General features: G+C 40.8%; 1 protein-coding gene, 2 non-coding genes and 1 pseudogene across 8 annotated transcripts; 2 read left to right on the plus strand and 2 right to left on the minus strand.

The window, feature by feature from the left end:
* Nucleotides 1-1666: 1666 nt before the first annotated feature.
* Nucleotides 1667-35797, minus strand: LOC131249091 (phosphoglycerate mutase-like protein AT74H). 6 transcript variants are annotated; one of them, XR_009172674.1, is made up of 7 exons: nucleotides 35139-35797; nucleotides 28390-28509; nucleotides 27250-27463; nucleotides 24092-24172; nucleotides 22099-22276; nucleotides 12137-12278; nucleotides 11753-12010 (listed from the first exon to the last, which is right to left on the minus strand). XR_009172674.1 is itself a non-coding variant. In XM_058249656.1 (5 exons), exons 1-5 carry the CDS (start codon nucleotides 35641-35643, stop codon nucleotides 22198-22200), a joined length of 999 nt encoding a protein of 332 aa, XP_058105639.1. In that variant the 5' UTR covers nucleotides 35644-35797; the 3' UTR covers nucleotides 21826-22197. The 6 variants fall into 6 exon arrangements, 1 of the variants encoding a protein (XP_058105639.1); XR_009172675.1 differs by lacking the exons at nucleotides 11753-12010; nucleotides 12137-12278 and adding an exon at nucleotides 1667-1923; XR_009172673.1 differs by lacking the exon at nucleotides 12137-12278 and having other exon boundaries at nucleotides 11753-11993.
* A 17321-nt stretch (nucleotides 35798-53118) lies between these two features.
* On the minus strand, nucleotides 53119-85084 carry LOC131249092 (homeobox protein BEL1 homolog; annotated as a pseudogene).
* A 31160-nt stretch (nucleotides 85085-116244) lies between these two features.
* On the plus strand, nucleotides 116245-116318 carry TRNAV-AAC (transfer RNA valine (anticodon AAC)). Its single transcript has one exon. It is a non-coding gene; the product is annotated as a tRNA-Val (tRNA).
* A 22548-nt stretch (nucleotides 116319-138866) lies between these two features.
* TRNAV-AAC (transfer RNA valine (anticodon AAC)) lies at nucleotides 138867-138940 on the plus strand. The gene has a single exon. It is a non-coding gene; the product is annotated as a tRNA-Val (tRNA).
* The last annotated feature ends 5239 nt before the right edge of the window (nucleotides 138941-144179 follow it).

Here is a 144179-nt window from a genome sequence, read left to right on the forward strand (position 1 = left end):
CCGATCTTTGGCATTCTCTCTGGACCATTTCCATTTTTATTTATTTATTTATTTTACTTTCTTTGTAACTGTCATTTTGTGTAGCCTGGATCTCGGAATCATGGTTAGATGTATAGAATGGTCCATCACAGCTCTGCTCTGACCCACCCCTTCTTTCTAATTAGAAGGGCTTGCCTGTTTTTCTATTTAGAAGGGTAAATGGATAAATAGTAATAAATAGATAATGATTATGTATTCTTGTAATTGTGTGGGTAATTTAGCTGCATCAATTTTTTCTTCGCAATAAAATAATAATTTTATAATGTAAAAATATAATTATTACAATTTACTTCACTTTATATGTTATTTGGCTCTAGGGTACAGATTAGGTGTCACCCATGTAAGCTTAATGGGTGTTACCCTCATTGTAGGGCCCACCTTGATGATAAGACGTGTATCCACTTTGTCCATTCATTTTTAGGATGTGGTTCCAAAAATTAAGCAATTCCAAATCTCAAGTGGACCACACCATAAGAAATAGTGATGATTGAATGCTCGCCATTAAAAACTTCCCACGGCCCTATGTAAGCAGATCTGTAATATTTTTTTTGCCATTCTACCTGTTGGTGAGGTCAACAAGAACTGGATGAAGGGAAAAATACAAAGATTGGCTTGATCTAGAACATTTGTATCCTGCAAAATGGTTTTAATGGTCATTCACCACTTTTTTATGTGGCGTACACTAGAGATTTAGATCTACTTAAATTTTGGAATAATGTCATTCAATGAGCTGAAAAAACAGATGGGGCAACATGGATATGAACACAAACTCATCAAGGTGGGGCCCACATGAGCTAATTTGTTCCCCAATTTATGAGTCATAATTCTGCACAGCTAAAAATGACAATGATGACTCATTTACATTGCATTTAAGAAGAAATTGAAAATTATAATCAATTTCCATTCCTCATTAGAGTAAAATCTTTTCTCAAAAACTCAATTGATTAGAAAAGAGATTTTCTCTAACACGGCTTTAAATGACAAAATATAGAAAGATTGCAATTCAAGCACTGAAAAACGCAATAGAACTTTTTTTACAAAACAAATACATGTAAGCTTCTCTTTCTCCAGTGCAGAAGTTAGTTTATCGTCCACTTATGTTATGATAGTAAGTTGCTTAAGATAAGCTACTTATTCCACAAGTATCTTATCTTAGTTTCTACTCATTAAGAAGATATGTTTATCAAACAACATACTTATCAACTTCTCATCTCTTTCATCCTTCTATGCTTTTCTTCAATAACTTAAGAAAATTTAAAAAGCTTTAAAAAAAAAAATAACTGAAGCAATTGTATGCTTTTTAAGTAAAAAAAGTTATTTATATTCGATCATAAACCAAACTTACTTATTTGAAATAAGTCACTTATCTATTGTTATAAGTAGAAAAAGTAACTTATGTGGTGATATCCAAACGTGCCCTTAGTGTTTCCTTGTTTCCCTTAGTGAGTACTCTTAAAACTAATGAGTAGAGAATACACATATAAAACTCACCATCTAAGCTTATATAATGAGCGGAGTTGAGATCTTACCTTAGGCACTCCACGGGTTCGCATGAGTTTTAACGTACTCAAAGTTGATCTTTACCATATAAATCTTAAGGAGAAAATGGACAATTTTACACACGCTATGGACAATTTTTAACATGCTATTAGTAGTAGGGGTATTAAACTTCAAGATTTAACATAACACTAGAAGGGGTTTCAAAATGATAGAAGGCTATATTTGGCATTCTAAAAATCTGTGTGCTTATCAACCTAGGGCTGAGATTTTACCCACTTCCTATCATTGATCGGTCTCCGGATCGGAGCCATTGATGAGATTCTTTCCCATGCGAGTAGCAGCGCACGGTTTGTCCCCTTCTCTCCCTTCTTCTCTCCACCAATGCTGCACGCACAATGCCCTAGAATAATGTAACCCTAGTGAAATATGATGGATCCTAGTTAGAAGGTGAAAAGATCACAGTCTTCTTTCTCAATGTGCTTAACATGTATCTTTGAATTCCCAAAGAGAGAAAAATCTTCTACAACAAAAACTGAAGCAAATAATTTATTGAATGGAATGCCTTTCAATGCACATAAACGACTTTAAATAGGCAATGCACGCCAAAAATCTAATATACCTTGATTGGACAATGTTTTTAAAAATAGAAATTTTGCTAGAGGGGCGTTTGGATTGTAAGTTACTTAAGATAAGTTACTTATGCCACAAAGAGCTTATCTTGATTTCTACTTATTAAGCTGAAATAAGTAACTTTAAGTAAAAAAGTTACTCATAATTAATCTTTAATCAAACTTACTTATGTTAGATAAGTTACTTATCTACTTCTATAAATAGAAAAGTAACATATTTGGGTATCCAAACGGGCCCTAAAAATAATAAAACCGCGTGAATTCTAAAATTTCAATCAAAATTCTAAAATAAAGAAATAATGTTAAAAACCCTGAAATATGCAGAAAAAATTGACAACTACAAAACTGACTAAAATTATCAACTTAGTAGATAGTCTTTATATTCTAATAAAACAACTCCTACAACCATTGCTATTTTGTAAAATATTGAAATGGCAACGAAAAGTTGCGCGCGTGAACATCCATAGTGCATGCTAGACCATTTTCAAATTTGATAAAATTTTCAACCCTCCTTCCCTCGATCCAAACCATCCATGAAGCCCTCTATCATCCATTCTTCATCTATAAAAGTTCAACTTTACACATGGCAGCCATATAAGATTTTTTTTTTTAATCCAATGAAGATATGGCTTGTAAATGGTATTGATGATCATAATCACAACCGTCCATTTGATGTTCACCAATTGATGAGTTCAAACATAAGTTGTATTTATTATTATTGTTGTTGTTGTTATACATCTAATGGTTCAAAGCATTTGGATGGTTTAACTCGTGTTATAAAGGGAATTCCATGTGTAGCTTAATAATATAATACTTTTGCTTGTCATGTATAGAACATCACTTTACATTTGTCATTTTGTATATGTATAGAGCAGGTGGTTAGACGGTCCACTGATTCCAATTTCAAAACCATGATTGCAAAAGAAAGCAACAAAAAATCACCTAGAGATGCCCAGGTGGTTAATGGTCTCTTTTTCACCTAGTTTGAGAGCACTGAGTCGACTCCAATCCGATTGAATAAAAAAACTCGATTTTTTGAAAGATAAATATCAGTTTTTCTGAGTTTTTTCATTAATATTATTTAATATTTTAAAAAGTATAAATAATGTTGAGTTGTACTTAGTTGAGTTTTATGAAAGACATTTTGATTCTTCAAGCTTTCCTGAGCCGAGTCATTATCAGATCGAATTTTATTCTGGTCATGGTGGGGAGTAGATTAGGTGCGGCCGGCCTCACCTAACAGGGTGCATCCCCGACCGTAGGGCCTACCTTGATGTAATTATTGTATATCCACTCAATTCATCTGTTTTTTCAGTTTATTTTAGGGGATTGAATAAACAATGAGAGACATCAAAATCTCATGCAGACCACATCATAGGAAAGAATGGTATTAGACCACTAAAAATTTCTTGTGAGCTGCGAAAGATTTGGATCAAATTGATATTTGTTTTTCCCTTTCATCCCGTTGTGGGGGAATCCAACTCGACGAGTCAAGCCAGCCACTGACTTCAGAGCTCGAAAAGGAAACCTTGGGAATGTATGAAGGATAAGCAGGGCTAAGTACTCTCTCAGCACATCTCAGCTCCGAGCCGTTACCCTCGTTTAATAACTCGACCAAAAGGTCAATCTATGCACTAGGCTTGGAGCCGAGGCTACCTTAGTCCGAGGTCCATAGCCGAAGCAAAGGGGATTCAACCAGTCCCGAATACTAGTACTCGGCCTCGGGCCGAGTGAGGCCGAGGCTGAGGCCAGATGCGGATATTCCGAGTGATAAACCAGAAAACTGTCATACGCGGATGTGACTGAATATCTCGCCCACGGATACACTCTCCTAAGACACGATACGTTACACAATCCCTGGATTATGGATGAAATCTCCACGATCACAATATCCTACTGATTGAGCGAATCGTGCTGAGATTAACGGACGCAGATCATCCAACCCGCAGGTTTAAATACCAGGGGACCCCATTGCTACAGGTATGCAATATCTCGCACCTTCTCTTTACACTCTACTTAGACCCAGATTCTCTTATCTGACTTAGGCATCGGAGGGTCCCCCGGCTTAGCTAAGGTCTCCTTTGTTTACCCTTTTGTGCAAGACCAGGGCCCATCGAAGGCAGATTTTACCTCAACACATCCCATGTTTAAAAAAAAAAAAAATTATTATTATTTTTATTACCTTATCATCAGGTTGGATGAAAAATTAAAGTTACGAAAGACTTAAGAAAATTTTAACGATGAGCATTCAATTACCACAATTCTCCTATGGTGTGGTCCACCTAAGATTTGGATATGCTTCATTTTTTTGGAGTATGAACTATATAAGTGAGCGGGTTGTGGATAATTTCATGGCCAAGATGAATCAGAAAAGGCTTGGTCGACGACAGAAGTGATCCAGACCGTCTGACCTTAAATCGGGCGTATCTCGCAATTTGAAATAAGTTATCGAACGTAAAATATATGATTTTGGAGTAGGACGATCTACTTTAGCCACCCAACCCTATTATATCAGGTTGCACAAGCCAGATTTGTGAAATACCATCAAATCGACGGTCATTTCCCTATTTTAATTCTGTTTTTACTATAAATAATAAATTTTACTTTGATTATAATTCTTAATCTGTTGGGCTTTAGGAGTTGTGCTCAACGTAAAAAGTGCTTAGAATAATTAGGAGAAGAGCTTGGTGAATCCAAATAAAATACTTATTATTTTTGGCCAAAAACCTTGCACACTAGTAGATATCGTGATTGTTTATAAATAATAAATTTATTATTTATAGTAAATTACGAATTATAGGAGTTTTAGTTATGATATGATTTTGAAATTTCTCCCATTGCTTGATATATGTATTTAAAGCGTTGTGAAGTCATTTATTTCACCAATCAATCAAATTTCCAATGGTAGAGAAAGGAGCAGAGGCTTCATAGATTCGGAGTAGTTATCCTACAAGAACACTGTGATAAACCTTATCACGTTCATCCGTGCGAAAAGGAGAAAGCCTGTGCTGTGTGCCCATCTTTCCGGCTAGCAACCAATTTAGCTTTCATGGACAACTCTATATATACCGTACAAACGACAGATCTCACTCAAATGACAACTCTTCGAAAAAAAAAAGAAGCTATTCCACTTACTAGATGGCCCACCACTTGTAAGTTGAGTCACTCCATCAATTGTCCACTGTTTCCAACGATGTGGCCCACCTAATTGACTGATTTGTGCCACATCATCTTTTGAGCAAATGACCGTTTTACCATTATCTTTAGTTTTAGAAAATAAAATACCACCACATGCACATGACCTGGCTCAGTACGAAAATTCAGACCATCCAAATATATGTCTGACATCTAAGATGTGGCCCACCGTTTGTACGGCTTAATTTATTGCACACGTGGCAGGTTCAGTGGGTATGCTTCTTGTCACCCTTTTCAGGACTAATTTCTGTCACATAGATGCCACGTGTACAGAGGCCTGTATGTGTTGTCACTATTAGTGGGCCATACGTGAGATGTACAAAATCCAAACAGCCAAACTATCTGTTTGCTATCTAAGGTGAGGCCACCGTTTCACGGTTAATTTCTGACACATGTGAGTGCCGTCTACGTGAGTGACTCTGTTTCATTGGAAATTCTTGTGTTGAATCCACTCCGTTCATCAGTTTTGAAAGACAACAATATGATAGGAAGATAAAAATCAGGCATATAAAAAACTCATGTGGGCCACACCACATGAAACATCAGGGAATGAATGTGAACATTGGAAACTTTATGGGGACTGCAGAAGTTTTGTATCAGGATGATATTTCTGACTACATTTTATCTTAGTGGTAATAACTTATGAACGATTTGATAGCATATAAATATCATGGTGCCCTCTAGGAAGGTTTTAACGGTGGATGTTTCTGTTGCCCTGTTTCATGTTGTGTGGCCCACGTGAGTTTTGGATATTCCTGATTTTTAGATTCATGCTACATCCCTTGTCTTGAAAAACTGATGAAAGAATGGATTTTCCACTGACATCTATGTGGGCAGAATTAGAGTATAATTTTTGAAATTTCAATTTTAACTCTAACACAAATTATAGCAGGGCAGCAACTTGGGTTCTCTTCAACCTGAACTCGATTGACCCCGTGACAAGGGATGAACATGATGAGGTCGCAAGGTTTTTGGCCAAAAATAGTAAGTGTTCTATTTGGCTTCACTAAGCTATTCTCCTAATTATTCTAAACAATTGTCGATCCAATGGTATTTCACAAATCCAGCTTGCACAATCCGGCATAGTAGGTTGGGTGGCTCAAGTAGCTTGTTCTACTCCAAAATCATATATTTTATGCCCGATAATTCATTCTGGATTGCGAGATATGCCTTATATAAAGTCTAATGGTCTGGATCACTTTTATCGTCGACCGGGCCTTTTCAATCCATCTTGGCTATGAAACCGTCCACGACCCACTCTACATCACCCCACCTGAATTCTGATTAGGTTGTCAAGGTCCTTGGTTGATTTAAGGTTAGAGAAAGCTAAAGGAATTCATAACTAATGGGCAAGGTTTTCGACCAAAAATAAAAAGTGTCTTATTTGGCTTCTCCAAGTTGTTCTCCTAATCATTTTAAGCACTTTTCACGTTAGGTACAAACATACTATTTATAATAAAAACGGAATTAAAATAGGAAAACAACCGTTAATCTAATAGTATTTTGCAAATCCAGCTTGCGCAAGCCAGCAAAGCGGGGTTAGGTGGGTAAAGTAGCTCGTTTTACCCCAAAATCATATATTTTATGTCTGATAACTTATACATTTCACGTTAGGTACAAACATACTATTTATAATAAAAACGGAATTAAAATAGGAAAATAATCATTAATCTAATGGTATTTTGCAAATCCAGCTTGCGCAAGCCAGCAAAGCGGGGTCAGGTGGGTAAAGTAGCTCGTTTTACCCCAAAATCATATATTTTATGTCTGATAACTTATTTCGGATTGCGAGATACGCCCAATTTAAAGTCTGACGGTCCGGATCACTTTTATCGTGGACGAGCCTTTTCTGATCCATCTTAGCCATAAAATTATCCGCGCACTCCTCATCAGAGTTGCACACCTAGTAGGAAAATGGCCCCACTACCCTACCAAAAGAGTAAGGAAGGTGAGAGCAGATTGCCCGTGACTGCGGGCAATGAGGCCCGGGGCTGTGTGGGGCGATACAGATATCCGTGACAAGTCCATCTGTTTTGAAAGACTAGATGATATAAGATTTTAAAAACAAGGTAGATCCAGAACTCATGTGTGCAATAACATACAAAACAGTAGAGGACACAAGTTCCGTATCATGATGATATTTATTCCTACAGCTTATCTGAGTGGTAATAATTCCATGAAAGGTTTGGATTGCATATAAACGTAAAGGTCAGCTCCAGAAAGGTTTCAACGGTGCACTTTGCTATTCTCACTGTTTTGTTGGTGTAGCCCAGCTGAGTTTTGAATCTACCTGATTTTTAGAATCTTATCCCATTGTAGTCTATCAAAACAGATATACGGAGTGGATTTGTCAAAGACATATCTGTGGACCTTCCACAGCCCCAAGCATGGAGATATGTGTGTGCCCCTGGTCACAAGCAATACGACTTCCCAAGGGAAGTATCAGCAATTTTCAATTAACCCGTTATTTATGGATTTATAGGGCGCGGATTAAGGTACTATCCCACTGGGACCTTGTCTGTAGGTCCATTGTGATGTATGTAGTTTATCCATGCGGTCCATCTATTTTGACAGATCATTTTTGGGCATCAGCCCCAAAAGGAGATAGATTGAAGGCTCAAGTGGGCCACACCACAAGTAGCAGTAGGATCAAATTCCTACTGTCGAAAGCTTATTAGGGCACACCGTGATGATTATTTGTCATCTCACCTGTTCTTAAGGTCACATAGACCTGGACGAGAGGATAACATAAATATTAGCTTGAACCAAAATTTCTGTATACCTCAACAATATTTCAACGGAAGGGTTTCAAAACCCCACCACTTCATGTAGTGTGGTCCACTTGAGCCTTAAATATGTCTCATTTTTTGGGCTCACACGCTAAAATGATCTGTCAAAATGGATGGAAGTAGTGGATAAAACAAATACATACAATGCCCCGATGCCCCTCTAACAGGACCGTCCATCTCTACCTAGGTCTCCGCGCCCAATGGGCAGTAGCCTAACTATCCTGTCTCTTCTGATATTTATCCTGGGGAAAAGAAAAGGGAATAGAAACCATGACAGACTGGAAATGGTTTGACCGTGGTCCATGGTTCCCAGAGGCTGGTACGAAAAAAGTGCATTAGCCAGGGTTCATGTCACCTACTTCATGGTCTGCTAACTACCATACTTTTTCTTGGATATCGTTCCAGCTAGTATTCTCTTTCTCGTGAAACAAATCATCATCATTAATTAGACTTAGGTAAGAGACGAAGGTCACTATGGAAAGTTATTTCCCAAGCGAGAAGAAAAGCATTCAACTCTTTATCCATCTTATTCCACACACATGCACACAGTTACATGTATCCGACGGTTCCCATCGCATTGTAGGCCCACCGTAGATACCCTTGACCCCAATTGCCCCCGACTAGAAGCTAGGTGAGGCCCACCATGATGTTTGTGAGAAATCCACTCCGACCATCGGTTTTGACAGCTAAAGTTAGGACATGTGTGGATCCATAACCCAAGTGTGCCACAGCACAAGAAAACATAGGGAGGGAAATGCCTTTAGTTGAAGGAAGCAGATTTTGTACTAGCAACTCAAGGAAATTGTGACGCCCACCATGTGTCTTATTCACACTGTCCATTTATTTTTTCATATCATTGAATAACATAAGTATAAAATCTAAGCATATCCTAAACTTAAGTGAACCACACTATATGAAATAGTAGAGATAGTGATGTTCACCGTTGAAACTTTCCTATAACCTATTAGTAATGTTTATTTGACATCTAACTTATTCGTAAGGTCACAAAGATAAATATAGAGGGAAAATACTTTATTCAAAACTTTTATAAGCTATAGGAAGTTTTCAACATCATATTCACATTGTTCCTGTGGCCTAGTTCACTTGTACTTTGGATATTTTCAATTTTAAGCTTTTGCCTTAAAATAACTTGAAAAATGGATGGACAATACACATCACGGTTGCCTATATATGTAACTGAGCTGATTCGAGTTTGACCCAATTTTGGTTTAGCGTATTTATGTGTGACACCTCATGTTTGAGCTTTACACGGCTTTGAGCTTATCCCTATTGTTTGAGTTTGGTTTAGCTCAAATCATGCGGTAGCTTTGAGCGTGATTCCTCACCAACATCATGGACAGGCAATGGTCCCAAAATCGGATCTATGTATAATTCTATCCCTGCATTGATGGACATTTATTTGTTGAATTTGAGCGATTGGCTTTCTTTTATTTATTTATTTATTTATTCAATTTAAGAGTAGGTTTTATGGGCACCAATCTAACCGTCGGTATACCAATTGTTAGGTAATCCACATTGGTCCCACGATTTGGGAGTGGATTAGGTTTGGCTCGGCCTTGCTCAATGCAGAGTGGCCCTGACCATGGGGCCCATGTGGATTTATGTGTAATATATCCATGCCGTCCATCCATTTTTCCATGTCATTTTAGGCCATGAGACAAAAAACGAAACAGATTCAAATCTCATGTCGACCACACTACAGGAAACAATGATGATTGATTATCAAAAACTTCTTGTGGGCCACAAAAGTTTTGGATCAAGCTGATATTTGTTTTTCCCCATCATCCACTTCTGTGCAATCTTATCCACAGGTTGGATGGAAAATAAACGTTACCATGGGCCTAGAAAATTTTAATGGTGGCCATTTCAATCACCATTGTTTCCTATATTGTGGTCCACCCGAGATTTTTAACTGCTTCATTTCTGTGCTCATGCCCTAAAATGAGCTATCAAAACAGATGGATGGCATGGATATACTGCACATGGTTAGACTGACTGTCAGGGCCGCACCATATTCCGTGAGGCCGAGCCGTATCTAATCCACTCCCCCAGATTTACATGCATGGACGGTTGCGCAGCTATACCCTTCTAGCTTATATCAAATATCTGACCTCTCGTACCAAACATCTATTTTCAGAAGATAATAGCAAAGCTCTTGAGCTAGAGGCTGGACGAATCTGGATGGTCCATCTGTCCTGCCATATGATGATCCGTCCATCTCGTCCCATACACCATAGATGGTAACCATGGGAAAAATATCAGTTATCAAACATGTCATTATCCATGAAAATGACTCGTTATCCATGAAAAACGACTTGTAAACAAAACCTTGGTCATGAAAAAAGGGTTTTCAGCTAACTTTAGCAGAAAGGGTGATGGCCCACCAGCCATGGCCACGTGGCGAATGGCGAGTGCGTGGAATAAAAGTGGTCACTGTCTTCTTCTATATGATAACCCTTGATTGATGTAGAGATAATATCTTATAAGAAAAGTAAAATAAAATTGATATTATTAATGAAGTGTTGATGTAGAGTTAATATCTTATAAGAAAAGTAAAATAAAATTGATATTATTAATGAAAAGTGTTGATGTAGAGATAATATCTTATAAGAAAAGTAAAATAAAATTGATATTATTAATAAAAAGTGTTGATGTAGAGATAATATCTTATAAGAAAAGTAAAATAAAATTGATATTATTAATGAAAGTATTGATTACAATGACGAATCTTAGGAGGCCCGTCGGGATGGATTGGTCCAGGTAGGGCCCATAATCATTACAGACCAGGCCTGAGCTTGTTTGTTTTGGTCCATTGTCGTGGCCCGGTTTCTATCTTATTGGTTTTGGACACTCAAGTGCCCAAGCTTTGGATTTATTATGTAGGTTGGGCTTGGACATACCTTGGCTGGGGCCCACAGTCAGTTAGGGCCCATTTGGATACCACCAAATAAGTTACTTTTTCTACTTACAGTAGTAGATAAGTGATTTATTTCAGATAAGTAAGTTTGGTTTATGATTAATTATAAGTAACTTTTAAATTTACTTAAAAGTATATAATCAATTCAATTAATTTTTATTTTTTATTTTAGCTTTTTTACTTTTCATTATGACACAATGATGAACATGTTGAGGTCGATCACCATCTTCCTCAAAGGGATAACTACTCTGAATCCACGGAGCTTCTCCGACTCCTCACAGAGACTTCTCAAATCAACAAGGAAAAAACAAAAAAAATAGAAATTAAATTCTATAAAATTTGTAATTTGATTGATGAATGAAATAAACGAGTTCACAACCCTTTAAATAGGGATACTAAATCATGGGAGAAGTTTTGAAATCAAATTGCAACTAAAACTCCTAAAATTTACAACTTACTAGTAAACTTACTATTTACAGACGGTCGTGATTTCCACTAATGAGCAAGGTTTTCGGCTAAAAATTGTAAGTGTCCTATTTGCCTGAACCATGACATTTTTTTAATTATTCTAAGCACTTGTCATGTTGAGCGCAACTCCTAAAGCCCAATTGATGGAGAGTTATATTGGAACTAAAAATTACCATAAAGAGTGAAAACGAAAATAAAACGGGAATTCAACCGTCGATCTGATAATATTTTGTAAATTCAGCATGTGCAACTCGACATAGTAGGTTGGGTGGCTACAGTAGCTCGTTCTATCCCAAAATCATATATGGTACACCAAATAACTCATTCTGTATTGCGAGATAAACCTGATTTAAGGTCCTGACGGTCTGGATCACTTCCGCTTGCGATGGGGCCTCTTCTGATCCATCTTGGCCATGAAACTGTCCGCGACCCGCTCTACATCATATAAGATGCTGAAGAAAAGCATCAGAAGAGACGAAAGAGAGGAGAAGCTGATAAGTATGTTATTTGCCAAACATACTTATCTTCTTAATAAGTAGAAACTAAGATGCATAAGTAGTTTATCTTAAGCAACTTACCATCCAAACAGTCTCCTAATGTACAAACCACCACATATGCCGGCATTGGCATGCTGATGAAATATCCAAGCCATTCATCATGTAAAGGCCACCTTGCATCCACCATGTCCGAAAGATAATGTTGACCCACTCACCATGTGTGCTATGATAATAAAAATAGGTGGATGGGTTAGAAGACTGACCAAATTTTCCCAACTGTGCCCTTGTTAAGTTAATTGTGGCCCACCTGCTAATGGACAGACGTGATTCTTGGGGTAGGAAATCTATAGTTGTATCCTTGTAATGGATGGCTTGAATATTTCAGTTGGGGGACGTGCTGATACGCACATGTGGGCTTAGTAAAGCTCCTAAATTGGGCCCTTGCTTGAATACCTTATTACACTGACAATAATAATCTGTCTAGATACCACCAAATAAGTTACTTTTCTACTTACAATAATAGATAAGTACTTTATTTGAAATAAGTTTTGTATAAGATCAATTATTAGTAACTTTTTCCTTAAAGTTATTTAATCACTTCAGCCTAATAAGTAAAACCAAGATGGGTTACTTGAGGCTTAAGTAGTTTTTCTTAAGTAACTTAAGATCCAAACGCCTCCTAAATAACACATATACAAGGAAGAATTCTCCTATGGTACTACCATATACAAGGAAGAACATGCATGGAATATGAGTATGGTTCCACCTATAGTAGTTATTTTACACACGATGAGGAATCCGAATCTGAAACGTGTAAGGTTTTGTGCATTGTTGTAATGTGTTGCATGCATACCTTGCTGTGTGTATCACTATTATATCTTTTGTTGGAAATAATGGTATTCTAATAATAATAAATCTGATTATCATGGTAACTCAGGTAAAGCAACCGTGAGCATGGTAACTCAGTTGATAATGAATCTGATTTTTTATTAGAACGCAACATTTATACCAATGCTTTCTTTAAAATAGTTTGTACCTTTCAGTAGAATTTATTAGTATAGTAAGCTCTCAACATGCTATTTTTAAGATATAATTACTAACATATAACATTCAAAATATGCATAAGCCGTAAACCATAAGAAACCATCACCGCACATAGAAAGATAAAAATAAAAAAAAAAATTATTATTGAAAGAGAAAAATTAATAAGAAATGTTATGTTTTATTTATTTATTTATTTATTATTATTTATAACAATTGATGAAAAACTTAAGAGACGATCCTCTTATTTATAAACATAAAAAAGGAAGAGAGGTCTAATTCTACCAGGACATGGATACATGAAGTTAAGATGCGTCTGGATTTGAGAAGACAAGTGACCCACATTTAGTGGCTATAAACAATTTATTAGAAAATGATTAGTTAAAACAAAACAATTTTAACAAAACCAAGTCCATTAAAACTCCCACGCCAGCCTACCGAATCAGATTCACACCCCCATGTGCATACACTTATATACACTCCAGGAGGGGAAAAAAAAGATGTGAAAGAAGATGATTCACCTTATAATATTTTATTCCAATTTTTAAAACAGCCCAACATTATATGGGTGTATCCTTCTTACACAATTTGCCTATTAATTTTTTATACTATTTTTTAAAACACCACGACATTATTTGAATGGAGCCATCTTCAATAGATGTGATAGGTGACTTTCCGGCGGCGTTTGGTTCCCTTGATTAAAATAAATCAATGACTTGGACTGACTTGTACTGTCTTAGGCCAAGGCCAGAGTCCACAAGTCAAGAGTTACTGGGGATGACTCATTGAAACGTTCCAGGTCCTACACTAATATCATGGAATTTATTAATAATTAGTCTGTCATAAAATACAATGAAATAGTCTGGACCATCTATAGGAATATCTAATTGGTGGATGGAAAGCAGTTCAAAATATAGGTGGACTAATGACGCTAGTCATGTCATCAGCGGGCCTCCAAAGTAACGATGTGGATTGGGCACTGCCCTGGCCTATCCCTAGCTGGTGTAGAGCGGGTCGCGGACAGTTACATGGCCAAGATCGATCAGAAAAGGCCCGGTCGATGACAGAAGTGATCCAGACCATCGAACCTTAAATCGGGCGTATCTTACAATCCGGAATGAGTTATCTGACGTAAAATATATGATTTTGTGGTAGAACGAGCTACTGAAGCCAACCAACCCAGGTATGCCAGGTTGCGCAGCCCGGAATTGCAAAAAACCCCTGGATCGACGGTTTAATTGAGTGTTATATCCATCTTATTTTTTGTCTCAAGCCTTAAGAAGAGCTCTCAAAATCGATGGACAACTTGGATATAACACATATCTCATGATGGAACCCACAAAACTTGCTGACTTCAATACATCAGCTATATAGTTCGTGTGTGGTACACCAGCTAATAGCTTATCCCTTTCATTACGCCTTTTAATATGGAAGTGGACTTACGTGGATTCGATACTTACATGTTGGGTAGGAGTTGGCTATTGAAGTTACATTACCAAGTTCTGTGGACCCCACTATGATGTATGTGTTGTATCCATACCGTCCATCCATTTTGAGATATCATTTTAGGGCATGAGCCAAAGAAGGAGGCAGATAAAAAGCTGTAGTGGACCCGAAAACAATTGGGAGAGTGATTCCCACCGATGAAACTATCCCAAGGCCCACCATAATGTTTATTTGAAATTGAACCTGTTCAAAAGTTAAAAAAGACATGAAATAAGAGAAAACACAAATATTATCTTGATCTAAAACTTTTGTTGCCTTTAGAAGTTTTTAATGGTGAGGTTTAGATTTCACTCATTCTTTGGATATTGCCCTAAAATGATCTCTCCAAATGGATGGAAGGTGTGGATACAAAACATGTGATATCACTTCAGCAGCAAGACTTGCTCCGACAATCTGTGAGTATATAATCCGCCCCGAAGTGGATAGAAACAGTGTGAATGAACTTCTATCATGATAAATTCACGGGCAGGGTTGCAGTATGTTCCGCAAAGTCCTTTTGTAATTTTTGTGAGAAATCCACCTTGTTCATCAGTTTTTGGAGAGCTAAGGCAAAAATTGAGCAGGATGAAAGACTAAGTAGGCCGCACTAAAAGGAAAAGGTGGGAAGGGAAATTCCCGCCATTAAACCTTCCTCAGTCGAAAGTAATGTTTCAAGTGCATCCATACCATTCATAGCAATATTCCTACTGAGATGAACTTAAAATACAAATGTTATCCTGATTTAAAACTTCTGCGGCCCCACAAATATTTCAACTGTGGACTTTCAATCCTCACATTTTTGGCCCATTTGAGTCGTGGATCTGGCTCATTTTTGGCCTCTCATCCTAAAATGATATGGAAAAACGGATGGACAGGGTGGATTTCTCAAAAAAAAAAAAAAAAAACCAGGGCAGGCTTCACCTAGATTTCTGGCACAAGTTTGCAGAAAACATGCGTGAGTGATATAAAGGTGGAGGGGTATTTTAATAACAGTTTCACATGATTTTATATGGTATAGCCTACCTGAGTTCCTGCTGATTTTTGGGATATCCTATAATTTAAAGGGAACCATCAAATGCACGGTGTTGATGTTCGACATACATCATGGTGGGGCCCACACAGCTCGACCTCATGGGAAGTTCCCATATGCTTGACCCCATAGAAACTTTTCTCATGGCATTGGACGGTATGAATAAAACCCATACATCACGCTGGCCCCTCAGAGCCCTTGTCCGTTCGTAGCAAGGGATGGTGGGGTAGGACCCAGTCTGCATCCAAGTAACGGCAGGAAATAAAAAAAGGTTGACCGTCCAATGCAAGAGAGAAAAAATGAAAAAGAAAAGTGATCGGTAGGATTGTTTCATAGCTGTTATTTTTTACTAATAGAGCATACATGTTATAGGTCCCACTAGGTGGACCATCACGATTGATACATCAGACTAACATGTGTACCCTGGACTCATGGGTCTGCTTTTGGCCCCACACGTTCTACCATATCATATGATTGCCATCCCAAGGATGGATCTCCAGCTTATGCAAGTGGGCACCCAGCCCATCCAAGATGCCAGTTCATTTTAGTACATGAACCCAAAAATGAGGCAGATCCAAAACTCAAGTGGGCCACACCACGAATAATAAAGATTGAACACTTACTGTTGAAACATTGGTGGGCTACAGAAGCTTTGGATCAGCCTAATATTTTTGTATTTTAAGCTAATCCCAGTGGGATAGATCCGGGAAGGTTTGGATCTGTGGTATGGCCCAACTTGAGTTTTGGATTGGCCTGATTTTTGGGTTCAGCTCATTTCATTTTCCTTCCCCACTTTTTCCTGTCACGTTGGATCTGCCTCATTTTTGGAACCATCTCCTAAAATGAGTATGAAAATCGGATGGATGGGTTGGATTTCTTACAAACATCACGGTAGGCCCCACCTAGCTTATGCAGGAACTTCCTATGGTTGGGACCGTAGGCAATCTCCGTCCATTGTTCTGATGGCAACGGTCCCCATTCAACTAAGAAAAGTTTAGGAGCTTTCAAGGCATGCTGCATCCATGACGAGGAACATCAGATCAACTCTATATTTAATGTGGGGGACATCAGATCAACGGCCTTAAATTAATGTTGTAATGAGACCGAGTTTAATGTGCACCCACCATCCAGGATCTGAAAAGGGATGCCTTTATATTGTAGCCGTCCATTTCCAGCACATCAAATAATGAACTGCGAGTTTAAATAAACATAATGGCAATTCATGGTGTGTTTGGATCCCCAAGTAAAATAAATTGCAAACATTCAAATGTTGCCTAAATTGCCCCTCTTAGGTTTTTTTTTTTTTCCACCGAATTCCGCGGTCTAGATTGTGGGTCATTCACACTTTCTCGTTGATCAAGTTGTGTAGTTTGTGATAATACACTCCAAAGACAGACTCGATAATCAGTTGATTCGGGGTCATGTTTCAGTGATCAAAACCATTCATTAGATGGGCCCCACTACCAGAAACATTTAAACCAATTGATCACTCATTTTAGATCATTGAAACATGACTAAGATCCAATGACCGATCGTTAACAGTACACCCAGTCCGTATTGCAGCCAACTTCTCAAGTTGGAATTAAAATTTATTATCAGGCATATCTCTAATATATATAACATGAGTAGCCATGGGCAATTTTACCCCAAGCAATTAGTCTATGGAAAGCTAGAAAATCATGGGTTTTAGGAGGAAATTGAAAGGAATTTGACATACAGAGAAGGGTATTTATGTCATTTGCTACTGTTGGTTTCCTCTCTCTTACTGACTAAAAGACTATATAAAAACTAAAGAAATTCAAAAATGGTTGAATCCCAATTCTTCATATCCTCCGGTTTCATTTCTCTATCATCTTATACAGATTTACGTTCCCTTGATTTAAGGGATATACAATCAATCCTTTACCAATAGAGAAAAATCAATGTTAAATTGTGTGAATTTGGTTTGAATTGAGAGGAAGATTGATTAATATAAATATAGCTATTACACTCCCACGAACGCATGGGACAGGCACGGACCATGAGTTTGCTCTTCAAAGGTTGAAACTGGGAAGTTGAGAGGCCCTTCGTAACGACATCGACCACTTGATCAACCATGCTGATATATTGAATATCAAGTTCCTTCCTAACAGCCTTTTCACGAACACAACGACATCGACCACTTGATCAACCATGCTGATATATTGAATATCAAGTTCCTTCCTAACAGCCTTTTCACGAACACAGTGATAATCTACCTCCATATGCTTGTACGAGAATGAAAAAGGGGATTAAAGGCTAGTGAAATAGAGCTAATGTTGTCGCACCAAATAACAGGAGGCAAGGAAAGAGGCGCTCTTAAATCCTTAAGGAGCATCCATGACCAAGAGATTTTTGCGGTCGTCTGAGCAAGTTGACGGTACTTAAATTCAGTGCTAGATCAAGAGACAGTGGACTGTTTTTTTGCGCTACATGAAATGGGATTATAACCGAGATAAATACACTAAACACCAGTAGATCATCTATTATCATGTGACCCAACATAATCGGCATCAAAGTATGCTTCAAGTTTTAATGGCCCCGGTTGAAAGAAAAGGCCATGATCAACTTTCTTTTAACATGGCGTAAAGTATGCTTAACAATGGTCCAATGAATGTTGGCTGGAGCATGCGTTAACTGGCAAACTTGATTAATAGCAAAAGCCAAGTCAAGGCGAGTCAGGGTGAGATATTGTAAAGCACCGACAACACTTCGATAAGTGGTCGGATATTTTAGTGGATCGCCATTGGTGGGCTGCATCTTTTTGCCAAACATTGCAGGAGAAGTGTACGGCTTGGCAGATTCCATATGAGTACATTGAGTAAGTCCAAAACATACTTAGTTTGAGTAAGATATAAGCCTTTGTTGAAGAAGTCGATTTTAAGCCCAAGAAAATAATGGAGCCGTCCTAAATCCTTCATAGCAAAGAAATTTCCAAGATGAATATTATCAACGTAGATTAAGAGAAACATGGTCACTCCATTCTCATGGTAAGTAAATAATGAGTAATCCACCTTCGATTCCATAAAACCAAGCTCCTCAAGGTCGTCGAAAAAGAGTTGAAACCAAGCACTAGGGGCCTGTTTCAGGCCGTAAATTGATTTATGAAGGCGACATACATGATTAGGAAAGGCTGGGTCTTCAAATCCTTTAGGCTGGTGCGGATAAACTTCTTTGTGTAAAAAACCTGCTGAAGGTTAGTACCATAGTATACTCAATGATCCAGTAATCTAGGAAACAGCTTGACATGCATGGAGCCCCAAAAACAGTCAGAACTTTACTCAATGACCAATGTGAAGCTTTAGCGTAGGCCCATAATATGCTGTGGTCCAGAAAATCAAGTACACACACACACACACACACTCATATATATGCAGGATCATTAGCCACTCGCTCAAAACAAGCTTGATCCGGATCCGAAATGGACTATGGATCTCGATCTATTGGTCTACATGGGATTCGCCACGGGATTGCCCCTGCCCTAACCGAAATGGGGTTGGGGGAGCCTAAGCTAAGCATAGGAATGGAGAAAAGCATTTTGGACATCAAGCTGTTGAATCGACCATCAATTAGCGAGAGCAATGGCCAAAATTGTCCTAATAGTGGTATGCTTGATCACAAGGCTAAAAGTTTCAATAAAATCCAACCTTTCTTTTTGATGATAGTGATTAGCGACCAGGCGAGCTTTGAATCTTTCTCTCATTCCATCAGAGTGTCTCTTAATTTTATACACCCATTTATTTGCAAGGATGTTCATAGAAGAGGAGAAGGCACTAAGGATCAAGTGTCACTTTTTTGTAGGGCATCGAATTCCATACACATTGTTTGCATCCCTTTAGGAAATCTGTATGCTTGAGAGAAACAAGAGGGCTCAACAGGGCCGGTAACAAGAGTACCAGTTAAGGCATATTTAGGATTTGGTTTGTGAATACCCACTCGTCCACGTGTTTTCATGGGGTGAGTAGAGAAGTTGGGTTGGTTTGGTGGAGATTGTGTGAGTGGGACAACTGAGGTGGTTGATGAAACGAGTGTAGAAGGGGAAGATGCTGGAGGAAGGGAAGCAGGTAATATGGAACTAGGTGGAGGTGCAGTGGGCAGATGAGAGGCAGAAGGCAGCATGGCATGTTCCAGACACATGGAGAATCAACTCTCTGAGGCAAAGAATGAGAAGACCCTACGATGGAAATTTTAAATGGGAATGATCCTTCATCGAAAACAACATGGCGTGATAAATACAAGGCGTTTGTATCCCTGGTGGTTAAGGGAATAACCCAAGAAGATAAACCTTTTGCAATGAAATTGAAGCTTGTTTTTATTAATAGGACGTAGATAATGATAACATGCACAACCAAACATATGAACCAAAGAGTATTTTGGGATTTTATGAAATAAATTTTCAAATGGAGAAACATAATCTAAATGTTTTGCAGGCAATCAATTTATTAGATAAACAGAAGCATTGAATGGTTCAACCCAGAAGGTGGGAGGCATACCAACCTGAGCTAAGAGAGTAAGACGGGTGTCAACAATGTGTCGCTGCTTACGTTCTGCTATGGCGCTACCCCATTTTGTTCAGGGATATGTGGACATGACATATGATGCAAGATTACATGTTGAGACAATAATTGTTGAAATTGGGTACTAATGCAAGGACATTTTCCCACCGAGCTCAAGTGGGGTGGCCTGTGGAATGTGGGGGCACACTTGGAGTGGGCAACCTATGCGAGGCGGGGCCCACCCGTATCCGTATGAGGTAGGTGGCTCGTGTGATGCGAAGCCTGTGTGATGTGGGGCCCATAAGGGTGGTTCGGCAGAGAACCTAACCCATGGGATGTGGGGCCTGGGCTATGAGATAAATGGATTGATTTACCACGCTCTATCAGTTCGAGCTTTTAGAGCAAGTGGTTAGTTGTCCTGAGGAGTGATTAATGCATGGGCATTTTCATACCGAGTGGGGTGGCCTGTGAGAGGTGGGGACACACTCCAGGTAAGTGGCCCGTGTGAGGCAGGCGGCTCATGTGATGCGGAACCCATGTGGGATTGATTCATTTTGAAGCACTTTGATGGTACAAGAAAACAAGGTTTCAACAGAAAGTTTAAATTTAACAAAACAATCGAAGATTACTTTTATTTTGTTAAGAGTTCTAATTAGACCATAATTTTTTTATATTCTACAAGTAGAGTACACATTTGTAGCTTTTTGCTAAGAGAAAGAAAAAGAGAAAAAGTTCTAACAAAAAAAAAAAAGTTTCTTCTCAAGAGTTCTCTCTTCAACGTGTTAGCATTCTTGGTGGTATGATTTCTTCTCCTCTAATATTCTCTTTCTTCTTTCTACTTCTGTGCGTTGGGCTTGTTAGTGCTGGGCTGTTACTGTCAAACCTGTGGATTTAGCACATATTTGCAACAATGATCTCTCAAGAACAAGTGTACTTGTTGCAGCAATCGCGATGTTTAAAGCATAGATTACAGTTTGTTGCATGCCAATTTTAACATGCACTTCAGGTATGCTTGAAACATTCAGTGTAATTACATTTGGATGCACTAAGAAGTTTTTATTCTCAGTTCTAAGATAATTCGTCCTTCGCTAAAGAGAATACAATAGAGCTGGTTGATGCGTATTAAGGTAGAGCCTCGATGAGAGAGGACAACTGCCATTAAAAAGCACTTACCAAAATATTTTCTGGAGTTATTTTGAAAAAGGATTTTACAATGCCACATGGCATACACTCGTTGGGGCTCTACCTTATTATGGTTCAACCAACTCCATTGTTTCATTTCTCTTCACTAAAATGGCAATTCAGCTCAATTTGGCATAGCCGAATTAGACTCAAATTACATTTTAGCATCAAGCCCAGAACCTAGGCCTTTCCAAGCCAGATGTATATCTTACTGCAATTTTTAGTCCAAACCTTCAATATGAATGCTGTGGAAACTCCGAACACAATATTTGTCTGGAAACTGCCATTTGATTCGATGGTGCACCTAAACGCACCATCTGTTCACTATGATAGATTGGACCATCTGAGACAAAGATGTGTGCTGACACCAAGCTGATATAAAGTTTCCTTCCATCCTTCCATCCACAGAAGTTTAAAAAGGAATGGAATACAGTTCCTGATAGACAATTCCAAGAAAGAGAGTTCTGTGGATGGAGAAGAAATCTTATTCTGGTCTCACTCAGCCCTTGCAGCTATGATTCTCCACAATAGAAGAATTTACTAATTGAATGCAATGCAGATAGGCCGTTTTTATAATGCCGGCAAACATATTTACATTTCAAACAGATAGACAGGTAATGCAAAGACCATTTAATTTTGAATTGATACCTGCGCTTTCCTAGCTATATACACGCCATTGCTGGGTGACTGTTATAGCTTTTTGACTTTTGTACTAGGACATCCTATCTTGAAGCTAAACCTAACCAACAAATGGCATTCAGCCAGTGAAAGGCAAGGTCAAGTGAACGTACCTAAAGATGCAGCTCCAAGCATTCAGGCCATGGCAGATATGCTTTGGTGAAGGCCACGATCAAACCGCTCATCTTTTCTTGTCCTCCAATATAGGCATTTTAACTCAAATGCTTGAAGAATGATGGTCCGGACACATTACATTCATAATTCAATTCACCTGGCCTTGCAGTTTTTTGCCTGCATTGGCAATCAAGGAATCGAATGATTAGCACCAATTGAGAAAAGAGAAAAAATAAATATTCAGCTAAGGGTGCGTTTGGATGCTCAATGGGACAAAACTGCAAGTCATTCAATTCATCATCAGATAATTGTAAGCAACTCTCCTCTGTTTTATGACAATGGGGTGTTTTGGATTATTATATATATCTTCCCTCTGTTTTATGACAATTGTAAATCAGAGTAGTTAAAGGCACTAAGTGCACCCTGCCGCACCTGCCCTTGTAGCACTCAAAACACCTAGGCATGAACCTGGAGATTCCTGGCACAATTATTTTTTAATTTTATATAAATAAATATTAATTAATTATGAGGTCTCAAGTCCAACTGATTGGACCATAAGTTACCGTCCACCCGCAGATAGGCTTCCAACCTTTCATGTGTGTGCAACATCCAACCCGTCCAATAGTTTGACCCCATCATGAGAATCACATTGAACAAAAATAAACGAGATCCCCAATTTCCTCAAATCCCAACCCTAAAATTTTTATTTTCCCTAAATTCACCAATCCAAAACCACAAAATTTTGAAATCCCCAAATCCTCCAACCTAAATTTTCCACTTTCCCCAAAATCCCCAATTCACCACTAATCTCCTATATAGAACCAACAAAATCTTAAATTGCCTTAAAGGAGTCCCACTTGATGACCTTAACACACTATTATAAGAAAGAAATCAAGAAGAAATGAAAAAAGTAATTGAAATTTGGGGGAAGAATATCTCAAGCTTTAATCTCAAAAGGAACAATAAAAGTTGTTGAAATAGGGCTTAAAGCCTTAAAAAAAAAAACAAAAAAAAAAAAAACAAACTATTCACACCCTCATAGGGTGGTAAAACACCAAAAGACCACACATATGAGGTGCCCATAGGGGTACCCTATGTAAAAAACCATATTTACTGCATGAGCACCTACGCATGCGAGCACCCGAGGTAAATGCCTCCTGCAGGGTCCAGGCGACGTGCAATAGGCCCAAAAGGCCTAGATGTGCACCTGGGTAACCTTTGACTACAGTGTTGTAAACAACTCCCCTTTATTTTGATTATTACGTATAACTCCCCTTCCTTTCAAAGATTTGGTGCAGATTCTGCCATACAAGAAAACAACACCATTATCTTTGAGCAATTGATGGTTTTACCCCATCTCATTAGCTTACTCATTGTAGCATGTGGTCTTGTGGGTCCCTTGTAATGCGTGCATGTGATCCAACCCATTCAAAATGCTCACTTCTCTTGAAAATGGCACACTCCAAAACTCAAACTGATTCAACCTTCAGGTGGCCCACCATGTGAATTTGGAGGTTTTCGGGCGATCTCCATTGTTTTCTATGGCGTGGCCTACTTAATTGTTGGATTTGCCTGACTTTTTGGGCATCACATTTTTATGGAGTGGTTCTTCTGGACAAGTTGGATGCGATTCATACATAATGGGGGGGCCCCCACACACAAAACAAACTACTCAAAAGAGGGTATTTTTGTCATTCGGCTTAAATTCCTCTAACGTCTCTAACAGGGTAAGTACCTGCAATAATCCAAAACAGAGGAGGGAGTTACAATTGTCAGAAAACAAAGAGAAGATGTTTGCAATCATTTTAAATTAGAATGACAACCAATTCCATGTATTTCAAGTTTGTTGAAATGGAGTCAGACAACCCAATCTGATCATTTATTTGTGTATTGAATTTAATTGTTGTTGGAATTCAAATCAATTCAGCCATCCAAACACAGCCTAAACATTATGGATAACTGAGTAACCCAGACAAGGCCTCAACCGTGTACCATTTTTGATCAGTGAGCATCTCATCTGTTAAACCGAACCTGCGCAGCTCTTCCTCGGTGTGATGCACCAGTAAGCTGTACCTGTTGAAATGGTAATGGGCAGGGCATGATATCAGCATGTTTTCTCGTTTGCAATAGTTCTCTTATTCAACACTCTTAAAATGTAGCATACCAAATAAATAAAAATATTCAACATAGAAAACAAAATTCTTTAAGAAACAAAATTCTTTAAGGCACCAATCTGCAGGTATTGGAACACGATTATCCCATATACGTTACTAGAGTTCTCCACCCAATCTCACAAGCATGTGTGAGAAAAAGTTGCCCTCACACAAGATGCCATACAAGGACATAGGTGGGTCCCACTGCCTATGTGAACTAATAGAAGTGCAGGTGGAGTAGACAGTAGGAACCTTTTTTTATCTTACAGGCACATGGTAATAACATTTTCCTTCAAAATCATACATTGAATGAAGGAGATGGTCACTATTCCCAGTGCAAGTATCAGCGGAGGCATATGTTTGTTGGTATTGTGACACACGCACCCTGTCTTGACTTGAAAAGCTGAATTCTTTGGTAAACGAATGAACTTTTTGAATAATATCTCATAATGGATTAAGTTTTAATAAGGTCACTATATCTAAAACTATGGAAAGAGTGTTGGTCAAAGAAAAGAGAGATTTTGCAGAAGTCTCTGATTGGTCGGGTGCAACGGACCGTCTACTAGTTACCCATATGACATCATCTGTTTTAGAAGCTACTGCATGCCCAATTAATAAAACCAACAAGTAGGCTTTACAATCCTTTAAATTCAAGGTTACAGTAAATTCTATGACATTAAAAACACATTAACTATGTGATCTCGGAGACCCAAATACACATAAATATATCCATACAAAAATGCATGTAAATAGGCACATTTCTCTAGTCATGGAAATAGTGAAATTTTCAATTATGCACACAGTACATACAGGTGGGGCCCATGGTTATGTGATCTAAACAATTGATATGATGGGCACCTGTTAGCAAGGTATTCCCTAACAATAGCAGTGGTTGTAACAGTCACCACCATTACCATTTACAGGGCTAACCGTAATGGTCATTATGGCCCCCGTTTTTTGAAAAAAAAAAAAAAAAACATGTTTTGACCCTGTAACAATCTGTTGCAGCCATTACGGGCCATTTTTTTTTTCCATAATGACCATTACAATCCCTTAAAGTGTAATGGTTACCACTGTTATTGCTACATAGCCTTTTTGGAATACCTTGCCTAATAGTGTTGTGTCCTAAAACACCAAGATTGATCTTGATCATTGATCATGATGACCATGGATCCTGTGTCAACATTTTATCAAAGCCAGTACTAATATGTAGATTTACGTTAGCCATTTATGAATTCATGGGTTAAAGAGAGGGTTTCCTCTATTGTCCCTGGAAACTTGAGTTCGGGAATAACAACCACTGGCCAAGGGAGAGTTGTGTTTCATAGATCTTAGTACCTATTTATCCATGACTACCAAGCAGGTTTTAGGAGGCACATGTGGCTATTCTTTTGTGGTCAACTTGTGTGAGGGGACCAATAACAAAGTGTATGAAAGGTTTCCATCATTGAGCTCAACGATGAGTTGGTGCCTTTGCCATAGCCCACATAGGAGTGTGAGTGTTCATGGATATTGGATTTTGTTATTAGACCTTTTGGATGCTTACATTGGAGGATCGATTCGAGTCTCTGAATTGGGAGGCCCATCATGCCTAGCCCAAATCAATTTGTGTATGTATTAGTTTTGACAAATCCTTAGACCCGAGGACATGGAGAGTTCAAGTTCCTAGTGTAATGTGCTTTGCCCTCCTCATGAGGTCAACTCAGTAGCTCATGCATGGTGGTGCTTGGGTAGATGTGTTAGAATACAGTCGATGTCCATATGATCTAACATGGAATCCACTAGTTGCCTAGAAACACATTTATGGTTTAGATCTTGTTGATTAGATTATCCATCAAGTTGTTTTTTGTTCCGCCCATCACCTAAATGGTTTTATTTCCAAAATACATGCATGTATATGGGCACAATTCTCTAGTCGTGGAAATAGTGAAATTTTGAATTACGCACACAATATGTACAGGTGGGTTCATGGTTATGTGATCTACACAGTTCATATGATGGGCACTTGTTAGTATTGTGTGCCCTAAAAGTCAATGTTGATCTCGACCATTGATCAGACATGTTATTAATGCTACAATCAATATGCATTTACCTAAAACATTTATGCATTATGGGTTAAAGAGAGGGTTTCCTATATTGTCATTAGGAACTTGAGTTCGAGAATAATGGCCACTAGTCAAGGTAGAGTTGTGTTCCGTGGATCTCAGTACCATGTTTATCCATGACCACCTAGCAAGTTTGAGGATGAACAGTGGTTATTCTTATGTATGTGTGAGGGGATCGAAGATGAATTGGCATGGAAGGTCTCCATCATAAGGTTCAACCACGAGTTGGTGCCTTTTCGTATGCCACAAAGGAGTGTGAGTTTTCATGGATATGAGATCTTGTTATTAGATCTCTTGGACGCTTATATTTGATGATCACTTAGAGTCTCTAAATTGAGAGGCCGATCATGCTTGCCCCAAATTGACTTGTGTATGTATCAACTTTAATTAATCCTTAGACTTGAGGACATGGGGAGTTCCAGTTCCTAGTGTAATGTGCTTTGGCCCTTCTTATGAGGTCCATGAAGTGACACATATGCAAGTACGGTTGTATACATGCATTAGGATACAATTGAGGCCCATATGATCTCACACAGGATACACTGGTTGCCTAAGAACACTTTTATAACTTAGACCTTGTTGACCGGATCATTCAACACGTTGGTTTCAGTTGGGACCAACACTTAAATGGTTTTTTTAAGTTCTTTATTAATGTTTTTTACTGTTGATATTTTGTTTTAACCGTTAAAAGAAATTCTAGTCATGCCTAATGGATATTCAATGGTTAGGATCTTGTGTTCCACCCATTGATTTGCATGGGTATTGAATCAAGAAAGATAAAAGAAATAGGTAATCCATGGAAAATCTAAAAGAAATATACAAACAATGGGTAATCTGTGGTGAATCTAGGAAGGGAAACCCCACAGGGCAATGAATGCAAAGTACCAATTACCTTCCACCGTCGCCAAGTTCCATAACGAGCATTCCTCCATTGTCAAAATTGTTGAGACCTTCAAATTGCTCCACAGTCCATTTGTACCACCTCATCAGAAACACTCGCAATGTTAGGCCATGTGACACTATTACTAAATTCATGTTCTCTGTCCGTTTACCAGGTGGTTGAAAGCGTCCAATGTCAATATCTGCTCTAAGGGTCTCCCTGAATCCTGTATAGCAATAACACCGCATAAATTGGAAACTCTAGCGTAATTTATTATGAAGCACACTCATAAAAATTCCCTGAGGTGGTTCCCCACTGTCAACATAGGAAATGTGTATTGAAATCCGTCCATGCATCCGATCAGCCACCATATGTGATGGGTCATAGACAAAAGATTGTAGTGATGGGACAATCCTGACCATTCAGTTGTTTAGCTTTCCTGTTCAATGTGGAGAGATCATCAGTTTGCTCAACGTGATTTTGCCGCCCATTTGCAGGTGATCGGATAGCTACCATAGTCACAATCAACTTCTTTTGGGGATATGACCCAGCAAATCAACAGTTTGATCATTGAGTGCATGTGACACATATATGGTGAGGATGGTGAAAAATCAGAGAACGGGACCATTGGCGTCTCCAAATCAAGAGAGAGGAATTGCCGTGAGACTGGGAATCCTTCGGTGGTATGCTCTTCCTGACAGTAGGATTTTCTTGAGGGTTTCTAGTGTTCTCCAGGGGGTTTGCAATGGGGTAGTTAATCTCCTTTAATAGACTTTGATCCACATTCCTAACGGTTGGATCTTCAATACCCCAAAGATAAATGCCCGCCTCATGCTCTAGAAACCTAATCCACATTGACCTTTGATTTGAACAGTAGAAAACAGATTTTACAAAATAAATATCATTTATAATATTTATAATATGCTAAAAGAGAATTTAAAGATCTGGATTAACAGACCATTGTGGGGATCACCAGGATCAAGAGGGCCTCATGGCCATTGATCCAAAAGATGCCCTGTAAAACAAACATCATAGTAGAAACTCCTCTTGAAGAAAACTAAGACTAGCTCAAGAAAAAAATTAATGAAGTACACAGCATAATCAGAACAGATCAATCATAATGGCACATGAAACTTCCATTCCTGATAGTACCTGTTATTCGGTCATAAACATCAGCAGCAGATTCCCCATCAGGAAAGCGGTAGAAGAAACGGCCATAGCGATTGCGGAGTACCTTTTCGATCCGCATTTTCTCCCGATCCTGAAAATTTCCTTTTTACAACAAATAAAAAAAGAACTGGTAAGAGTGATGAATTTTCAGCTAGACTAGAGAAGTTTTTAGGTGGTGGCTTAAGCTTGGAATTCTTGTACATGATCTCCTAAGTGGGATGATGAATGCTCCAAATGGAAGTATGCATACGAAGAGAAGGCTTCTCAATTTTATGTGTTAGACCATCTAATCTCCATTCGTTGTGTTGCAATTTGTTTTAGAAGAAATATAAAAACCTTGATCAAAGTGCTGTTTCGCTTACAAACCGTACATGTACGCCCACCTTCTGGTAATCCAATCGTTCATATGGTGGGCCCCATGGCGGATGCAAGCAAACACCCATCAGATTATCCGTCCAGTTTGGCCTTTATTGAATGTTGACCTTTGGTTGTAATTGGACTTTTCATCCAATGGTTGGCATCAACCAATAGGGGAGATTCTACAGCATGGCACATCCCATTCCTAACTGCTTTAGTCATCCCCACTTACAGACATTTAGCCCCAACAGCATACCACTAATATCCAAACTCACGATTTCTATTGGCAGTGTTATCTGTTATTCATTCATTTCATGGAAGAGAGAATAAGAAACAATAGCAAGATTGCGTGGATGAGCTAATGGCATGCCATACTTGGAGCTCTGCATCCCCATGCGGAGATGATAAGAATAACTTAAAAATGGCCTCAAATCTGGTTTTCATGATCAAGCAAACACATTGACACCAATGTAAACTACTATAGCTGAATTCCAAAGGGTATTGTTTACCTATTGATTCTAGTCTTTATGTTTCTTTCAATTCATGATGCCAATATACTGATGTAGGACAGGTCATGGATGACTTCATGAAGGGCCAAGATCAAAAGCAGTCAGGGGGGAAGGGCCAAAACACGACACAGATTGGCTAATGCACCATAACTTCCAACGGCGATAACTTCTGTGACAGATTATCTGAATTGCACATATAAGAGATCATTGAAAAGCTATCAAAGAGACGTACGACCTAGCCAATGGGAACAGAATAGTTTAGAAAAATAAGGTCATTTTATAGGTCAAATTTTAGTTCAAACTCAAAATTTACCAATTTTGATAAATTACAATGTTGCTATTTTCTAGTCATTTTTTAAAAAGTCATGTAAAAGAGTTTAGACAGTTTCAACATCTTTTACTATTTTTAGAAAGTTTACTATTTCGAGTTCATTCCAACTCTAAGGCTAGTTCCTTCAAACTCTAGGGCTTATATAAGCTATCAAGTGTGTTTTACAGAATAGTTCCCATTATTATCAACTTCATCATTATTTTAGAGAATTTTTTCCTTGTTGGTTCAAGGCTATGAGAAGACGATGTTGATCTTTTCTCACCTTTTTCTCCACACACCCATTACTAAGATACATATATATGCGCAAAGAGCAAGCATACAGACAGGACAAGTACCCATGCAACACGTCAGTGGAATGAGAAAGTTGCCGGGAATATGGAAAAGAGGAAATGTAATGCAATTAGAATATGCTGCCCTATAAGTATTCACATAATATCGTCATGGCATTGCCATTAGTACCCCATGTATATACAGGTACCTTGGTGTATCCCCACTTAATGGCCAAAATTGACCAGACCAAACAATCCTGACCTTTCACCTCTGATTAGCTGATCCAAGACTACTAAGTGCGCATCGTCGTCAATATTTTCTTTATAATGCCTATTTCCAAGCTCTTGATGAGATCATTGCGATCATATCAGTTTGATTTTTTTTTTTTTAGGTGGGGTCAATCCAAGCCGGGTCCCATCAGGATGATCCAGATCGTTCAAGGTGGGGACTGCTCGAAAGGGTTCAAATCATTTTTCTTTAGAGCTGAAAGTCAATTTAAGGCCTAGACTGTGATGTGAATGCACCACCGATTAAACAACAATGGTGACTCATCCATTCCGTAGGTAGCGCACAGGCATGTTTGATTTTCTAAAGTTTTCCTTTGGTAATTACCACATCATTCCCGAGGGTTGATTTGACTCCTGCTTAGACCAAAATCGAGGATGTTGCCAAACATGTGGGCCCCACTGTGATGTATGTGGATTATCCATACCGTCCATCTGTTATGCCAACTAAATTTAGGACATGAGTAAAAAAAATGAAGCATATTCAAAGTTCAAGTGGACCACACCACAGAAAAAAGGGAATCGAACACCCACCGTTAAAAACTTCTTTGGGCCGCTGTTTACTTTGGTGTGGGCCACTTGAATGTTGGATTTGCCTCATTTTTCAGCTCATGCCTCAAAATTTTCTGGTAAAATGGATGGACGACATAGATATATCATATACATCACATGGGGCCCACAAAATTAGGCCAATCCTTTTGGACAGTTTTTCAAAGCAGAAATACCTGCCTCTTTTTCAAACATGGTGAAATTGTAATAATTGGTTTTTTGTTTTGGTTAGCTTGTTAGTACACGCACTGTCAGATCACACTTCACTGTTAGCCACCCCCACTAAGGAAATTGTAATAATTGGTTATTTACAGTGAAGTTGGAAGCATAACCCAAAAACTAGACTAATCTTAAGATCATAACCATCTAATCTCAGCTTTTGAATTTGGATTATTGACCATACCCTTTTTAGCCATCCATTTGATGGCCACCAATTGGAAGGCTAAGATCATCTGACATGTATCTTTTTCAAAATATGCTCGATCCCCAACAGGCCGCATGATTTGGATGGTGGATTTTACATTCATGCATGCTACATGCACAGAGTCAATAGCATTTAATAAATGGCAAAAAAAAAACCCACATGTACAGTGGATGACCCGAACAATTACTATTAGATTGTAAATCTCCAGCTATGTAATATTTTCTCTAGCTATGTAATGTCCTATATTTAGCACTTAGGATCTTTCTTCCAGCTATGTAACATCCTATATTTAGCACCTAGAATCTTTCTTACAGCTATGTATATTACATATTAATAGGTTGTAATCATACTATAAAGAGGGCGTTTTTTCTCCAATACAAACACAGAAATTCCAAACGTATTATGGTATCAAAGCCAAGTTTGATCAGGGCTATTGATCCAAATTTTGAACGGTCAGGATCTCTTGACTGATCAGAGTATACACCAATCTTCAGTGTATAATCTTCCTCAATCCATCTCTCCTCCCACCAACCCCTTTAGCACGACGGTTCTCATCCTCTGCTGCGACCCATCTCTCCATTGCTGCGATTTCATCATCTGCTGCGATTTCATCATAAGCTGTCCGACATCTGCCAGCACTAGAATCCAAGCCAACAACAACATGGCCACTTCAAAGTCTCTTGAGTCTACTATAAGCCCTACTCTTGCATCATATGATTCTTCCAATCCACTCTACCTTTATCATTTGGATCAGCCAGGTATTGTACTTGTTTCTCAACAACTTAATGGAGATAACTATACCACTTGGAGTCGTGCTATGATTGTCGCTCTTAGCGCGAAAAATAAATTGTGCTTCGTTGATGGTTCCTACCCACCACCACTCACTACGTCACCTGATTTTGCCTCTTGGACTCGATACAATCATATGGTTCTCTCTTCGGTTCCCAATGCCCTCACAAAAGAGTTATCTAATAGTGTTGTTTACACTGACAATGCTCATGATGTTTGGATTGACCTACGTGACCGCTTTGCTCAAAGCAATGGTCCACATATACTCCAGCTCCAACATTCCATCTGCTCTCATACACAAAATCAGTCTACCATTGCTTCATATTTTTCTCAGTTGAAATCATACTGGGATGAATTATCTTCTTTCTCTACACTTCCCACATGTACTTGTGGCGTATCCAAAGATCTCGTTTCTCATCAACAGAAGGAACGTCTCATGCAATTCCTTATAGGGGACTATTAGATTGTAAATCTCAAGCTATGTAATATTTTCTCTAGCTATGTAATATCCTATATTTAGCACTTAGGATCTTTCTTCCAGCTATGTAATATTTTCTCTAGCTATGTAATATCTTATATTTAGCACCTAGGATCTTTTTTTACAGTTATGTATATTACATATCAATAGGTTGTAATCATACTATAAAGAGGGTGTTTTTTCTCCAATACAAACACAGAAATTCCAAACGTATTAGCTACCTATATGGGCCATGGAGAGGAATAAAAAGGTCTTGATGCATCATAACATTACTGTCCTTTTGCACCATTCTGTACATGTGGCCATGATTTGCTGATCCTGGCCGTTGATCTGATGAGCTCTACCACTGATCGAGTTTCCCCCCAAAACATCTCAGATTCAAGGTTCCTAACGATTGATCGGTGGCCAACAATAGGACGTTAAGAGAAAATACAACAACAGTCCAGAAAAAAGGCAAAAGACTGTATGTAAAAGACCATCCAACCTGGAAATTTTCTGGGTCATCCCATCTACTGTGGCCCCCACAATATTAACAGTCCAGATCAACGAACCATAGGCTCCAGTTTCTGGATTTGGTGCATCAGAACGTGATCATAACAGAACCCTAACTAGTTATGAGCAGAGTGCGATTCGTGACTCATGTGCCCTACCTACAATTGGCATACATGCACATCCATCTGAACCGTCCAAGCAGTGAGCTTCATGCCAAATGTCAAAGTGACTTTCTGATTTCAACTTCCTACGATATCTTTTTTAACCGTCCACTTCATGGTCACCAATTAGTCGGTTACGATCATCCAATCAACGTGGTTTTGCAGTAACCTCCATCTGCATCAGCGCCAACGATTTGGACGGTCAGACATGCATGTACGCCACGTGTACAGTGTATGGAGGACGCGGATTTGCTGCCAAAGGAAAGTTCCCGTGCTGGAAACCTAGGTGGGGCCACCGTGACGTTTTTGAGAAATCCACTCCGTCCATCCGTTTTGTGAGTTCATTTTAGGATAATTGGCCAAAAATGATCCGCATACAATACTTAAGTGTGCTGAAAACGTGAGAATTGAATGTCCACGGTTGAAATATTCGTGGGGCCACGGAAGTTTTGAATCATGCTAATATTTATTTTTTCGGTTCATCCCGGTGGGAATGACTTTACGAATGGTATCGATGGCAAGTAAACATCACTGTCAACCCAGGGAGGTTTCAACGGTAAGAATTTCCCTAAACACATTTTCCTTTAGTACGGACCTTGAGTATTGGATCCTGCTCACTTTCGGCTTCACATACTATGATGAGCACATGAAACGGATGGACGGTATGAATTTCTCACAAACATCACGGTGGGCCCCGCCTAGGTTTCCAACTTCCTCCAAAGGTTCCACAGGAAATCCGCGTCCGTGTATGGGACATAACACCCCAGTCAGGTGAGGTCCCACTAGAGTATTTCCAGTTTTTTGGGCCCGGATTAGATACTGACAAGGTCAGTAGCCAAATCGCTACCGAAGTGACGTCACCAAGCTTTGTGGACCCCACCATGATGCATGTGTTATATTCATACCGTCCATACATTTGGAGAGATCGTTTTATGGCATGAGAAAAATAAAGAGATAGATCTAATGTTCAATTGGACCCCACGATAGAAAATAGTAGGGATAGTGACATCCACCGTTCAAAACTTCTTAGGAGCCACAGAAGTTTCAGATCAAGCTTATATAATTTTTTTTCACTTCATCTGTCCCTATGTTAACTTATGAATAGGTTGGATCTAAAAAATACAATATGGTGGGCCCTATAAATGTTTCAACGGTGGGTGTGACTGATCCCACGGTTTTCTGTGGTGGGTCCACTTGAACATTAGATCTATCTTATTCTTTTTCTCATACCATAAAACGATCTCTACAAATAGTCGGACGGTATGGATATAACACATGCATCATGGTGGGGTCCACATAGCTTGGTGACGTCACTTCAGTAGCGACTTGGCTACTGACCTTTTCAGTATCTAATCGGCGCCCCAGTTTTTTTGGTTTGGGCGCGGCTTCGGCGTGGGTGGGATCCCTGACCATGGGGCCCACCTTGATGTATGCGCCTTATATCCACCCCGTCCATCCGTTTTGAAAACTCATTTTAGTCATGATCCTAAAAATGAAGCAGATCCAAATCTCAGGTGGACCACACTTCAGGAAACAGTGGTATTCAACCAATAGAAACAACACGTGGGCCGCAAAAGTTTTGGATCAAGATGATATTTGTGCGGTCTCTTCATCCAAGTTTCTGTGATCTTATCAACAGGTTGGATGGAAAATAAACATTCCGGTGGACTCCATGAAGTTTTTAATGGTGAGGATTCAATCACGACTGTTTCATGTGGTATAGTCGTTCAAAGACCTGGATCTGCTTCATATTTTGGATTACACCCTAAAATGAGCTGTCAAAATGGATGGACGGTGTCGATGTAAGGCAAATACATCACAGTGGGCCCCACAGTTAGAGATCCAACCAAACGTACAAACTTCAGTTCCGTTCCTAGCTGTCGATTTGTTTATGCTATGGCCCACTGAAGTTGTCAAAAGACCTGACTTTTAAACCAGAAGATATAAACAGTGCAGCCCACTTACGTAAAGATCTAATCCACCACACGTGTTCCACAATCGCGAATTCGCTCGCGCGTGTATGGGAACGGCTCCCACACGCGTGAACAAATAATAAAAGAAGGGAAAAAGATAAAAAGGAGGCGTACCGAAATCCTGCTCGCGCAGTCGCGGCTCCTCCCTCACCCCAGCAATCCTATCCCTATCGAACGCCCGCCCCAGCCCTCGCAGCGTCTCCAGCGTCCTCGCGTATGGCGACACGTAGAAATACACCTTCCAATCATCCACACCGTCCGATTCGATCATGTCCCTTATCATCTTCCCGCATCCCTCCGCTTCATCCCAGCCCTTCTGCGTCAGCTTTATCTTCGGGTCCGGCACCATTGTATATACACTCTCATCCACGTTACCCTCGCTCTGCCCGTGACGTACCAGGATGATCCGTCGCGGCCGAGGACAGGACCCTGCCCTCGCGACGGACAGCTTCTCTGGAAAACGATCCATGCCTTTACCGTTAGACGCGTCTATCAGCTTGAGATTAGGGTTCCCGAGAGTGTCCTCGCAGCAGCGGATGCGAGATGAGATGGTGGGGTTCGTTTTCTCGCGAGAAATTGGGATGGAGAGAGTTGAGAAGAGGAAGGAGGCGGACGCCATTGTTTGATTTTGAGTTTCGCTGAAGGACAGTGCCCACAGCGGAAGGTTTTCGTTGTGGGCGAATGGCGGGTGAACGTGTATGGCGTTGGGTTAAAAGAAGCTAGGGGAAACGCGTTTGGACGGGGAAATTTTTGATACTCTGGCAGAGTGTGATAGATGATACGCAGGCAGTTACAAATTACCTAGAAATGCGTACTTGGCTTTGATTATCGTGCCCGTGTAGATGTGTCGTGAATTAAAATTAACGGTTAAAAATGAAAAGTATCCAACGGTCCTGTTTCAGCGAACAAGTGTCCAAGAATCAGAGGTTGGGATTGTCCAAGCAATCTGATTTTGAGACAGAGACCGTGTGCTTCACGACTTAATTTGAATTAACGTGTGACATGTGTGCAATTTCTTAGCGTCTGTGTATGAAGCATCGTACTCTGCCAGAGTATCAAATGGCACTTCAGAGCTGGGCGCGGATTTAGGTGAGTCCGGGGTGATAGCTTATTGGGTGGGTCCCTGACCGTGGGGCTCACCTTGATTTATGTGTTGTGTATCCATGCCGTCCATTCCTTTTTCCATCTCATTTTAAGACATTTTCCAAAAACAAACAGAAATAAGTCTTCGGTGGACCATATCACAGGCAAAAGTGGTCATTGAACGTCCGCCGTTAAAAACTTCCTAGGGCCCACCGTAATGTTTATTTTCTATCCAACATTTTGATAACTTCATACAGTCCTTGAAGAAGGGAAAACACGAATATCATCTTGATCCAAAACTTTTGTAGCCCACAAAAAGTTTTCAATGGTCAGTCACCACTATTTCTGTAGTGTGGTCCATCTGAAAATTGGATCTGATTCTTTTTTGGGCCTATGAACTAAAATGATATCTTAAAACGGATGGACGGCGTGGATATACAAAAAATACATATATCTGGGTCCCGTAGTCAGAGACTCACTCACTAAGTTGATACCCCAGACTCACCTAATCCGCGCCCTTTCGGAGCTACTCCCCGGGACCAACCGATTCGCACGTGACGCATGCCAGCGAGTATAATTGTAGGATATCATACGCCAGCGAGCATGCATGTAGGAGATCTACACCATTCGTCAGGTTGGTTACTATTGAGTGTGACATCACGTGAAATCCTGGACGTTCTACTTGTCAGGTAGGTAATTTGTAAACAATGAATCTGAACCGTTGCTTCTTAATTTTTAAAGCATTGTTCCGTAAGGGACCGGTTCATATGGAGGAAGACCGTAGCAATTTATTTATCCCGGAAGGTTCATCGTGTGGCCACTGCGATGAATGGCCTTGATATTAAACACGTGTGCTAGACACGTACAGAAGCGCTTTCGAGTAGCATATGTGGTGTGAGTAGTTATACAAGAGTCTGTTCATTGCAGTGCATACCCATGCGGTTGTACATACGACTATTGATCGCGACCATCCATCTGGTGGGCATTACTATTAAACCATAGTTACCATACCATTCTAGCCTTTTAACTAATAAACACTTCCACTTTTAATGTGGACATTTGGATGATTGTTGCTCGATATCGATTTGACATATACAATGATGGCTAGGATTACCTAGTAAATATGTGCTTTTACCATGATCTGTGCAGAGAGATTCAGATGGGTAATTTGGATTCATCATCTATTTAGTGACATGTCCAGTGCGGCAGCGATGAACCGAGGCCTATTTACCTCAGCTATTTTGTTCTCAGCACGTTTTATTGCAACGTGCCCTTGTTATCTTGCCTCTAGACATGCAACTGAGGAGTGCTGGACTTAGCCGCACGTATACTCGCAGGACATTAATCAGGCTGTTCAAACAATCCTAACCGATCAGCCTGTTCAAGCGATCCTAACCGAACGATTCTGAAAAGCGACTGACCAAGCGATCCCATTCAAGGGCCAAATCCAAAGTTACAACTATCCTTACATGCCCCATTTTTTGGATATGATAACATACAAAATAGGCCCGCATGATGAACGGGCCTGATCTTGCTCATGTGTTGCATCTTATTCACATGCAATAAGTAAGTTTTGCAAGTCATAACACCATTCCTCGTGTAGAGTGGGATTATTACGAATCATACTCACAGAATTGGTGGAAAATCATCGTTCGTTGGGAACCGGTGACTTCCCTATCTAGGGATTACATCCGACGCGACTTGCCTGTCATATGGGGTTACATGGCTCCCAGATAATCCAAAGCCCCTGGAGCCCGCCACGATGTTTGCGTAGTATCTACTTCGTTCATACGTTTCGTCAGCTCATTTTAGAACATGAGCCCAGGCTTAAGGAAGATCCAAAACTCAAGTGGTCCACACGAGTGAGCATTGAATGTCCACCGTTGAAAGCTTAGGGGTATTACAGAAGTTTTGGGTCAGCGTCATGAACAGGTTGGATGGCATCTAAACATCACGGTGGACCCAGAAAGGTTTCAATAGTGGTTGTCTTCCTCCCCACCGTTTCCTGTGGTGTGGCCCACGTGAGGTTTGGATCTCCCTCGCGTTTGGGCTCAGGTCCTAAACTGAGCTAATGAAACAGATGAACGGAGTGGATATAACACAAACACCGTGATGGGTCCATAGAGCCAGGTTGCAGGGTAGCCCCCGATAGAAAGTCAGACAATTGGGGCGCACTTCTTATCGTTGTCCAGATTGGACGGTTATAAATGACTGCAACAGAGAACTAGTATTTCCCTTTATTTGACAGCTCATCAAGTGATTCAGAGATTAACATCCATTTTCTCCGCACGTGTCAGTAACATACACGTGATATATCGAACTCAACATTCCAAGAGCAGTAAATGGGTCGGGTCGGCCTAAATGATTGGACTATCCGAGCCCAAATCAGGCTTTTAATAGGCTGGGCAGCCGTACATTCACCTATCTAAATATGCTGGGCCACGTATGTTTGTCCGGCCTCTATTCAGATGCAAGCCCTAATTTAATTTATATGGGCCCAAAAAGTAGGACCCACTTCAACCAACTGCCTCCGAAGCTTAGGCAGAAACTAGGCCAAAGGAAATTGGACTATGGTTGGGCCTTGCACATGACTCTACACTGAGTGTAATTAATTCAATTTTCATACAGTTGTCCGGATACATAATTTCAATGAATTCAAAGTTCACATTCAAATTTAACATCTATTCATCTGCATTTGTTTTACATTCTTATAATTTTCATAATCATATATTCAAAAACATATCATCTAAATATAAATCACTTGAGTCCACACATTTGAAACTTCATTCAATTATAAAATAAAAAATACATTAAAAAAATCAAATTCTTATATAGTAAACTATATAAATATATAATTCATTAGTCCAACATAACAAGTTCATCTTCCACCAGATACGCGATTCATCTGCCAATCGGTCCTTATTTTCCGACACTTGGTTCGGATTTTCTGTTTCATTCATTTATATACGATTGTCAATCTGTAATCTTAGCTGGTTAGGCTAGTGAGTGAACTCAGCATGGTTCATACATGCTATAATATAAGATAACACAAACAGATCATATGATATGCGACATGAATATGAATGCAGGAATGTTATGAAATGCATGTCAAGTAAGACAATCGTCTACTTGTTTGGGTTGGATATCTATCAAGCCAAATTTCATATCAGTCGGACATCCATCGTAGGTAGGCATGAGTAATATACAACATCCACTTAGGTGTCATTGACAATATATTCATCTACTCTATGAGTAGGCTTTCACTTCTGTGGGCATTTGGCAACAAATCCACCATGTGTAACCATTCAGGGAGATCCCCAAGAAATCCAAGCACAAGGTGTGTATGCAGTCACGTTGGATGTATATAATGTGTGCTCAATGTCTATGCATCGACATGAGTAGTCAATAAATACATCTCTCTTTGAGAGGAATCACGGATTTCACAATATCAATGATTTATATATTTGTATGATCCATATGCATAAAAAATGTCTTGAAATACAAATTATAAAACAAGAATCATACTAGTACAATAGATATAACAAGACAACCAATTCAAACAATCACAATAATCAATATATATATCTTAATAGTGGATATATGAGATATGTTGTGATTTACTCACCTCTATCTATCAACACACGTGCTTGGTACTTCTATAATCATAAAGTGTGATTATCTACACCATATAAATAGTAAGCATATATGTGAAGGTTATGTTGGATACATAAAGTGACTAAACTTGCATTTAGTTTAAACATAACTTGAGTATTATTATTTAAAATATAATTTAACTTACGACAATAAATATGGTTTAATTAGATTCTTAATTAGGGTCATGGGTATGAGTGTAAATAGTTGAAAATCATAGTTATAAAGTAGTGATGGTATAAGTGTAAATAAAATTAAAAGCATGGGTAAAAAGTATTTCTATCGCAACTACCATTTTGAAAAGAACAAGGACAAAAAGGTCTTTTTAACTTTTATTTCATTTTTTCTTTTAGTGTATGAGTTTTAACGGAATAAATTGAATATGCAAATGTGACCCGCTTGATATTTACATTGAGTTCATTTATGAGTTTGGGCCCTAGCAGAGGATGAGCATTCAAGTGGATGGTATGGATCTAACACATGTTAATATGTTGCCCACAATCCTAAAACCAAGAGGAATACCCAACTTTCAGCATTGGAATTCCAACGCTAGAAGTTGTTTATTCTTTCTTTCTTGCTTTTCCTTTTTGTATTGGTTCCACTCTAAGCATGTGTAATATTTTAACCGTCCATATGAATGTTACCCTCATAGTAACCGTTGCGCAAAAATCTTAGTCACAAATGAGATTTGTGTGGTCCACAATGATCAAAATAATCCAACATACAATCCCATTGTTTTACTTCGATTAGGACCACATGGACCTCAGATACATCACAAGATTTCGTCATTGGCCTTACATAGCCTTCCAAAGACATTGGACGGTGAAGATATAACATATACACCATATTAGGGCCCACTGCCCTAATAAAAAAACGTGGACCATTCCAGCATATGAAATAACTTTGATTCTAAGGCTCGAACCTTTAATTAATTAATTTATATATATATATATATATATAAGTGGTCCATTATGAGAATATGAACCAACTATCAAATTGGCACCTAATGTTTGTCCATTAGGCCCAAATATCTCCTTGATACAGGATGTTTGTGGACCGCATGAAGCATGATAGTAGATGCTCATTTGTCAGGTCTACTTGGATTTTGGTTCAAGATATTTTTGAGTTCTAAGATATACAAGGGTAGAAGAGATAAATGAATAGTATAGATAGTTCACACATTGAGATGGACCCTACAGATATCATGCACAGATACATATCAATTATGGATCGAGAAATTTACAATTGTACGACCCATTTAAATTTCTAAGCCCACTTCTTTTTACCTTTCAAAAATAAGCCCTAGATGTACGGGCGGCTCGCCAAAGGTCAAAAATGCCCCTGCTTTTTCCTTCAAGCAGATCGGTGGTGCTGGAAGACGAGCGCCGACGCTCCTCGAACTCCAAGTTGTACGAATTGTTCAAAAGATATCAAAGTTACATGGCCCCACAGTTACGTATTTATTATATCTACAACGTTCATCCATATTTCGAGATAATTTCAGAGCATTATCAAAAAAAAAAAAAAAAATCATATCCAAAGATCAACAAGACCACACCACAGAGCAGCGGGAAAATTGATTTTCACCGTTAAAAATTTTGTAATGCCTACCATAACATTTATTTTCCATCCAATCTATTCATAAGGTCACAAAGACCAGGATGAAGAGGAAAAACAAATTTCATAATGATCCAAAACTTCTTTAACCCCTAAAAGGGTTTCAATGATAGATGTTCAATCCTCCATAGCCTTCTAAAGTGTGGTCCACTTGATAGCTAGATCTGTCTTATTTCTCATCTCAAACTTTAATACGAGTTCGTCAAATAGATGGATGGTCGGGATATAACACATACCTCATAATAGGACCCACAAAAAGCGGTGGGGATTACAACAACAAAAATAAAAATAAAAAATAAAATAATAATAATAATAATAATAATAACTAGGAATTAAGGCTAGGGGGTTTTCTATGGCTTATAACCGTAGCCATAGTCATAGTCCCTGCCATTTTGATGTCCTTTTATATGTATCGAAGGTCTTTCGTTATGTATCAAATGTCTTTCGATTAATTGAAAAAGGTCCAGAGGACTGTCCAGTGAGTTTGCCTTAAAAATCTTACAATTTTTGATACATATTGAAGAGTATTCGATATGTATCGAAGGTTATTTTACCAATAGCTACAGATTATAATCGTAGCCATAATTGTAGTTTGTGCCAGTCTATGAATTTTTATTTTTTTAAAATTTTTTTACATGGAGAACTTTATTTTATCTACAATTTTCTCTAATACATATTTCTATAAATATGTATATATAAGCATATAAATTTATTTTTTTTTCTCCTTTTTTTGTTTCTTTATTCATTTAACAAGAATATCTTCTAAACCAAAATTAGTTACTTGACGTACCCTATATGATTTTGGGGTAGGAGAAGCTACTTTAGCCAACCAAGCTAGTTAATTTTCAAGATTGCATCAGGTCGATGGTCGAAAATCCATTTCATTCACTTCGCGGTCAATTTCAATCAGTTCGCGGTCAATTTCATTCATTTCATGTACTTCACGATCAATTCCATGCATTTCACGGTCAATCCCAGCAATTCCATTTTGACTCACGGTCATTTCCATGCATTTCACGGTCAATTCCCTTCACTTCACGGTCATTTCCATGCATTTCAAGGTCATTTCCCTACACTTCACGGTCATTTCCATGCATTTCACGGTCAATCCCAGCTATTCTGTTTTGATTCATGGTCATTTCCATGCATTTCACGGTCAAATCCGTTTACTTCACGGTCATTTTCATGTATTTCATGGTCAATCCCGGCAATTCCGTTTTGACTCACGGTCATTTCCATACATTTCACAGTCAATTCCCTTCACTTTACGGTCATTTCCATGCATTTCACGGTCAATTCACTTCACTTCACAGTCATTTCCATGGATTTCACGGTCAATCCCGGCGATTCCGTTTTGATTCACGGTCATTTTCATGCATTTCACGGTCAATTCCCTTTACTTCATGGTCATTTCCATGCATTTCACGGTCAATTCCCTACACTTCATGGTTTTTTCCATGCATTTCACGGTCAATCCTGGCGATTTCGTTTTGATTCACGATCATTTTCATGCATTTCACGGTCAGTTCGCTTCACTTCACGATCATTTCTATGCATTTCACAGTCAATCCCGGCGATTCCGTTTTGATTCACGGTCATTTCCATGCATTTCACGTTCAATTCCCTTTACTTCATGGTCATTTCCATGCATTTCACGATCAATTCCGTTTACTTCATGGTCATTTCCATCCATTTCACGGTCAATTCCCTACACTTTACGGTCATTTCCATGCATTTCACGGTCAATCCCAGCGATTCTATTTTGATTCACGGTCATTTCCATACATTTCAGGGTCAATTCCCTTCACTTCACGGTCATTTCCATGCATTTCACGGTCAATTCACTTTACTTTACAGTCATTTCCATGCATTTCATGATCATTTCCCTACACTTCACAGTCATTTCCATGCATTTCATGGTCAGTCCCCGCGATTCCATTTTGATTTACGGTCATTTCCATGCATTTCACAGTCAATTCCTTTCACTTCACGATCCTTTCCATGCATTTCACGGTCAATCCCGGCGATTCCGTTTTGATTCACGGTCATTTCCATGCATTTCATGGTTAATTCCCTTCACTTCATGGTCATTTCCGTGCATTTCACGATCAATCTCGGCGATTCCATTTTGATTCATAGTTATTTCCATGCATTTCACGGTCAATTCCCTTTACTTCACGATCATTTTCATGCATTTCACGGTTAATTCCGACGATTCCGTTTTGATTCACGGTCATTTTCATGCATTTCACGGTCAATCCTGGATTCTGTTTTGATTCACGGTCATTTCCATGTATTTCATGGTCAATTCCCTTCACTTTACGGTCATTTTCATGCATTTCACGGTCATTTCCCTACACTTTACGGTCATTTCCATGCATTTCACGGTTAATCTCGGCGATTCCGTTTTGATTCACGGTCATTTCTATGCATTTCACGGTCAATTCCCTTCACTTCACGGTCATTTTCATGCATTTCACGGTCAATCTTGACAATTCCATTTCATTTCATGGTCATTTCCATACATTTCATGGTTAATTCTCTTCACTTCACGGTCATTTCCATGTATTTCACGGTCAATTCACTTCACTTCATGGTCATTTCCATGCATTTCACGGTCAATCCCGGCGATACCGTTTTGATTCGTGGTCATTTCCATGCATTTCAAGGTCAATTTCCTTCACTTCACAGTCATTTCCCTACACTTTATAGTCATTTCCATGCATTTCACGGTCAATCCCGGCGATTTCGTTTTGATTCACGGTCATTTCCATGCATTTCATGGTCAATCCCGGCAATTCCATTTTGATTCACGGTCATTTCCATGCATTTCACGATCATTTCCCTACACTTCACGGTCATTTCCATGCATTTCACGGTCAGTACTCGCGATTCCATTTTGATTCACGGTCATTTCCATGCATTTCATGGTCAATATCGACATTCCGTTTTGATTCACGGTCATTTCCACGCATTTCATAGTCAATTCCCTTCACTTCACGGTCATTTTTGTGAATTTTATGGTCAATCCCGACGATTCCGTTTTGATTCACGGTCATTTTCACGCATTTCACGGTCAATTCCCTTCACTTCACGGTCATTTCCATGCATTTCACGGTCATTTCCATACATTTCACAGTCTATTCCCTACACTTCACGGTCATTTCCATGCATTTCACGGTCAATCTCAGCGATTCTGTTTTGATTCACGGTCATTTCCATGCATTTCACGGTTAACTCTCTTCACTTCATGGTCATTTCCATGTATTTCACGGTCATTTCCCTTCACTTCACGGTTATTTTCATGCATTTCATGGTCAATCTCGGCAATTCTGTTTCATTTCACGGTCATTTCTATGCATTTCACGGTCAATTCGCTTCACTTCATGGTCATTTCCATGCATTCACCAGGATTGACCGTGAAATGCATGTAAATGACCGTGAAGTGAAGGGGAATTGACTGTGAAATGCATCGAAATGACCGTGAAGTGTAGTGAATTGACTGTGAAATGCATGGAAACGACCATGAAATGAAATGGAATTGCTGGGATTGACCGTGAAATGCATGAAAATGACCGTGAAGTGAAGGGAATTGACTGTGAAATGCATGGAAATGACCGTGAAGTGAAGCGAAATGACCTTGAAATGCATGGAAATGATCGTGAAATGAAACGGAATTGCCGGGACTGACCATGAAATGCATGAAAATGACCGTGAAGTGAAGGGAATTGGCCGTGAAATGCATGGAAATGATCGTGAAGTGAAGCTAATTGACCGTGAAATGCATCGAAATGACCGTGAAATGAAACAGAATTGCAGGGATTGACTGTGAAATGCATGAAAATGACTATGAAGTGAAGGGAAGTGAATTAACCGTGAAATGCATGGAAATGACCGTGAATCAAAATAGAATTGCCGGGATTGACCGTGAAATGCATCGAAATGATCATGAAGTATAGGGAAATGACCATGAAATGCATGGAAATGACTGTGAAGTGAAGGGAATTGACCGTGAAATGTATGGAAATGACCGTGAATCAAAACGGAATCACCGGGATTGACCGTGAAATGCATGGAAATGACCGTGAAGTGAAGCGAATTGATCGTGAAATGCATGGAAATGACCGTGAAGTGAAGGGAATTGACCTTGAAATGCATGGAAATGACCGTGAATCAAAATGGAATCGTCGGGATTGGCCGTGAAATGCATGGAAATGACCGTGAAGTGTAGGGAAATGACCGTGAAGTGCCTGGAAATGACCGTGAAGTGAAGGAAATTGACCGTGAAATGCAGGGAAATGACCATGAATCGAAATGGAATCACCAGGATTGATCATGAAATGCATGGAAATGACTGTGAAGTGAAGCAAATTGACCGTGAAATGCATGGAAATGACCGTGAAGTGAAGGGAATTGACTGTGAAATGCATGGAAATGACCGTGAAGCAAAACAGAATCGTCAGGATTGACCGTAAAATGCATGGAAATGATCATGAAATGAAATGGAATTGTCGAGATTGATCGTGAAATGTATGAAAATGACTGTGAAGTGAAGGGAATTGACTGTGAAATGCATGGAAATGACCATGAAGTGAAGGGAATTGACTGTGAAATGCATGGAACTGACTGTGAATCAAAACAAAATTGCTGGGATTGACCGTGAAATGCATGGAATTGATCGCGAAGTAAATGAAATGAACGAAATTGACCGCGAAATGATTGAAATTGACCGCGAAGTGAATGAAATAGATTTTTGACCATCGACTTGATGGAATCTTGAAAAATAACTAGGTTGGTTGGCTAAAGTAGCTCCTCATATCCCAAGATCATATAGGGTATGTCAAGTAACTAATTTTGGTTTAGAAGATATTCTTGTTAAATGAATAAAGAAAGAAATGAAAAAAAGAGAGAAAAAAATTTTATATGCTTATATATACATATTTATATAAATATGTCCTAGATAAAATTTAGGTAGAATAAAGTTCTCCATGTAAAAAAATAAAAATAAAATAAATAAAATAAAAAATTAAAAAAATTTCATTGACTGGTACAGACTATAGTTATGGCTATGGTTATAATCCATAGCTATTGGGAAATTCCTTTAATATATATTGAATACTCTTCAATATGTATCGAAAATTGCAAGATTTTTTTAGGCAAACTCGGTGGACAATTCTGGACATTTTTCGATTAATTAAAAGACATTTGATACATATGGAAAGACATATGGAAATTCCAGGGGCTACGGCTATTGCTACAGTTATAATTCCTAGCCATGGAAAACTCAGCCATAAGTTCCTGGTTTTATTATTATTATTATTATTATTATTATTATTTAATTTTTTAATTTTTTGCTATTGTAATTCCCACCGCTTTTTGTGGGTCCTATTATAAGGTATGTATTATATCCAAACCGTCCATATATTTGGCAAACTCGTATTAAGGCTTGAGATGAAAAATAAGACAGATCTAGCTATTAAGTGGACCACACTGTAAAAGGCTTTGGAGGATTGAGCGTCTACCATTGAAACCCTTTTAGGGGTCACAACAGTTTTGGATCATTATGGAATTTATTTTTCTTCTTCATCCAGGTCTTCGTAACCTTATGAATAGATAGGATGGAAAGTAAATTTTATGGTGGGCCCTACAAAATTTTTAACGGTGAAAATCAATTTTCCCGCTGCTCTTTGTGGTGTGGTCCAGTTGATCCTTGGATATGATGTTTTTTGATAATGTTCCGAAATGATCTCGAAATATGGATGAACGTTGTGGATATAATAAATACGTAACCGTGGGGCCCATGTAACTTTGATATCTTTTGAACCGTTCGTACAACTCGGAGTTTGAAGAGCCCAGCGCACGTCCTCGAACACCACCGATCCGCTTGAAGGAAAAAGCAGGGGGCATTTTCGACCTTTGGCAAGCCATCCGTACATCTGGGGCTTATTTTTGAAAGGTAAAAAGAAGTGGGAATACAAATGTAAATGGGCCTTAAATGGGTCGTACAGTTGTAAATTTCTCTTATGGACTGAAAATTTCATTAAATATGGTCTGGACATGCTGAGTATTTTCGGTTTAAAAAAATTTTCTTGGCCGCCCACACATGATTCATGTGTACTAGATCTATCCCGTTCACCAGTTTAACACCATCATTTTAGGACATGTGCTTAAAAATAAGCTAAATTTGAGATTCTTGTGTATCGTACCATCATTAATAGTGCGGACCACTCACTTTTCATTAAACCTTCCTAAGGCCTGTCCAGGGTCCATTATAGTGTTTATGTCTAATCCAAATTGATCAGTGGGCTACGATAATATGTTTTACGATAATGTTAGGTTGATTTAGAATTCCTTTAGGCCCTAAAGAGTTTTTAATGGTATATGTTCAATATCTACTGTTTTGATTGGTATGGCCCATCTAATGATTAGGTTAGACTGATTTTTTGGGCCTCACCTTATATCATCCCCAAGAATCAAGTGGACCGTGTGGATTAGACCCCACACGTTGCAGCAGGCCCAACACAAATTCCCATGCAAAAAGCTAAAAGGAAACACGTCCTCCTGGCGTTACTTACTTTTCTTTGGTTTATATTTTATATGCTTTCTGCACTCAAATTTACGACCGTGTATATACACACATATTATTATATGTGTATGCGATGGACCCTTGGTTAATCTGCGTCATTTATCATATGGGCCTTATATATAAATTCTATGATAAAATAATAAATAATTAATTAAAAATTAAAGTACTAACCTTGTCTTCCTCCCAACTCTTGATCGCCGTCTCTTCTTCTTTCTTTCTTTTTTCCTTTATGCTTTGGAGAGAACATCCCACCCTTATAAAGAGAGAATGGTTCTTCTAATAAGATAAAAGTGAGGATGTTGCAACCTATTTTTATTTTTATTTTTTAAATTAATGCCTAAAAAATTGTGATGATTTTAATGGAATTTTATGTATTTAGATAATAGGCACAAAAAATGTGAGGTCCATTGTGATGAATATCTTATATTCATGCCACCCATCCATTCCACAATCCCATCTTATGGCATGCATAAAAAAATGAGGCAAATCTATAACTCAAATGGACCACAACACATGAAACAAGGATTATAACCGAGCTCAACTATTGAAAGTTAATGCCTTCTTAGGGCCTATATTAATATTTATTTGTCATCTGACCTGTTCATAACATTATAAAGACATGGATAGAAGAAAATGAAAAAAATCAACTTGATCCAAAATTTCGATGACCCCAAGCAATTATTAATGATAAGAGTTCAATTCCCACTTCCTAGTTTGGTGTGGTTCACTTGAGCTTTATATCTACCTCTTTTTTTCGGGCCCATGTCCTAAAATGGGTTGGTAGAATGGATGGACAATATAGATATGGTCTATGCATCATGATAGGTCACGTAGTTTTTGTGCCCCAATTTCTTTCCCACGTTTGTTTTGGTCTGGAACATTTAACAGATAACTAAATATGTAAACTTTGAAATAAGAGAAGGAAATAGTGATGTAAATAATTATGCCTATTTACCATATATTTACATTATAAAATAGAAATCAAACAAGACCGTCTACATGCCTTCATCACAGTGACAAATCTAGTTCTTGGCAGTTTCTTGGCCAGGATTTTCTTAGGTTATTTTAAATATTTCACATTTTGGTTGCAGTGTTAGTGTTATGGGAAAGATCTCCCTTAAAATAAAATATTTAACAACTAACCATTATAAATTAATAAGTTTTAGTTTAAAATATAGCAAGGTATGAAATGATTTATTTTAGTGGTTTTTACCCCAAAATGTCTGGGAACACATGATATTCCTGTAATGTGTTTCAACTCTTCAATTTACCAAAATATTTCATTCACTTTACGGATGTAGGATGAAATCTCAAAATTACCATTGATGGGGAGAATTTCGAAGATCAAGCCTCATATTCGCGTGCACATAAGGAAATTAAGTTCTGAAAAGCAAGAAGTTATGTTGGTTCTAATATGTTATGTTTCCAAAAATTCAATCCAACCACTAGTTGTATGACCTAATTTTAAGAGTGGATATTGAAAAAAAGAAGAAGCTTCATTTATGATTTAGGTGGACTATATAATTTTAAGAGTAGATATTGAAAAAAAGAAGAAGCCCCATTTATGATTTAGGTAGACTATACAATTAGAAACAATGTACAGGGCTATGCCCATCCTCTAAACTATTTTAACTGCTAAATGATTTTTTTAGATAAAATGGTGATAATTTCACAATAAAATAGCAAAAATTTAGAACAACATTTAGCGATGATATTGCAATGATATCATTCGATCAAATTTTCACGATATTATCATTTGCAAGATTTACAAAATCTTGTGAGATGAATCAATGGCCCTGGTTTCATCCACGTTGAGTACTTACTACATCCAAGTGAAAGTCTATTCCAATGTTACCTGAATGGACTGTCAGGATTATAGATAGGTTGTCTCGGATATACTCCCTCTTAACCAGTAATGTGTTACCATGTTCATGTCACATGCATTCGAGATGTGGGCCATTCCTCAGGTGGTCCCCACCGTTGACATGCCATTGCCCAAAAATAAACAAGCCCACTTGTCAGACAAGCCATTCTTGTGTAAGAAAATGGACGATATATATATCAGGAATGGATTAGGCCATAGTTTTCAGGCCTTGGATTGTTCACAGTGGGAAATGACTGCTGAATGGCTTGGATCCCATATATTTCTCGCACATTTGAACGTGTTCTAGCAATCTCACCATCCAACTCATGCGACTATGCAAGCGATTATACTTGGGAGTGTAATCTCATGAGGTGATCTGCTCATGCATCCGGATGGATTGAAACACGATACGTCCGTACTTTAGCATTTGGAATTTGGTTCTTTTGAATGAACCAAGCCTTCATGTGATTGGAATTGTGATGTAGAGTGGGTTGTGGACAGTTTCATGGCCAAGATGGATCAGAAAAGGCCCGGTCGACGATAGAAGTGATTCGGACCGTCGGACCTTGGATCAGGCATATCTCAGATTCCGGAATGAGTTATCTGACGTAAAATATATGATTTTGGGGTAGAACGAGCTACTTTAGCCTACCAATCCCGCTATGCTGGGTTACGCAGCCGGGAATTGCAAAAAAACCTTGGATCGACTGTCATTTCCCTGTTTTAATTTCGTTTTTATTATAAATATTAAGTTTTAGTTTAATTATAATTCTTCATCTGTCGGGCTTTAGGAGTTGCGCTCAACGTGAAAAGAGCTTAGAATAATTAGGAGAACGGTTTGGTGAAGCCAAATAGGTCACTTACTATTTTTGGCCGAAAGCCTTGCGCACTAGTAGACATCACGACCGTCTATAAATAGTAAGTTTACTATTTATAGTAAGTCGCGGATTCTAAGAGTTTTAGTTGTAGTTTGATTCTGATTTCTTTCCCATTGCTTGGTATTCCTATTTAAAGGGTTGTGAACTCATTTTTATTTAGGCATTAATCAATTTCGAATTTATTAGAATTTATTTCTATTTTCTGCTTTCTTTCTTCGGGGATTCGAAAAGTCTCTGTGAGGAGTCCAGAGAAGTTCCGTGGATTTGAAATAGTTATCCTCTTGAGGAAGACGGTGCTCGACCTCATGTCCTCTCCTACGTCAAATTGTCATGGATGGAGGATGCCCAAAAAAGCTCTGGTTGATTATATCCTCCAAGTTATACCGTTTCTAGCTGCATTGGGACACTTACACAGTCTAATTCATTGATCCAAACGGTTCACTAGGTCCCACCCACTTTTTATGAGCTATCATGCAAACATCACAAGATTTGATTAATGGCCTTTAACGTGGACGGTCAAGATCATTTACATAAGAATAGGCCCAGCCAACAATTTGATCCATCTATTTGTTAGGGACCATCATGGATTGCTTATGATCCTAAAGAATTACTTTTGTTAGGGAATCATAACCATCCCATCCATGGTTTGGAAAAACGATTGCTATATGGAAAATAAGGCTACATCAATGATGGATTGGATCATCAAATAAGTGCTATTTTTTCTTAGTAGCCCATGAAAAGTCTTATATACTTAATGGACATTTCATATTAATTGATTAGACCGCCCAAGTGAACCAATGCAACCAGGAGCACTATAACTTTAATAATTATCAAAGAAAATGAGCTCATGGTCATTACTATGGGTTTGAACTTGTACAAGTGGGCCTTGCCACGGTGTGCCTGTTCTTAGATGATCCAAGTGTTTGAGTATCACAAAATTCATGTATTAAAAGATTTCTATATGGTATAATTTCAAACACATGCCGCAATTTAAATTAAACTATATATATATATATATATATATATATATATAGAGAGAGAGAGAGAGAGAGAGAGAGAGAGAGAGAGAGAGAGAGAGAGAGAGACTCACTCTGCATACCACATATGTCACTTATCGGGTCCTTAGTCTTGCTTGGGTGGTAGACTCTCAGGAGTTTCAACTCCCGGTAAAGGGTTCGAGTACCCATAGGTGGTGATATTCCACTAGCGTGAGTGTGTGGGGTGTGTGCGTGTGTAAAAAAAATAACAATAAATAAAAATAAAAATAAAAAAAACAATGTCACTTATCATCTCTAAACATCTCTGATCCAATCTAACAAATGCTAGTGACTAATATATATATATATATATATATATATATATATATATATATATATATATATATATATATATATATATATATAGAGAGAAACGCTCACCTGCGAACCAGTTCGTACATACTACATATAAACTTTTTTGACAACCCATCATACGTGATGTGAATCTAAAATCTGAACCGTTCATGTGAAGCAGCACCTTGTGAAACCCCCGGGACCAAGTTTTAATTTGATCTAAAACTTTGATGAGCCATAAAAAACAAAAACAGTTTTCTCCCTTGATTTGCATTTCTCTTTGCTATGGCCCACCATAATTTTAGATCAGGGTGAAAGTTTGTCACAGGGGGTTTCATAGGATTCCGCATTACATGGACCGTTCAGATTAGACACCCATGACCCGTGTGTAAAGGTGCGCACCTGCGTAGGTGCGCAGGGGAGCATGACTCATATATATATATATATATATATATATATATATATATATATATATATATTTCAAAACACTAAAATATTTTGTCAAATAACAAACTTGAAAATAAATTTTAAAATTTTACAAAAATCTTATTAAAAAAAAAACCAAGATATACAATATTTCATTTCCCACGGCTTTTTTTATTTTTTATTTTTATTATTATAAATAAGATTTCTCAAAAAATACTATTTCCTTTCTCGTTCTTTTCATGAATCCAAATAAGCTCTGGAAGTCTTCTTGTGGGGCATTTGGGAGAGGGTTTATATTCCTCTCCTCAGTGAATTTTATTTCTTCTTTCCTTCATTCTATTTTTTATTTTTTCCTTTTATAAATGGGCTACTTACATAGTGGCCATCACATCAATGTTTTGGAGCATTTTCTATAAAAATCTTTCAATTCCTTATATTTTCGATAATTTTAGATTAATTAAATTTCCAAACCGAAACAAGCCAGGCCATGTCTGCAGATATGATTCGACCAGCGGTCAAACCGACCCCATCAAGTCTGGTCCAGGTTTTAAAACATGGTTATTTTGTAAACACAAGACTCTTTCAACATTGGGTCAAAAAAAAAAAAAAAAAGAAAGAAAGAAAGAAAAGAAAGAAATATATAAAAAAAAAGGCATGATCCACATAACCAATCTCTACAAATCACTTTGTAAAGCTTTCAGAGTCTATTGATGTAAGCAAAACTAACACTAATACGTACGTTAACCTCATATACGTACGTATGTGTACCCACATCACCACTATTCTCGAAGTACATATAGCATTAGTTCATATAAGGAAGATTCTGCATATTTTCATCTAAAATGGAGTGGTGAATGGTTGGGTTTCTTCTGCATGTTGTCTAGAGAGGAAGAGCGAGCGCTGAGATGCCGTTGGTGTGAATGAGAGGCCGATACCACCCCCATCATGCATTTGCAAACCCAATGTAGATGACACGCCACGGCTGATGGAATTCCATTGCGGGCTGTTAGTATCAGTGTAGCTGACCGCAGGGCCGTAAGATGAGATATCGAAACCGGTGAGTCCAAAATTCTCAGCTTTACTAAGATTTTGTTGGTGTTGTGGTAGTTTCTGTTGGTGCTGTAGATGAGGTTTCTCTTCATATGAGTAGAGTTGAATACCACGCTTTTTGCTTTGGTTGGAATGTTGTGAGTGTGGATGGCCGTTGTGGTTGAGAACTGAAATTCCATTTGAGGTTTTGTTGTTGTCGCTGCTGCTGCCGCCTTTGTTGTCGTTGTCTTGCTGCTCCTTTGTTTCTTCTAAATACATCTCCTCGACCATTGGTTTCCAGAGCCTGACCCTTGCGTTTATAAACCAGTTGGAGACCTGTATATATGCATGTACAGCCACATCAGTGTTTGTATTAATTTCTTACTACACACACACATATAGATGTATGAGTGGAACCCATGGTTCAGTAATGCAGGTTCTTGTTTGTTTTTCCCATTATTGCTGGATGGACTTTCCTTTGTTGGTGTGTAGTACTCTCTTTAGGTGGTCATGTCGACTACCATACTGTTAATAATTATAAACAAGAGAAAGGGGAAGAGAAAACCCTAACCCTGTGACCCAGAGATGGATGTGATGAGGTCGATCACCGTCTTCCTTAAGTCGGATAACTGCTCCAAATCCATGGAGCTTTTCAAAGGAAAATAAGAAAATAAAATAAAAATTCTAGAAATTCAAATTTTGATTCATAGATGATAAAAACGAATTTACAACCTTTTAAATAGTGATGCAAAACTTGGAAGAAGTTTCAGAATCAAACTCCAACTCACTAAAAATAATGACTTTCTATAAATAGTAAACTTAGTATTTGTACACGGTGATGATTTCCACTAGACTTCATGGTTTTCATCCAAAAATAGTAAATTGTCCTATTTGGCTTAACCACGGCATTCTCCTAATTTTTCTTAACACTTTTCATGTTGTACAGAACTCCTAAACTCTAAGGATGAAGACTTATAATCAAACTAAAACTTACTATAAATAGTAAAAATGAAATTTAAAAGAATTTTTGAGATATGATAAAATCTCATAAATTTAGTGTGGGTAACCTAGCATAGTGGGTTAGGTGGCTAAAGTAGCTTCTCCTATCCAAAATCATATATGGTATGATTAAATAACTCATTCTAGTTTGCGAGATACGCTGCCGGTTGGGCCTTCTTTGGTCCATCTTGGACATGAAAGTGTTCGCAACCTGCCTGTAGCTACATCACTAAATTTCCCTGTACCTACATCGTATCAGAGTTAGGGTTTATGTAACTTCTCTCTCTCTCTCTCTCAGTGCAAGCCAGTTACAACACTACCACCACGTGACACCAATGAACCATCGCACAACAGCAGTTGCCTAGTCTTGTAGTAGTGGCACCTTCATCACTGACATCGTCTCTTTTTTTTCTTTTTAATTTTTTGGGTTAGCTTGTTAGTACACACCCATGTCAGTACACACACTCCATGCTAGCCACCCCGCTAGGGATCGATACCAAGCCCTCAAGTGTTGAAATGAGGCATCTCCACTCGGTCTGCCAGTTGAGCTATGGATCCGGGTGTTTTTTTTTTTTCAAAAAGGCTCTGCCCCTTGTTGCCATCCACAATAGCGGTTCCACTAATATCTCCTCTCAACAACAACTCTTGCCACCATTTTCTCTCAGCTGGACGTCAGCAACCCCTCCTCTGTGGTCAACCTTGTGTAGACAGGTCTTGTTCATTGACACTCGAGCAGCGTGAGGCAGCAACCCGACCGTGTGAGGCAACACTTTAGATGCATGAGGCAATGTTCTAGCCACGTGAGGTGGCAATCTAATAGAGCGTAGAGGCGAAGCTTGGCAACACATATAGAAGACTTTTTATCATTTCTTGTGACCATCTAGTAACCAGTACATGGTTTATTAGTTTGTAGTCATCAGCTGTTACTTAGTACGCTATGGATAGTCAGGAAATTATCTCATCAGTGGACCAATATCCTAATTTTTGTATTCCAACCGTGAACTTGCATGATCGCAATTATCTCATGTGGGCATAATCTGTGAAAATATACCTTTAGTGCAAATGGGAGTTGGGTTTGTTGGAAATTCGGTGAAGCAAACCTCAAACTTAGATCACACGAGATTAAAAAAATGCAAACAAAGTAGTCACAAGTACATATGGTTTTTACGTAGAAAACCCTTGCGAAAAAAAACCACGGCATAAAGCAACAACGAATCATTATAAAAGCAAAAAGTACATGAGATGGAATCACTTACCATGCTCAGAAACCCCTTATTCCTCCTCCCAAATCATAGAAACGTTTAGCCCTCGATTGGAATACATCCTAATCTCGTTTACACACACACACACACACACACACACACACACACAGAGTGTAGCACCTGGAGTAGGAAATAAATTGCGCACTCATGTAGAACTACGCTCACAGTCGATAGGACCTTATTTGATAAGATCGACAACTATCGGATCCTGTCGATGGGATCGAAGAATGCTCTAAAAACTATCGATTGAGAAAATGCTAAAATTTGAAATTTTCTCTATATGATCAAGTGGTCTATCGATGGCATCAACAAACTTTTTTTCTAGTCAGATTGAAGACATTTGGCAACAATCTCCACCTGGCTTCAATCATCATGAATTACATCTCCAAGCCCCATCTCTAATTGCCTTCATCATAACTTCACCATCATTGTTGCTTCTCGTGCATACTCCGTCTTCATTAACCTTTTGCCAAACTTAGAGAAGTTGAACAAGATCAGAACATCTCTATGAGAACTATCTTTGTAAGCATGTTCACCGGATTGATGTTTGAATGGATCTTCTCAAGAGTCACACCGCCTTTCTTAAGCACTTGTCAGATAAAATGATGACAAAAATCAATACGTTTAGTTTTATAATGGTAAACCAAATTCTTTGTCAAATTAATTGTGCTTTCACTATCACAATTAATTGGTATGGCCTTATACTGAAGCCCAAGTTCGTTCATCATACCTCTCAATCAAACACATTTTTTAAAAGCTTCTGTCACTGTCATATACTCATCTTCGATTATGAAATGGGCAACCATAAACTGAAGCTTCAACATCCAATTGATCATTCTAGCTGCTAGTACAAACGAGTAATCAAAAGTCAACCGTCTATTGTCTAGATTTCTTATACAATCTGAATTCATGCAGCCTACTAACTTTCCTTATGATTTCTGAAATGTTAGGACATATTCCGCTGTACCTTATAGATAACAAAGTAATCGTTTTACTACCTCCCAATGTTTTTTGTCAGGGTTTGACAAGTATCTGATCACAACATTGACTGCATGTAAAATATCCGGTCTCGTAAAAATTATAATATACATTAAATTGCCAACCACAATCGAATAAGGTATAGGAGGTATATCTTACTTCTTTTTTTTTTTTCATTTATAATGAGACATTGCTCTGAAGAAAGTCTGGAGTAAGCAGTATGGGGTCTGCTAATTGGCTTAGCGTTGTCCATCCCAAACTTGATCAATATATTCTCAAGGTATTCAGCTTAAGACAACTATAGCCTACTTATCTCCCTATTTCTTTTAAATAAGTCTCCATAATTCTCATTCTTTTCTTTCTACCTGTCAAAATCATATAACATGTATTCCTTAAAAAATTAAATAGAATATTTTGGAGAGACTATTGTATTCTCGTAATCCAAGAAGGTGGTCATTCTTAGTTTTCTTTACCTACATTCTAATAAGGGTTGAGATTATCATCCACTAAGGGTAGGTAGTCATCCATTAGATTGTCATTTACTAAGGATCGGGGTTGACAGTTGGATAGTAAAGGTCGAGATTGACAATTTTTCATTAAGGGTTGAGATTATCATACTGATAACCTCGACCCTTATTGTATGTTAACCTTGACCGTGCCAAATATTGACAGCCTTGATCCTTATTGTATGCTAACCTTGACCGCCCCAATTATTGACAACCTCGATCCATACTGGATGATAACCATGACCCCTATATTATGTACTAAAATAAGAGTGCAAAATGGGTTGGGGTTGCCATTCTGAAGTGATATAGATTGTTATCGTTCTTGAAGCACATCATTTTCATATTTATAACCCACGTCCACCACCACAACCATCATAACAATAACCTCCACTACAAAAATTACCGTATTCACAACTCAACTCACTTTTACCCACAACGGTCCCTTTTAACCTTCAATGGCATTGAAGTGATATCCAACAATAGAAAAAAATAGGAAAAAAAATTTCAAATATTGTTTACATACTTTGGTTTGCCATTTGTATAATTTTCGATTGTGAAAGAGGCATTTTATGGACGTACTAAAAGCCAGAGCCAGAGAAGATGATGCTGAATACAATTACGGTCACATAACAGTGCCAGAGGGCAGAGAGGTGGGTCCTAGAGAAGAAACTTCGAAAGGGAGAGATAGGGTTAAAGTCGGGATTTGAAATGGGGTCTTGCAGTCATTTTTTACATAATAAACTCCTTTCCTTACTACATCACTGGGTCCTATCTTTGACTTTTGGTTAAATCTGCTCCGTCCATTCTCTCCAAAATTTTAAGGAAGGTAAATGTCCAAATAGTGACGGACATATTTGGATTTGGTGGCCCACAACACAATAAAACATTAGGTATTATTACAACAAAATGATGAGTATTTTTTCTCATTGTGGGCCACTGATTGCTTGGAAGAATGTAAAGTTAGTACATTCTGAAGAAAATGCTAAGCCAAAAACATTATTAATGGATTGGATATACCTTTTGATAGGCCCCATGATCAAATAAATTGTATCTACCTTTTGATGGGCATCAGAAAGCGTAACTGTCAAAGCTTCTCACTCACGCAAGTTTTTACTTTACCAACTTGCGATTAACCATGAATGAGAGTTTCGTGAGGTCCATAGTGACGCTTATATGTCATCTAACCTATTCATAATATCACATATACATAGATGAAGGGAAAACACAATTATCATATTTATCCAAAAGGTTTGTGGCCCATCGGGTAACGGTAGGATGCAACTCACACTATTTCTTGTGGTGTGGTTCACTTCATCTATAGATAAGCTTTATTTTTGGGGTCATATATTATAATGAGCTTATTCAATGGATGGACTCTGTGTATCAAAAACTTGAACAATAATGGGCCCTATAGGCAAGTACATCACCATCCAGTATAAGACTTGGAGCCATCCTCTCCCATAATCATTACCCTTTCAGGCATGTTGAGAAATTTAGTTCGAAAAACTTTTAAAAACCCGTTAACTAGCCACCCTTGAAATATTTTAAATTCCCATTCCTTTTGGGGAATTCGACTCAGAGAGAGAGAGAGGAATACTCACTTGCGCGCTAGTTCTCACGAGAATTTGTGAGAACCTTTTCAAAACTCATCACTCGTGATACAAGGCCAAATTCTGAATGGTCCATGTGATGCAACACCCCATAAAACTCCCGAGGCCCAACTTTTACCCTTATCCAAAACTTTGGTGGGCCTTGGCAAAAGAGAGACAAATTAAAGGAGGAAACTGTTTCCTTTTTCCGTAGCCCATTAAAGTTTCGAATCAGGGTGAAAGTCGAGTCCTGAGGGTTTCATGGGGTGTTGCATCACATGGACAATTGAGATTTTATGCTTACATAACAAGAGATGAGTTCTGAAAAAGTTCTCATGAGTTCCCATGAAAATTGGTGTGTGTGTGTGTATATATATATATATATATATATATATATATATATATATATATATATATATATATATATATATATAGGGAGTCGATCTCCTACGAACCGTACCACACGGAATTTATGTGCAAGCCTTCATGTACATCGTAGGATGAGGAGAGCGGTTGAGATTCCACTGCGTTGAGAAAGAGAGACTCACGTAAAGCCTCTCTCCTACACTCACGGAGAGACTCACGTAAAGCCTTCCGCATGAAGATCCTGCACAAACATTCTGTGTGGGGCCTACTATAATGTTTGTGATAAATCCAACCCGTCCATCCGTTTTTCGAAATCATTCTAGGACCTGCGACCAAAAATGAAGAGGATCCAAAACTTAAATCGGCCACATGAGAGGAAACAACGAGGATTTAGGGACCACTGTTGAAACATTCATATGGCTACAAAAGTTTTGTATCGGTTTAAGTTTGTGGTGTTTTTATTTCATCTTAGTGAAAATGGCCTTACAAACGGTTTGGATGAAATATAAACATCAGGGTGGAGCCTAGGAAAGTTTCAACGGTAAGCATTCATTTCCTCAATGTTTCATCCCATATGGCCCACAATAACGAAATTGGGTGCTGAAGTGACATCACTAAGTTGTGTGGTCCCTACCATAATGTATACGTGGTATCAACACCGTCCATCTATTTGAAGAGATTATTTTATGAAATGAGACAAATAATGAGGCGGATCCAAAGGTCAAGTGGATCCCACCATAGAAAACAGTGGGGACAATAACATCCACGAGAGCCGTACATTTAAAGATTCCGAGATCCAAAGCTAAAACCTCGAAGAACCGTAATGTATTCGAGCAAACAACACCTGAAGTACCGTATTTTCATTAGAATTCAGGTGTCTTTGCGGTGAGGGCGGTTCGAGCCGAATCCTCTGTAACCCATATGAAATCCGATCCTTATAAAACATCCTGGAAATTTAGTGCCATCATGTTGTATATATGAAATCCAATCCGTCCATCCATCAGGTGAGATTCTGAATGGTCGACCATGGGCAAATAATCATCTGTATATGCAATTAGGGTGAGGAAGACAAGAACAAACAGTAAGGATGAAACACCAACAATAGATTTGTTTTTTGGGACAACGTGGAGTTTATAATCCAAACCGTCTATAGGGGCCATTGAAGTTTCCGATCAAGCTTATATTTGTGTTTTCACTTCCTCTGTCTCTATGTTAACTTATGAACAGTTTGGATGTCAAAAATACATCATGATGGGCCCCTATAAATGTTTCAACGGCGAGTGTCACTACCCCCACTGTTTTCTGTGGTGGGGTCCACCTGAGCTTTAGATCTACCTCATTCTTTGTTTCATGCCATAAAATGATCTCTCCAAATGGATGGACGGTATGGATACAACACATACATCATGGTGGGGGCCATAGAGCGTAGTGACTTCAGTCATTGTCAGTATCTAATCCGCGTCCGAATGTGACACAGATTGGCTACTCCCCTGCCACTGGCCCGACGGCTGGTGGTCGTTGCTCTGTGGGCCCCACCACGATGTATGTGTTCATCCATTTTTAAAGCTCATTTTAGGGCTTGAACTAAAAAATGAGAGGAATAAAAATCTTAGATGGACCACAGCACAGGAAACCAATACTGATTGGATATCCACCATTAAAATCATTCTAGGCTCCACTCCGTTTATTTGACATTTCATGTAACGTGGTCCCCTTGAGATTGGGATATACCCCATTTTTGGTCTCATACCATAAAATAATCTAGAAAAATAGTTAGACGGCATAGATGAAACACATACATCATGGTTGGGCCCACATAGCACCGACCACCTGACATTGGCCGGTGGCAGGGAGTAGCCATTCCGTTTCCCAATTCAGGGGATGCGGATTTCCCGCTAAAGCTTTTACCATGAAGGTCCCGTGCAAATGTCTGTGTGGGGCTTACTGTAACGTTTGTATGAAATCTAATCAATTCATTCATTTTTAGGTATCTTTTTAAGACATTATACAAAAAATGGGAATGATGGAAAACTCAAGTGGGCCATACGGGATGAAACATTGGGGAAAGGAATGCTTACCGTTGAAACCTTCCTGGGCTCCACCCTGATGTTTATATTCCATCCAAACCGTTTATAAGGTCATTTTCATTGAGATGAAATGAAAACACCACGAACTTAAACCGATAAAAAGCTTTTGTAGCCATATGAATGTTTCAACAGTGGTCACTAAATCCTCGTTGTTTCCTCTCATGTGGCCGTTTTAAGTTTTAGATCCTCTTGATTTTTGGTCGCAGGTCCTAGAATGATTTCAAAAAATGGATGGATGGGTTGGATTTATCACAAACATCATAGTAGGCTTCACACAGAATACTTACGCATGATCTTCATGCGGAAGGCTTTCACGTGAGTCTCTCCACGAGTGTAGGAGAGTCTTTTTTTCAAAAACTCTCTCTTTCTCAACGCAGTAGAATCTCATATGCTCTCCTCATCTCATGGTGTATATGAAGGCTTGCACATAAATTCCGTGTGGTATGGTTAGTAGGAAACAGGCTGCCTCTATGGTGTGTACACACACACATGAGTGCAAGATCTGAACCGTCCATGTAATACAAAACCCTATTAAACCCACTTGCTCTAACTTTTACCTTGATTTAAAACTTTGGTGAGCCCTACAAAAATGAAAAAAAGTTTGCCTCTCTCTTTTGCCATAGCCCACCAAAGTATTAGTTCAAGATAAAATTTATGCTCTAGGGGTTTCATGGGGTACTGCATCATGTAGACGGTCCAGATCTTGCACTTATATCACAGGAGTTCTCAAAAAGTTCTCATGAGTTTTCGTGAGAATTGGTGCATAGGCGAGCATTCAGTCCAAATTTTGCACTCATATAACATGAGATGAGTTTTTAAAACAGTTCACGTAAGTTCTCATGAGAACTGGTGCACAGGTGAGCAGGGAAATGGTTCCATGCGGCCGATCGACCTCATGCGAACTTCCCATGATGTCGATCTATGTGGCCCCATTGTGATGCGTGTCGAACATCTACCCCATTAGTCATATGCATCATTCCATAATGAGCCTCGATCTTAAAAATCAAGTCAATCCATGACTTGTGTGGACCACACCACGTACAAAAGTTGAGAGGGGTTACCCTCCCATTAAAACATTCATAACCATTTGTTGGCCCCCCAAATGTAGTTCACAAATCCAATCCATCCATTATGTGTGTCCCACTTGGATGAGGGGTCAAACCAAGTTTCAGACACATTCACATTTTAGGTGGGCCCCACCAAGTGCTTTTATATGTTTTATGCATGTCTTTCCATGATTTTAGATGCTATGGCCCACCTGAGTTCTGTATACGGCTGATTTTTGGGATATCCCATAATTTAAAGGGGACCCATCAAATGAACAATGTTGATGTTTGAAACGCATCACGGTGGGGCCCACACAGCTCGACCTCATGGGAAATTCCCATGAGGTCAGTGGCATAGAACCATTTCCCATATATATATATATATATATATATATAGCCACTCCTCATTGTTTTACACTATGGACCCACTTGTCAATATGGGTCATATTACAAGATGTTTTACGATCTACCGTATGTCTTTTGGCCTATCAAGCCACGTAGCAAATGTCTATCGGATCTTAACCGGTCATCAGGTAGGGTCTTCCTTGGATGGGTCATACTCGAATAATCGTACCAATATAATAATCCTAACCATCATCCTATGGAAGACTTTTGGGGAAAGGAATATTGAAATGTAAAGAGGTGAGCCAGATTTCCTTCGACCGTCCGTTCTTTAACTTAAAAAAAAAAAATCTTTCAAGGGCTAGGATCGTCCAATATCTGCGCGGTTTGGCATAGGGCCCATCCAAGGTACGACCGGCCAATACGATCTCAGTTGCACTCCAGTTGCTTTTAGACGCAAGGACCGTCTGATCATCGATCAGGACCATCCATTAGATCAAAACACATGCTTCATGGGTCACCAGGTAAAAAGTTCACATTGATCAGAGGATCCTGAGCATTCAGAAGCTAGCCTTCTTTCTCATAATTGTTATTTTTCCAGCCCACGGATCGGATGGTTCTGATCAGTTTATCAAAGTAGTTCTTTGCAGAGATAGGCCACCCGGAGGGACACGGATTCGGTAGTGACCCACTGCCACTGGTCAGTTCTGTGGGCCCATCGTGATTAATGTGTTTTATCCACGGGTCTATCCATTTTTCCGTATCATCTTAGGTCATGAGCCCAAAAATGAGCCAGATCCAAATTAACCTCAGTTGGACCACATTACAAGAAACAGTGGTGATTGAATGCCCACCATTAAAAACTTCCTAGCACTTACTGTAATGTTTATTTGCCATCCAACCTGTTCATAAGGTCACATAGACCTGGATGAAGGGAAAACACAAATATCAGCTTGATCCAATGCTTTTTTTGGCGGCCAAGAAAATTTTAAAGGTGGACATTCAACCACCCATGTTTCCCGTAGTGTGGTCCACCTGAGATTTGGATCTGTCTCATTTTTAGGTTCTCATTATAAAATAAGCTAGAAAATCGATGGATGGTGTGGATAAAACACATAACTCATGATGGACCCACGGAGCACCGACCAGTCCCGACCTTGGGTATTCGAGTGGTCACTGCCGAATCCGCTTCCCTACCCAGAGTGAGCCGTACTGAACAGATTCTTCTCAGTGATGCCTGGACCTTCTTTTGTTAGTAAATGATCCAAACCGTCCATTTAATATGTCGTTGTTTGAATAGACAGGATGTTCCAATTAGTGTGATCCTTTATTCATGGTGACCTATATAATCTCAAAGTAACAGACGATCCAGCCACACATGCAGAACAGCCACCCGTGTAACACGTCTCACGAGTGATCAAGGTGGGTCACTTGCAAACATGATCTGACCAAAAAAATCAGGCATCAGTGAGCGAGCCTGATTTCTAAGCCATTTAATTATTAAGGCGTGCCCCACCTTATTCACGGTTCAGATGTCCAGAACACGAGCCTGTTGGGACAGGTTGTACAGTGCTGTCCTCAGTTTGTTCCAGTGGGACAAGTGGGGCCATAGGTCATGATCCAAACAGTTGTCTCATGGGTCCCACTGTGAATGGGATATGCAACCAAAAAACCTATTTGTTAAGAGAGAAATGCATCAACGGTTCAAATTTAACCATGAAAATGGTCAATGATATATGTTATGGGAAGATCCGAGCCCCTTCAATTTCGAGGAGTGACAATACCTTAATCCGGTTAGATACGTAAAAGTTAATCTGGAATGGTAAATGCTACTGATAGGAAGGAAGATTCCTGGCCCGGTCATAGTCGCGCTCCTGCTCCAAGGGAGGTTGTCAGCTCGGATTAATCCAAGGCCAAGGCAGTCGGTATGAAGATCATGCCGAGATTTACTTGCGAGACCTTGAGCCGTCCCACTTGCTCGACCGGAGACAAATCGTTCGATCACTTACACCTATGTTACTCATAGCTGAGAAACTCAACTCTTTGGCCAGAAGTCCCGAGCCGAGGCCGAGGCGGGGCGTGGACGCTCCACGCGTTAAACTAAGAAACTACCTTAAGCAGACATGACTGATTGTTTCGCCCACAGATACGCACGATAAACTACACGATCACCAATTTACGGATAATATCTCCACGATCACAGTATCTCACTGATTGAGTAAATTGTGTCGAGATTAACGGACACAGACCATCCGATAGTCAGGTATAAATACAACGAGACTCCATTGTTATAGGTACGCAACATCTCACACTCTCTTTCTATATTTAACTTAGACCTAAATTCCTTTGACCTGACTTAGGCATCGGAGGGTCCCCCGGCTTAGCCAGGGTCTCCTTTGCTCACCCCTTGTGCAGGACCAGGGTTCGTCGAAGGTTAAACGCATTGAGTGGAGGGTGGTCCAGATTTTGACCTCAACATTTTTTGGCGCCGTCTATGAGAATCTGATACTAAAGGTCAGGTTCCTATTCTTAAGCATAATGGCAAGAGGAAAGAAGAAAGTGGTAGCTACAGAACTGGAGCAAAATGATCAGACTCGTTCCTCTTCGCTACTCCATGCTGAATCGGCTCTAGGGCCGTCTCATCGTTCTCGCCTTCGGGCATGCAAGTATCGAGCTATGCTAAGTGAAATACAAGCCCTACGCGAACCAGATGAAGCAGCAATAGGGACTATAGCCTGCTCAGGAAAATCCTGTTCAAGAAGCGGTCAGTCCGGTAGTGCAAGCCCATTCTGCGCCGACGAGTATGAGACCCGAGGGCTCTCAGTGTCAACCTGCTTGGTCGCCAGCTTCGGTTCAGAACCCTCCCCCGACCTAAACCTGAGTTCTAGCCCGGAATACAGCAACTCGGGCTCCGACGAATGCCTCAGTCACCTCGGCCCTACCATCGATGGATCTCCGTCACGAGCTAGAAAGGAGAATGGGAAAAAGAACTCCCGAAGTAGAAAACACACAAGAGATGGTGGCGGAAAACAAACATCTGTGGGAGGCATGGTTTGAAGAGCTCAGCAACAAGATTCTGACACTATAAAAGAAACAATAGCCGTCATCAGTTACCGCTGCTGTTCAAGCAATGATGGAAGAAACCGAGCCTCCCTTCACATCTGCGATCATAAACGAGGTGATACCACAGAGGTTCGGGGTACCTCTCATCATCCAATACTCTAGTCTGGCGACCCGTTCGAGCACGTGGAGGCTTATCGTTCATGGATGCAAATCCAGACAACAACTGACGCGATGATGTGCAGCGGGTTTTCGATCACACTCGTAGGATCTGCTCGGAGTTGGTACCATCAGCTCAAACCCAATTCCATTGGTTCCTTTGTGGAACTTAGTCGACTATTCCTTACCCAATTCATAAGCGGTAAGAAGAGTCGGAAGCCGAATACTCACCTGTTCGCCATCAAGCAAGAGCCTAAGGAGTCATTGAAGGGCTACATCGCTCGCTTCAATGATGAAACTTTACAGGTGGAAGACTATGATGACAAGATGGCACTCTCTGCCGTATTCAGTGGCTTGAAAGAGGGAAAGTTCACATTCTCCATTGGAAAGAATCCACCGAAGATGTTAGCTGACCTCGTCACCAGAGTTTAAAAGTATACTAACGCCTAGGAATTCTCCAACGCCCGTAAAAATGTTCAAGCAATAAAGCCGACTGGCAAGGGGAAGAGGCGAAGGAACGAAGAACTTCAGCCATCCTACAAAGGACCAGATGACCGCGCTCCTCACGATCGTCGTTCGAGTAGAAAACCGGAGGGTAAATTCTGTTCCTACACCCCCCTCAACATGTCAACTGAGTAAATTCTATTGGACATCAGAGGGCACAAGCTTTTGAATTTGCCCGTTTGTATGAGGGCCGACCTGGATCATCGAGACAAATGCAAGTATTGCCATTTCCATCAAGATCACGACCACAACACAGCTGACTGTGTGGACCTCAAAGATGAGATTGAAGCCCTTATCCGTAAAGGTCATCTTCGCCGATATACCAAGGAAGAGAGAACTACTCGAAAAGAAGAGCAAGAGCAGCCAAATAACGCAACAGAAGAGCCAGCTGAAATTCTCACCATCTTCAGGGGCTCATCCGGTGGAGGAGATTCGAACAGGGCTTCAAAAGTCCATTCTCGAAAGTCTGATCTGGAACACTACATCCACTTGACCGAGTGGCCAAGCAAAGAACTCCGGGTCGGCTCGTACAGTATGACCTTCTCGGAAGACAATGCGCCTAGAATCCAGCATCCGCACGACGCCGCCTTAGTGGTCACTATGACCATAGCTAACCATAAGGTGTACCGCATCCTGATCGACACCAGAAGCTCTGCAGATGTAATATACTCTGAGGCTTTCGAAAGAATGAAGATTCCAAGGTCACGCCTCAGACCTGTGAAGACCCCCTACACGGCTTTGCCGGAGAAAGAGTGATCTCTGAGGGAGCCATCTCCCTCCCTGTGACCCCGGGAGAAGGACAATATCAAGTCACCCTCATTCTAAACTTCCTCATTGTCAATGTGTCATCGGTACATAAAGTCATTATGGGCAGACATTCTCTCAATGCAATGAGGGCAGTTGTCTCTACCTATCATCTGATGATGAAATTCCCCGCCAAGGGCAGAGTAAGTTACCTTCGAGGCGACCAGCGTGAAGTTCGGAGATGCTACGTGATAGCAGTTAAAAAAGGATCCGTGAAGCAAGCACTCACCGTCCACATACTAGATCCCAGAGGACCTGTAGAGGACTCATCTGTGGAGGATTTGGAGAAAGTATCACTTGTCGAAGCAGACCTAAGCAAAATCGTTCAGCTCGGAACGTCATTAAATTTTGAGCAGCGGTTCGGAATACTGGCTTTCCTGCGACAACACAGAGATGTGTTCGCATGGTCACATGAGGACATGTCCAGGATCTCTCCGGATGTCATGGTCCACAGGCTAAATGTGGACTCGGATCACAGACCCGTGAAGCAGAAAAGAAGACCATTCAATGCCGAACGGTAGAAACCATAGCTGATGAAGTCTTTGTTCTGCTTGGTGTCGGTTTCATAGAGGAATTACACTATCCTGATTGGATCGCAAACGTGGTCCTCGTCAAGAAAGCCAACGGAAAGTGGCGGGTCTGTCTAGATTACTCGGATTTGAACAAAGCCTTTCCAAAGGATAGCTTTCCATTGCCTCTGATCGATCAGCTGGTGGACAGCACAGCGGGGCATGAATTACTCTCCTTCCTGGATGCTTACTCCGGATATAACCAGATTACAATGCATCCCCCAGATAGGCAGAAGACTACCTTCGTCACTGACAAGGGACTCTACTGTTACCGGGTCATGCCATTTAGCCTGAAGAACGCTGGGGCCACGTATCAAAGGCTGGTGAATCAAATGTTCGCCAAACAGATCGGGCATACTATGGAAGTTTACATCGACGACATGCTTGTTAAAACCATCAAGGCATCCGATCACTTGGCGGACCTTAGAGAAAACTTCACCACCCTCCGAGAGTACCAGATGAAGCTGAATCCCACGAAGTGCGTGTTCGAAATTGGCTCTGGTAAATTCCTCAGGTTTCAAGTCAGCCAGAGGGGTATTGAAGCGAATCCCGACAAGATCAAAGCCCTCCTCGATATGAGCTCGCCTCGGACTATCAGAGAAATACAATGCCTCACCGGATGAGTAGCAGCAATTGGGCGATTCATATCTAAAGCCACAGATAAGTGCATCCCTTTCTTTCAGCAGTTGAAGGGTCATAAGAAGGCAGAATAGACGTCGAAATGCGAACAAATTTTTTAGCAGCTAAAATAGTATTTAGGTTCACCGCCCCTGCTGTCTAAACTCGAGGAAGGTGAGCCCCTATTCTTATATCTTACGGTTTCTGCCTCAACTATCAGCTCGACCCTGATTAGAGAAGTAGGGGGTAAGCAACATCCCATATACTATGTAACCAAAGCCATGGTGCCAACCGAAACGAGATATCTACCTCTGGAGAATTTAGGACTCTGTCTCGTTGTCTCAGCTTGGAGGTTACGTTCGTACTTCCAGGCTCATTCCGTCGTTGTCTTAACTGATTCTCCTCTTAAACAAGTCCTTCAGAGACCCAAAGTGTCAGGTCGGCTAACCAAGTGGGCCATTGAACTTGGGGAGTTCGATATTTAGTTCCGACCAAGGACGACGATCAAGGGCCAAGCTGTAGTTGACTTCATTGCCGAATTCATTGCCTCAGATGAAGAGGGGATCAGTGCCAAAGTAGAGGCGACTCCTTTGCCTGTTCTTCCAAGTAATCAAGGGACAGATCAAGAGACAATATCAGAGCCAGGATGAATTCTCTATGTGGACGGATCATCTAATGTCAAATGTGTCGGGGCGGGAATCGTCTCGGTCGAGCCCGATTCTACACCTATCCAGTATGCGATCAGACTTAGTTTCAAGGCTTCTAACAATGAGGCGGAATATGAGGCTCTGCTGGCTGGACTCAGACTGACAGCCAGTCTGGGGGTCCAGTCTCTCCAAGTGCGATGTGATTCTTAGTTGGTGGTAAATCATATCTCTACCAAATACGAGGTTAAGGAGACTAGGATGGTGGCTTACTTGGCCGAAGCAAGAAAACTGATAGAAAGATTCTGGAGCTGCACTATCAGTCAGATTCCTAGGACAGAATTCCTGGGCCGATGCCCTAGCGAAGCTAGCCTCAGCCACGGAAGGGAAGATCCCACGAGCCATTCCCGTGGAGTTCATAGAATATCTGAGCATCGATTGGGCGGAGAAGAAAACGATCAATCCAGTAGATGATACTCCGAGCTGGATGTACCCGATTTATAGCTACCTCACATTCGGTGACATTTTCTCGGATGGGTTGGAAGCTAGGTGCCTGAGAGTCAGAGCGGCACGGTATGTAGTCCTAGATGGGATATTGTACAAAAAGGGCATTCATAACCTTATCTCAGGTGTCTCCGACCCGATGAAGCGGATTATGTGACTTGAAAAATTCACGAAGGAATCTGCGGAAATCATTTTGATGGTCGAGCCCTAGCTCTGAAAATACTCTGCCAAGGATATTTTTGGCCGACCATCAGGAAGGACTCGAAGAACTATGTCCAAAGTTGCGATAAATGTCAACGGTACGTGGCTGTGCCGAAACAACCTGCGGAAGAAATGACTCCTATGAGCGGTCCATGGCCATTCGCTCGGTGAGGGATCGACATCATTTTACCTCTACCCATAGGGAAAGGGCAAGTCAAGTTCGTCATCATCGCAGTCGACTACTTCACCAAATGGGCCGAGGCCGAGCCCTTTGCAAAGATCACAAAACAGAAGGTGGCCGATTTTGTATGGAAAAAGATAATCAGTCGGTTCGGGATTCCACGCACCATTGTGTCTGATAATGGTATACAGTTTGATAACAACAAGTTTCGAAGCATGTGCCAAGGGCTCGACATCAAGAACGTGTATTCTTCGCCTTGGCACCCACAATCAAATGGACAGGTAGAGGCAGTTAATAAGGTCATCAAACACCATCTCAAAACAAAATTAGAGAAAGCGAAAGGTAACTGGGCCGAGGAGCTCTCATTCATCCTTTGGGCTCACAAGACTACGACTCAGTCATCTATTGGGGAAATCTCATTCTCACTTTCCTACGGTTTGGAGGCAATAGTGTCGGTCGAGATTGGACTCCTTATAGATTGGGTCAAAAATTATCAGGAGAATTAAAACACCAAGCAGATCGCAGCCAACCTAGATTTACTTGAAGAAGTCAGAGACATCTCTAGACTCCAGGTCGCTGCTCGATATCAACAGGTGGCAAGGTTCTACAATTCTAAAGTTAAGACCAGGTGATTCTGTCCAGGGGACTTAGTCCTTCACCGAGTCTTCTAAAACACCGCAAATCTGGGGGCTGGGGCAATCGTGCCTAACTGGGAAGGGCCTTACCGAGTGGTCCGATCGACCAAACCGGGCTCTTACCACTTAGAAGATCTCAAGGGCAGTCAACTCCCCCACCCCTGGACTGCCGAGCACTTAAAAGTTTATTATCCTTGATGAAATGGCCTCTAAGGCCCCCAATAAATGTACGTCTCCGAGCGACTAGCCTTCAATGCTCTCAATGAAATTTACATTTCTTCGTATCTACTTGAGCGGACTATCTACTATAAATAACTTGTCTCTCATAAGCAGGGGTCGACTCAACGAACTGATCCCTTAAAGAAAGGGTTAGTACGTTATCCCATGAAAATTCTATAGGGTATCCTCTCATGTTCGAGGGAAAAGCCAATAGACGACCCAACTCCCTAATAGAGATGTCGATTTGTCGCTCGACCAACAAGTTTACTAAACGTCACTCGCTAATCGTGGGAGGAACCGATCCCCTAGGGGTCAGGTCCTAAAAATTACAATACCACAAAGTTCAAAATCCTACGAGTTGACATTAAAATGGGCTGACCCATTAAGGAGTCGGCTTGACAATACCCCGAAATGAACCGACCTGTCAACAAATCAGTTCAGCAACGAAGAATCATCATCCAAGAGCCAGCTACGGATTAACATATAAAAAAATCATCATCCACACGCCCTCTCTAGAGGGTCAAAAAATCTTATCAAGCAAATCATTCATAAAAAAAAACTAAGTTTAGAAAAGCCATAAGAAGAGAAGAATTGAAAGCTAGTCAGTTGGAGCTGGAGGAGAAGGAGCTTAGGAGCCAGGGGCTTGATCCAGGCATGCATCTCCAGAGGGCTTCTCTCCCTCTGCATCTTCGGGCAGTAGAGGCTCAAGGTTGAAGTTTGGATATAAGTCTTGGACCGCATCAATGTAGGTGTCAAAGCCATAGTTGTAAAACTTGGTAGCTTCGGTGACCCTTTCCTCTGAAGCCTTGAAGGCATCCACTGCAGCAGCCACCGCCAAGGCCAGGGAGGCCTAATCCTCAGCCCGCTGAGCCTCCTTCGCCTGGGAGACGACTTGACTCTATTGTTCTGCTGCCTCGGCTCTCGTCCACTCTAGCACTTCCCCCAATCATGCGTTCTCCTTGGCAAGTGAGTTTGCATGGGCTCTAGCTCGGGACAGTTCAGCTGCAACCGCACTGCATCTGGCCTCAAGATCGCTCATGACCCCCTTCAGTTGGAGCTCACGGGCTTTTTCGTCGTCCAACTACTGATGCAGTTCAGCCTGCTCCATCCGGAGGAATGCGGCCTCATCTCGTAAGGTCCCAACCTCGCTCCTAAGGGCTCCTACCTCGCCGTCTTTCTTCGCAAGCTCCCTCAATCTCTCCTAAGTCAAAAGAAGCCTCGGGATGGACCGAATAAAAATAAAGAATGAGTATTTGAAAGCAATAAACACTAAAGACAAGAAAAGTCGACAGAAGTACCCGGTAGAAGAAGAAAGCCATGTCATTGATGAAAGACTCGTCCAATTTGGTGAGAAGGCTCGCTATCTCCTCCTTCGGGGCGTGCTTGGAAGCCTAGTGGACTAAGCAGGACATATGATAACCCGGCTCAAACCTCTCTCCAATCGTCCCCACCTTAGCCAACCCTACCGCTTCCTCAGCCCCAGTCCTACTGCCTGCTGAGGCTTGAGCCTCAACCCTGAGGTCATTTCTGACTTCGGGAGGGGAGAGCATGGCGTCAGCTATTCGAATGGCCTCCTCCTGTTCGGATGAAGATGGGACAGCTATGCAGGGCTCGGGGGTTACTAATGCAACCTGAGGGGTAACGGTGGGGGGAAGAGTGGGAGCCACAACATTATCAACAGTGACGTCATCCGCGACAGGTGCTGTAGCTAGAGCTGCAGTAACAGAAATTGAAGCTGCAGCGATAGAAATTGGGGCCAAGGGACCCTCACCATGAGGGGCCGCCTGCCTCCTCCGAACAGTCGTCTTTGTTCGAGGATTGACCCTCAACATCTCGTCGACGGTCGGAGCAGCCTTCCTCCTCAGGGAACCTGCTGCCTCGGCCATGCCTGCATTCGAAATAATGAATTAGCAACCAAGTTAAGAGATTTAATCCTTCCAAAAGTAAGGAGTTAAAAGAAAGACTTACTGAAGGAAGTGGGGAGTGGTTTGGACTTGGAACGTCCAAACCAATGAAGGTTGGCGGCCGTGATCAGATCCGACCAGGAGTGGAGATCTCCTAAGCGTGCTCTGGCCTTAACAACCTGATTCTTCATGTCCAAGGTAAGGAGAGGCAAACCTCTAGAAAAATATACAGAAATAAAAGGAAAACTTTAGTCTAACTACAACAGAAGGGAGAAAGGTATGAAAAGAAGTATGTGCGATGTTTGACCTGGTGTAGTGAATCGAGTGGGGACCCGAGTCATCAAGTTTTCAAGCTCTGCCGCCGGCGCCTCTCATTTGCCCGAAGCCCAAAATCATTTGTTCTTCCAGTCCTTGTTAGATGATGCAAGGTTCATGACCAGCCCTGACCCCTTGCTGCATCGGGTCGCGAAGTAGTAGCATGGCTCTTGGCTGTCATGCTTGACCAAGTACAAGCTTACTAAATCCTCTGGTGTCAGCTCTGGATTTTCAACTTGGTGCCAGATGATGAAGGAAGAGATCAAGACCCGCCAGGCGTTGGGGGTAAGTTGGCCGAGAGCTAGTCCGAGGTAAGCAGTCAGGGCTCGGACGAAAGGGTGCATGAGGAGTTGGAGCCCACATTCCAGCATGCAAAAAAAAATGGTGACTTCTCCTTTAGCAGGCGCACCGGCGGTGTCAAGGGGCTTTGACGCCCTTATCTGCACAGAGTTTGGGATTTCAAACTCCGAACAGATTCACTCCATTTGGGACTCCATCAATACGGAGCCTCTCGGGACAACCTCCGATGCCCGCTCGCTCGCAAGCATCTCGGCAATGCCTGTAGTCCAATCTCGGGGGGGGGGGGGGGGCTCAGGTGGCTTTCCTCTTGCCGACCCAATGGGTCCGAGCCGCTCCTCTTTGTTTCTTCGGGGTTGAGGGAAGAGAGGCACTGCTTCCAAGGGGCCTTCAGATGCCCCTCTCTTGTCGTCCGAGCTTGCCGGCTCAGAATCATCATAGTCTTCTCGGACCATATCCATATCAGACGATATTTCGTAGAAGCGAAGGAAAAAAGAAATAATGCTAAAGGAAGGGAGGAAAAGTTCACCGGACGTTCATCGAAAATCGACTCCGTCAGAAACCTCTAATCGGTCAGAATCGCTTCACCGGGAAAGTCAAGTTGGTCAGAATCGACTTCGTCGGAAATCACCTCCTCAGGGAATCAATAAATCACACAAATTCAGAATGTGGAAATGAGGAGTGTATCTGAAGGGCTAGGGTTTATATAACCTGTGAACGATCTTTGCATTAATAGCGAGGCATGATGGCCACAGCCAAATCGTCGCGAGCCGACTTCAGAACACACGTGGCCGTAGGCCACTGGCTTAAACTCTGACAGGTAGCGTATTTTTGACATTGGGTGACGAGATCTGAATAGCGGAAGCGGCGCCCGAGTAGGGGAAGCATCGTTCGAACGCCTCCCATGGCCTACGTGGCGGTCAGCCATAGGTTCAGCGACGATTCAAAATCCTAACCATCGCCACGCGTCTGCTAGAGGTTAACCCCTGGACGAAAGACCCCGAGGACGTATCTATTCAAACATAAAGACCATAATTGCAACTGCACGCGTGGAAAGTGTGATAAGGGAAACTGTTGATCTTTCGCGTATGTTTACTCTCTGAGTCCGTATCCAAACTTGGAGAGTAGGGGGCTTCTGAGCCCCTTCAATTTTGAGGAGCGACACTACCTTAATCCGGTCAGATATGTAAAAATTAATATAGAATGGTAAATGTTATTGATAGGAAGGAAGATTCCCAGCCTGGTCATAGTTGCGCTCCTGCTCCAAGGGAGGTTGTTGGCTCGAAGTAATTCAAGGCCAAGGCAGTCAGTATGAAGATCATGCTGGGATTTACTTGCGAGACCTTAGGCCGTCCCACTTGCTCGACTAGAGACAAATCGTTCGATCACTTACACTCGTGTTACTCGTAGCTGAGAAACCTCTTTAGCCAGAAGTCTCGAGCCGAGGCCGAGGCTGGGCGTGGACCCTCCACGTGCTAAACTAAGAAACTACCTTAAGCAGATATGACCGATTATTTCGCCCGTAGATACGCACGATACACTACACGATCCCCGGTTTACGGATAATATCTCCACGATCACAGTATCTCACTGATTGAGTAAATAGTGCCGAGATTAACGGACCCAGACCGTCCGATAGTCAGATATAAATACAATGAGACTCCATTGCTACATATACGCAACATCTTACACCCTCTCTCTACATTCAACTTAGACCCAGATTCCCTCGACCCAACTTAGGCATCGGAGGGTCCCTTGGCTTAGCCAGGGTCTCCTTTGCTCACCCCTTTAACAGGACCAGGGTTTGCTGAAGGTTAACTGCATTGAGTGGAGGATGGTCCATATTTTGACCTCAACAATATATATCTACGATACTCTGATCTATGAGATTTTTTATGCATGGGTTGACCAAATTAAGGCCCATAATATCAACATTTTCGATCATTCAAACATGGACCCCACTTGACATCCTTTCAGCTGGAGCATTATATGTCCATGGGGAACTGAGATATGATAATGTGATTTCAATATTGCTCTAGTGTGCGTTTTGCACCGCGTGATTTCACAACAGCCAGTGGTGTCATTGATGCCGTTAATTTAGATTTGTACATTAGGGGAACTGAGTCGAACTTATGCCACCTGGCCCAAACTAGCTCCACTCGGTTATCAAATCTGACCGGCTAACTTAGCCAGGCTCAGTTAGTAGCTCGGGCCAGCTTGAGCTGAATTCAAACTTAACTTGAGCTCAATCTTTGGAGCTAAACTTAATTCGAGCCTACAAGTTGAATTCAAGTTTAAATTTTAGAGTTTTTAATATAGAATATAATATAACTTATTTTATTTAAATATATAAATATTTACAAAATATTTATATTAAGTGAATCATATCTAAGTTGAATAAATTCGAACTAAATCAAGTTGTTAAGTTTCGAGCTGAGCCAAGTTGAGTTAAGTTTGGTCTGGCATGAACTTGACTTGAAATTTTTTCAAATTAATTAATTAATTAATAATAATAATAATTATTATTATTTTTCTAAAGTCAACTCAGCTTGAACCTAATTTTGAACTGAGCCGAAGTGAGCGAGTTAAAGAAGCTAACTCGGTTCGTATATAACTCTTATCGCTAATACTTGTTTTATTGGATGCAAAAATTAAACTGGAGTCTCCTCTGGAATAGACTATCGATGATAGTTCACCAACATTTTTAAGACTGGTGGTGACTGTTCACCTAAAATCTGTTACAGGTGTACATCAATCCAGGCCCACTCAAATCGCACGGCCCATCCTACATGGAGAATGGTTAAAAAAATGCTACTAATCCAACAATCCTTACCATCAAACTTGTACGATCATTTGCACAGCTTAACATGAAATTTTCAACCGTTCAAATTTAACATGAGAAATCCAACGGTTGAAATCAACAATCAAGCCTGATTTCAGGGTGTGCTCCATGCAGAATGGGCCAAGACCAGATTAACGTACATCCCTAGTGCAAAACGAATAAGCCACGGCTGTAAAAGAAACGGTGGCAGACTATCACCTTAGTCTATCATCTTATGTTCTGAGATGAGGATTAAGGGCGTGCCTGGTTTTTGGAGAGGCCTGTTTGGCGGGCCAAGATGATCTTATCCACGTCGCTGGGGTACCTGCAGTTTGTAAGGGACATAACACCAAATCCATCATTCTTACTAAACATGTGGCCTAAAAGTACCTCAATCCAGACCATCCAAAACGTGGGGCCCATTATCGATTGGTTATAACCGGAACCTCACATGGAATTGATGGGCATGATCGTCCCATCAGTTTCCACCAAATTGGCGTTTAAACTACAAAAAAAGTCAACACTTCGAATTCAAAAATAAATGTCCATTAATGAGTGTGTCTTGTCCAATCAATCTGATGTTGGAATGTTCCTATCTAGCTGGGGCCCCTGATTTGGACGGTGTGGATTGATGCCGATATATGGACTACTTCAATATGCATGCGTATGTTGCACCGGAACGAAAATGACGTTAGATGGAGTACCTTTACCAGCAATCCTGCAACTTTCGGTGCCACAAAAGTCACTGTGGGGCCCACCGTGATGTTTGTGTCATCCATTTGCTTCAGATCATCCAAATATGTGAGCCCAAAGCCGATCCAAGACTCAAGTGGGCCACACAACAAGTAATAGTGGGGATGGGATATCGATCATTGAAGATTCCCTGGGCAGGGTGACGCTTTTATGCTATCCAACGGGTGAGATGATTCCCACCATGATGATTGGGAAAAGAAAAGGAAAAGAAAAAGAAACAAACAAACAAAAGTGACGGTGGCCCTTAAAAGGTTTTGTAGTGCCACTTTTCAGTGGGGTGTGGACCACTTGAGTTTTGGATCGGCATTGTTTTTGGGAATTGAAGATTTCTCAAATAAAATTCAATTCTCCAACTAAGATGACCCATAGATAAGATATGTAACCATGAATTCTAGGTAAGGTTTTCAGTGATAATGAAGAAGGAAGGAATTAGGCACCATCAACCATCCTTGCTTGTGCATAGTCTCTACTTTATGAGATTTAGAATTTATTTATTTATTTTTTCTAAATTTTCAGAATTTCAGAAAATCTTTTATATGTGATGTGTTACTGACAAAATTCGGAATGGACTACTAAGTCACTACCCTCCCAAAACATTATTAGAGAGATTGTGATGTCTCAACTTAGAATGGCCTTAGAGGAGATAGTAACCCAAAAGGAAAGGGAAGAGAGAAATACAGTATACCAATGATCCAACAATATATGAAATATTGACAAGTAACAAGCTATTACTTGCTCAAATCACTGCTAAGGAGATCGCAATATCTCAACTCGGGGTGAGCTTAATGAAAAAATAGTTGCTCAAAAGGAAAAACATATATAATAGGCAAACATGAAACAATAGTTGTTGAAAAGGAAAAACATGTATAATAGGCAACCAATAAAAAAGAAAAGTTTAAGTGAAACTTGACTTTTGGTACACTAGGATCTGAAACTTTGACAAGATATAAAGTATATAATCAAGAATCATCCAAATTATAATTAAGAGATGTTGGAGGGAAAAGATATGCAAAATGTAATAGAAAAATAATAAAATGGATGATCTGATTGCCACCCTGTACGTGGAGATGTGAGAGAAGGAAAAGAGAAATAACATTCCTCCAAGGAGAAGATGATCACAGATCTCGGATCTCGTCCATACTCTGTCAATCTTGAATGGTAGAGATAACTTAGATGCAGGTATGAGATAGATGGGAAGGTTTGGATGGGTGATGCACACTCTAACTCTACTCTCACTCTCACACTCCTACCCTCACTTTCCCAGAGCTAAACAAGTCTCTCTCAATTGTAGCAAGGGTTTAGTGTATCTAGTCTAAAGTGTATCAAGTATATATAAATGAGAGAGATGTGCCTCTATTTATCAAGGTAGGCCAATTAGTTTAGTAATTTGTAATAACTTAGATAGCAGTACATCATCACATGTGACATAATTTAAACTGTTGGAGTATACGTGGCAGTATGGATTTCCTTTGATAGGTAGGAAAACAGGTAATTTCACCCTTTAAGGAGTGAAATGGTCATTTTACCGAAGAAGGGGTAACAACTGAATTATCATCTAGCTCCTGGTTTTCCTTTACCATTGCCTGAAAAATTCTTGATAGAGATTATAAGAATTGCCTGGATTTGTAAAGATTTGGCTGACAAATTAGTGTCCATTCATGGCTTTTATATTTTTGGTCACAATGACTTTAAGGGCCTTGTTCAATGCATTTACCTGTTGACATAAGCCTGATTGGTGAGCTTGTTGCCATTGGTGCCTATTGGAATTCCATGACGTGCTACTGTCCATTATAAATGGTGTGGGAGATGACATAAGTCACCTAAAGAAGGGTTTACATTATTAACTTACCTTCGTATCCTATTGGCACAAGGGGCCTACGGGCCTAATTGTGGATTGGGTTTTAGAGTTAGTAGGACAGTTTTCCTTACGAGTTCCAAGCTCACAAGTCATCTCTTTTTATTTAAGATAGGTGTATGGTTTATTGAGATAGGGTGTTTACAAATGTTCAGGGTTGATTTAAGAGACATTTGGTTGGGCTAAACAAAGCTTTATGCTACTTGGGCTCTCTGCAAGTCATTCTGGAAAATTCAGATCCCATCAAACAATGTTTTAATCCAAAAGTAGCTTGATTGGATTCATGAAAATGAAAGTAAACATTGTTTCCCATCAAACTCGCTTTCTATTTTTTGTCAAGCTTTTTTTGTGTGTGTGTGTGTGAGAGAGAGAGAGAGAGAGAATCCATGAAAACACCATTTTCACCTTTTTGGTCTTGTTAGAAATAAACAAATTTATTTTCCCATCTCCACCCTAAGGAATGCATATTCCAACCCTAGAAGGAAAATAGGTTTCTCTAAAGGGATCAACTCAAATGCACTATCATCCATCTTCAATCACCTTATGTGTGCCACTTCTGCCAATATGCCAAACGAGTCATAGTCCGTCTTTGGTTATTGTCTCACATGGGCCACATGTGCTAATGTGCCACATGTGTTATCATTTATCTTCTCTTGAATCCCACAAGTTCTAATATGTCACATGTACCATTTTTCATCTTCTCTTGCATAAAGCATGCCACATGATCCAATATACCACATGTGATATCATCCATCTCCAATCACTCCAAATCTATCAAATGTGTCAATGGTGACAATATGCACAAGTGCTTACATCTTGTTATATGTGCCTATATTTCAAATGTGCCAATGTGTGTATTATGACACATAGCTTCAAGTACATCACATATACCATTAGGCACAAATTGAACTTCAAGTGTCCATGAATATTAATTACATATGTCACATATGCCAGTATCCATCTTCAAGCATCCCATACATACCATGTGTTGAAGCATGTCAGTGACTTATTAGAATTTTTTTTCAAGAAAGTTATTTATTTTATCAAATAAAAAATTTAAAAATAAATTCTAAATATCTAAAAGATTCTTATTAAAAACAAACAAGTAAATCAATGTTTCTTTTTCAAAATTTTAGGTGGTATGCTTCCACTACCTTTCTAAAAAAGAAAGATTTTAAGAAATTTTATTTCTTTTTTCATGCTTCCCCTGAATCCCAAATAGGCCCTGAGCAAAAAGGGTAAGCCTGACTTTCCATGCTCCAGACTGTCATCCGGTGGGGCCTTCAATGGATGGGCCATGCCTCCTCCTTAATATCCCATACCATTGGTGGGAATTCGCCCCCATGGAATGTGAACTGTTGGTTTGACCATCCATTTTTGGGGCATCCAACAGAAGTTATTGGACAGTTGAGATCGTTCTGTTGAGAAGATATGGCGTGGCCCATTTACAAAGGAGCACACATGATGAACGGTATGGATCATCATAAGTCAGGTATCACACATCTAGCGTTTTTACGCTCAGAAGAAAACCCAGACCACACAATTGAACGGCCGGCTGTTGAATGCTTGAAAAGTAAACTTAGCGCGGAGGGATCACCACCATTTGTTTTCTCACTGGGCCCACATCTAGAGATAATCCAATGATCACAACCGTCCATCTCCTCGGCACTGTTTTGAGTAGGCATATGACCCAAAAATCATTGCTGTGAGGATGATCACGAACCGTTGATCTGTTGGGCTGAAAGTTAGCACATTGAAATTTTCTTTTTGATGTTCAGAATCATCCATTCATATCAGTTTCTTAATGGGACTATCTTTGCATGTGGGGCATGCAGTTGGACATTGACCAGGCAACAAATAGTGGTGCTGCGATGAAGACAAAACGAACTCAAATGGCAAAATCCTAACCATCCAATCAATGATATGCAAGTTAAATGTGGTCCATTCCAGTGATAGGATCATCTGACAAGCGCAACTAGGGTTATGGCCCACGAAAGAGATGAACCTCAATTGGATGGTCTGGATCGAAGCACAGGTAGACCTGTTTCTGGCAGGGAAGGTCAAGACCCTGCCCTCATGCTTTTTCGGCATTTCACGTACAAAGACAACCACGCACATTCAAAACGTTCACCTTGTGTTTGTTTATCTCCTCTTGTTTTCATGCATCGGATGAGAGAGAGAGAGAGAGAGAGAGAGAGAGAGAGAGAGAGAGAGACTTACGGGTGAAGGAAATGTTCAAAAAGCCAAGATCGAAGAATAGAGACCGACCGCTCCGGTAGGCCTCTCAGAGGTTTCCATGGATTGCCATCCATCACTCCCGTCCGACGAAAATCCCGTTGTCTAAGTGTTTGTTCCAGTAGCTTGAGCCTAGGGGTTTTGCACCTAGTTATTTTCGATGCAACCGGCTCTTTCTCGCCTATGGCCTTCTTTGTATGCTCGATCTGACTAGAAATCCCATCTCTCAGGCACCTGAAATGCCGCGCTATGGTCTTCGATGTTAGGTTTGAATACACAGACGCCGCCCCACTACCCGCCACGGCTTCGAATGATGATACTACCATTACCATCCGTTCTCGGTATTGCTTGTATCTGCTCTCCACCTAAAGAAAGAAAACTTCCATTCATTAGACTTTTGCTTCCACGGTTTATGTTCCTAGTGTAATCATGATCTTTCTGCAAACATCGATCACATTAGTTTCTTGTCCAAATAGTAACAAATGTTATCAAGATCGCTGGTGAAATCCCGTTGGTTCTGACGCAATTTTTGTTCATATATAACACAATCCAAACGTCCAAACACGATTCCACCAAATTGTATTAGAAAAAAATAGTGTGATAGATAGATGGTGCACTAATGAAATATAGTAGGAAAATAAACCAAGAAAGTTTAATCTTCTTGTAGCGACGGGGAGGATATTGCAATTTTAGAAAGATTTAGGCCTTTTTTATTTTTATTTTTTTTAATTTTTAATTTTTCTTTTTTCTTTTTACACACCTACCCATGCACGCCATAGTGGGATTTCACCACCCATGGGTATCAAACCCAAGACCCGTGTTGAAACTGCTCGGAGTCTACCACTGAGGTAAGGACTCAAACCCATTTAGGCCTTGTTTGGGTGCAGCAATGAGTTGGATTCTTCAGCATCCCCATCACCTGTGGGGACTGTTCATTAGGTCTTCTTTTTTTTTTTGGTTACACAGGCACTCACTCCCCACACATACCCCCACGCACTCACACCATAGTGGGATTTCACCACAATGGGGACTTCAACCCATGACCTCAAGTTGAAACTCTTGTGAGTCTACCACTTTAGGATCCAATTCATTAGGTCTAGTTCAATCTTCTTAAAAAAATTATACCAATCTGATTATCCAAAATGGGCACTCAATGTCATACATTTTTTATTTTCAACATTTGCTCTTTTTTTTTTTGGTTAGCATGTTAGTACACCCCACTGTCACTTGACACTTCACTGTTAGCAACTCAATGTCATACATGAAGATCGTAGATGTCAATACAATAGCTGTTGGCCACGGATCACTGGCAGCATCTCCCTCGTTTAGGTAATTCTTGGTTTCCTTATGTCTTGAACCATTGGTCCATTGGTTTTTATAGCTCATGAATTCCCTACCATTTTGGGTGAAACGATCCTCTTTTGGACCATTTCCAACGATTTCCATACATTATGAAATGAGGGGTTTTTTCATATGTAATCCAATGATGCCACTGATGGCCATGCGCTCCAACAATACAAATATGTAACTATGTGCAACATCATTCGTAGATTATATGCAATTAGGGATGTTTAATTAGGACCATTCGATTGTTGTGATTTTGACGAAGAGTGGACTGCATTGAATGGATGATCAGGATCACATGCAACTAAGTGCATGGGAAGATTCCCATGCACTTACCTCACTAAAGCAAGGAAGGACGTGATGAGGTCGATCACTGTCTTCCTCAGGGAATAATTACTCCGAATTCATGTAGTTCTCTAGACTCCTCACAGAGATTTCCTTGAATCTACGAAGGAAAATGAATAACTTCTAATAAAATTGAAAATAACTTGATTGATGATAAAATTTAAAAAATAAAAATAAAAATTGAATGTACGGTCCTCTAAATAGTGATATGAAGAAGTTTAAGAATCAAACTCCAACTCAAACTCCCTAAAAATGTGACTTACTATAAATAGTAAACTTACTATTTATAGACGGTCATGATTTCTACTAGTCTTCATGGTTTTCGGCCAAAAATAGTAAGTGTCCAATTTGGCCTAACCATGTTATTCTCCTAAATTTTCTAAGCTCTCTTTATGCTGGGCACGACTCCTAAAGCTCAAAGGATCAAGAGTTATGATTGAACTAAAACTTACTATAAAAAGTTATATATATATTAAAATGAATATTTGACCGTCAATCTAATGGAATCTTACAAATCCAGTGTGGGTAACCCAGCATAGCAAGGTTGGATGGCTAAAGTAACTTTTCCTACCCAAAATCATATATGGTATGTTGAATAACTCATTCCGATTTGCGAGATACGCCTATTTTAAGTTTGTGAAAGTCTGGATTACTTCTGCTTAGGATTGGGTCTTCTCTGGTTCATCTTCACCATGTAACCCGCTCTACATCACCCACTAGATAATTTCTTACAAAAATCATCACTTTCTTATATAAGATGGCTTTAAAAACTGGTTTGAAATGGAATCACAAGGTAAAAAAGAGAAGGGAATGGAATTTAATTTCATGGATCTAACAAAAGAAAATAAATTACAGCATGGAAAATTGGATAGGGTGGAAGGTGCTATGTGAGAGAAAGGTGCAGAGGTTTCCAAAAACAAAAAACAAAATGCCTGAAATGTCAATCTGTCACCACCCCTTTATAGCTTATCATTAATGGAAGGCTGTCAGTCATCCAATCACTTCAAGGTACAAAATCTCAAAACAACTAAACCAAATAACCAATCCATCCCAATACAAATCAGACCTATTTTCCAAAAATAAAATAAAATTAAGAGATGAGTGTTTAATATTTTGAGTTGATATTGAAAGATTTAACAAAAAAAAAAAAAAAAAAAAAAATGTAAAGGAAAATACATGCTACCAAGAAACAGACCTGTTCAAGCATTGAAGCCAGCTTCGTTTTTCTCTGCTGTAATTCAAGAAGATTTAGAGAATATAGAGATTGTTTTTTCAATGAAACTCCTTCCCACAGATTGGTCTTATGGGGCTTGTTCTTAGATCTACCATGACTGGACTTGCTTTTCTGTTTTGATCCAAGATTACAAAGCTCATTCAAAAGCTCTTGAGCTGCAGCTAAGTATTTGGAGTTCTTCAGCTGATGTTGGAGTTGCAAATCTGTCTGATGCTGGTGATAAAGATCTGTAGATTTCCCAAAGAACCCTACTCCATAATTCGATGAAACTGGAATATTGATCTGACGATGGGTTTCTCTGACCTCAAAAGACTGTAATCCTATGTGGGAAGGGATACTGGGAGATAGAGAAAGTGCCAGCCCATGACTCGGTCGTTCAATAGCTCCAAAGAGATCACCACACGGCGACGAGGAATTGTCAACGAGCAGGCGGTTATATTGCCATACTGAATCCGCTGCACCGATCTCATCCAGCGTATCGGATACCTGTCTAGAGCAATTGGGCTGATAGAAACCATTCGATTCTGTAACGATTGTCTTTGAAGAAGAACCTATATCACCCCATTTCAAGAGAGCGATGGAATTTCGATCCCTTTGCTGGAGATTGCTGTCTTTCCATGGAAACCCTAATATCTCTATACCTGACTGTAAGTCGCAGCGCTTCGAACTAGGTTCTTCGAAGTTTCTTTGCATCTCGCTCTCGACATCCCGGATCATCAGACTATTGGAAGAAGAGAAACCTGAGTAGTAAAACCCAGAAGAGATTTGGGTTCTTAATTTCTCATCTTTCTCTTGCATGACTACGACCGCGGCGCTGACGATGGTGTTGATGATCCTGTAAATTCCATTAAAATCCCATCTTCTATCACATTCCAAAACACCCAGAAATCACAGATGCAAAAGACACTGAGATATATGTCTATGATGTCTTTGATGTGTTGTATGTATGTATGTATGTATGTACGTATGCTTATGTATGTATGAATGTATACGTGTATGTATGTACATGAGGTTGATACCAACCGTTACTGATTTTAGAAGAGGAGATATCTCGCGATCTTAACGGACGCCCAGACATGGAAGTTGAAGGGAGGTGCGCACAGCGCACTCCTGAAGACACTGAACATGGTCTGCCATGAAAAACCTAACTTGGAAGATCGGTTATTTCTTCTTTTGGTACGAGAAGATCGGATATTTCCATAGGCAAAGAATCTGGGAGAGAATGATAATGAGCCGGAAGATCAAGAGTATGGTGGACCACCCTATCTCTCCAGTATAAATAAAAGAACCATTTATCATTTTGGACCGTCCATATATCTAATCTTAGTGTTGATGGAACATGGTTTGAAGTATAAATGGATTGGATAATCCTACCCATCCAATCAATCAACAGGTTAAATTTTAAGGGTGGAAAATGAATAGGATTTCTCTGAGGTTGTAGATTTTAAAATATAAGCCATACGTTATAGTTCACACAAGATGGACGGACATGATTGACGTATGGTTTCTTATAAATGTACGGTAGAGAGATTGACGTACCATATTTTGGTTCATCTGACCCTACTGGATCATATCCCTGTAGTCCATGCTGAAGACTTTCTCTATCCACCACCCGCATAATCCAAAAGGTAACTTATTTGATACTCGGGCAGCGTCTGATACTTAATACACACGCGCGCAGAGAAATCATGACGTGGCTTAACTCAAAAGTAAACCGGCTAAATTCTGGAACCATCTTCAAATGAGTTAAATTCCGATGGCTAGATTTGATGGTGAATTCCAAAATCTGATTTTTGGACGCATGTTTGATAAAATAGGACCGTCGGATATTTGTCACTTCCACCCCTCCAACTAACGTCCACCAATCATATAATTAGACAGATCAATTAAATTATGTTTATGCCACGTCTGCAATTTATCGGTGCTTGAGTATCATCCAACACCCTCTGCCAGAGTATTAAAGTTTTCCTTAACCCAAAATAGCAGGTCATAAAAGAATTCCGAGGACAGCCGTTAATAACCATCGTTTCTAAAAATCTCCTGGACAGCCAAAAGGATGCTAACTCGCCCATCGTACATGTGGATCATCTATAGAAATCCAAACACTTCCATGTTCTGGGTCCCTCGTGGAGGGAGCGTATCATGAAATTCATGGGATCGATCGATTGTATAACTGCATCATCGGTGGGTATTGAATGGGCAATTAAAATTGTTGGTGGTGCTGTTTGTTTTCCATTGTGTGGGCGTGCTAGATTTTAGAGAGGAGCTTGATCAAAGCCAATTAATTTTAACCCCAGTATAAAATTAAGTAGATATGTTCAATATAAAAATATATGATCAAATTTTGGAAAGTTCAATTACTTACTTGGTCACTTGTAGAATTTGATAATAATTAGTGGTAATTAAATTGTATTCTTTCTCTGAATATATGTTACTTTCGCCTTTCAAAAGAAATAACTTTTAGAATATTAATGCAAATCAAACAAAAAGAAAAACTCAAAATCGATCACTAGGAGAAAATGTAAGAATGTGCCTTTCGAAAGAACTACTTGATATTTTATAAAGAACAAATCTAACATATAAGCGTGAACTTGAATTATAACTAAAGATTATAGCTAAGAATTACCGTTATTCATAGAATAAACTGAGATAAAATAAATTGATACCTTTGATCTGATTGGTTGTTGTGTTTATATTTGTTTTGGTTGGTTGAGATTTTCTATCACGTTCCTATATTATTTATAAATTTCTGTTGTAGCTTATTCTTTCAAATTTTTCTTTCATTACTGCAACGGCTATAACAGCCGAAAAGCTTTTTTAAATTCTTCTTTGCTCTTAATCCTTCCTCTTCTTCTTCTTCTTCTTTTTTATTTTTTTTATTTTTTATACGTTTCTCTTTATGACAATTCTACTTCTATCGGCCAAGCTCTACTTTAGTTGCCTTTGGTCGACTTTCATAACTTACATAGCTCGGCTTAGCTCCACTCAGCTACGCTTCTTATATATCAACCACAACACTCAATCGACTAACTACTGATGTGTAAGACAAGATTTATGCCAGTTGTAATCCACAAAAAGCACTCCAAATTTTTGAAGATTTTTTAATCCACTTCATATTCCCTCATGCAATGCAACATGTTGCCCTCCAATTGGCTTTCTCATGATAGCTAAAAATATGGTATAACAAAAATAAATGTTCAATGGTCCAAATTGAACTATGTAAATTAAGCAGTCAATTTCATCCCATCAATATGATTTTCAGGTTCTATTCCATTCACAGTTATGCCCACAATCTTCATGGTCTGGATCGTCGCACATGTTCTCTCCATTATGGTTGAAGTCACCACAATTTTGGAATGTTGGTGGAACTATCACTAGCTTTGATACACTAACAAAGTGTTATAGATGATATGTAGGTCGAAATTTGGTAAAAAAAATTACACGTGACTCATAAGTAATTCAAAATAAAAATTCTAAATTAGGTACCATTTAAATGTATTACAAACAAGAGGTTATTGTTATCTATTTATCTATCTATCAGATTGTTGGACATTTATTGGACTATGAAAAATGAAAATATCCTATTGTCTTATTTGAAAATACAAGTGTCTCGAATCAAGGTGTAGACACCCCACCCCAAGGGAAAACCAAACCACCAGCTGGGGGCTGTTAACGGACATGTGGCACTAACTCTCTTATGCCTCCGGATTTCCAACAGATTCTGCATGAAAATTAGTTACCATGTGTCCGTCGGCTAGCGGTGGGCCGACGGTTTTATGACCTATTTAAATGATGTTTCCCTCCCTGTCCAAGAGAGGCAAAATCTGCAAAAGAAATACTCTATAGGGTGTTTTTTTTTTTTTTTAAAACCTAGCTATGACAAATTTTTGCCACCTAAGATTCGCTTCAGTAATCATACCTACGCCTAGGTTTTGCCTCAACCAGCAACAACAATCTTACACAACAAAGCCAATCTTGTCACATCAAGAGTAGAGCCCAGATTAGGGACGTCCGATGATCCCTTTTATGATGCAAGGAAAGTGTGTTTGTATTCCCTTTTCTCTTTCTCACATCTCAATCAAGCTCACAATGCAATTCATTTCGGACATTTTATTATAAGCTAACATGGCTTCTTATTCTTCTTTTTTGGTAATATATTTATCTTCTATTGCTTTTTTTTATTCTGTTCGCCTGAACGGGACCTCGGCTCTATGAAGCAAGGGGTAAGACCTTTTATCTTTCCTATAGGTTTACTTTATTCGGTTTGTTTGTCCAATGTCTATCAACTTTGTGAAGTAAGACTATGATATGTTTACTTTTATCTTTTGCCTGCCCTGCACTCTTGTAGAGTTATATGAAGTATGAACATAAAACTAATGTTATTTACAAATATATGATTTTCTTGAAAACTGAGTGTCAAAGTAAAGACCACAGGTGAGTGCAGGCTGGAGAAAGTGTGTAACCTATTCTTCTCTCATAACCGAGACCATAAACCAAATCCCCAGGATCACAGGCCAATTACAAGAGTCATTCAGGTCGGAGGACTTTCACAATTATTCAACCTTATTGGGCAAGTTTACGGCTCCGGCCAATGGGGAACTCTTAGCTCGCCAAATCGGCTAGTGACTACTCCAATCTTTTAAACACACATTTAAATGATGCCCTTGGAAAAGGTAGAGCACAACTAAGAAATTCAAAACATGCCAAACAAACATAAACATTAGGCCACAGTCACCCCAAAAGAATCAACCACACATGATGACAAAAACACCGTGTCCAATGAAAGACAATATTTCACCGCATATCTTATATCCAGCAGCCCTCTCCGGGAATGGCGTTCACCAACGGGTCAGGATGCTTTTAAAAATCTGATTTTTTTAGTCTGTTTATTTTGATATATATATGTGGTGCTCTGGTTCTGATACGGTAGTCTCTAGGTACACTGGGGAGTTGGTGTACACTGCTGCTTTTATAGGTTGGCGGACAATTAAGCCGACGATCTGAACTGTCCACTTTCCATGGGCCACCATGAAACGATCACACCATGAGAGGGACTTCTCGATCCAATCAATGCCACGAGAAATGAATTGCATGGATCAAAGACGGTCCAATTATTTCGCCTGCCTTCGATAACATGTCCCAAGTAGACATTTTCATCATACAACCGCAACCATTAATCCAAAATCGTGGGTTACAAAAGGCGAGTCTAATTTTTAGACCGTCAGCATCCTCGGATCGTGATGACCATTTCAAGATGGCCCATGAATACTCGGACAAACCTAATCGGTGGTCCACATAAGTCATTAATGGGAGAAAGTAACTCTTCCCCTCATTTTAATGGGAGAAAACGATAAAGCACCGGAAATGGTTGTACTTGCTGGATCAGCTGTACTCGGTAGTGACAAATGTGGGATGAGGATTGCCTGTTATCCTGATGTGAAAAGCTCGGTGAGCCCACCATGGTGTTTGTGAGAAGTCCATCTCATCTATCCGTTTTTACAGCTCATGTCATGAGGTAGATCTAAAACTCAAGTGGGCCACACTAAAGGAAAAAGTGAGGAGGGAAATGCCTACGGTTATTTTTACACTTCCATCCACACTTATTTTTACACGTGGATTACTTTAGTTTTGGATCTACCTTAACATGAGCTCACAGACATATAAATGAAGTGACAAACATCAAAATACGCCCACTTAGTTTTCAACTACAAAAGTTTTTGCAGTTAGGATAACCGCAATCTGAATCCTTCCACGGGAGGTGGTCCTTGCAATTATGCAAATAGTGCTTTTGATGCGGATTGCCTATCATAGGGTGTTGTTGTAAGAAGTTCATGTGGTTGGAGCTTAGTTGAGGCCCACTATGATGTTTGTGAGAAATCTATTATATCTATCCATTTTGCTTGTGCATTTTAAAGACAGGAGACCAAAAATAAGGTAGATCCAAAACTCAAGAAAGTCACACAGGAGGAAATAATGTATATTGAACAACCCTGTTGAAGCATTAATAGCGCTGCACAAATTTAATATTGACTTGTGTTTTGAATTTGCTTCATTTTTTGTCTTATGTTATAAAATAAGCAGATGGGATAGCGTCCTTGCTCGTGGCTCGATGGTAGACTTACAAGAGTTTCAACACAAAGGTCATGGATTTGAGCACCCTTTACGGTGTGTCCAGGTATGAGTGTGTAAAAGAAAATAATAATAATAATAATAAATTTAAAAAAAAAAAAAAAAAAACCTTTGATGGAATGAATTTCTCACAAACATCAAATTTGATTTAATTGAATCTTTATTTTTTAGAAATTTACAAATAACTACTTAATTAATATGGAAATTACCTTCTAATACTTTTTTCAAGAAAGTTTTCAAAAGCCTACGTCATTGATAGGATTATTATCAGTCCACTCCCTTTGGTTACATTCCTTAACACCCCTCGGCTTGACTGGGAAACAAATGGTCGGAGGATCCAGAGGACCTCAGTTTGATGCTTATGTAAAATTCACTTTGACCACGAAGTGAGTCTAGCCATGATAGGCTAAAAAACAAACAATCAACCCCATCCGTTGTTCACGTGGACAGCATAATTGAAAACAGTGCACAAGGCAATGCTCGCTCTCCAAATTATTTCCGTTGTTGTGGCCAACTTGAGTTATAGATGGGGCTGATATTTTAGCACCATGTCTAAATTATGTTCTGGAATCTAATGGTTGGAATGGATTGCATATAATAATTGCATTGATCCCTATAAAAACCAAGTGTAGATGCCCAGTTCTTTCCTTATGTATGGCCCACTTGAATCAAAAGTCAGCCTGAGTTTTTCCTTTTGGGATTAACGTGTCATTACATATATTAATGGTCACAGTCGATCAAGAGTGGGTGCCCCCTTTAAGGGGTAAGGTTCAACCCATTGGACCATAGTTTACCATCCACCTAGTGGATAACTTCCAACCTGTTAAGTCCTTGTGGCATCCAATCCAACTAATAGGTTAGCCTAACCATGATTATCACTTTCTCCGAGCATTAGCCCTATCCATTTATCAAGTGAGCCACCTGATAGAAAATAGTGCATAGCCACTAATAAATAGAAAAATAAAAGTATGGTCCACTTGATGAGTGGATAGGGTGACTTATTGGCATTTCTTGTCGTGCCTCGGTGGTAGACTCTCCGGAGTTTCAACATGAGGACATGGCGGCACGAGTCTGTGCTGTGTGTGTAAAATAAATAAATAAAAGGCTGACTTATTGTACAAAGTATTCCTCATGATGGGTCTAGTCTATTAAACATGTTGGATGTCCCATGCACTTAGTTAAGTAAGAAAATATCCACAGGGTGGACCATAACCTTTGTTCCAACTGGTTGGACTTGGACCTGAACTTCTCTACTTTCAATGTTTCGGTGGAGTGGTCTTAACAGTTGGAGACAGAAGCAGCCACTTGCTTTTAGCAGGCCAATAGTAATGTTTGTGTGAAATCCAATCCACTCCAACCATTAGATGTATAACCCCATTTTATGCACAGGGCAAAAATATTAGGCTGACTTGTACTTCAGTGGCCACACAAAAGAAAACGTTTTAGAGAGAGACATTCACCTTTGATTTTTACAGTGTCCAATATGGTTATTATATAAAATCCACTCCAACTATTAAATGACAATCCATCTTTTATCCATGGGGCCTAAAAATCAGGCTCATCCATGATTCAAGTTGGCCACACCAAGAAAAACACTTTGGAGGGTCAGCATTGTCTTATACGTCATTTCTAATAAGGTTATCCACCTGAATCACGGATGAGCCTGATTTTTAGGCCCAGGGCCTAATATGTGGTGAGGCATCTGTTGGCTAAGGTGGACTTCACATAAGTATCATGGTGTAGCACAATCAAGTCACCAATCATGTGTTCGTGGCACACAAAGCTAACTGAAGGTAGTAGATTGACAATACCTCTCTTCATGAGATATCTTCTTGAAAACCTTTTTGAAAAAGGTATTGGAATGTTAGTATTGAATCAATAAGGTAGTGATTTGTATAAATAAATAAATAAATTTGTCCAAATAGGCCATTGCTAATGAATGGCTCTGAATTTCATGCATTTTTTCATTGGCACGTGTGCTATGAATTGTCTCTGCATTATCTCCACACACATATGGCCTCAATATTTCTTCAAATTCAAATCCGAAGAGTAGGAAAAATTCATAGTGCTTCATGCAACATATAGTGTATGATTCTAACCCTATGGTTGTATATAACTTTGGAGTTTGAAAACCTAAGAAGAAAATCAAGTATCAAGAATTGATTAGCCGAAATGATAGGTGAGGCCCGTTGTTTTGTGGAGCCCACCGGAAAGTCTAACTTGTACATTATCTGTTCTTATTAACAAAGATTCAAGGGCATGGCTCTCCTTTTGAAAAAAATAAAATAGTATCGAGAACCCCAAAGGCTGCTTCCATATATATTTCCTCTTTTAGATGTTACGCATTATTCAATAGAGTAAAAAGAAATATTCCCTAATGATAGTAGGCTTGATTACTGGACTAAAAGTCTCCAAGTCGTGTAAGCTAGCTTGTTGAGTAAAGTCCTTGGCCACTAACCAAACTTTATAATGATTGATAGAGCCATCATCTCATTTCTTAATCACTAAGACCCACTTATAACCAATAACAAATATGATGGGGTTTGTGGGACCAAGTTCAAGATTCCATTTTGAATTAATGTGTAAAATCCTCCAATAATGGTACTTGTTACTTAGATAAAAACAAGAAGAATGGTGAGGTCATCATGAAGTCATGCACTCCTCACCATTTAAAGAAAGTCATGGTCCACGTGTTCCATCTAGCATCTTTGCGATCGTACGGTCCTGTTTAATAGAGACAGGTATGCTGAGTGGCTGTTAGCACTGCAATAAAAATCAGTAGAGGGAGAGCAATCCATGGTAGGCAATTCCGCGGCGATGTTGAGAAATGAAAAGCTATAAGAACATGAATAATAGGGATGCAATTGGGTCTAATGACACTTTGATAGAGCATTAGAAAATATCTTTTTCACCTGAAAATGAGAATATCGATTAATCAAGGTGACACGTCGAGAGATAAAATCGCGCCAGTGAATAGGGTAAGACATTGATAATAACAATGTAATGTGTTACAAACAATGAATACTGTTAGTGTATCCCTATATTTAATGGTCTTAAAGACTACCATATCATTATTTTTCTTTATAAATAAAGAGCAAGGGGGAGGTAAACTCTAACCCTAATTCCAAAAAAATAACAAATACATAATTAGTTTTTTTTTTTTTTTAAACACATTACCCACACGACATGAGCACTTGAACTCATGGTCTCAATGTTGAAACAGAGACTAATACGATGAGCCATGAAGTTAGACCCAATACATAACATGTCAATCTATATGGCTGAGAAGTGGATGATGTGCATAGTGAAATGCCCGAAGAATAACGTAATCTAGGTTGTAATTGAAAGGGTGCTCAAACCAACATTGATAAAAGAGGGTATATGGTATATTAAAAAAGTCAGAGTAGAAGACTCATCCTAAAATTGGAGAGGCATAGAGGCTTGAGTCAAAAGTGTGAGACATGTTTCTACGATATGCACCAATGCTTTCTTTCGGTAGAGCTCTTTTAAACTTTGTGGCTCCATTTGGCTGGAGAGACTTAATCTTTCGTTCAAATATTTTTCTATTTGAATTTTAAAATTTTAGTAAAACATGATCTGCATCCAATTTATAAATTAACTAGAGGAAATAACCACAGAAGTTTATTTAAAACACCCATAAAATGTGTTATGGGAGAATTGTGCAAGGATAATTGGGATCAGCCTGAGCTAGACGCTTCGGATGATAAGGCTTCGGAAGGAGAATACAACATCAGAGGCCAACTCCCAAGCCACGACTCGGAACCACCATTCTAATTCGCCAACGTGGTCCCTCGTCCTCATCCATAGGGGAATGGTTGAGTTGAGCCCTGATCTTCATCGTTAGTATTGATCGACGAATTCCGACCCCCATAATCTTTCGACGAACTCTGACTACTAATACTCGGCTTCATGTATATACGATCCGAGGCCGAGTCCGAGTACAAATACATCGTATGTCGAGGCCGAAGCTAAGCTAAGGCATGTATGTGTTGTGCACGAAGGCCAAGGCCAAGTCTAAGCATGAACACGTCGCGTGCCGAGGCCAGGGTACTCTGCATGATGAGCTCGGATATCAACCTGGGTGTGAACGTGACCGATGATCTCGCTCAAAGATACGCACCATTAAGACATGGTACGCCGTACGGCCCAAAGATTATGGATAATATCTTCACGATCATGGAATCCCGTTGATTGAGCAAATCATGCCGAGATTAACGGGCGTGGATCGTTTAATCCACAAGGATAAATACCACAGGACCCCATAGCTACAGGTACGCAATATCTCGCACCCTCTCTCTACATACGACTTAGACCCAGATTCCCTAGCCTGACTTAGGCATCGGAGGGTCCCCCGGCTTAACCAGGGTCTCCTTTGCTCACCCTTTTGTGCAGGACTAGGGATCATCGAAGGTTCGCCACATTGAGTGGAGGGTGGTCCAGATTTTGACCTCAACATTTTTTGACACCGTCTGTGGGAAACCCAAACGAAAAGCTAGTAGGGTTTACCAGAAATGGAAAGAGGAAAGAAAAAGGCGATAGTGGTGGAGCCTGAACCTAATGGGTAATACCAATCTTCTTCGCTGCTGCACACTGAGTCGGCTCCGATAGGGTCATCCCAACGGACTCGAAGCCGAGGAGGAAAATACAAAACGCTGCAGAATGAAGTCCAAATGCTGAAGGACGAAATTAGCCAAATGAAACCGTAGCAGAACCAGCACCACCACTAAACCTGGTGGAAGCCACTCCAGTGCCTGAAGAGCGACCACAGCCAATTAGTTCCCGGGCCAAAGGTTCCCAAGCACAGGCCACGCGTGCTCCCGACCCTGCACATAATGTAGTGCCTCAGGAGCGATCCGCCCAAATTTCGAAACCCGCTCGGGATGCCAAACAGTCTTATGTGTCTGTCACTTCGGCTCTAGCCCCCATAGACCTCCACCATCCGCTAGAGAGAAGTAGGCGGGGCAGAACATCCGAGGTGGCGGATGCCCTCCAAGAGACAGTAGCCGAAAATCAGAACCCTTTGGAAGTACAATTTAAGGAACTCCGATACCAGTTTAAGGCGTTCCAGAAGCAGCAACAATCTACATCCGTCCCAACTGCAGTCCAGACAATATTGGAAGAGACCGAGCCTCCCTTCACCTCAACAATCATGGACGAGGTAATGTCATTGAGGTTTACGATGCCTCCCATCATTCAAGTCTTTAGATCCAGAGATCCCTCAGAACACGTGGAATTATACCATTCGTGGATGCAGATCCAGTTGGCCATGGATGTCATGATGTGCCGAGCCTTCTCGATAACTCTCTCCGGGTCTGCTCGGAGTTGGTACCGACAACTTAAACCGAAATCGATCAGATCCTTCTCAGAACTCAGCAAAATGTTCCTTACCCATTTCATATCTAGTAAGAAGAGTCGGAAGCTGACTACCCATCTGTTCACCTTCAAACAGGGGAACAAAGAGTTGTTAAAGGATTACATTTCCCGCTTCAACGAGGAGGCGTTGTTAGTAGAAGATTATGACGACAAATGACGCTGTCAGCCATGTTTAGCGAACTCAAAGAAGGGAAGTTTACCTTCTCCATTGGGAAAATTCCACTAGGAATTCTCTAGCTCCCACAGGAACATTCAAGTAGCTGAAACATCATCAAAAGAAAAGAGGCCGAGGAACGAAGAACCTCAATCATCCAATAAAAAACCTGATGACCGAGCCCCTCGTGATCGTAGGCCAAGCCGAAGGCCCGAGGGCAAATTCCGTTCTTACACCCCTCTTAACACCTTTACAGAACAGATCTTGTTAGATATTAGGGGCCAGAGACTTCTGAACTGGCTTGTCTGCATGAAGACCGATGCAAAGAACCGGGACAAGCACAAGTACTATAGGTTCCACCTCAACTACGGCCATAACATGAGCGACTGTGTGGACCTTAAGGACGAGATCGAGACCCTTGTCCACAAAGGTCATTTGCGTAGATATGCTAAGGAGGAGAGGTTGGCTTGGAAAGAAGAGCCGCCGAGCAGAACAGTGGAGGAACCCGCGGAAATTCGAACCATCTATGACGGTTCATCCGGTGGAGGTGACTCAAACAGGGCTCACAAAGCCCACTCTCGGAATTCAGACCTCGAGAACTATGTCCATTTAATTGAAAGGCCGAGGAAAGAGCTTCGTGTCAGTCCCTGCAACTTGATTTTCACAGAAGAGGACGCACGCGGAATCTAGCATCCACATGACGATGCCCTCGTGGTGGCTATGACTATAGCTAACCATAAGGTCTTCCGCATCTTGGTCGACACGGGAAGCTCAGCGAACGTCATCTATTTTGAGGCGTTCGAAAGAATGGGTATCGACAGATCTCGCCTCCGATCTATGAAAACCCCTCTACACGGATTTGTCTGGGATAAGGTAATATCTGAGGGGGCCATCTCCTTTCCTGTAATAGCGGTAGAAGGACAGCACCAGGTCACACTTTTAGTGGACTTTCTGGTTGTTAATGTGCCATCGGTGCATAATGTTATTTTGGGCCGACCTTCCCTTAATGCAATGAGGGCAGTTATTTCCACATACCACTTAATGATGAAGTTCTCTGCCGAAGGTGGGGTCGGATACCTCCGGGGGGACCAACGTGAAGCTTGGAGATATTATGCAATAACAGTAAGAAAAGGATCAGTGAAGCAGGCCCTCACCATCAACGTCCTCGATGCCATGGAAGATCTCCTGAGGACTTAGAGACTGTCTCGCTTGAGGAAGCCGACCCGAGCAAAACTATTCAACTCGAGACATTGCTGAATTTCGAGCAGAGGTCTCAGATGCTGATTTTCTTGCAACAGCATAAGGACGTCTTCACGTGGTCACACGAGGATATGTCAGGAATCTCTCCCGATGTTATGGTCCATAGGTTAAATGTGGATCCAGATCACAAACCAGTGAAGCAGAAGAGAAGAGCGTTCGATGCCAAGAGATATACAGCCATAGCTGATGAAGTTTCCAATCTCCTCAGCGTCGACTTCATTGAAGAGGTACACTATCTAGACTGGATCGCCAATGTGGTCCTAGTGAAGAAAGCAAGCGGGAAGTGGCAGGTCGGTGTTGACTACTCGAATCTGAACAAAGCTTACCCTAAAGATAGTTTCCCCTTACCTCGAATCGATCAACTGATTGACAACACGGCTGGTCACGAACGTCTCTCCTTCCTTGATGCCTATTGCGGGTACAATTAGATCCCGATGTATCCCCCAAATAGGTAGAAGACTACCTTTGTTACCTATAAAGGGCTCTACTGTTACCGGGTCATGCCTTTTGGCCTAAAGAATGCTAGGGCAACATACTAGAGATTGGTGAATCTGATGTTTGCTAAGTAGATCGAACAAACAATGGAAGTTTACGTCGATGACATGCTTGTCAAGAGCGTCAGAGCATGCGACCACCTCGCCGACCTTAGAGTGACATTGTCAATCCTCCGGGAGTATCGCATGAAGCTGAACCCAGCGAAATGTGTCTTTCGAGTTGGTTCTGACAAGTTTCTTAGGTTTCAAGTCAGTCAGAGAGGCATCAAGGCAAATCCCGAGAAGATAAAAGCATTGCTCGACATGAGCTCTCCATGAACAACGAAGAAAATCCAATGCCTAACTAGTCGAGTGGCAGTGCTCGAACAGTTTATCTCCAGAGCTACCAATAGGTGTCTCCCCTTCTTCAAGCAACTGAAAAGTCACAAAAAGGCTGAATAGACCTCTGAATGCGAGCAGGCTTTCTTAGAGCTGAAGCAATACATGGGTTCACCTCCCTTACTGTCAACACCAGAAGAGGGTGAGCCCCTACTATTGTACCTGGCGATCTCGACCTCGGCCGTCAGCTCGACACTCATCAGGGAGGTAGGAAATAAACAGTATCCCGTTTACTACACGAGTAAAGCAATGGTGCCCATTGAGACTAGATACCCGAGCATCGAAAAGTTAGCTCTCAGCTTAGTTTTTTTAGCTCGGAGGCATCGTTCGTACTTCCAAGCACACACTATCGCCGTCCTAACCGACTCTCCCCTCAGGCAGGTCCTTTAAAAACTAGATGTCTTCAGACGGCTTACAAAATGGGCAATAGAACTCAGGGAGTTTGATATCCAATACCATCCGAGGATTGCAATCAAGGGCCAAGCTGTGGCTGACTTCATAGCTGAATTCACTATCCCGAACAACGATACCAAAGCAGAAGCAGCCTCGGTGACGCCGCCAGTTCCATTGCCTGCCAAAGATCTGGAGTCGGAGCGAAGGTGGTTCCTTTATGTTGAAGGGTCTTCCAACGCCAAGCGAGCTGGGGCAGGAATCGTCCTGGTCGCGCCCGACTCTACAACTATTCAATATGCCATTAGATTCAGTTTCAAAGCCTCCAATAACGAAGTAAAATATGAAGCTCTGTTGGCAGGACTCAGATTGGCGGTGAGTCTGGGGGTTCAGTCCCTTGAAGTGCGATGTGATTCCTAACTTGTGGTGAACCATATCTCCATTGACTACGAAGCCAAGAAAATCAGGATGGTGGCTTATCTGTCCGAAGCCCAAAAATTGGTCGAGAGGTTATGGAGTTGCACCATTAACCAGATTTCAAGGGTAGAGAATTCTTGGGTCGGTGCCTTAGCAATGTTAGCCTCGACCACGGAAGGAAAGATTCCTTAGATCATTCCCGTAGAATTCTTGGAGAGCTCGAGCATCGACCAAATGGAACAAGAAGTGGTCAACCTGATCGAGACTACACCAAGTTGGATGGAGCCAATCTAAGACTACCTTGTCTCTGGTGAGGTCCCCTAGGACAAGCTGGAGGCTCGACGCCTGAAGATCAGAGCAGCCAGATATATTATCTTGGATGGGGTCTTATATAAGAAAGGGTACTCACAGCCCTACATCAGATGCCTTCGACGTGAAGAAGTGGGTTACGTGATACGAGAAATCCACGAGGGCATCTGCGGTAATCACTCTGGTGGCCGAGCCTTAGCTCTTAAGATACTCCACCAGGGGTACTTCTGGTCGACCATCCAAGAGGACTTGAAAGATTAAGTCCGAAAGTGCGACAAATGTCAGAGATTTGCAGCAATACCGAGGCGGCCTGCGGAAGAAATGACTCCTATGAGTGGGTCGTGGCCGTTCGCTCAGTGGGGAATCAACATCATTGGACATCTGCCTACAGGGAAAGGACAGGTGAAGTTTGTTGTTGTCGCAATCGATTACTTCACTAAATGGGCCAAGGTTAAGCCCGTGGCTAAGATAACCGAACAAAAGTTGATCCACTTTCTCTATAAAAATATCATTTGTTGATTCGAGATTCCGCGCACCATCGTTTCTGACAACGGCAAGCAGTTCGACAATGATAAGTTCAGAGGCATGTGCAGAGGGCTTGGCATCTCGAACGCTTATTCTTCGCCTCTGCATCCACAATCCAATGGGCAGGTGGAAGCCGTAAATAAAGTCATCAAGCACCACCTAAAAATGTAGTTGGAAAAAGCGAAGGGCAACTGGGCTAAGGAGCTTTCATTTGTCCTGTGGGCATATCGGACCACAGCCCAGTGGTCTACTGGGGAGACCCCCTTTTAACTGTCCTACGGCTCGGAGGTGGTCGTCCCAGTCGAGATCGGCCTCCCGACCGCTCGGGTCAGAAACTATCAGGAAGATCAGAATACAAAGTACATTACAGCAAGCCTTGACTTGCTCGAAGAAGCTAGAGATATCACCCGACTTCGAGTCGCTGCTAGGCATCACCAAGTAGCACGATTCTACAACTCAAGGGTCAAGACAAGGCGATTCTGTCCAGAGGACTTGGTCCTCCGTTGCGTCTTTCAAAATACGGCAAAACCGGGGGCTGGGATACTCAGGCCCAATTGGGAAGGGCTCTATCGTATGATCAAATCAACCCAACTAGACTCCTATCACTTGGTAGACCTTAAGGGACGTCCACTCCCCCATCCCTGAAATGCCGAATTCTTGAAGATATACTATCAGTCAAAATCTACCAGCCATTGAAAGCCCTCAATAAATGTACTGCTCGGAGCTACTAGCCTTTTAAGGCCTCTAATAAAAGTTCCTCCTTTCCTACATCTACTTGTATAATCTACAAACAGAAGAAGTTACCTCTCACAAGCAGATGGTAACTTAACGGACCGATCCCCTTTCAAGAAGGGGTCGAGACGTTAAACCCATGAAAATCTACATAGGGATGCCCTCACACGCAGGGGAAAAGCCCAAAGACAACCTGAATATTCCCTGAAAAAGGGGTCGGCTAGTCACGCAATGACTCATTTACGAAAACAACTGAGTGTGCCATTCGGGGGGGGGGGGTGGGGTTGGACCCTCAAGGGGTCAGTCCTTAAACATTAACATCTAAGAATCATCACGATAATCAACACACGCGAACAAGTCATCGGCTAGTAATCATCATCGATCAAAAAAAGTAATCATAAAAAAATTCATCATCTAGAATTGTATATAAAAAAGAAAAAAACATAGGTCTCACTCCCTCCGAGTAGAGGGACCAGCTACAGAGCACCAAGGTTCGGCGACAGGAGGGGCGTTCTTGGGCTCGTGTGCTTTCACCAGTTTGGCATCATCGACATCACCTGCTGATAGAGCACCAAGGTTAAGAGTTGGATGAAGCTTTCGGACCTCGACCAGGCAAGTATCATAGCTTGTATCGTATCCGAAATAATATAGTTTATCTAGCTCATTGGCCCTCTCGGCAAGCTCCTTATAAGCTATCACGGTCGTAGCAACCTGCGAAGCAGCTCGAGCTTCGAGCTCACTTCGCAATCTGTCTTAATCAGCAATAGCCGCGACCCCGAGAACAGCCCGCTGCTCAATCAACCCCTCAGTAGCTTCAAGCTTCACCAGCTCGAGTTGTTTCTCCAATCATGAAGAGTCACCCACTGCATCCTTAACATCGACCTTCAGAAGTCTGACAAACTCCTGGAGATAAATGACTTGGGATTCAGCTACGTCCACGCGAGCTTGGAGCTGGTTGACCTCACCCTAGAGCACAAGCTCCCTCACCCGACCCTCCACAACAGCCTTCCTCAGTTCCTCTTATTCCACAACTGAAGCTTCGAGCTCCTTCTCGAGCTTGGCCTACTTTGCTTCTTGTTCTGCCTTCTCAACCACAAACTTAGCTCGCTCTGCTTCGAGCCGTTCCATCTCCTTCGGCCTCTCTTTCACCTCCAGCATCATTGGCAGCGACTGGTAGTATACAACCGTATAATCTTTCATGAAGTTAACGTGGCACCAGGAGAGTGTGTCGGCTATCTGCATCTCTGGAACATGCTTAACTACCCAAGGGTTCAGCTGAGCCATGTGAAAATCAAGGGGTAGGACCCCTAGAGAGGGTGCGAAAGCTCCTCCCCTTGGAGAGGGTGCGGAAACTCCTCCAACCCCGCTGGTCGCGCAAGCTTGGGCAGTCGCTTCAGGTGTGTTCAGATACTCGACGAGGACGCCACCTTAGCTGACCAAGGGCTTAGGCTCAGTAGCAGCAAGGGGGACTACAGATCTTGGAGGGACAACTACGCCAGGGGTCTCCCCTACAACCTCTCTCTTTGCCCCAGAAGGACCTGCAACCGCTAAAGGGGAAGCCTTGGGGACTTGGTCCTCCGTAGAAGGTGACAAGATAGTGATAGGTTCAACTCTGGCAGGAGCCTCAATAGCTGGAACCTTAGGAGCAAAGGTCGGAGCAACGGCAGGAACAGCCTGGGCTGAGGCAGGCTCGGTGCCAGCTGGTTCCACAGCTGGGGCGGCCTCGACCTCGGCTTTAGAAGCCTTCCTCTTCCTCGACGTCACCTTCGTCCTTAGTTTAGAGGAGAGGACGAAATCCATCGGTGGGCGCGGGGGCCGCCTCCTCTTTGAACCGCCTGTCTCCATCCCTGTAAAAAAAGGGGGAGAAAGGAATCAGCCCAGTAAGATCCGTAGGATGGATGAAGGTCAGCGAATTAATCTCCAAAGACCCTAAACCCACTTACCCAAGGCAAAGAGAGTGGGCCGGACTATGCAAAAGCCGGACGATACCAAATTCTCCTGGTTGATGAGGTTAAACCAGGCACGCTAGTCTGCAAGGATCACTCGGACCTGCTGCTTATAGAAGGTGGAGAGGTCAGGGGCTCCCTTCGACTGAGTTGTAAACAGAAGTGATGTATTAAAACATGAAAGGATGAATCAAGGATGCGATACGACTAAGGAAAAGTGCCTAACCTGGGTAGGCAAATTTGGTGGGGACTCGGACCCGCAGTCCGTCCAGTTTAGAGGTAGGGGCCTCCCATTCCCCCGAGGCCCAGAACCACTTCCCCTTCCAATCTTTGTTGGAAGAAGGAAGTTGCGTTACTAAACCCGGGATGCATGGAGGCCTAGCCGAGAAGTACCACCAAGCCTTGTCCAATCTGTCGAACTTGGCCATGTACAAAAACAGGAACTCTTCCGGCGTCAACCTCTGGTTCCCCACCCGATGCCAAAGGCCAAAAGTGGTGGCGAGGATCCTCCAAGAGTTCGAAACTAGTTTCCTGGGCGCGATTCTTAGTTGCGTTGTCAACTCGTGCAAGAATGGATGGATGGGAAATTGGAGACCGCACTGGAGGGCGCAGATAAAAATGGCGATCTCCCCCTCAACTGGAGAGCCTACTTGGTCTGTGGGGGTGGGGGCTCGGATATGAACTGAGTCAGGGATCTGGTAATCTTCACAAAGCTAAGCCATCTGAGACTCGACCAGGATCGAGCCCCCAGGAACTAATGGTTTTGATCTCCCTCTTGAGGGACTTGCCTTTGATCGCCCAGCGAGATCTCTGAGAGTCCTCTTTGGCCTCTTGCCTTAGCTTTTGGCCCTCTGACTTACGGTTCTTTGAGCCGGAGCTAAAGTGCTAAGGGGTATATCCTCGAGAGGACCTTTGGACTCCCTAGATCTCGAGGTTGAAGTCTCTGGTTCGGACTCTGAACCAGCTCCTTGGATCGAACTCATCTCGTCAGAGTCGCTTGACATAAAGGAAAGATGTTTTAAGTGTTGGAGGACTTACAACGTTGCAGGCGACTCCTTCCGGCAGAAGTTCTACCAACTCCGACGTCTTCTACTAGGTTGAATCTCCCCTCCGATGGTCGGGAATCCTTTATTCGGCGATAAAAATGCTTTCTCCGGTAGAAGGTGATTTCTGGCAAAAGGCGATTCGGAAGGAAAGAGCGGAGAAAATGAGAACGCAATAAGTGTCAGAGCGAGGAAAGAAAGGGTTTATATAGCCGCCTCATTTCTCTGCACCATCATTGCAAGCGGCCATTCCAGAAGCCGATGCGACTCGGCACTAGTATCAAGGAACACGTGGAAGAATGCAATACGTCCGAACCCATGCTTCGAGATTGGTATTTCTCAGCATTTAATGTCATTAAAGACGCGGGCGCTTCCTCGCTCCTCTGACACACATGATGTTGTTTCCTTCATCCCACCGTCTGTAAATTGTAACTGTCGTCATTTGTCCTTCATTGAGAGGATAGAAGCTGAAGGGATGTGGTTGTTACGCCACACACAAGATCAGAGATTCGCGAATCGCATTAAATACGTCTCGATCACTCCAATCACCATCATGAGCTAGGGAAGGGAGACGTCATTTCATTTCCTCGTGTGTTTACTCTCCAAATCCGAACTCAGACCTAGAGAGTAGGGGGCTTCTGTTATGAGAGAATTGTGCAAGGATAATCGAGATCAGCCTGAGCTAGACACCTCGGATGATAAGGCTTCGGAAGGAGAATACAACATCAAGGGCCAACTCCCAAGCCACGACTCGGAACCGCCATTCTAATTTGCCAATGTGGACCCTCGTCCTCATCCATAGGGGAATGGTTGAGCTGAGCCCTGATCTTCATCCTTAGTATTGATCGACAAATTTTGATCCCCATAATCTATCGACGAACTCCGACTACTAGTACTCGACTTCACGTATATACGATCCGAGGCCGAGTCAGAGTACAAATACATCGTATGTCGAGGCCGAAGCCAAGTTAAGGCATGTATGTACTATGCACGAAGGCCGAGGCCGAGTCTAGGCAGGAACACATCGTGTGCCGAGGCGAGGGTACTCTACACGATGAGCTCGGATATCGACCTAGGTGCGAACGTGACAGATGATCTCGCCTAAAGATATGCGCCATTAAGACAAGATACGTCGCACGACACAAAGATTACGGATAATATCTCCACGATCGTGGAATCCCGTTGATTGAGCAAATCACACCGATATTGACAAACGTGGATCGTTTAATCCACAGGTATAAAGACCAGAGGACCCCATAGCTACAGATACCTAATATCTCACACCCTCTCTCTATATACGACTTAGAACCAGAATCCCTAGCCTGACTTAGGCATCGGAGGGTCCCCCGGCTTAGCCAGGGTCTCCTTTGCTCATCCTTTTATGCAGGATCAGGTATCGTCGAAGGTTCGCCGCATTAAGTGGAGGGTGGTCCAGATTTTGACCTCAATAAAATGAATATAATAATGACAACCATTAGTTGAAGCAAGAGATATCAGCCACCAAATTTTTGATAAAACTAGTCGTAAAAATAGTAACAAATGTCATTATTTATAAGGCCCGTATCCTAGTCCGTACTGTTCTGTCAATTCCCGTGATCCTTCCCGTCGAATTCCGGCAACCTGCGACCTATAATCAACGTTTGCGCATAACCCTAAGTCATATCCCGTAGATTTGAGTCGGCTTAATCCGAGACTTGTACCATTGCGACCGCACTATCACTGTGGTTCCAACGCTGCGTCTCGCATACCGATCCAATACCCTGGCTAGGAGAGCGTTCAGTTCGAGAAAAATGACGCGTGTTGCAAAACTCAAGAGAATCTCTACGACATGTCACCTCAATTAATCAATCAATCCCATCAAGGGTCAAATACATCATCACCTCACACTCATCCCCAAGCAACCTCATAAGTCAAAAAGTTCTTACACAACCTACCCCTAAAGTCAACAATCTCTTACACACCCATCACTCACCACATCCATCACTCCATCACCCATCCCTCTCTCTCTCCTTACAACCCTCTCTCTCTCATTTCTCAAGCTCCATTCCAAGCAACCAAAAACACCACACGTCCAAGCTTCCCAAGCTCTCATGGAGGAGCTTTAATGTGGCCCACTTCCCACCCTCTCATCTCTCATCTCAACCATTCAAACTCCATCTCCTCCGTTAGGATCGAAGCTAAGGAGCAAAGGAAGCCAAGGGAGCAAGAAGAAGACGGTGGGTGATCTTAGATCTTCATCTCTTTAATTGTTATGATGTAAGGGCCCGCTTATGGTGGGACCCACCTTGATGTAGACTTTATATCAAAGAGGGGCCCATAGTGGCGAGGCCCCTCCATCCTCTCCGTTCTCTCTCTCTCTCTCTCTCCATTATTTTTTTGTGTATGATGGCCTGTGGCCCACTTGATACATGACCTTATCCATGCCATCCATTGAGTGGACCCCACTGTTTTTATGGGTGGTACGTGCCATGGGCAAAACACAAATATCAGGCTAATCCAAAATAGGTGGGCCATGTGGGACCCACCTTGATGAGGTGTACATCCACACCGTCTGGGCGGACGCACCAGTGGAGGGTGCAGCTAACAGTGAAGTGTTAACTGTCAGTGGGTGCACTAACGTGGGGAGTGGTAGCAATGAAGTGTGGACTGACGTGGGTGCACAAACAGCAAAGTGTGTGCAGACGGTGGGGTCCATGGGACCCACCCACGTCAACCATCCATTTTGGTGGGCCACGCCACACGCATGTGGTGCATCCATCGTCCAAGGATGGTGGGACCCAGATCCATGGCTCATGTGGTAGGCTGAGTGAAAGATACCTCATTTCAAAGCTAAGGTCTTGGCACGATTTCCTAGTGCAGGTGGCTACAGGGAGTGTGAACTGACGGTGGGGTCCATGGGACCCATCCACGCCGTCCATCCATTTGGAGTGGGCCACACCATCACGTACGTGTGGTGTCCACCGTCCTTGGATGGTGGAACCCACCTCACGTGTGGGGTCCTCCTTGATGCACATGACTGTCCAAGCCGTGGATGGCCTGGATATTGATTTATTATATAATATAATATATATATATATATATATAATACTATATCTGGTAGGTTCCCACATGGGGACCCACCTGCTATGATATTGTATATGTAATATAATATAATATATATATATATATATATAATCCTATATATGTAGTTGTGATATTTATATAATAAATATATATTTTATATGTAGATACATAAAAGCTGCACAGCAGTAGCTATATCCATAATATATATAATATATATATTTTATTTACATACATAAGGGTGGGCCCTACGTGGGACCCACCTCTACTGTTCTTTAAAGAAGCCTTAGCTGCATGTACCACAGATATATGTCTGCCCTGTGACCTGCCACTGTACACAGCAGCAAGCTCTGTGGGTCCCACCTCTTCCATCCACGCCGTCTATTTATGGGACCCACCATGATGCTTGTGTCGTATACAAATCGTCCAACCATTTGTGAGATCATTTTCAGGCATGATTAAAAGAATGGGTAAGATCTAAAGCTCAAGTGGAGCCCACCATTTAAATAGTGGACAGTGACGTCCACCGTTGGAAATTCTAAGGACCACAGTGGTTCCCACTCAAACTAATATTTGGTCTTCACTTCATCTATCCCTATGTTAACTTATGAATAGGTCGGGTCTCAAAAAAATGCATAAGGGCGGGCCCGATTGACATACATGAAGCCCATTGGTAAGGCCCATTTGAATCGGCCCATTTGATTCGGCCCATCTGAGTTGGCCCATTCAAATCGGCCCATTCAATCAGCCCGATGCGATGTATGTGAGGCCCATGGGCGAGGCCCAATGTGATGTATTCAAGGCCCATGGGCGTGGCCCATTGTGATACACTGGAGGCCCTCGTATGAAGCCCAATGCGATGTATGTGAGGCCCAATGTGATGCATGTGTAGCCACCGCGTTGCGTATAAATCCCTTATGTGGGCCACTCCTTGGGAGCAATGTTGGTTAGATGTCCACATTGAGGGGCAATGATGGTTAGACGTCCTCATTGTGACCTTCCCTTAGGCCTTGTTAGGCCCATTCTCTTCGTGGGTTAACCCAAATAAGTGGGCCCCATTCACCGTAGACGGATGACTCTCTGCTATCGGATTTGATATAACCACGGCTAAGTGCCGATCTTTATACTATGGTTGATCGGTTGATCATTTGTGGACCCCGCTTTATTTATCTGCTGATTATCGGTGCCGATTATCGAGGCCGACACCGATTATCGACCCTGATTAACGGTGCCGATGATCGACCCTGATTACCGTGCCTATTATCGATGCTGATTATCGGTGCCGATTGTCGTGACCAATTTGCCGATTCCGATTATTGATCGATTTCGATTGTCGTGGCTGATTGCCGATTAGCGATCGAGGCCGTTTACCATGACCGATTGCCGATTTTGATTAACGTGAATGATTTACCGATTTCGATTATTGACCGATTCTGATTGTCGTGGCCGATTGCCTATTAGCGATCGAGGCCAATTATCATGACCGATTGTCAATTTTTGATTGACGTGACCAATTTACCGATTCCGATTATCGATTGATTCTGATTGTCGTGACTGATTTGTCGATTTCGATTGTCGAGGTTGAGTATCGAGGCCGATTCCGAATGTCGATTCCAATTGTTGAGGCCGATTCCGATTGTCAAGGCCCATTGTGATGTATTTGAAGCCCATGGGACGTGGCCCATTGTGATATATTTTCAGCCCATATGGTGAGGCCCGACTTGATGTATATTAAGCCTGTGGGAGTGGCCCATTGCGATGTATATTAGACGCGTGAGATGCGACCCACTTGATGTATATGTGGCCCATGAGTGAGGCCCATCGTAATGTGTATTAAGCTCTTGAGTGAGGCCCATGGTGTTGTATATTTGGCCCTGGTATGAGGTCATGAGTCCACTGTATGTTAGGCTCTATATGGGCCATGCATTGGGGGCAATGTTGGTTAAATATCCATATTATCGAGGTTGATTGTCGATGCCAGTTATTGATACCGATTATGAGTATGTAACCGCATAGCATCATGATACATGCCCATACACATCATCTGCATGTTTGTTATGAGATGTGGTTGATCATTGTATATGTCATTAGGCAGGTTGTTATAAGACTTCCTGATAGACGGAGGTTATCTCACATGAGTACACGATATGCGCAGGATTGGTGTATGACTGGATTGTATGACTCATGCATCTTGCATTGTGTGTTGTGATTACTGTACGCCCTATCGACATCAGGGTCGTAACCTCCACAGGAATATCGTGGATGGTCAGATGGGACACTAGAAATGTTTGGTTCGAGCATCGGGCTGCCATAGATGGCCCTAGGTAAAAATCCCTAAAACCCTCTTGGTACCAGAGGACGCCCCAACGTCGAGACCGAGTGAATGTAATGAGCGCCGGAGTGCCGAATACCAGGAGGCTGCCTCTCCCGCTGTGTCATGGTCGGTTGGGAGGAGGTGTGGCCTTACCCACCCGAGGGAGTAGGCATAGCTAGGCTTAGTTTAACTAGCTCGAGGAATGGGTCCGCTATTGACTAGCCGAGTAGGTTTTGGCAGACTATTAGCCAAGCGGATAGTGAGATCTCTTCCACTTACCCAGTTGTGCGCTTGGTGGGGCGACAGGTGGGGTGGAGTGTACTAGACCCCGGTGATGATCCCAGAAAGGAACCGTACTGATATGTGGACTTATTGAGTAGGAGTTGTATACTCATGCATTTGTTTCATTCACTATCCATTCAGGCTGGTGGTGCGCAACTAATCGTTGTGTACCTTCGCATGGCTAGGATTTCGGTTGGGCGCACGACTAACCTGAGATTAGGAGTTCACCACATTAATTCTGACTATCCAAATTTAGGTATGGGACTGGTTTAGATAGAAGTCCCTTCTGATGGACCACATAGCCTGCGATGCTACGTACTATCATCCCGACTTCACTTCAGCTTAATCATTTCATTCGCACCTCATATTACATTGCATCTACAATACTTAGCATTTTGGGTTGTCATGTTTCTGCATTAATATGACCATTAGTACTCATGCCTTGCATCGCATAGCCTTGGTACGGCTGATGGCACTCATAGACTTATCAGTATATTTTCGCTTATTTCGTTATTGTTTGATTTATGGCATTATATCCTCGACATCTAATATTTGGCTCACTTTGACTCATCATTTGCATAACTGATTTACATTGTGTACCCTGATATTGTATGACTCATGGACTGATCAGTACTTCCGCTTACTCTGATATTGCTTACTTGACACTTATCTTGTGCACACACTTTCACCACTCACTAAGCTTTCTATAAGCTTATGCACGATAGACGTGTGCAGGTGGTGTCAAGTTGCAACAGCATTGAGCTTGGAGTGTGCAGCGGACTTATGGAGCTTTGATTTTTGACATATATATTTCCCTTTCAGCACTGTATTCAACTGTTTATATTAGTGGATATGTGATGATGATGTTGCCTTTGTGATTTGGGTAAACTTATGGTTATGCTTATTATAAGTTAAATGTACATTAGAAAATCCACCTTGTAGGATCCCAGGATCGAAATCTGGCGTATAAATGATGGGAGCCGAGAATGGGGTATTACGGAGGCTGTCGACACCGGATTCGGCGATCGGGAATTTTGTAAGCCCGGTTTCCGAGTTTGGGGCATGACATTATTGGCATGGGAAATTCTTGGGACATTTTGATGTTTTTCTCGTGTTAATGTCAGGAAATATTGCTAAAAATAAAATATCTAAATTTTTTTTATAAATTAATAAATGATTTTAAAATTCTAAACTTTTTTAAAAAGCAAATTTAATTAAACTTCTAGACATTTATTTTGTAAAAATCACAATACTTTTACGATCTCAGTAGATTATTGTGACAATGTCAATTAGTGAATTTTTGTGAAGATATTGCAAGATTTCAAAATCTCGACCACATTGGTTGGAGTAGTTGTAAAGAAATGTAAGAAACATAACTAGAATAAGAGAATAGGAGCTTGGGACACTTAACCAATTGAGAAAGGGACCCTTCCAAGCATGAGTAAAGACATTATGTGATAGCAAATGAAAAATAATACATCCAATTGGATTTCTAAACTGTTGATGCCAAACATCAAAGGAAGCTCCCTCACCTACCAACACAGGCAGATGATATTTTATTTCCAGGCAGTTGAATCAGTTCACCTTCATTTCTACTACACAAACAGTAGCTTCCCCAACCACCGATAATTAATAAAATAGAGATCATTATATTTGGTAAATTGTCTAACTAATAACAAATTCTTAATAGTATCCCATAAATTCGAACAAGAAGAGAAGACAAGTTAGGTAAAACAAAAGAATTAATACGACAAATCGTAGACCATTGTTCTGATATTCAGAATGAGTGAAAGCTTGTTAAGATCCAACGTCATGTGATTAATGGCCCACAATCGATCGGGAACCAATTTGGGTCCAATAATGTTGTTGGAGCAGGCTACATGGCAGCACACTAATGAGAAGAGTCGCTTACCTTAGACCGAGCATGGGCTGGAGTATTAAGCTCAAGGGATGGACTCGGGTTTGAAATTTAGGCCTATTTGGGTTTGGATGTTGTACAACAGCATATAAGCCTGCCTTGAGACCAACCCATTAGGGTTTGCAAGGACAATTTTTAGTATAGACAATAAAAATCCTTATTTACTCATGTTACTGCTCCTCTCTCTCTCTCTCTCTCTCTCTCTCTCTCTCTCTGTACAATAGGACTAACCTTTTAGCTCAAGCTCAAGCTCGGGCCAAGCTCGCATTGGACTACTTTGGCTTGTATGAGCCTGAGCTAGGCTCAGGCCTACAAATAATAATGTGGGGGGTCCGGCTTGGATAGAGCTTGGTGCACCCCTAACTCAGCCCATTGACACCCCTAGTAGTGAGACTACCACAGCCACAAATTTAACAAATGGGATGATTTGATGGGGTAACTGAAATTATGAGAGCTGTTGTTATAAAGGAACATGTCGGTCACAACCCTATCCATATCATCTAAGACATCATGGGCCCACCATTTTGCTAAGACAAAAGACAAAAGAGACATCAGTGTTAGGGCCATGAGATTGTTGTGAGGTGTTCCTCTTAACTAAGAAAGTGACCATAGAGATCATCCAATAAAATGAGTTTGGGCCTAGTTATGACGGTGCTGACCTTTGCGTCGGCACACCGTACTCTCGACCAAATCCGCTCAACATAAAGCGGGGATCCTATTATGAATAGAATGTCCAACACCGACAAGATTATGAGAAATAATTTTACTAATGAAATATTTTGTTTTTTGTTAAGGGCCCGTTTGGATACCACCACGTAAGTACTTTTTCTACTTACATCAATAGATAAGAAAAGTTACTAGCTTATTTGAGATAAATAACTTTGGTTTATGATCAATTATAAGTAACTTTTTTTTACTTACATCATTATATAAGTTACTTATTTGAGATAACTAACTTTGGTTTATGATCAATAATAAGTAACTTTTTTCATTTAAAGTTACTTACGGGGGGTAGGTAGGTGAGGCAATCGCCTAAGGCCCCCTAATTATGAAGGCCCTATATTATAGCAAAATTAAAATTTCTTAATTTGAAGGTCCTATATTATAGTAAAATTAAAATTAAGAATAAGAAAAAAAAGCCTAAATTTTTTGAAATAAAGCTTATTGACAAACTTACAAAATAGGAACATTTAAAAATTAGTTTAAAATTTTAAAATTGAAAATAAAAAATAAATCCTAAAAACTAGCACTATCAATAATAACAGTCTAACTCTATCAGATGCGGATTTTCTGTGAAAGCCTTTCGCAGGAAGTTCCTGCACTGAGAACCCAGGTGGGGCCCATTGTGATGTTTTTGAAAAATCCTCCCCGTCCATCTGTCTCGTGAGTTCATTTTAGGACATGTTGCCAAAAATTAACCGTATCCAAAGCTCAAGTGAGCCGAAAATGTGATAATTAAACGTCCACAGTTAAAATATTCGTGAGGTCATAAAAGTTTTGATTCATGCTAATGTTTTTGTTTTCAGTTCATCCCAATAGGAATGACGTTATTAACGGTATGGATGACATCTAAACATCACTGTTGAACCCAAGAAGGTTTCAATGGTAGGAATTTCCCTAACTACATTTTCCTTTAGTACGGCTCATTTGAGCTTTGGATACGGTTCGTTTTTGGCAACATGTACTAAAATGAACTCACAAAATGGATGAACGGGGAGGATTTCTCACAAACATCACAGTGGGCCTCACCTAAGTTCCCAGCGCAGGAACTTCCTATGAGAGGATTTCGCAGGAAATCCACATCCAACTCTATTGTCTCTTTTCAAAATAATAGCATCATTCCCAATAAATTCTTCTCCTAAAACCTAGGACCATAACTACCTACTTTAGTGATAATTAACTTCTCAAAAAATTAAATTCTAACGTCAATTTTCTAAATTAAATTCTAACTACATTTTTCTAAAAAGCCTCAATTTTATGAATTGCCTAAGGCCCCTAAAATGTTGAGCCGGCCCTGGTTACTTATGGGGCATTTGGATTGTAAGTTACTGAAAATAAGTTGCTTATGCCTTAAGTAGCTTATCTTAGTTTCTACTTATTAAGTTGAAGTGTTTAAGCAACTTTAAGTGAAATGTTACTTATTATTGATTTTAAACCGAACTTATCTCAAATAAGTTACTTATCTACTGTTGTAGTAGAAAGATTAACTTATTTGATAATATCCAAACAAGCCCTTAATCACTTCAATTTAATAAGTAGAAATAAAGATAAGATAATAGAGTCATAAATAGCACTTATCTTAAGTTATGAACCAAACACTCCCTAAGATGCGATATTTGAGATTTTTTACAAATATTTTACCCTTTTTATATATTACTGTTGTTCTTAGTGAAATAAATAAGTTATAGTTTCTATATATTATTGTTATTCTTAATGAAATAAATAAATTATAGCTTTACTATGCGGCCTCCGATGATTACCATTCTTATATATTATTGTTATATTAATGAAATAAATAAATTATAATTTCTACCCTGTAAACTCTTATGGCTTAATAAATTAAAGTGTACTCATTTTCGAAATTGCAATTGAAGATGATGTTACATTAATCACCACAAAAAAGAGGTGAGAACTCGAGTCCACAAAACATCCGAAGGAGTCAACAATCCTACTTCTCAAGTGAGAACATCATCTGAGAGAGATGAGATGGTTCAACTAAGAAGCAAAAAGCACTAATTGGATTGTTACGGGGAAACCAAATTAATAGAAAGTGGCTTTGTTTCATCATCTCTTATCTAAGAAGATCGAGTTCGTCGATATTAAGAAAATTTTGTAATCATCCATTAATTAGACAATTAAGATCGCACTATGATTGTATTGTACCCTATTTCTGGTCATTATGGGGTAAGCCAATAAGAGGGCGACAAGTGGCATTACATAAGAAATAGGTGGATGAAAAGATTTTCAAGATACTTGGAGCGTTTTTTGCGGAATCATAGCTAGTGTAAATTCAGTTTTATACATCAGTAGATGGTCGACCAAGTGATGTGGTCGAGTTACTCAAAAGCCTAATGAGCGAAAAGAGAAACGTGATCGAGCAATTTAAGTTACAAAAGGCAACAGAGAGGAACAAAGTTTGGTCGAGAGAAGGAAAACAATCATTAAAAAAAAAAAACGTAACAAGAGAATGATCTAGAAAATGTTTTTCGACTACCGTAACCATGGCAATAATAGAAGAAACATTCGAAAGAACAACTTGTGCGAGAAATCTATAAATAGGAGAGAAAATCTACGGAGCAAGATATCATCAATCAATCTACAATTGTTAAGAGTTGCATTCTTACAATTGTTTTTGATGATCTATTGTGAGTTTTTTCTTTTGTTTGATTGCACTGATGTTCTAAAAAGTAAGGAAGGCACAAAGCAACCCATCATTGGACAAAGAACCCCACCCTATCATCTAATCATTATGAAACTTTGTAACCACCCTATCATCTAATCATTATAAAACTTTGTAAGTGGTTAAGTAAGTGACTAATTTTCATATTAGTTCATGTTAGATGTGTTTTCTTATTTTGACAGTTGGGGTCAAAGTTGATTGGTTTAGATTGAACCGCTCTATTAATTTTGGCACACCCACACATCTTACACGTGATAAAAAGTAAATTGAGTATCCAATAGATTACAACATCTGTTTTGGGGTCAATCAACGGATGAGCCCACGGGATGCTTGGTTCAGATCATGATATACATGTGCCATGTATGTGGTACACAATCCATGTGCTCTGATGCTCTGGCAGAGTTTGATGCTCCATAAGCATCCACACTTAAATTTTACGGTTTGGATATGTGTACCTACCTCAATCAAACAACCCAGATAGTAGGTCCCATTGTAAATGGCTCGTAGATGGATATCAAAGGAATCGTTAAAATGAAAAATATTTAATCGTCCAAATTCAATAAACAAATATCTAATAATCATAGGTTGGAATCATGTAATCGTATTTTGTTTTTGGTGTGCTTAAGTTAAGAGCATTGTTAGAGCTGGGCAATCCTGACCCGATCCATTGGATCCAACCTGATCCAACCAGATCCGAACCGATCCGACGGCTTGGATCGGTGCAGATCGAGTAGGGCAGTACAGATCCTAAAGCTTTTTGGGTCGAGTTTGGATCCATACCTACCTGGACCGATCCGATTCAGAATTCGATCCGGAGTGAATAAACCACATGCATTTTCATGATGGGCCCCAAACAGAGTTTACACAGTATGATAAAAGCCAGAAGCGGATTTGCTGGTGTACCACACACTAGCTATATAACTGCTATAGGTACATGTTATGTGCGAAGACGAGTATGGCGCTCCTTGAGCTCCGAGTTGTATGAACGATTCAAAGGAGATCAAAGTTATATGGGCCCCACAATGATGTATTTATTATATCTACACCGTTCATATATTTTTAAAGATCATTATAGAGCATTATCCAAAAAATGAATAATATCTAAAGATCATCTGCACCACACCACAACTAGCAACAGAGAATGATTCTCACTGTTAAATAATTCTTGTGGTGCACTTGATAGTTAGATTTGTCTTATTTTTTATCTTAAGCCTTAAGACGAGCTCGCCAAATGGATGGACAGTTTGGATATAACACATACCCCATGATTAGACCCACAAAACTTGCCAACGTCAATACAGCAAGTCACACTGTGCACAGACTTGTGCGAAAAGCATGTCACTGCACTTTTTGTGCAGTGTACGTCAACACTATAATACATCTGATGAAAGCGCGGATACAGTTCTTTCAGAGCCATGTGGGGGCCCACCTTGATGTATATGTTTTATCTAAGCCATTCATCCATTTTGACATATCATTTTAGGCCTTGAGCACAAAAATGCGGTATATTGAAAGCTGAAGTGGACCACACAACATGAAACAGTTGGATTAAATTCATACGATCCGACTCCGTTTCCCTAACCAATTCAGACTCGGTTCGGGTCAGGCCAACCATGCATTAGATCGGTCCAAGTCAGGTGACTTGAACTCGGTCTCGGATCGGATTGAGTTCAGATCAGGCCATTGAAATTTTGGATCCGATCGAGTTGGACCCAATCCGAACCGATGCCCGGCTCTAAATTTACATTGCACACGAGTGGCCTCTGGAGGGCTATACAAGGAACTTACCGGCATCTTTGCAGGCGCATACAAGCGCTTCCAGTTCTGAAAAGTCGAGCCCTTGGTTCAGTAATCCATACCATTGGTCTTTTGTGTCCCACCACCGATGGACAACTGTAACCACTTTAACAGGCATTGAATCGACTATAAGGACCTTTTATATATAATTTCATCGTACCCTTGCTGATGGAAGGGAGGAATTGGACGGTACTCACCTGAGGCACCGTAACATGAATAGTATCATGATCTAGTTTGTACGTTTAGGGCGCATGGTTCGGGAATGCCAGCCGCTGATCTAGTTTGTACGTGTATAGCCCATGTTTCGGGAATCCCAACCGTTGATCTATTTTGTACTTGTATGGCCCATGGTTCGGGAATCCCAACCGTTGATCAGTTCTCACTGAAACAAGAACTAAATGCTTCCTATAAATTTATGTACAAATAAAACTGAACTTGGTTTCGTGGTGTAGTTGGTTATCACGTCAGTCTAACACACTGAAGGTCTCCGGTTCGAACCCGGGCGAAGCCAATTTCTTTTTTAAGCCGTTTATCTGGAACAACCTAACAAATTAACGGTTCAATACAAAAACTTTTCATCATTCGGTGATCCGGTCCGTTGACCAAACTCCGTGGGGCCCACCATGATGTATGTTGTCATATCCACGCCGTCCATTCATGTTACCAGCTCATTTTAGGGATAAAATTGAAGCATATCCAATGCTCAGGTGGATCACACCATAAGAAACAACAGGGCCACAGAAGTTTTGTACCAACCTGATATTTGCGATTTATTCATCCCTGTCCGTGTGACCTTATGAACAGGTTAGATGACGAATAAGCATAGTTGTGGGCGCTAGGATGGTTTCAATGGTGGATGTCATTATCCCATTATTTCCTATGGTGTGGTCCACTTGAGCCATTGATATGCTTGAATTTTGGACTCATGCCCTAAAATGAGCTAGTAAAATGGGTGGACGGTGTGTGGATAGAACGCATAGACTACGGTGGGCACCAATGAGTTTACTAGTGTACTGAGTTACTAGGGGAGGTGGATTAGGTTGTGTTGCAAACACCACACCCCGCAGTGGGCCCACGCTGATGTATGTGGTTTATATCCACAATACCCTTTTTTTCCATTTCATTTTAAGCCATGAACCAATAAATGAAGCAGAAGCTCAACCGGACCACATTACATTACCGGAAACAGTGGTGATTGAAGGTCCACCGTTAGATATATACTTCTTGAGGGCCACAAAAGTTTTGGATCGAGCAGATATGGGTATTTTTCATTCATTCATATCTTTGTGAACTTATCAACAGGTAGTATAGCAAATAAACATTACAGTAAGTCCTAAGAAGCTTTCAATTGTGGGTGTTATTGTCCTCACTTTTTCCTGTGGTGTGGTCCAGTTGAACTTCAGATTTATTTCAATTTTGGATCAATTTCTTAAAATGAACTGGTAAAACGGATGGACGGTGTGGATATAAAATACAAACATCAGAATGGGGCCCACAGTTTGCACACCACATAATCCGTGAATGTTACTCTACCGAATCGCGACTGTCCATCACAAGCACACCGTGGTGTTTACGTGCCATCCAATTAGTTGAAGCGAATTGCGTATTGAGTAAACTCCATGGAGCCCACCATGATTTATGTATTTTATCCACTCCATCCATCCATTTTATCAGAATTCTAGGTCTGGAAACCAAAAATGAAGCATAAGAAAAGCTCAGGTGGACCACACCACAAGAAATTGTGTAAGCTAAAAGTCTACCATTGAAAATTTCTTGAGGGCTACATAAGTTTTGCATCAAGTTGATATTTGCATTTTCCCTTCATCCATGTCTGCCTGATATTATGAACAAGTTGGATGACAAATAAACATTATTACAAGCCTTAGGAAGCTTTCAATGGTGGAAATCATTATTTCTATTGTTTATGTGGTGTGGTCCACCTGTGCTTTGGATGTGCTTCAATTTTAGGATCAACCACTAAAATGAACTGGAAAAACGGATGGATGGCATGGCTAAACCACAAACATTCATGGTGGGCAACAGAGTTTACTCATTATACAATTCGATTTCACATGTACGAGACCTTTATCCAAAACTTATGTGGGCCACTGAAGGCTTCAGTGGTCGGGTGTTCAATCCCCACTGTTTCTTGTGGTCTGGCACACTTGAGTTTCAAATTTGCCTAATTTATGGGCTATTTTCTTAGCATGAGCAGGTGAATTTGATGGATAGAGCCGGTGACCCATGAATGTTGTGAGCCTCATGGGGCTTAGTATAACGTCTTGTATTTTTGCTATGTGGATTTCATAAAGTTTCAAATTTATTTTCACTATAATTAGCTTACGGAATTATTTATTGACTTTTAACACTTGATATTAGCTTATACATGAGTGTTACCATTAAAGAACTGCACGAATTCAATTAATTAATTGTAGGAAACTAACGAATTTGTTTGATCAATTAAACCCCATGTCTTATCTCGTGAGTTATTCATATAAGACCCAAATCTAGCCAACTCTTTGCTGACTAATGAAGATAGTCATAACTAAATAAAGATATACCGAAAGCCGAAATAACTAGGGGTCAGATCTTAATTACCAAACAAAACTGACCCGATTACTCTTTTAGGCTAAGAACAACGGTTTAAGGTGCTTAATATCATATTGTCATTTCCGCTAATTACGAATATACTACACTATGGACTTAGCTAATCCAAACCTTAATAATCGCGCACAAGAAATCTTATTACCTAATTCATTAAAAAAATGTTATAACTATCCAAATAAGCTCTAAACCACTCGTTAGTGGGTCACTAAACCCAATACTATAGAGAGATGTTTATCTTACCGAGCTTGACGTCCATCGTAGACATCAAACCGAGATAGCATTTCAAATCGCTTAACTTGAACTCGCAAGGCCAGTGAATGAGATGTATGAATTGTCACACTCCAAACTCGGAAAACAGGCTCACAAAATTTATGATCGCTGAATCAGGCGCCGACAGCCTCCGTAGTGTCCTATTCTTGGCTCCCGGCACTCATATGTCAGATTTCGATCTTGGGATCCTACAAGAAGGATTTTCAATATGATTTTTTTTTTTGTAATGGAGCATAACCACAAGCATAACTAAGTCACAAAACAATATCACCACATATCCACTATATCAAAACTTTAAGTACAATGCAGAAAGGAAAATACAAGGTGATCAAAAAGCTCCAAAATAATCTGATGCGTGCTCCTGCCATAGCGTTGCTGCGATCCAACATCACCTACACGCAACGGTCATGTATAAGCTTACAAAAGCTTAGAGGGTGGTGTAAGTGTGTGTACAAGGCAAGTGCCAAGCATACAGTATCAGAGTAATGCAGAAAAATTGCTGATAAGTCCATGAATACTATGAGCTGTACCAAAGCTATGCGATGCAAGGCATAAATGCTATCGGCCATACCAAGGCCATGCGATGTGAGGCCTACGTAGTTAAATGTCATATGTGAGATGTAATGCAAGCATGTCAGTCCTCGTCAAATACATATATCAGTACAGTTTTCCTCTGGGATATCACCGGGGTCTAGTACACTCCACACTGACTACCGCCTCCCTAGCCCCACAGTCCAGCGAGTGGAAGAGACCACACTATCCGCCTGACTAGTAGTCTGTCAATACCTACCTGGCTCGTCAATAGCAGACTCATTTGCGAGCTGGTCAAACTCAGTCTAGCTTACAACCCCCTCACTCAGGCGAATAAGGCCACACCCCCTTCCAACCAACCACGACACAGTGAGAGACGCGGCCTACTGATATTCAGTACTAATGCACTCATGTATCCACTCGGTCTAGACGTTGGATCATCTCCTGGTACCAAAAAGGTTATGAGATTTTCACCCAAGGACATCCTATGTGCCCACAGTGTTAGAGCCAATATTTTCGATATCCAATCCAGGCATCCACGATGTGCCTGTGGAGGCCACGACCTTGATGTCATTAGAGTGTATAATGATCATGTCGCACATATACAAGATGCATGAGTCACACCGTCCAGTCATATAGCAATCCTGCGCGTACCGCGTGCTCATGTAGGTAACCCCTATCAGTGAGTCTCATAAATAATCTGTCCAATGGCATATGCTATGATCAGTCACTCCTCATATCAAACATACATATGATGCGTATGGGCATGAATCATGAAGTTATACTAAGCATGTTATATGGTGATGAACTATCCTCACAATGAAGATGGGCCTAGACGGCCTACACGCAACAAGTATGGGCCTATCAATGGGCCCTAGGGAGAGTTACAATGCGGACATTTAACCATCATTATTCTTACAATGTGGGTGTCAAACCATCATTGCTCCCAAGGCATGGCCCGCCATAAACATCATTACATAAATTATGGTAGAATCACACATTGCAATGGGCCTTATATACATCCCATTGGGCCTCAACCCATGGGCCTCAAATACATCAAATGGGCCACATCACGTGGGTCTCATATATATTAAGGTGAGCCTCAACAACGGGCCTCATACACATTAAGGTGGGCCTCAACAACGGGCTGCACCGATTACACCATTCATCTATTATTAGAAATCTTTTTAGAGTATTATGCAAAAATATGAATCATATCAAGAGATCATTTGGACCATACCACACATAACAGTGGAGGTAATGATTTTCCACAGTTAAAACCTCAATGGGCCCATCATAACATTTATTTTCCATCTAGCCAGTTCGTAAGGTCACAAGGACCCGAACTGTAACACCTGGTCCATTCGGTACTATTTTCCATGCTTGTGATGATTGAAGCCCTTAGCTAGACATGAATTGATCATTCATAGTACATACCCAACTGACCGGAACCCCAAGACCTTGAAGCCTATCTCATATCGACCGCCCCATCGCCGCGATCGTGGAGGTACCACCCGTGCGTCGGTATGATACTCCGTTAGTGAGATACGCCGTGAAGAATAATAAGTGTATCATGTGCACATGGCACCATGTATTTTATTCCACACATGTGCACAACACATGTCAAGCACACATGTACATGCCACACATGGGTGAGAGAATCTCTACCCATGTGTGTGATGTCACATACCTATACCTCTTCTCTCTCATGTGCATAAAAGTCAACCTTTCTCCATACCATACACTATGCATGACATCACCACACCATGCCATCCCATGCTCCTTTAATCTACCATTAATTGCAAAGCATGAATTAAGTACCATAATCCTAGCCTAAGCTAATATTAATCACATTAGCTTAACTTAACCAAAATTTTATCCATTTTTTTATAAATACCCCTCTATCCCTTAGCATTTCACCATTTTTCCATAAGAAGGAGAGAGAGAGAGAGAAAGAGAGAGAGAGAGAGAGAGGAGTGATCTTAGTGGGCCATCAACTCCATCAATCCCATACCTTTCATCCATCTCAACCATCAATTCCATCCCTTCCATACATCTCAACCATCCATCTAATTCATCAAGGTGAGTACACCCACTCTACTCTTGGTTTGTTTATTTTTTTAATTATTTGTATGATTATTAGTGGAAATGATTTGAGAATAATGATGTGATCAATGGTGTGGATACATAAGAGAGTACATATAAATAATAATAATTAATACTTGTGATGATATGATGATAAAGATGTGATTAATGGTATGGATGCATGGAAAAAAATAATAATAATTTATTATAGGCTTTATGTGAGACCCATTGATAGTGGGCCCCACCAGAATTTTGTAGCCATCCAAACTGTTCAAGTATGGCAATTTGGTTAGCCACACGCTCACACATGCACACGTGCATACACACCAAAGAAAAAAAAAAGAAAAAAAGAAAGAAAGCAGGCGTCCCGCCGTTTGAAAGAAAAAGAAGGGAAGAGGTGTGGGTCCACAACGGGCCCCACCCATGATGTATGTATTAAATCCATGCCGTCCATTCAAATTTTTAGATCATTTTAGGCGTTGAGCCAAAAAATGAAGCCAATCCATTTCTCTGGTAGGCCACACCATCAAAAATCATGTGAAGACATACTAAAACATATAAAAGTACTTGCTGGGCCCAATTAAAATTTTTATGCATTTGAAACTTGGATTGGACGCTCCACCACGTGGAACACATACAACAGATGGACTGGATCGTCCTGTTGTGGGCCCCATATATGAGAACAAAAAAAACACAAAACAAAAAAAAAAAAACAAAACAACTATCTGACGCTGCAGCAAGCAGCGTCTCTGTTGACGCTGCAAAGAGGTGGCCCCACCACAGGCCCTAACTTGATGTATGTCGAACATCAGCACAGTGAATTTGATGGGTACCATCTTAAAAATGGGTCACGCCAAAATTTAACCGTACAAAGAACTTAGGTGGCCCACACCATCTAAAATAATGTGCAGACATGGCTAAACATATAAAAGCACTTCTAGGCCCCACCTGAAATTTGGATGCATCTGAAACTTGGACTGACCCATCAACCACGAGGGACACACACAACAGTTGGACTGGATCGTCATGTTGTGGGCCCCATATTTGAAATAATAATAATAATAATAATATATATGCCGTCAGCGTCTGGATGACGCTGCACCAAGCAGCGTCTGCTGCTGACGCTGGAGGAAAGTGGGCCCCATCACAGGCCCCACGTTGATGCATGTCGAACATCAGTACCATGCATTTCATGGGTCCCGTTTAAAAATGGGCCACCTCCAAATTTCAGCCATACACAGAACTTAGACGGCCCACACCATAAAAAAATATTAATAATAAATAATAATTACAAAAAAAAAAGATTTGGATCAATCTGATCATGAGGTATGTGTTATATCCAAACCGTCCATCCATTTGACAAGTTTGTCTTAAGGCTTGAGAAGAAAAAAAGAAAAAAAGAAAGATAGATCTAACTATCAAGTGGGCCACACTACAAAAGTGGCAGGGATTGAACGTAAACCATTGGAACCCTTTTTAGGTCAGAAATTTTGAAGCAGTATGAAATTTGTTTTTCCCCTTAATTCAGGTCTTTGTGACCTTATGAATAGATTGGGTGAGAAATAAATGTTATAGTGGGCCCGATGAATGGTTTAACGGTGAAATCATTATCCTAATTGCTAATTGAGGAGAGGTCCAGATAATTTTTGGTTATGATTCATTTTTGGATAATTTTCTAAAATGATCTCTAAATAGATGAACGGTGTAGGTATAATAAATACATCACTATAGTACACATGTAACTTTGATCTCCTTGAACCATTCGTACAACTCGAAGCTCGAGCATGTAAAATCATGTGTTAGGTCCACCTGAAAGTTAGATGTATCTGAAACTTGGTCTGACCCCTCAACCAAGTGGGACACACATAATGGATGGGCTGGATTTATAAACCATACCTCTGCGGGCCCAACAAATAATTATGAATATTTAAGGGAGGGTAACCCTCTCAACTTGTGTGTGGTATGACCCACTTTGATGTAGGTGTTATGCCACTTAATCCACCATGGTTATGACATAATTTATATTCAAGATCCTCATCGTTTATTTATTTTATCAATTCCTTTGACGGTATGTTACCAAGACTCAGGCCCATCCAATGATTAGATAGCCATTTATTATGAAATAATGTAAATTGAACTCTCATCACAAAAAAATTTATTATGGGTCATCCTGATGATGCATTAAATATTCAACCCATCTAGCCCATGTACCCGGTCCCCTCTAGGGCATTGTCCCAAAGATCAGTCAATCCAACCTGAATTGGACCACACAATACAAGGCTGTGAGAATAAGGACTTAACTATTGAATCCAACCTAAGGCCATCATGGTGTATCTATTTAATCCATGCAGACCATCCACTTCCTCATATCATTTTAGGACTTGGACTAAAATCAAAGCAGACCTAAGTTGTAGGTGGGTCACACACAACTCAACCTCATGGGAAATCCCCATGGACTCTACTACATAGGACCCATTATGAATTCCATTGATATGTGAGCCCAAGAATATTAAGGCCCATTTTGAGTGAATGCCATGTGGGCCCATCAGTGATAGCCTTGTTTGGGCTAACCATTGGGCCTCTTCGATAAGAGTTTGTAATTTCCATGTGTGGAATGTATGACGAACTGGTATTGTAATTTTCGAAGTAATGATGATTAATCCTTTAAATGGGCTGATTGTGGACATCCCTTGATCACTTGACACTCTGGTTAGAGTACGGCCCCAAGTAATAAGATCATGATACTTGTGTTTAAACCCTTAAAAACATGTTTAATTATAACAAATATATAAACTCTAGTGGTGTGAGGGTGTGATATTACCTGTTTGGCCCATTGATCATGTGGGTATTTGATGTATGTATAGCCACCTAATCATAGGCAATGGTGGAGAACATGTAGTATATGTAGTCATCTAACTGTGTGAATATGAAGTACGTACAAGGCCACCTAACCGTATGAAATCAAGTGGCATTGATGACCATTCAACAATGTAGGTTTGTACTTATCGACATAGATACCACCACTTGAATTACACATAACTAAGTTGTACACTAAACCGAATATGATTTAGGGTTATATTACCCAAGCTAATGCTATCAAGATCCTGGATTTTTATACAATGTGATCTTTAAACTATAAATGGTATGATGAAATGTGGCTCTCGACCCTTAATCATGTGACACCGAATATGAGTCATTATCTATGTGACGTGTGAAGTGGTTGTAGTATAAGACTTATCATAATTGGTGTAGCCATGTATTCGTGGCCTATGGGCAAGGCCCATTGAGATATATTTCCGGTCCATATGATGAAGATCATTGTGATGTATTTTCAGCCCATGTGATGCAGCCCATAGTGATGTGTATTAGGCCCAGGTATGTGGTCTACCTGTGAAATAGATTTGAGGCCACTTGCAATGTATTCGAGGCCCATGGGTGAAGCCCAATGTGATGAGACTCATGGGCGTGGCTCATTGAGATATATTTTAGGCCCATGGGTTGTGGCTCATTGTGATGTATTTGAGGCCCATGTGTAGAGCTCACCTCTTGGGTATTTGAAGCCCATGGGTCGTGCAGCCTGATGTGGTGTATTCATGGCCCATGAGCCAAGGCCCATTGCGATGTGTAGTGCACATATGATACGGCCCAATGTGATGTATATGCGGCCCATGAGTGAGGCCCAATGCGATGAATGTGCGGCCCTTGTGTGAGACCCGAAGCGATGTATCTGAGAACCGATGTGGTGTGATTTCACCATGATGTATGTATTGATATTTATGTGGGTCATTCCTTGGGGACAATGTTGGTTAAATGTCCACATTGTCGAAGCCGATTGTTGAGGCCGGTTATTGATACTGATTATGAGTATGTGACAGCACAGCATTATCATACATGCCCATATGCATCATCTGCATGTTTGTTATGAGATGTGGTTGACCATTGCATATGTCATTGGACAGATTGTTATGAGACTCCCTGATAGGCGGAGGTTATCTCACATGAGTGCACGGTATGCGCAGGATTGATGCATGACTGTATTGTATGACTCATGCATTGTGTGTTGTGATTACTGTATGCCCTAGCGACATCAGGGCCGTAGCCTCCACAGGCATATTGTGGATGGCCAGATGGGACACCGAAAATATTTGGTTCTAGTATACGGGCACCATAGATGTCCCTGGGTGAAAATTCCTAAACCTCCGAGGCCAGGAGACGCCCCAACGTCGAGACCGAGTGGATACATGAGCGCCTGAGTGCCGAATACCAGGAGGCCACGTCTCCCACTGTGTCGTGGTCGGTTGGGAGGGGGTGTGGCCTTACCCGCCCGAGGGTAGGGGGCATTACTAGGCTGAGTTTGACCAGCTCGTAAATGGGTTCGTTATTGACGTGCCGGATAGGTATTGGCACACTATTGGCCAGGCGGATAGTGAGGTTTCTTACGCTCACTTGGACTGTGCTGCTGGGAGAGAGATAGGGCCATTTGGAGTGTACTAAACCCCGGTGATGATCCCAGAGATGAACTGTACTGATATGTGGACTTATTGAGCAGGAGTTGCATACTCATTCATTCATTCATTCACTATTCACTCGGGCTGGTGGTGCGTAACTATTTGTTGTGTGTACCTTCGCAATGGCCAGGATTTCGGTTGGGGCGCGCGACTAACCTGAGATCAGGAGTTTACCACATTGAGTCTGATTATCCAAATTAGGTATGGGACTATTTTGGATAAAAGTCCCTTGTGATAGACCCTATAGTCTGCGATACTACGTACTACCATCCCGACTTCACTCCAGCACAGTCATTTCATTCGCACCACATATTGCATTGCATCCTCGACATCTAATATTTGGCTTTTTATAACTCCTCATTTACATACTGATTTATATTGCGTACTCTGATATTATATGACTCATGGACTTGTCAGTATTTCCGATATTGTATAATTATGGCATGACAATATGATGATGATGATGTGATTACGGATGCATGTAATATGGTTATGGCTGTGGTATGATTTCCTTGTAGCATATTTATCTTGCCTGCATGTAGGACACACTGCACACACGTGTGTACTCACTAGGCTTTTTGCCTAAGCCTCCTATTTCCCATTTTTTTCAGGGTTGGAGTAGCTTGGAAGACTTAGCTTTCTCGATGCATTGTATCTATTCTTCGATTTGGCAATATGATGTTACGTATCTTTTGTAAAGCATTATACTTATAACCATCGGGACTTATGATGGAGAGTGTTGCTTGGTAGTTTGATCATGGATCTTCGTGCTCAGGTATTACTATGTATATAAATAAAAAAAAATTCAGTCAAAAATCTTCCTTGTGGTGTGCCGAACTCAGGACTTGGTTTATGGAAGTCGAGTGCCGAATTCGGGGCATCACGGAAGCTGTCCGTCCCCGGGTTTGGGGCGTGACACGAACTGAGAGGAAAAGCAATATTATATTGGTCCAAAACTTCTGGAATCCAAAGGGTTTCGATGGTAGACATTCAATCCCATTGTTTCTGCAGTGTAGTCCACGTGATACTAGATCTGTCTTATTTTTTTTTTTAATCTCAAGCCTTAAAATTATCTTTCAAAATGGTTGGACATTGTAGATACAACAGATGCATCATGGTGGGTCCCACCGTCCAAGGTCTGGATGATGTGGATTAGACCCACACATGGGGCAAACGGATAGACGAATTGCACATACATCACGGTGGGGCTTGCGGCTGGGACCCATGGTCCCTGCCCTTTTCCAAAACGCTGTTGCAGCGTCCTCTGGATGACAGCAATAGTAGCGCCTGCTGCATGATTATTTTTTTATTATTTTTTTATTTTCTTGAGGTTTTTCTTAGGTGGGGCCCACATCAGGAGGATCCAACCCATCCGTTGGATTCTATGACTCATGACAGACTAAACGAGCCCAGTATTCAGCATGTTTGGTGAGTAGAAACATCAAAGTAGCCCCTAACAGATTTTAACGGTAAGAATCATTGTTTTCTATGATACGGCCTGCCAGATAATCGAATTGGCTTCATTTTTTGGCTCTACGTCTAAAATGAGCTAGGAGATAGGATGGATGGTGTGGATTAGATCCATACATTAAGGTGGGGCCTGCATGAGCGGCCCACTCAAAAATTTTGAATTAAGCTTATATTTTTGTTTTTTTTTTTCACATACAATGTCCAGACCCTGCTGGGCGGTCTGGACAGCAGACGCCCAGCAGGTTCTGGGCTGGCCCATCTGACCATGCTGGGGTCCACCTAATATTTGTATTTTCCCATCATCCAAACCCTCCAAAAAGGAGGTAGCAAGGTGGGCTAGTCCCCATGTTTGGATAGCCATGTGGTCCATGAGATGGACGGTCTGGATATCACATACACTCATCAAGTGGGCCACAAAATATGGGAAGGGGACAGAGAGAGAGAGAGAGAGACATGCAATGGTGGAGATTCCTTCTCCACCAAAATGGAAGGTCTAGATGACCCCTTTCAAACTAGAAAAGTAAACATCATGATGGGGTCTATGGAGAATGGCCCCATCATGGAATGATCATGTGAATCATGGTGGGTCATCGGCCACATCTAGGGTCCAAAGTGAGATCCATACCATCAATCGGTAGGCCTCACTTGGCCCATCATCAAAATATGAAATCTATGCCTATAAAATACCCACCATTTGATCTTCTTGGTCCGACGGAACGCCAAACTTCTTGTGTCTCACTTTGATAGAAGATGATGAGAATTGAAGGGCTAGGATGATGGATCTTGTGGTAGGAAATGAGCCACACACAACACACTTTTCTCTCCTTAGAAGTGCTTGGACGTGCACCTTTTTTTTTGGTTGCTTGGAAAATGTGAAGAGAAAGAGAGAGAGAAATGGTGGTTGTAAGAGAGAGGTAATGGTTGTGAGTGGTGGATGTGAGTGATAGATGTACCTGACTTGAAAGTTGACTTAGGGTAGGTTGCTTGTCTTAGAGAGAAAGAAAGCATGAGTTGTGTACTTTGACTAGTGATGGGATGTGTACTTGATTGATTGATTGATTGATGGGATGGGTTGTAGAGATTCTCTTGGGTTCGTAAAAACACGGCGTTTCTTCGAGATAAACACGGGCCCACATCTCCTAGCCTAGGTATCGCATCGATGTGCAAGACGCGGCGATGGCGCGATCGCAATGGTATAGTCTCGAATTGAGATGACTCAGATTTACGGGATATGACTTAGGATCGCACGCAAATGTCGATTATAGGTCGTGGGTTACTGGAATTCAACGGGGAGGATCGCGGGAGTCTACAGAACGGTACGAACTACGATATGGGCCTTACATGAATATTCCTGGAATTAATCAAAAACTTAAGTTAATTGTCTGTTTCCAGTCTTTGCCAAAGTTATGGCTTTCGGACCTTTACATAATGACCAAATTTAAGGACCGATCGATATTATTAACCTGCTCACATCCATATACTTATATACGTGATTGATGTTCCATTACTGTCGATCTGAGTTAGGGCCTTCCTAGTTAATTGGCATATTCAATTATTGGCTGATTCTGTCCAAACACAAATCGCCTATTGAGACACTAATCATATAGCTTAGATTGACCTGTACACCTCCCAGTAGGTTCCATTAGTTGGAAATAACCTTCCTTCAAGTTATTATAATGAACAAAAGGGCCATTGTGGCCATTTGTGCACAATTTGGCATTGTAAATACCATATCAATTCACACCCACTCTCCCCATACGAATTTATACCTTAATCTTGAGAGAATGAGGAGAAAGAAGAAGATAAAGAGAGTGAGAGAGGGATCGATTAGAAGAGGTTATTCTTCTCTCCTTTGATCATCGTTATAGTCGCAATCGAAACCTTCATTAGAGTTTTCCTGATAACAATTGAAGGTAAGATCCAAGCTTTACTTTTAAACTCTAGATCATGCATATCGATTTTCCCTTCTCACATATCCTTCATAATTGTTTATGTTTTAGTGGTTTTTTTCGAAACCGTAACCCTAAAAGTGCTAAGTCAGGCGAATCATCTTAAAGGGGAGAACCATTATTCATAGGTCACCGTTTATCAACCATTAAAGGTCTCAGTTAATGATTACTTATTGTGAATGGCTCAATACATGATAATATATTTATATTTTGATTTTAATTTCAAATCATGTTATTACATGCTTATTGATGCTCACATGTTTGATGAAATGCCTGAATGAATAAGTTGCTGAAGTTAGGGTTTATGTGTAATCTCATCATAATTGTCTAATGATTAGTTAGTCCTTATTGGGTGATTAGAATTGCTTATGATGTTAAGTCAATCAGCAAATCGTCCAAATTAAGGGGCGGCCCGAGTTAGGTCGGTCACTTTAGGCTTGTTTGATCGACTCGGGTTGAACACGGACAACCGACAGTAGCTGGATTACGCAGGATGCTTGCACCTAATACCGGTTGCGTCAGGGTTCTCTTATGTCGATTAAATTAGTCTAATAATCAACTGATCATGTATGTTCACAATATATGACAACAACCAATTGAATTTAGAATTCCCTATTTACATTGAATGAGTTTACTTATAACCATTAACGATACGATCCATAAGACTTATGAGCCGAGCATGGCGGTATAGGACACCGTGTTTATGTTATCGGCCTATACTGGGTGATGAGACTGCCCATAATGTTTGTTGATTAATATTATTAACAATTGCTTATTGTATGTGTTTAATTGAGAGTGATGAACCCAAAAGGAATCAAGGGACACAGGTAAGGAGTCGTTTCAGCCTTTCCGAGCCTAGTGATCCAGTTGAGACTGATTATAGAATGGAGGTACTCTGGCTTCGCTAACATGCTAAATGAACAAGACTTTACTCATCTAAACATTCATATCAATCGCTATAACACCCTGTACTTTTCAGTACTCGGGTGTTACTTTGTAACCTAGCTTAGTATAAGTAGAAACCTAACTTATCAAAACAATTACATTCAATCTAGTCTAAATCTGACCATTCGATAACTATCCACCCATATATCGAGTTATCCAACCGTTGATTTTGAAAATAGAACATCAGACCACTAATCCACCCATGAATCTTCATCTAGATGAACCCTAGGACCCTAAAGACCGTTGGTAGAAATCTCCATCCTTAAATTAAGCAATCCGACCATTGAATACTTTAACCATCTGAATTGTCAGATTCATCATTCGTCAAGCCCACCACATTAGATTGGGGCTATCTATCATTAAAATACACAAATTAAAGTATTTGAATGCAAGTTTAACCTCTATATTTCCCTCAGATAGTCTGTGAGACTCTTTAGGAATGAGATTGATCACATTCGATAGCTATCCAACCGATATATCGCTTAATATCACCATCTGAACCATTAATGATCGGTTCTGGAATAATTTAGTCGTCCAAACCCATAATCGTTTGTTCGATTGAGTTGTCGAGTTACTAAATATGCTCTAAATTAAACTACAAACTCTGATGACCATTGACGATCTCATTAAATGCTATCTGACCGTCAGATTGATCATAATCTTTAATTAAAAGGCCAAAACTCAAACATAAAGCCCACCTAAACTATAGATCTACCTTGTCATTGGATGTGACTTATAAAAAGACCAGTAGAGCTAAATAGATGGCTCGGATTAGTCAAAATAACATTGTGGACCCCACACTCACGATGTGAGTGTACACCAGTAAGTGCACACGCTGTGCACCGGTCTGCAAATCTGGTCAAACAACCATTGACCTGCGAATACCGGAAAATGAGAAAACTCCTCTCGTTTTCCCACTGGCTCCTGTTTAAACCGAATGTGTCCGTTTGCGTCAACTGTGGCCCACCATCCAATCACGTTTGAGAGATCCAAACTGTCCATCAAGTCCTGCTATGGATTCTGAGCAAAACCTTGAAGCATGTACGTGTGAACGTGTCCAAACGTGCGAGCAATCCTGTCTGCAAGGAACAAGGATTCGAACGTACATGGGACGTTTGATCCAAATCGGGCCACTATCCCAGTTCGTATCATTGATCTGAGCCATTCATCATGTAGCCTAAGAGACTTTAATCAAAACCCAAGAACTTTCTACTCCTTATGCACAACCTTGAGCGGAATGTGAATTATGTAAGGTGTTTTTCCAAAAATCAAAAAATTCCCGCTTCTGTCTCTCATTAGCTGGCATTACATGCGCCTCCTCATCCTCAAATCCTACTGACACACGTAAGCCAATCCTAGCCCTCAACTCACTCTGCGCTCTAGGGCTCCCTTAGCAAACAAAGAGCTGCCACAACTGAAAATTGATGAACCCATGAGTGTTCATGGTTGTTCATCCAATTGGTGGGTGCCACAAGATCTTTGAGACCCATCTGAACCATCCAATGGCCTTAGACCCAAAGGTTAGCCACCCGGTTTGGTTTCACCATTAACAAAGCCGTCATCTTCCCCGTTCAACAGAAGAACCCATCCTCTAGGATGGGCTGTATTTGACTGATCAAGGATGTCCATCAGGTAGACCCATATATCAGAAATCCATCCAAGTAGTCTAATCACAACTTTACGAGCATGATTCAGATATATTGTTGTAAAAACAACTCGGATTAAACAGCTGAAAACTGTAACTAATCCCTTGATTAGTTACAAATTTCGAACCATCTAGAACGGATTAGAAAAGCCTTATAAAGGGGTTGCCTTTTGGGGCATCCTTTCAGAAAATGGAAAGAGAGAGAGAGAGGAAAGAAAGTGCCGCACCAAACAGCCGTATTAAGCTGACTCGACTCGGTGCGAGTCACTGCAAGTTCAGGCCATGTCCAGGGTTTCACCTGGTTGTCTCCAACAGAGAAATAGAAGGAAAAGGAAAGAAAGAAATGGAGAAAAGAAAGAGAAGGAAGAGAGAGCGGGTGCGTGTCGTTGCCGCACCAACTCAACTGACCAAGTCTCGCATCGAGCCAAGCTACCGAATCAATTGCAGCATTTTCTCCGAGTCACGGTCTGAGCGTAGACCAAGTTCAAAGCCTGCAAATGCCTGAAGGAAAGAAGAAGAATAGGGAAAGACAAAAAAGTAAGAAGGAGAGGGAGAAGAAAGGAGAGCAGGACGCTACTCCTCGCTGAGTGACTATCGAGTCGACTCATTGAGATTGAGTCGGGTCTGTGATGCAGTACCGTGCCACATGGGGTCAACTTAGCTCGGTTAGATCTGAGTCAGGCCAACTCGGGCATACGTTGTTGGACCATGGCAGCAAAGGAACAAGGAAACAGGGAAAGGAAGGGAAGACAAGCATTCAGAGCACTTCCTTTCTTGAGCATCTCTGAAACAAACCCAAGAAAATAAGACATTTCTCTCTCTCCACGGATAGACCATCTTCATTCAATCCATATCTTCCTGCATTTTCGATTTTACAAATAAATCCATTTTCTCATCTGGTTTCGGGAAAAAAAAAAAAAACACCTAAATTCCCTCATTTGGGTCATCTGGTTTTTGAGTTTTATTTCATGGGGTTGAAGGAGAAATAATGGAGCTTCTGTTGATAATCGTCTGCTTGGATGCTTCTCCACCCTTCTATTTATGAATCCAAGCAGCTCTGTTGCTGATGTTCCTTTTTTCTGGTATTTGGGTCTCTCCAATCCTTTTGTTTTTGGTAATTTCTGGTCTAGTTGGAAAGACAAAAAAAGAAAAGAAAAGGGGAGAAGGGAGAAGAACATAGAGAGAGAAGGGAGAATGAGAAGAAAAGAAGGAAAAGAATGAAGAGGGAAGTCAAGCCGAGTTGACTCAGTGAGTCGACCCACTGTGTTAAGAATGAGTTAGGCCAAGCATGGATTGAGTTACACAACTAGGTGAGTCGAGTCTTAAATTCTAGTCGAGCATATTATTGTTATTATGCCTGTTAGTATATTAATATTTTTAAAATAACAATATTATCATTATTATTTTCTTTATGGGGTATCATTATCATTGTTAATATGATTATTAACATTACTTCTTAGTAGACTGTTAGTTATGCAAAAATAGTATTAGGTGTTGTGGATATATTAATATCATGAATTCTCATTATTAATAGTATTAATCAATACTCTTAATATGAATACTATTCTATTCATTGCATAAAAATTAGGATTCGAGTTTTAAAACCTAAAATTTGCACAATAAGACCCTAAACTTGCATGAACTAAACCATAAGCCTTAATCTTAACTGTGCAAGTTTACTAACAATGAAATCTAACCCCTCAAATATTCTAATTTTATTAGATTTTGATCCTAGGCTGTGTACAATAAACTCTAGCATCATCGGGAGACGAACCAACTCTTAAAAGGTGAGATCCTTTAAGCTTTTCTACATCGAGATAATTGACTTGTTTATTCACTTTCGTTCATATATCTTATCGACTGCTTAATATGGTTGGTTGCTCATGTGGAATTCGAATGTTATAAATAGTTGTGAATTAATTTTAAAGTCAAATATTTGAATATGTGATGAATTTCAATTATCTCTATCTTGTTTTAAGGTCAATACTTTAGCTAAGCATGTGTTATCAACATTATACGTACCAAATTTATTATTTATGATTGCTAAATGGTGTTTTTAGGAAATTCTCGAACTAGTGGCCACCTGTGTTATGGATTAAATAAATTTACATTGTGGACTTATCATCTTATGGATCAATTACACCTATATGGCTTTTGGAGAATAATCTCTTCTTATCGTACCATTAAATGGAATATTCGGTCCTTGCGGCTTTTATGGAATAATTGCCCCACGTGGCTTTAATGGATTATTCTATATAACCTTGCGATGGTAAGTTTCACTCGTTGGGCTACGATTGGCCACTAGTTGCGTAAGTTACCTTTAAACACCCTATTTGCTAGCCTCATGAGCCAAGGATGGTGGAATGGGACATTATGCTTGAGTTGTCAGCCTATACTGAGTGACAAACCCCCCATAGTGACCTTTAAGCTTCCTTAAAATGATGGTTTGAAATTGGAATAATAATGGTTGGGCTAATCATGCATTTTCATGGCATATGGTCTTTTCCGGGTGGTTAGTTCTTTGTAGGCGTACCTTTGTGTACCTTTTCAGGTGACTAATTCTTCGTGGGCGACCTATATTATTTGATCTTTTACGGGTGATTAGTTCTCTTTGGGCATGCCTTTGTGTACTTTTTCGAGTGACTAATTCTCCTTGGGCGATCTATATTATATGGTCTTTTTCGGGTAGCTAGTTCTCCTTGGGTGTACCTTTGAGTATTTTTTCATGTGGCTAGTTCTCCTTGGGCGACCTCGTTGCATAGTCTTTTCCGAGTGGCTAGTTCTCTTTGGGCATACCTTTGAGTATTTTTCCGGGTGGCTAGTTCTCCTTGGACGACTTTTTATCAGCCGGATGTACATCTCCAGGTTTGTGAGCATGTGCATGTATCCATGCATTTAAACATGATTATCTTGTGTGATTTACTTAATGAATGCGTATCTGATGAACCTTATCTGATTTCCTTGATAATCATTATGTAATATTTGTTATATACTATCTCTAATAACTATGCTTAATTATCTTGATGCTGCGATAAATCTTGAGGGTTATACCTCACTAGATAGCCATTGACGCTATCAAACCGTACTCAGTGTGCAGGAGACGCAAATAACACGCATGCTGGCGTTCATATAGAATGGCAGGAGCTAGATGATCTTGCGACTCTTTATTCCTAATTTCAATTGTATTTAATTTATATTGTTATGTTTGTAAAGGTTAAAATATTGATTTGTATAAGTTTTTGGGTAACCACTTGAAATCTTGGTTATGTATATTTGGACTTCCTCTTATACTTGAATTGTTTCCATCCCGCTATATTACTAACTCTAGTAAAAGAAAAAAAAATGTACGTGAAATTTGAGTTACAGTTAAAGGTTAATACACGGGTTTTCCGAAAATGAGTAGTGTAATCGGGTTTCGGGAATTGGGGTGTTACAATCGCATTGTATTAGTTTAAGATATTATGATTTGACATTACAGTCGCATGATGAAAGAATATTGATATTTGTAAAATAAATGTTGAAGTTGCTTGTAAGGGAGCACTGGATTGTAAGGGCATGCATCATTTCATAATTCCATATATACATTTAACAAGAGTATTTAGAAAATAATTATTTACATATTTTATCATTATCTATGCTGATTAAGTTGATAACATGCATAAATTATAATTAATGAAACTACTGAGTTAGATAATCATTTTCACTTAGGACGGTATTTTAAAAAACTAATCAGACACTATTACTGATATAGGTACCACTCAGACCGATACATTAGACAAGACATGGTGGACCTCGTTGATGGTGATCTATACTTTCAGTTATCGGATAGGCAAGTTTAGGCTAAGTGCCTCGCTTCTATCCTTTTTCTACATTTTGAGAATTGATATTTTGGAGTCTCCAACTGGGTGGACTCCATTAATTGTGTTGTCAAATGTTTATTATGACTTATGTTGCTCTCATCTAGATGAACACCATTATTGGAGTTGTATATTTTAAATACTAGTCATATATTTATGAGTTTAATTATTTATAATTAACTTTGATGCTGCTAATTTAAAGCTACTCTAATTATTTATTATGTGTGAATGTTAATTGGATTGTGTAGTCACGTGTCGCTCAACTCGACTCGAAAAAGCTCGATTCGACTCGGTTTGAAGCTGAGTTCAAGCCGAGTCGAGCTGATTTTTTGTGCTTAAAAATGAGTTCGAGTCGAGTTCGTGCTGGCCCCTGCTTGACTCGGCTCGAATCGAGCCCATCTCGAATCAAACTCAGATCGAACCAGTTTGGTGACTCGGTTACTTTGATATTGATGTTGCTCACCAAGTGTTTGATGAAATGACTCAAAGAAGTGTGGCTGGTGGCAAGGAAGGTATATATATGAAACCAACACCCTTTTTTTTAAAATTTTTATGTTGCTTAGAAGGTCCCTTGTTTTTTTTTTCCTTGATTTTTATATTGTTCAGAAGGTGTTTGATGAAATACCCGTGTTTGTGAAAATGCCTCAATGGCGAACTTAACTCGAACTCAGCCCGAGCCGCTGATCGAACCGAGGACCAAGCTGAGCCGAGTTGAGCTAAGGTTAGCTAGTGGCCAAGCCGAGTCGAGCTGAGGCCAGCTCGACTCAGTTCGACCCGATGTACACCCCTAGTCACGTGGAAACTCGCTCACGTCCATTTTACTAAATTCACACCAAAAAACTTATGAAGGGAGTCTCCCTACTTAAATACCAATTTTGAAAACATTACACTTATGGTTTATGGGGCTACCCGTACCACTCCGTCAAAATTCTCAAACAAGCTTGCACCGTGCACAGACCAGCCTCAACAAGAATACACCCGCACACTCAAGCCAGCCATGTTGAGGCCCATCGCATTAATGAACATATCCCCACACACTCATCGCTGTAGTGGGATTTCACCGCCTATGGATACTCGAACCCTTGACCAGGTGTTGAAACTCCCGTGAGTCTAGCACCTGAGCAAAACCTTGGTAACAAGTTATTCGAGTGTTTTCTTAACTGTGGGGCCAGCTATATGTGTTGTATATCCACACCGTCCATCAGTTTTTCCAGCTCATTCTAGGGCATGTCACCCAACATCAGCCAGATCCAAATCTCAAGTGGACCACAGACTAAGGATTGAATTACCACAATTAAAAACTTAGTGTGCCACAAAAGTTTTAGGTCAAGCTGATATTCATGAATTCTCTTCTTCTAAGTCTGTGTGACCTTATCAATACGTTGGATGGAAAATAATCATTACAGTGGGCCTTGGGAAGTTTTTAATGGTGGGCATTCAATGACCCCTGTTTCTTATACTGCGATCACTTTAAATTTAGATTTGCTTCATTTTTTTTCTGGAACATGCCCTAAAATGATATGGAAAAACTGATGGACCGTGTGGATATATAGTAACTACATTAAGGTGGGCCCCACAGGAAACACCCACTAACGGGTTTCCCAGGTTACGCCTAATCCACTCGTTGAACTACGGCCCACCTATACAAACTGAAAATCCGACCGGTCTTTGCAAACTCTAGGCCTGAACATTGTATGATACCTACGGTCGACCGGAATATGATCAATCCTGACCGTTCTTGTAGCGGTTTCTATTGGGGATGGAACATGTTTCAAGGCCTCTCAGCCAATCCTGGCCATAACTTACCCTTTCCCAAACGGATGGGACCACTTATAAATTTTTCTTCTACTGCCACAGTTTTGCAGGCCACTGATTGAATGACCAGGATCATCTAATCGACGTCTATTTTGAACCGTTGATCATCCACGGTGCAGTCGATGGACAGTCCCAGATGGTAAGTCACTCAGCCACGTTTACTGTGTAGAGATCTGCTTCATTTTTGGGATAGCACCGTAAAATGAGCTGGCATAACGGATGGACGGCGTGGATATAAAATACATACATCAGGGTGGGCCACACTGCACCTGCCACCAGAGATATCCCTGATGGGAGGCTTCCGAGATCAGAATTTTTCATTGGACGAGCCACACTGTGACCTGATCTCCTTGGCCTAAAATAAAGCCCGAGGAGTGAAACGTCCATAAGATCCAAAACAGTGTGTTCCACTTGATAGCAAGCTCAGATGTCACACACGTGTTCCATCTTCGCACGTATGCTTCCTTGTGGGTGGCTGGCCAACGCCCATGCCCCCCTCTAGAGCTGGGCATGGATCGAATCGAGTCAGACCAAGACTTATCCGGTTTTGAAAATAAACTTGACCTGACTCAGTACAGAGTCAAGCATGCCTGACTCGATCTGAATCCAGGTCTGACTTGGACTAATCCGGATTGAGTCTAACCCAGTCACAAGTACTAAGTTGGGTCAGGTGCATCAGGCATCCACGGACTAAAATCACAACTCAAAACCTAGATTCACTTGCTAGAATTGCAGCCTCTCCTTCAACTACATGGCATCTTAGATATGAAACTTAAGATATAAGTGTTTATATATACACACACACACACGAGTCGAGTTTTGAATTAAGTCGAGTTAGTACCGAGTTAAAATTCGGGTCGAGTCGAGTGACTGGATGACTCAAACTCAACTAAGTCTGAGTTTGGATTGGACAAAGTAAACTCAATTTAGATATACTCATCCACTCAATTCGGATTGAGTCGGACAAGTTGAGTTCGCCGAGTCCACTCATCTGGTGCCCAGCTCTACCCCTCCCACCTGCGGCCCCAATGACTTGGTGTTGCCCACACCGTGTGGTGATGTGTTGGTGTTGCGCACTTGAAGCCTCTTCGTAATGTATATGTTTTATATCCACGCCGTTCATCCATTTTTTTCAGCTCATCTCCGTGTGCATGCTACAGAGCATTATTCACGAGTGGCCTCTAGAGGGGCTGTGCGAAAACTGATGGGCATCTTTGTAGGCGCATACAAGTGTTTCCAGTTCTGAAACCTGGAGCCCTGGGTTCAATAATTCATACCATTGGTCTTTTGGGTCCCACTGCTGATGGACGGTTGTAACCATCATGTAATCTACCTGTTGATAGATTTATATATTTATAAACAAATAACACTCAACATGGTTTCGTGGTGTAGTTGGTTATCACGTCAGTCTAACACACTGAAGGTCTCCGGTTCGAACCCGGGCGAAGCCATCTTGTAATTTTTAATTTTTTTTTGAGCTCGGTGAGCTGTTGATCTGGAACAATCTTAACAAATTAACGGTTCAACACAAACACTTTTCATCCTTTGCTAATCCAGCCCGTTGACCAGTTGGGCCTTAGACTGGACGGATCACCCTCAGAGAACATCCCAGGTGTGTGATGATCTTAACGTTTCCATTTTTGGGTTTGTTCAACCAAGCTGTTTTCCTGTTTCCCTCAAAACTGTGCATGACCATTACCTCAAAAACAGCCTGGAAAACCAGGATGCCGTTTGGGTACTGAGTAAACTTTGTGGGGCCCACTGTGATGTATGTTGTCTTATCCAAGCCGTCCATCCGTTTTACCACCTCATTTTAGGAAATAAGCCCAAAATCGAAGCATATCCAAGGTTCAAGTGAACCACACCATGGGAAAAAGTGGGGACAACAACATCCACCGTTGAAACCATCCCAGGGCCACAATGATGCTTACTTGACGTTGGATGGTTTCAATGGTGGACGTCATTATCCCCACTATTTCTTTTGGTGTGGTCCACTTGAGCTTTGAATATGCTTGAATTTTGGACTCTGCCCTACAATGAGCTTGGTAAAATGGGGTGGACAGTGTGGATACAATACATGCATCGTGGTGAGCCTCACAGATTTTGCCAACGTACTAAGTTACTCAGGGAGGTGGACTGTGGTGGTGTGTGATGTGTTGGATACTGTGGGGCCACCTGATGATGTATGTGTCTTATAATTACATTGTCCATCCGTTTTTCCATCTCATTTTTAAGGCATGAATTGAAAAATAATAATAATAATAATGAGGCAGATCTAAAGTTCAAGTGATCACATTATTAGAAACAACGGTTTTTGACTATTGGATTGAGCTTATATTTGTATTTTCCCTTCATTCATATCTGTGTGACCTTATCAAAAGGTCGGATGGAAAGTAAACATTATGGTCGCCCTAGGAAGGCTTCAAGAGTCCCCATTGTTTCCTTTAGTGTGGCTCACTTGTGCTTTAGATCTGCTTCATTTTGTACCCATCCCTTAGAATGAGCTGGTAAAATGGAGGGACGGCATGGATATACATCAGGTGGACCCCGCGAGGTGGTGGTGGCAACACCACTCAATCTAAGTCTTAGTGGGCAGGATCCAATCTATAAGTTTACATGCCATCCAATTAGTTAAAAAGTGCTGCCCATCAGGATAAGGAGAAAAACATGTATATACCTGTGAACGCTGCCTACAAGCTTGATTCCCTTCTCAACATAATTTGTTGCGAGGAGGGATGGATTGTGGGCATGCCACTTTTAGGATAATGTGATGTATTTATGATTTTACTTAGGCTCTCTGTTTGTTTCCTTAGTTGTGCAGTTCTTTGAAAAGAGATTTGAGAGTGGTTACATTTGAAAATTTTGAGTCGCCATTAGCTGATCAGGCTTCATTGAATATACTGACAACTAGAGTTTATGGAATTGCCTTGGGGTCCAGGGATCACAAGATCTGTTGATGGCATGATCTAGATGAGTCTCAATGACAGAAGAGGAAGGGGCTAGGCACCCTCTTCTACCGCACGGTGTTCAATCTTTACTTTGCGGAGTACACGACTTTGAGGGAATTTAATTATGTAGCAGCATTATGGATCTACCCATGCTCCGCGTAATCCTTTAAGGGGACCGAGCAGGCCGAACTGAAAAAAACAAAAAAATACATAGCCTAACTTCTCAAGGTCAAGTGACTCTAAGTGGGTGAATAGAATAAGGGAAAGAATGTAGGAAATAGGAAAAGTAAGAGTACAAGAGATGCTAAAGATAATGAGAAAGAAAAAAGGAAAATCAAACACTCTTTTTATCCAAAAGAGATATTCAGATGTTTCTGATTTTGACCCTACTTCGCAGGCTTCTTCTAATGGGTTGACTTTTTGAGAGTTAGTGTTCTGAGTTAGGTAGTATCTCGGTGTTAAATTAGAATTTTTTCAGCCTTCATTTAGAAAGATACCCACTTTGGGCTACTTGTTTGGTCCACCTTACGTCTCCCCCGGCCTTCTTCTTCTTCTTCTTTTTTTAATTTTAATTTTAATTTTATTTATTTTATTTATTTATTTTTACTTTTTATTTTTTAATTTAGCCAACAGAACCTGTACCAAAACTTCTATGGGCCAAGAAAGTTTTAATGGTAGGATATATAATCTCTACTGTTTCTTATGGTGTGGCCTGCTTGAGTTTGAGATTTGTCAAATCTATGGGATCTCGTCCCAGCATGAGCAGGTCAATCTGATGGGTGAAGCGGATATAACACAAGCGTGCTGTGAGCCCTCCCGGGCTTAGGTTTAGGAGGCTTCCTGCAACACGTGGTCCAGGAAATTCTCAAACAAGACTGCACGTTAATGAACCATCGGCTCACCTCTGCAAACTGAAAACCCGAGCGATCTTTGCAAACACTTGGTCTGAGCATTGTATGATACGTACGGTCGAGCCGGTGGAACCGGAATATGATCAATCCTAACTGTTCATCTAGTGGTCTCTATAGTAGATGGAACGTGTCTCAAGGCCTCTCAGCCAATCCTAGCCGTAGCTTACCCTTTTCCAAACGGATCGGCCCATTTATAATTTTTTTTCTCCTACTGCCACAGTTTTGCAGGCAACTGATTGAATGACCAAGATCATCTAAGTGACGTGTATTTTGAACCATTGGTCATCCACAACTGGTGCAACTCAGTGGACAGTCCCAGATGGTAAGTCTCCCAGCCACGTTTTACCGTGTAGAGATCTGCTTCATTTCTGAGATTGTGCCCTTAAATGAGGTGGCAAAAAGGATGGACGGCCTGGATATAAAACACAGATATCGGGGAAGCGGATTGCGTCCTACCCACGCCCGTCTCTAGCCACGAACGGGCAGTTCTTTGGGCGAGCCCACCGTGATGTATCTACTAATCCATACCGTCCATCCCTTCTCTCATATCATTTTGAAGCATATGCACAAAAATGAGGCGGATCCAACTCTCAAGTGGACCACACCAAATAATAAGCTTGGGTTGCATTAAATGCAAGAGTCATATGTGGTGGGTCCACTTGAGCGTTGGATCTGCTTTATCTTTGTGATCATACCTTAAAATAATCAGAGAAAAGGAATGAACGGCGTGGATAAATAGATACATCACGGTGGGCCCGCCGCCATAACTGTCCGTTCGTCTCTAGAGACGGGCGGCGGTAGGACGCAATCCGCGTCCCTCTCCCGCTTCCATCTTTTTGAAGGAAGCAGATCAGGTGGTGTTGCCCACACCATGTGGTGATGTGTGGGGGCGCTTAGAGTATATCATAATGTATGTGTTTTATATCCACGCCGTCCATCCGTTTTTTCAGCTCATTTTAGTGCATGAACCAAAAAAGAAGCAGATCTGAGGCTCAAGTGGACCACGCTACAGGAAGCAGTAGTGATTGAATGCCTACCATTAAAACCTTCTTGATGCCAACAAAAGTTTGGATCAAGATGATACTTGTGTTTTCCCTTCATCCAGGTCTTTGTGATCTCATCGACGGGTTGGATGGAAAATAACATTACGGTGGGCCCTAGTAATGTTGCAATGGTGGGTTTCATTATCCCTAATATTTCCTGTGGTGTGGTCCACTTGAGTTTCGGATCTGTTTCACTTTCTGGATTCAATCCCTAAAATAATCTGAAAAAAAGATGGACTGTGTGGATCTAAAACAGACACATCCTGGTGGGCCCCACAACACCCAACACATCACCACACCACCTAATCCGCGTCCGTTTTTCAAATCTCCCACGAACACATCACGGACAGTGTATCCCGACCACTGCACTCTCTGCAACCTTTCTAAATGCTTATCCTTCTCCGTCCAACGTGCAAAAGTCCAGCTCCCATACATCTCATCTCTCATTCCTCTTCCTAAAACACTTCAATCCCAGATCGAAGCCTTCAACGGCTATTAACGATTGGGGGAGAATCAGCTCAGATTGGAACTGGATTTCGGAAAATAAAAAACCGGATTTCTCCTGTAAATGTATCGGTGCTTGAGATCGTGCATTGCAGTGTATCGAGACAGACATGGAACCGTTATCGATCTTGAAGAGGCGGAAGCAGCTTTTGTGGGATATTTTCCAATCAAATGCCCTAATTGTAGCGAAGATCTGGGAGCGAGATGGATTGTCGTTGATATGGTGGTTATCCAAGAGCCGTGGAATCGGCGGGCCCTGATTTTGGAAAGCTAGGTTTTGTTTGATCGAGATCCGTGGTTTGGACTTTGATCTCTGTTCTTCAAATTTTCTGAGCAAGGCAGCAACTTTGGTTGGTGATTCCTTTGTATACCGATCGGCTGCAAACAAGCATTCAGTTGAGGATGGTTTATGATTTCCGGAAGCGGTAATTTTGGTGATGATCGGTTGTTGAAGTTGCAGATAGAGCGTGAGTGGAAACCTCCGTGCTGCAACAGGTGCGGAATCTTTGGTTGTGTGGATGTCCAGTGTGGAAATCTGAGAAAAGTTCATCTATAGCAGTTTTGATGGAAAGGGTGAAATCGGATTTATCGAGAAGCCAGTTTTCCCACTGGTTGTAGGAATCTGGAGAACAGCAGCCCACATGTTCGACATTAATCCTCAGAGAAGATTAGTAAAGGCGCAATTACAATCAGGATTGCCTGGTGTCTAATTGTTTTGCTGTACTTGATTTTGGTAAGTACAATACAGAATTTTTTGGATGATAAATCCAATGGCTTTCAGGAATCTGTGGTATGGATAGAAGAGCATGGAAATGATAATGGGCCTGGCCAGATAATCTTTCTGTAGGTTTAGATATTCTAGTTGAGGAGAAAATGGATGGTCAAGAAAACCCAAAAGCCTCTAGAGCTCGAGGAATGGAAGGAGAAGGATTTCGAGGATGACTTTTTGGATTCAACTACCTCTTCCCATTGCTTTAGAGACCATCTTGTGGAATCCTCCAAAATCAAGTTGGTTGATTCTGCACCTATTGATTACTGTGGAGCAAGTACTTGTTATGATCATTTCATAGAGGAGAGTGCAGGAAAATAAGACAAGTAGAAAACAGAAGTTACATTTTCTGGCCGTGCATCATCCCAAAAAAAGGCAATTAACGATGATGTTAAGCTCTTTTTGATGTCCAAAAACAAGCAATTGATTTGAATAAGATGGAAGAAGAGGAGATTGATGTTGAGGAGTTGTGTCATATTGTTTATAAAGGCTCGTGAAGGAGGAGGCTTATGCTC

Source organism: Magnolia sinica, chromosome 6, assembly GCF_029962835.1.
Source record: "Magnolia sinica isolate HGM2019 chromosome 6, MsV1, whole genome shotgun sequence".
In the NCBI taxonomy this organism is placed as follows: domain Eukaryota; kingdom Viridiplantae; phylum Streptophyta; class Magnoliopsida; order Magnoliales; family Magnoliaceae; genus Magnolia; species Magnolia sinica.

What these genes read in the sequence shown, in the direction of transcription:
- LOC131249091 (XM_058249656.1), bottom strand. Translation starts at nt 35,643, where the DNA reads ATGGCGTCCGCCTCCTTCCTCTTCTCAACTCTCTCCATCCCAATTTCT. An exon ending in TGTTTATGACCGAATAACAG is followed by an intron (nt 27,464 to 28,389) that starts GTACTATCAGGA and finishes ATTGCTATACAG; the next exon opens with GATTCAGGGAGACCCTTAGA. An exon ending in GAACTTGGCGACGGTGGAAG is followed by an intron (nt 24,173 to 27,249) that starts GTAATTGGTACT and finishes CCATTTCAACAG; the next exon opens with GTACAGCTTACTGGTGCATC.